Raw genomic sequence first — 126,479 nt, 5'->3', positions numbered from 1 at the left:
TTTGTACTGACATCTGCAAACTCCTAAACTGTATATTGATACACTTTGACCAGGAGTTTTTTCAGTAGTAGTGATAACTGAAAATTTGTAGACAGCTGACATTTTGGGTAATAGAAATAATTTGTAACACAATAGTGTTTTATCACTTATTTGTATCATGTTACATTTAAATTTCTGCTCTCATTATCCTGTTATATATCTAAGAATGTGGTTTTAAATTGTAAATGAACTGAACTAATAGGAAGAGGGAATATTCACCTAAAAGTTCTAGTACTTGGAGGCATTTTTATAAGATACATTTTTTAAAAAAACTTAGTGCTCTCTTAGGTTCTACTGTTGTAGAGGGAGGAATGTGCCTTTCTTACCCCAGGAGGAAGTTGCTTTTATTATGATGGCACATGTTCTGAGCTATGCTTCCTCATATCATTTGCTTGCTTTTGTTAAAATCTTTTTAGTGCAGAAGATCACTGTGAGTTGCATGTAAGATTTTATTGTAAACTTAATATACATATTGTGGGGAACAGTTGTGACACCACTTGTGTAAGCACTCCTGATACACCCGTTTAGGTGGTCCAGTGACCACCCACACATTCAGTGTGTCAATAGAAGTCACCAGACTAAGCATATGTTCATACTCACAGCTAAGATTTATTATAGCGACACAGCAAAGATACACAGCTCCCTCAGTAAGGGGAAAAGACAGATCATGAAGGAAACCATGAAGCTTTCTCTGAAGGGGCCACACAGAGCTCACTCTCCCTCCAACAGTGAAATGCAGTAACACAGGCACAGTGTTTCTGCCCAGGGAAGCCTGTTTGAAATGCAAAGTCCAGGGGTTTTAATAGGGGCTAAACCATGTAGGCACCCTTTGCCCACCAAAACTCCAGGCTCCCAGAAGGTAAGCAGGTGTTCACTGAAATCACATTGTTTATTTAAAAAGTCTTGTCAGGCTAGCATAGCAGATAGAACCTTATATCACATAGGGAAAGTTTTAAAAGCCGTATTCCTTGATGCCAGCTGAAGGCCAACCTGGTAAGCCCTTCTAAAAATCAGGCCTGCACTATTCGTTGAAAAGGTCTCTGTACCCTTGTCGAAAATCAACTGACCCTAGAGGTTTTTTACGGTCTCTGAATTCTGTTCTAATGACCTGTATGCCTTATGCTAACACCACACTACATTGATGACTGTAGCTGCATGGTAACTTTCGAAATCAAGAAGTGTGGATTTTCCAACTTTGTTCTTTTACAATATTGTTCTGACTATTCACATCCCTTGTGATTCAAAATGCATTTTAGGATCAGCTTTTCCATTTCTTCTGCTGAGATTTTCATTGAGGTTTTATTGGATCTCTAGGGCAGTTTTGGTAAAGTTGGCATTTTTGTCCTGGTTATCTATTGCTGAATGACAAACCACTCTCAAATAAGTGATATAAAAGAACAGTTCTTGCTCATAAATTCTGTTGGGTCAGGAATTGGAATGGGGCACAGTAGGGAGGGCTTGTCTATTCCATGTACTTAGGGCCTCAGCTCAGGTGATTCAAATGGCTGGAGGCGGAAATCATTGGGAGGCTTCTGAGATGTTGGCGCCTGGATGAGCACTGTCTACTAGAGCACTTATTAAAAGCCTTTCTAGGACTTCCCTGGTGGCGCAGTGGTTAAGAGTCTGCCTGCCAATGCAGGGGACATGGGTTCGATCCCTGGTCCAGGAAGATCCCGCATGCCACGGAGCAACTAAGCCCCTGTGCCACAACTACTGAGCTTGCGCTCTAGAGCCCATGAGCCACAACTACTGAGCCTGCGTGCCTAGAGCCTGTACTCTGCAACGAGAAGCCACCGCAATGAGAAGCCCGTGCACCGCAATGAAGAGTAGCCCCTGCTTGCTGCAACTAGAGAAAGCCCGTGCAGAGCAACGAAGACCCAACGCAGCCAATAAATAAATAAATAAATAAATTTATATGAATAAATAAAAGCCTTTCTGTGTGGCTTGAACTTCTCACAACATAGCAGCTCAGTGCCAACAGGCAGCATCTGGAGATCAGGTCTACCAAGAGAAGGAGGAGAAAGTCCTATGACCTTTTATGATCTAGCTTTTGAAGTCACATAGTGTCACATCTTGTGTGAAGCAGTAACAAACCCTCTCAAATTCACGGGAAGGGAACATAGACTCCCACTTCTCCATGAGAAGGAATTTGGGGTCACCATCACATCCTACTGAATCTTCCATGAATATATAGATCACTCAGTGTACTTAGGCTGTCTTTAATTTCTGATTGTTTTGTAGTTTGCTGTGCAGAGGTCTTGTACATTTTTCATTGGCGTTATCCTTTGGTACCTTATTTTTTAAACCTTGCTTTCAGACCCAGAATGTGGTAAATTTTGATAAATGGTCCATTTGCGTTTGAATATAATATGAATCTGTTATTAGGTGCAGAGTTTATATATGTGCCAATTTGATCAAGTTTGTTAATTGTGCTCACAATATTTGCTTTTTCTCACAGCCATTATGGGTGATGTGTGCAAGTTTCCCGTTTATGATTGTGAAATTGTCTATTAGTTTATATTTGCTGTAAAGATTTTGAAGTCGTATTATTGGATACACACACGTATGCACAATACACTCATGAAATCGTGATGTTTTACTGGCAGAATGATCCCTTTCTCATTAAGAAATGTCTTTGTTTATCTCTAATAATGCTTTTGGCTTAAAGTCTATTTTAATATTAATATAGCTTTCTTTTTGGCTAGTATTTGCAGTGTATATCTGTCTCTGTTCTTTAACTTTGGACCTTTCTGTGTCTTTTTAAAAATGTCTCCTGCACTCATTATAGTGAGTTTAATAAAACCATTATTTGGTTTTATTTGATTTGGTTTTTATCCAATATGACAATTTTAGTATTTTAATTGGAGTATTTAGTCCTTTGCATTTAATGGAATTACTGATGTTGGTTGGGTTTCTACCTACTACGTTCCTGATTGATTGATTGATTGATTGATTGATTTACTTGGCCACGCTGCGTGGCTTGAGGTATCTTAGTTCCCTGACCAGGGATTGAACCCGGGCCACAACAGTGAAAGTGCCGAGTCCTAACCACTGAGTTGCCAGGGAGTTCCTGTGCTGATTTTTTTTAAACCATGTTTTATTTTTTCCTCCTTTCTTGCCCTCTTTTGGATTAATCAATTTTTATAATAGTCCCATTTTTTTCCCTCTAATAACTTGTTAGGGAACTTCCCTGTGGCGCAGTGGTTAAGAATCCGCCTGCCAGTGCAGGGGACATGGGTTCGAGCCCTGGTCCGGGAAGATCCCGCATGGCAGAGAGCAACTAAGCTCGTGAGCCTAGAGCCCGTGCTCGGAAACAAGGAGAAGCCACGGTAATGAGAAGCCCACGCACCACAACGACGAGTAGCCCCCCACTCACCACAACTGGAGAAAGCCCGTGCACAGCAACAAAGATCCAACACAGCCCAAAATAAATAAATAAATTTATTTTAAAAAATAACTTGTTAGTTCCACATCCTTTTATTTTTTTATGTGTGTGATTACCCTGAATTAAAAGATCCATCTGTCTTATTAAGTTTAATATAATTATTACTTATACCATTTTCCCAGTAATGTAAGAACCTTAAACTATTTGGGCCTTGTTACTTCTTTCCCACTTTTTGCATTATCATTATGAAGTTTGATTCTACATGTATGTTAAATTCCACAAGACATTAATATTCTTATTTTGTATGTTATTGCCAGTATACTGACCTCCATATATACTTTTCCAGTGGTCTTCATTGCTTCTTGAATTTTCATGTTTCTATCTGAGATCATTTGCCTTCTGACTAAAGAACTTCATTTAGTATTTCTTTTAGTGCAGGTCTTCTGGTGACAAATACTTTTTTTTTTTCTTGAAATGTTTTTATTTTGCTATCATCTGTATAAGATATTTTCTCTGGGAATAGAAGTTAGCTTATTTTCTTTCAGCACTTTAAAGGTATCATTCCATTGTCTTTGGATTCCACAATTCTGTTGAGAAATCACCTGTTTTTTTATTGTTGCAGCTTTAAAAAGTGTCTATTTTCTCTACTTTTAAGATTATATACTTTTATTTTTTAACTTTAAGACTTTTACTATGATGTTACAGGTATAATTTTCTTTGTCTTTATCCTGCTTGAGGTTCACAGAGCTTCTTGATCTGTAGGCTGATACATTTTCATGAGTTTTGGAAAATCTCAGCCCTTGTTTCATCGAATATTGCCTCTGCCCCATTCTATTTTTCCCCTTTAGGACTCCAGTATAAAATGTATTAGACCTGTTTCCTAACCTGTTTTCTGTGTTTTTCTTTTTCTCTTTTCCTCTGTGCTTCTGTTTGGAAATTTTGTTTTCATCTTTTTCCAGTTCACTAATTCTGTCTTCTGCATGTTCAATCTACTCTTAAACCCATCCCCTCAATTTCAGATACTGTAGTTAATTTCAGATTGTCTTTCTCAGTTCTAGAACTATCATTTGATTTTTTTTACATATTTTAGTTTTCTATTATGTTCCAAAATTGTTTATTTTGTCTATTTTTTTTCTATTTTTTGAAGTACTTCATCACAGTTTTTTAAAGGCTTTGTTAACTTCAAGGAACTGAATCACCTGTGTGTGTGCTTTTACACTTTTATTGAAAGCCGGACATTGTGTATAAAAACTGTAGAGTCTCTTGGGATTGTGTATAAAAACTGTAGAGTCTCTTGGGACTTCCCTGGTGGCGCAGTGGTTAAGAATCCACCTGCCAATGCAGGGGACACGGGTTCAAGCCCTGGTCCGGGAAGATCCCACATGCCATGGAGCAAATAAGCCCGTGTGCCACAACTACTGAGCCCATGTGCTGCAACTACTGAAGCCCACGCGCCTAGAGCCCGTGCTCTGCAACAAGAGAAGCCACCGCGATGAGAATCCCATGCACCGCCACAAAGAGTAGCTCCCGCTCGCCACAACTAGAGAAAGCCTGCGTGCAGCAACGAAAACCTAATGCAGCCAAAAAAAAAAAAAAAAAGAAAAGAAAAAAAACCCCAAAAAACTGTAGTCTCTAGATGATGTTCTCTTCCACCAGAGAGGGCTCACCCTCTCCTCTGCTAGACAAATAGTGTGCAGAGATGATCACCTTAAGGCAATCAGGGTCTGTGCTTAGTTGAGGCTGGTTGCAGTTTCATCAGATTCAATCTATGTCTGGTTTACCCTTGTTCATAGCGCACAGCCCTCTAGCATTGTCTTTGTTTTCTCAGACCAGAGAGACTGCAGGAAATTCCACTCTGCTTTTAAATAGTATTTTTGATTCACAGTTTTAGCTTCTTTCTTCTTAGAGCTGCAGAATTTGGCAAACATCCTGATGGGGCAATAACCATATGTTTGAAGTCTTTCAAATCCACCATTTTGTCACTTCTGATCTGTGCAACCACCTCAAGTACTACTATTTTTTCTGTCATGAATAGCCGCTCTCTGTCAGAGATCAAGCCTGAATTCTCAGCCTTACACCCCATCCAAATCAAGTGCCCCAGGTAAAAGGGGGACTGTAGATCATTAGTGTCAGTTCTCCACTTCAGTCTTACTGTGTTCTTTGGGGACCCTGTCCTCTGGCAGTCCTTCATCTTAACAATGCTACAAGACTGCAGAAAATTATACCATGTTTTCAAAAGTTTAGTTCTTTAGCTTCTTTACCAATATAGCTTAAGATTCTGGTACATATCTTGAGAAAACAAGTTGCATGTTGAGGTCCTTTAAGTTTCCAGTTTTGTCACTCTAGCACTGTGCAATCACAGAAAACTCTGTTAGTTTCTCTGCCCCAGCAGTGGCCTGCTGCCTGTGCTAAGCCCAAATTCTCAGCTCTAGCCTGTACTCCAGGAGAAGAATGACTGCAAATATTCAGAGTTGATCTTTGATATATTTCATCCAGTTCTGATTTTCAGTAGGACCACCTATCTGGAAACAGATATCCCTAACCTCTTCATTCTTTGAATGCAGTGCTACTACAACCTCCTATCTTTTTCCCTACCCTCAGACTGCCCTCAAATTAATCATCCTCAGAAATGTCAAAGTATTCCATCTAACTGAAATTTTATCTTGTGTGTTATCATTTAAAAATATTTAGAATGGGGCTTCCCTGGTGGCGCAGCGGTTGAGAATCTGCCTACTAATGCAGGGGACAAGGGTTCGAGCCCTGGTCTGGGAAGATCCCACATGCCGCGGAGCAACTAGGCCTGTGAGCCACAACTACTGAGCCTGTGCGTCTGGAACCTTGCTCTGCAACGAGAGGCCGCGATAGTGAGAGGCCCACGCACCGCGATGAAGAATGGCCCCCGGTTGCCACAACTAGAGAAAGGCCTCGCACAGAAATGAAGACCCAACACAGCCATAAATAAATAAATAAATAAGCCAAGCATTTGAAGCCCTTTTTCTAAAAAAAAAAAAAAAAAATTGAGAATGTTTAGGAACTTCCCTGGAGGTCCAGTGGTTAAGACTTCGTGCTTCCACCACAGGGGGCGCGGGTTTGATCCCTGTGGGGGAAATAAGATCCCGCATGGCATGGCCAAAAAATGAGGTTTAATATTTCCCCACAGCCTCAATAGTGGTTTTGCAGAGGAGTCTGGGAAAGAAAATGGAGATGCTGGGAAAGAAAATGAAGTGGAAGTGAATCATAGATTTCTACTTCAAACAGTGATGCTCATTTTTATTGGATTTATATATGCGTCCTATGGTTCACAGGTTCATTTCCTTGGTTTAAATCATCAACCAGAAGAATAAAGTACTAAGTCCTTAAGACTCTCGTGATCAGATATGGCTTGCATCTCCAGACTCATTTTCCACTCTCTGCCTCCCACCAAAATTCCTGCAGCTCCCATTGGCTCCCAACTTCTTCCACTACCAGTATAGAGTGGTGCTTCTCAATCTCAGACTTTGGTCAAACTGTTCATGGTGCCTAAAATGCCCTCTTGAATCCTTTAACTATCTCTCCCAGTGCTGATATCTTCCCTTTTGTTTTCCCAAAGGTGGTACTAAAGCTCAAGTTTGGGGTTTTTCTCCGGCCTGCAGATTCTGGCTGGCTTTCTGTGTGTGCTCACTAGCCATATGCCAAAATTAGCTTTCATTGTTGCCAAAAACTCAGCCTCTGTTCACCGGTGCCGAATAGAAATGCAGAGAGAGTGCTCTGGAGTAGAAAGGAGTAGCTTTATTACTTTGCCAGGCAAAGGGGGACATAGCGGACTCCTGCCTTGAAAAACTATGTGTCCCAACCCAGGAGGATTTGATGAAGAGTTTTATAACAGTACTTCCCAAGAGTGGGTTTGCTGACAAGATGAGGGTGCATACAGGGTCTCAGGTGGTCTCCTAATCTTGATGAGCTTCTCTGGTCCCTTTAATCTGGCCTCAGGTGGTCTCTTGGCTGCTCCTCCCTTGATTAGCAACTGTTCAAATCTGCCCTTTGGAACTCAGGGAAGGTCATAGAGGCTGGAGTCTTGCCTACAAGAAATGAGAGACAAAAAGAGGCCTCAGGGCCCAGGAACCCCACAGGGCCCCACTTGGTTTCATCACTACTGTTGTCAGAAATGCACGCAGGGAGCTGGACACCGAGGGGGGGGTGCGGGGGGGGCATGTGCGTGTGCACGAGTTGTGCCAGGAACTGGGGGTGCTCGTGGAGCAGATGGGGGGACCATGGGTGATGTGTCCCCAGCAGCTATTGTTTCTTGATGGAGTCCACAACATAGTGTGAGCCATGTCCCATTAATGCCCTCCAAGAATTCTATCCCAGCCTCTTCCCACTCCCCAGTCCTGAAGTTCATGATTCAGTATTATGGATGCACTGAGAGAGAAATGAGCTCCTTTCTGTGTTCCCCACAGTTGGGGAGGCCAGGTGGTCACTCACACACTCACTTTCCCTTGTTAGAGATATCACAGGCTCAGAGGATCTCTTTTGGCCCTAAGCTGTGCTGTCTTTGGGAGAGGGTTGATGCAGTAAAGTCAAACTATTTCTTTTACCTTCTCTGATGTATCCAAACTTGTATTTTTTTTTTTTTTTTTTTGCTTCAACATTGTCCACGAAGTTCGCTGCTGGAAACCTGGACTTCCACAATGGCTCTTTCATCCATAAGTGATTGTCTAAGACAGTGTTTTGCAGGAGTTCCTGGGCTGTGGCTATGAAGGGCTGGAGCCGGTTCATGGGCCACTGCAGGGTCCACAGCCAGGACCAGGACCACGTTCTGTATGTCTGTTACCCAACACACAGGTGGGCAAGATTCCTCCCAGATCCCTTGGCAGAGATGCTCACAGCTCTCACAAAGGCACTTCTGTCCATGGATAGATGCCAAATTTTTGTTGGGGGTAGGGCACAAGCAAGGGTCAACTTATTCAGCCATAGTGCTGACATCACTCTACCCCAGTGTGGAGTGTCCTTACCCTTTATAAGTGCCCTTACCATGCTGTATTATCAGTATCACTAACCATGAGATCCTTAGTGTTTATCATTTTTGACTCCCTGGGACCTAGTACAGTATCTGGTCCACAAGAACTCAAATATTTATTGAATAAATAAATGAATGAACTGGGCTTCAGATGATACTTAGGATTTTAAATGGCATATTTAAGTGGAGAAGTAAGAGAAACCAAAGATAATAAAGTAAAAATCATTCAAGTAAGAGAAACCAAAGATAATAAAGTAAAAATAAGTGAAAATGGCCTTGGTCTATGTGCAATTGAGAGAAAAGATTAGGTGGAGAAGGCAGATTAATTAGATGTGAAAACTTGATTTGATGGCCTGTAAGAAATCAGTGTAAGTTTTTTTTTTAATTCTATTTTATTATTTTATACAGCAGGTTCTTACTAGTTATCTATTTTATAAATATTAGTGTATGTATGTCAATCCCAATCTCCCAATTCATCACACCACCAGCCCCCGCCACTTTCCCCCCTTGGTGTCCATACGTTTGTTCTCTACATCTGTGTCTCTATTTCTGCCCTGCAAACTGGTTCATCTGTACCATTTTTCTAGGTTCCAGATCAGTGTAAGTTTTTAATCAACAAAATGATGTAATAAAAGCATGCGTTTGGGGCTATTTATTTAGCAGAATGTAGAATTGGAATTGGAATAATTTGTCATACTAGAATCCTCGGAATCATTCTTGGCTTCCACCTGTGAATGAAATCCTGCTGATTGTACTAGAAATGCCTTTGGCATATGAGCCACGGCAGAATCTTAGTTCAGAATCTCAACCTCTTTCCTGAATCATAGCAATAACCTCCTAATTTACCTCCTTCTTTACAGTCTCCTCACTTCCATCACTCTCAGTGCTCCTACCAAAGAGGTTTTTCTAAAAATGAGTTTAAGCTGCCTAAAAAGTTATTTGTCCATCTTTTGCTAACAAACTCCTTAGCCTATTACACACAGCCCTTCACAACCTAATGCCACCCAACTTCTTTAGACTTGTCTCATACTACTCCTTTTCACATATATTTTGTCTTCTTAAGTACACCATGCCCTCATGCATATCTGTGACTTGCACATACTGTTTCCCTTTTCTGGAAAGCACCTCCACCCTTCCTCACTTGAAAAAAACAGTTCAAATGTCACCTACTCTATGAAACCATTCCCTACTCTCCCAGCAGATTTAAACAGATGGATCATGCCTTAGTCACCTTTGTATTTTTAGAACTTATTGCAGTATCTAGCATAGTACTGGCTTCTACTAGGAATGGAGTCTTTTTTTTAATATATTTAAAATGATAAATATTACCGTTGTATTTTGGAAAAAAATGTAAAACAATACAGGTCTATATAAAGTAAAAATTGAGTACCACCTACTCATTCCTGCAATACTAAGGTATAAGCACCATTAAACCCAATTTTGTGTGTATTATTTTGCACACTTTTTATGCATGCACACACATGCATATGTGTGAGTATAGTTTTAAAAAATTCAAGCCTGAATGACTGAATGAATGAGGAAATAAAGGAACTTCAGATGTTATTTTTAGCAACCCACAAATTTGTTAAATAAGTCAAGAAAGAGTCTTTTTTAACTGTTTTTTAAAAAATATTTATTTATTTGGCTGCGCCGGGTCTTTGTTGCAGCATGTGGGATCTTCATTGCGGCATGTGGGATCTTTCAGTTGTGGCATTTGAACTCTTAAGTTGCGGCATGTGGGATGTAGTTCCCCGACCAGGCATCGAACCCAGGCCCCCTGCATCGGTAGTGTGGAGTCTTTCTTAACCACTGGACCATGAGGGAAGTCCCAAGAAGGAGTCTTTACAAGGATAGAAAAGAAACAATAAAATGTAAGGGAATATTAAAAAAAACAAACTGGGAATTCCCTGGCAGTCCAGTGGTTAGGACCCCACGCTTATGCTGCAGGGCCGCACAGGTTCGATTCCTGGTCAGGGAACTAAGATCCTGCAAGCTGAACAGTGCAGCCAGAAAAAAAAACAAAAACAAAAAAACTATGGCAACTTCATCACTGAATTGCCTATATTACACTTACATAGAGTCAAATATAATTTCAAAGCTGCAAACTGTGGATTCATAGGTGGAAATTTTTAACAAGATGCAACAAGGATCCTTCGTATATATCTCTCTCTGAATACCAGTTTTCATACCTGTACAACACAAATAATTCCACTTTGTAGGATTTATGAAAGGATTAGAAGCAAAATATATTAACATGCTTGCCATGTAGTTGAGTGATAAATTATAATTATTACCATTTGTATTGATCCAGTGTTTTACAATGTGAGGGCAGACAATGTAGGTTATCTTGTTTATTAATAGCATTATTCCCTCAATATAATCATTCTGAATTTCTTCCACTCTTTAATTTGGCTTTCAGGAATATCCAGCAATATGAATTTGGGTTTTATAATTTGCATAAAATTATAGTTATCCATTTTACTTGTCCTTCCTCCTGCTGACTCATAGAATCAGCTTTAAAATAGAAAACCTATATTTATTTTGCATAATAATACTGCTATAGCAATGGTTAAAAATAACTCTGATACCCTCTTTTTTTTTTTTTCATGGTACGCGGGTCTCTCACTGTTGTGGCCTCTCCCGTTGTGGAGCATGGGCTCCGGACGCGCAGGCTCAGCAGCCATGGCTCATGGGCCCAGCCGCTCCGCGGCATGTGTGATCTTCCCGAACCGGGGCACGAACCTGTGTCCCCTGCATCGGCAGGCGGACTCTCAACCACTGCGCCACCAGGGAAGCCCCTCTGATACCCTCTTAATAATTAAGGTTGCATACCTTGTTCTAATTGAGAAGTAATTCATAAACTAATTTAGATATCTGGGAACTATTAACATGCAATAGATCTTTCTTTAGAATTTTTCTCTCCTTTCCATCATTTTGTACACTGTTGGGGGTTTTTTGTTTGTTTTTGTTTTGTTTTTTATGTTTTGGCTGCACTGCACGGCATGTGTACTGTTTTAAAAGGCAAACTGCTCTGAGGTGATAATAGACCCTAAGTGAATGAAAATGATTTGAAGGAAAAAATTATACATGTAGTTTTCTTCACATACTTTATTAAAATCTTGATTTACAGGAAAGCTAGGAGATATTCAGATTATAATTTTTTCTTATATTGCTGCAAAGAATTGTTATACTTTTATAACTTGTGTGTGTTTATACTTTATTTCCCCAAAGTGTAAACTTGTTGAAACAGGAACGATGTCTTATCCTTTTTGTACCATTTCCAATGCCTATCACAGTGCTATTTAATTGCTGATGAGCACACTGTCTTTAGATGTGGTGTTTATAGTATAACCTTATTTCTAGAAATATATTTTACTTATGAGTTCAGAATTACGTCTATTCCTCATGCTAAACCTACTAGGTGATTGTTCCTATTGTAGCTGGATTATTTGTCCATTATAATTACAAAAGCAAGACTGCTTTCTCTTAGGAATATTTTTTTCTTCAAGTGATAACTATGGATCTAACTCTTATTCACCAGGGAATTATCGTGGTCTCTGACTGCTGCTGCTGCTATTTATTGGTGCTACTTTCAGTTTTACTAGTGTGCAATATCAATAAACCATGATCACTGCTTTCATACATATGTTCCCAAATTTTACATTGCTCCCATCTACACACATAACTGTCCCTCCTATTGGCAAATGACACTTCTAACAGGTAGCTGCTGTTTTCTGTGGTGCCAAATTTGTATATAAATTATTTGTGCAAAACTAATCTTTTTACATTTTTTAATCTCCCTCTCTCTCTCTCCCTCCCTCCATCCATTCGTCATGCTCAATGTACTATGCTAGTATTATAGGGGACAGAAAGAAGCATAAGACTTAGTCTTGTCCTCAAGTATAGCTTACCATCTATTGAGGAAAAAATATGTACACATAAAAAAAGATTAACAACCAGAGGGCTACATGATATGTCACAAATAAATAATATGAGTTCACATAGTCTAGAAGATCCAAGGAAGATATTTGGGGCTGGAATGATGTGATATGTTGACTGAGTCTGAGGGATAGTCTGATATAATGGGAAAAGTGCAAGACAATGAATTGGAAGACCAGGTGTTCATTTCCACATCTTATTAACTGTTGTAACATTGTGACATGGGCTTTCTGAACTTAATTTCTCTCATTTGTAAATTGGGAACCATGATCATGATAATACTTGCTCTGTCTACTTCTTCAATTCATGAATCATATAATCAAATACAGTTATATAAAGATGTTCTGAAAACATTAAAGAACAATTCCAACCTAAGTGTGTGTTGTTTTAATTTTTCATCACCTACCATAGTGTTTATGCTAAAACACCACTAATAATTAAGAAATGTTAAAAGTTCAATAGGAAGAGAGGAGCAATGCTGGTATATAATTCATATGTTAGTTAATCGGGAGAGGAAATGACAAAATAAAAGACAGGGCTGTGATGCAAATATGACTTTTTTGTTTGGATACAATCCATACTACATCTATAATTATTTAGAAGCTAATAATAAGTGTTATGAATAATGTAAGGATAATGATAACCACTGTTGGGACTTCCCTGGCAGTTTAGTGGTTAAGACTCTGTGCTCCCAATGCAGGAGGCACAGGTTCCATCCCTGGTCAGGGAACTAGATCCCACACGCCACATGGCATGGCCAAAAAAAAAAGATAGCTATTATTTATTGAGCTTTTACTCTGTGCCAGGAACTTTTTATATACTCTCTAATTTAATCTTCATAACAATCCTAAGAATCAACTATCACTGTTCCCATTTCACAGAGGGGAAAACTCTGGGACAGAGAGATTGTCATTTAGCAAGGTCACACAGGTAATAACAAGCACGGGATTTGAACTTAGATCTAACTACTAAGTCTGTATGCTTACCCAGTAATTTCCATAACTTTGGCATATCACACAAAATGCAATGGTAAACTCAGAGCCAAATTGAAGTGCTTTGATGTATTTATTAACAGATAAGAAATAGATATTTAAATAATAAACTATTTCAAGCAAAGGTGAAGGGAGGAATGAAGCTTTAGAGGGAGGAGAAAGGCCAGTTCATGGAGGACTTGCATGCCATATATGAGAATTTAAACTTGATTCTGTGGGTAATCATGAGCCATTGAAGGTTTCAAGTACAGAAATGTGATCATTGCCTGCCTGGCACAGAGTTGCTGCTCCATTCATACTTCATGAACAAATGAATGAATGGGATTTGCCTTTTAGAAGGACTGACCTGGTGACAGTGTGAAATATGGTTTGGAGGGAAGTAAGACTGAAAGTAGGCAAACTGGGGACTTCCCTGGCAGTCCACTGGTTAAGAGTCTGTGCTTCCACTGCAGGGGCCATGGGTTCAATCCTTGGTCCGGGAACTAAGATCCCACAGGCTGCACAACGCAGCCAAAAAAAGAAAGAAAGAAAGAAAGTAGGAAAACTACTGTAAGATTTTGGGAAAAAATAGCAGAGCCGTTGTGAACAAGTGGCTTACAGGAGCTGACTGGTACTGGCTTAAAAAGCCAATTATATATATCTCTTCCCAACTTCAGGTTCAGTGACATTCAGTTGGTGGTTTGAAATCAGCCATGCGAGTATTTATTTACACCATAGATCTCAGCAAAAACTACAAATTAGGGCTCTCTTTTCGGAGAGCTGATTTACCAACACACTACTGGCCTGATCAAAAGCTATAGCAATGTGATGGAAGAGGAGGAAATACTTACTAGAGGGGCTAATGAAATAGAATCAGCAATACTTATCATTAGTTGGTTGATGGGTGAGGAGTGTGAATGAGGGAGATTATATAATAGTTTATCAAGTTATTGGCTTCCATGATTCCAATGGGATACTGGTGCCTCTTACCAAGAGAAGGAGTTCAAGATAGGGGAAAGATAGTGAATTCTGTTCAGGGAAAACTGAGGTATCTGTGAAACATGATGGTAAAGATGCCAGTGGCTATATATTGGGGTTGCCCAAAAAGTTCGTTCGGGTTTGCTGTAAGATTTTACGGCTACGGAAAAGCTCGAACAAACTGTTTGGCCAACCCAATAGATGTGAGAGTAAAAGGAGAGGTCTGGATTCAATATGAAATAGGGAACCATGAGGATGTAACTGATAGTTGAAGTCAGCTGTGACTGAAACACTGGGAGCAGATGAAATTTTAAAACAAAATAAAGGGATAGAACCCTGGAAAAGTCTTCAAGTTTTATAAAGTAAATATACATGAAGCCATATGCCTTTTTGTTCAAAGACAGTGTAAGTAGGTAGAATTATATTTTCTGTGTAAATGCTGAGTTTGGAATAAAATTATCACTGCAATGTATATGAGTTTTAAAGAATATTGGAATCTGATGAAAATAGAAATGTTATAGATCAGATTTATAAGAACCTTATAGCAAGATTTATGAAAATGACACTTTAAAACAACAAAAAGCTTTTTAAATGTCCAAAAGAAGTTTAACTTTATACCAAACATCTGAAAGAATAAAAACACTCTAGAAAAATATAAAGAAAAATTATTTCAGAAATTAGCTAAAATGTAATTATAAGGAAGTCTAGCCTATACTTACCTCTATCTTGACACTGTACTGCAACTCTTCCTTTCTTTGCCTCTGCCACTAGTTTTCACTGCAGGTGGGGAGAATGCTGTGTCTATATTTGTTTGGGGCCTTGTACATAGTATGTACTCAGAAAAAAACAAACAATAAAACCCAGCCCTGTTTCTTCCATGACAGGGTGAGAGGTTTGAACAGATGACCTGGAAGGTCCCTTTCAATCCTGAGAATCTGTGAAAAGGAAGTGGTGATAGTTGCTTACCACTTAAAAGAAGAAGTGGGCTTAATTTTCTATGGCACCGAAGGATCAATGTTTCAAAGCTACAGATTCTCAGCTCAATATTACACTGGTAAGAATTTTCTAACAAAGCTATCCAACAGAGGAAAGGCTGTTTCAGGAGGTGGCTATCTTTGAAATAAATGGAACGTGAGAGTAGAAGGACCCTTCCATAGCTTTAGTTTAGGTCTTCCCAATCTTCTTCATGCCATTGTCCACATGGAAAATGGTTGTACAGCACATCTATCAATATCTCAAGGCAGGACTTCCCTGGTGGTACAGTGGTTAAGAATCCGCCTGCCAATTCAGGGGACACAGGTTCGAGCCCTGGTCCAGGAAGATCCCACATGCCGTGGAGCAACTAAGCCCGTGAGTCACAACTACTGAGCCTGCTCTCCAGAGGCCATGAGCCACAACCACTGAGCCCGCGTGCCACAACTACTGAAGCCCACGCGCTCTAGGGCCTGTGCTTCGCAACAAGAAGCCACCGCAATGAGAAGCACGCGCACCGCAAGGAAGAGTAACCCCCGCTCACCACTAGAGAAAGCCCACATGCAGCAAAGAAGACCCAACACAGCCAAAAGTAAATAAATAAAATAAATGTATAAAAAAAAGAAAAAAATCTCAAGGCATACGTGTCACACGTTCTCAGGGCTTTGGGTGGGAAAACGCTGACGTAGTCCAGCGTCCTCAGCTGCAGTGGGGGAATTAAATCCTAGAGAGGGGATGCGACATTCCCGGATCAAGACGTTAATGCTGAAGCTAGAACTCTAGTCTCCGGACAACTAACTAGCCAAAGTCTCCTCCCCACAAATTAAGCAGGGGTTGGATGTCAAGCTTGAAGACTGCGACAGCGGTAGTGACAGTGGACAGTGGATGGGGTGATGGTCCGGATCGGTATTGCTTTAATGTGGTCCCATTACCACTGGCATTAGAACTTGTTAAACCTTGAGGAACCTGGGACCCACACAGACATACTGAATCTGGCTCTGCTGCAAGGCCTGGGAATCTGCATTTTAAGGTTTGCAACCATGCCCCACCCCCCTCCTCGGCAGTAATTTTGGACTCTGAGCTCCACCTCCTGCTTGAACTGAGGGACCCTGCTGGGCGCGTAGCACCCAGCAACCTGACCTCAAAGAAGCGTGGGCGGCACAGCTACACTGTGGTAAAATTGTCTGTTACGTACTAGTCCTTTCCGTCGTCACAAGCCAGCCAAGTACAGTGTCCGGGTGAGGCCACCGCCGTGCCTCCATCAGCCTCCTGGGCCAGCGGCTGAGCTGGCTGCGGAGGGCGGGCTGCGGATGGGGGTAGAGGCGGCTCAGCAGCGTCCCCTCGAGGAACTGCTGAGCCGTGCGGCCGTTTCCCTTCTCCGCCCCCGAGTTCCTCCTACTTCTTCGTAGTCCCGCCCACCAAGGAACCCACTACGGCACCCGCGCCTTCTTCCTTGCCCCGCCCCCATCTAAACCGGATGTTAACCGACGTCCCATAGTGCCTTGCGAGTGGCGGGCCTGATAGCAAGATTCGGGGTTAGCTCGCGGGTTTAAGTCGTCCTTGTTGGAGTTGTTTTATTGTGCCCGGGCTCTGTACGAGACTGGGGCCTGGTCAGTGCTTCGTCTGCGGATGCAATGGCGCTTCTCCGGGGCGTGTGGGGCGTGCTGAGTGCTCTGGGAAAGTCAGGAGCGGACCTCTGCGCGGGATGTGGCAGTCGACTGCGCTCTCCTCTCAGGTAGGACTGCTCGCCTGCGCCTCCGGAGGCGGCAGGGCTCAGGACCCCCTGGGGTTGGAATGTAGACGCTTTTCTCCGTTTTCTGCCACTCCTAAAAAGTCAGGGCCGAGTTGGCCCTGTGATTCAGACCTCGACCTTGCCATGGGGATGGTGGCTTTGAGACCAGGCCTTACTGCATCAGTACCCCGTGCCTTGCTTCTGGCTACCTTTCCCCTCCTCCCCGCCCCTTTTTATTGTCTAACCTTGGAGCACCCGGTTCGGCGTCCCCTATGAAGTCGCTCCAAGAGTCTCCTGCCTTCATCTAGGCGTTAAGGAGGCGGGGCCCAGGAGCTGGAGTGTACACGCTTTCCTCCACTGTCTTACCTTCCTAGGAGGTAAGGACTTTGAGATTTAAGTTTTGCAAGCTTTTGCCTCTGGATAGGACAGGATTTTAAATGTCATTATATTTCTTGTCGAAGGTGTCAGATATATAGCATCTTGATGACATCTTGTTTGGCATCTGTGTTCAGATCCTTACGAATATGGGCACTTAAATGCTTAACAATGGTTATTTTCTTTTTATTTGTATGTAGTTTTGCGAATGTACGAAGATGGTTTTCATCTAACTTCATTGGTTATCCAAAGAAACCTATGACTTCATACGTTCGATTTTCTAAGGAACAGCTACCCATATTTAAAGCTCAGAACCCAGGTGAGGAGTTTGGGCTATATACTCTTCTTTGATGTAATAAAGAGGCCACTAAGCAGTTAAATTGGAAACTTGATTTTCTCTACCAAAGCATCCAGTGAATGCAGAAACATAACCATTCTGTTTGATGTTCTGTAAAATAGGAGGTATAACATATTTTTTACCAAATAAAAATGCTTTAAATGTAATTGAGAACTAGTGAAAGTTATTTTTAAAATAGCATGCAGAGTGGAAAGCACCCAGGGAAGAGGATGAAAAAGCTGAATTTTGGGCTTTTTTGCCATTGGCCCAGAGGACCATTGATGAATCATTTTACCTTTTGCTTAGCTCCTGCTTCTGCCACTGGGAATTATTTATAAAGTTGCAATGAAATAACTTATGTGGACATGTTATGTAAACTTTAAAGCTCTACACAAATTACTGTTAATTTCAGGAGATTTTTCACTGAAAGTCAGTTCTTGAGTTCCTGAAAGATTTCCAGTTAGGAGGTTTGTTGACTCCCTAGAAAGGGTGTGGGTCTTTATTTAGGTTACAGTGTAAAGATAATGACTAAATTAGTAATTGCTGACCTTTGCTTATGATTTCTAAAGCCTTTTCACATGCAGTACATCACAGGGCACTTGTGAAAATCAAATGAGCTGTTAATAGTCTTACCTTATAAAGAACTGGTTTAAGAGACATGCCTCAGTACTCACATCTTTTAAAATGTAGGAGTTGAAACTAACAAGTGGTTTGTTAAATCATTTTTACCCTGTCATTCCAGTTAAGATGAGGAAGGCAATGGGGAATAATGAATTGGTTTTAGTATAATTTAGTTTGTTTGCAAATGGTATTTCTGTAATTGATATACAAGGTAGTGTTACATGAATCAAGACTATATTTTGTTGTTTAGTCAGGTTTAATGAACTTGATAATTCCTGAAAGACTTGAAAAAAAAGAAAAATGTTTTGATTGAAATGTGAAGTAAAAAGCTTATAGACACTGATTATGCAATGACTTAAACTAGTAGTCAATTTCTGAAGACCATTTTGGTGGTAAGTGATAATCCCTAATTATTGGATAACAGACTTTAACAATGTTAGAAAATATTAAATTATTTATCGTATTTAAATTAGTTGGTTAGAAAAAAGCTAAATCATTGTATTAAGTTGTGTGGTATAGAGGTATCTGTAAAAATACTTAATTTTAGAGCTAATGGATTATGCTTCCCTGGAAGTCTTTAGAAATTGATCCTGAGACGTAAAATTGTGACATCAATTTTTACTTTATTTCATTTCATAGATGCGAAAAATTCAGAACTAATTAAAAAAATCGCTGAGCTATGGAGGGAACTTCCTGATGCAGAGAAAAAGGTAAGCATATAAGTTTTCAACATTGCTGACCAGTTATTCTGTAGTTAAGAACAATTGTCATGTCCTTTAAGGAACCAGATGACCCAGAGTTTTTTTTTTTTTAACATCAGTTATCTACAAAGGAACTTCATATGTTCTGATCCACATAAATGATGAGAATATGGATGTATGGGAGTGGCGATGAAGGGTTGGCAGCAATTTGAAGTTGAAGGCTAATTACTGGACTTTCACCTCAGTAATCATGTATATGAAAAATACGTGACTTATAAATGTGATCCAAGAGCACATTTTTCACTTGGTGGTTCAGTCTGTCTTTACCTGAAGTCATGCAGTTGTCTTTCTCTGACAGGTGTGCTATGTTTAATTAGTCAGCAACAGTTTATTGACTTCTTATATGAGTTTTCTATTTATAGATGTACGAAGATGCTTACAGGACAGACTGGCAGGCATACAAAGAAGAGATAAACAGAATTAAAGAACAACTAACTCCAAGTCAGCTGGTATCTTTGGAAAAAGAAATCATGCAGAAACGTTTAAAAAAGAAAGCGTTAATAAAAAAGAGAGTGAGTATCATTGAAATATTCTTTTCCTTTGGCAAATAACAAATATATATATATATATCTATGAGTATAGGTGTTTTTGTCTTATTTTGATGACATGGTAGAATGTCATCAAGTGTACTCTAGTTAGGAAAAAATAGGATAGTTCCCTTCTGCCACTAGGACCACTTGCCTTTGAGTCTGTTTTGGAAACCCTTTTTGCTACTTCTGGATGCATCTGAATTTAAGATACATAGTTAAGACTGGCATGAAAGCTGTAGGAACAGAGTTGTGAAACAGCCAAATCAGGAATAGCAAGAATCTTGCTTCTGGGTCTTGTCTAGAATAACCTACTGATTTGAATTGTTCTATAGGTAATGGTGAATTTTATTTTGAATATTGCTGAATAGACTGAATTAACTCAACAATTTTTAAAAAGTGCCTGTTGTATCTAATCAAATAAGAAGTGCCTTTAGGATGAAATCCTGTTTTTCCTCATTAAAAAAAACCCCACATGTTTCAAAATTAGTGGTTTCCAGCTTAAGGTATTAATCCATTATAAATTCCACTGTTTAATAGTTAGACTACATCTTTCTGTAGTATTAGGTGTGAGGTGGAGAACTTGCTGGTCCAGTACATATACAATAGAAAAGGGTCGTCAGAGTTAAAACTATTTCTCTGGAAAAGTAGATTCTAGCCTTTAACGTGAGGTGCTAGGATCTTTCTCCCTAACCCTAATGTCTTAAGCCCTCCTAGCACTCGGGTTGAGGACTCACCCAATTTCATGTCAATGATAGTAATCTGAGACTGCTGATCCAATTAGTAAAAGGAAGCCAGAAAAGATACTAAGAGTGAGAAATAACAGTCTCCGCATAGGGATGGTATTTGGAGGATTGAGAACTAGGGTTTTCTCTCCCTTTTTTGCTCTCCCTTTCTCCTTAATGCACCCAAACTAGTATTTAGAGTGAGGAGGACCAGAAATGAGGATTGAGCAGATATAAGGGGTTTCCTAGTCAAATATTTCTTCTGTTCCTTTCTCTGTTCTCCTCATATTCTCATTACATGTGTGTTATACCTATTGTAGTTGTCCCATGGTTGTTGGATATTCTGTTATGTTTTCTTTTCAGTCTTTGTTCTCTTTGCTTTTGGGTTTTCGAGGATCCTTTTTTTTTTTTGGCTGCGCCATGCAGCTTGCCCCCTGACCAGGGATCAAACCCGTGCCCCCTGAAGTGGAGGCTCAGAATCCTAACCACTGGACTGCCAGGGAATTCCCTCTGTTAGTGTTTTTTATCTCTGGCACTTCTTTTTTTAAAAAAATGATTATGCACTTATTTTATTTATTTAGTTAGTTAGTTTTGGCTGGGTTGGGTCTTCGTTGCTGTGCGCAGGGTTTCTCTAGTTGCGGCGAGTGGGGGCTACTCTTCGTTGTGGTGTGCGGCCTTCTCGCTGCGGTGGCTTCTCTTGTTGCAGAGCACAGGCTCTAGGTACATGGGCTTCAGTAGTTGTGGCACGCGGGCTCTAGAGCGCAGGCTCAGTAGTTGTGGCTCACGGGCTTTGTTGCTCCGCAGCATTTGGGAACTTCCCGGACCAGGGATCGAACCCATGTCTCCTGCATTGGCAGGTGGATTCTTAACCACTGCGCCACCAGGGAAGTCCCTCTAGCACTTCTTTTTGGTTCTTAATGATTTCCATCTCTGCTTACAATGCCCATCTGTTCTTGCAAGCTGTCTAGAATCCTTAGCATATTAATCACAGTTGTTTTAAAATTCTGGTCTGATAATTACAGCATCCCTGCCATGTCTAGTTCTGAGGATTGCTTTGTCTCTTTAAATTAGGTTTTTTGCCTTTTAGTATGCCTTGAAATTTTTTCTTGATAGCTGGACATGATGTGCTGGGTAAAAAGAAATGCTGTATATAGGCCTTAGTAATGTGGTGAGGCATGGGGACAAGGGAAGCATTCTACAGTCCTGTGATTAGGTCTTGGTCTTTTAATGAGCCTTTGCCTTGGCTCTGTGAAGTTCACAAGTGTTTCTCAGTTTTTTCTCCCCTTTGTAGGTGGTGCAGGATGGCTAGAATAAGCTGTAGTCAGGTATTTCCTTTCATTGAAGTCAGTTAGGCTCTGATAGTATACCAGCAGGTTAGGTTCTGATTAACTAGTTTCCCCTGAGGGCAGGCCTTGTTAAGAATAATAAAATGCTCAGGCATTTCAAAATGTTTCCTTTTCCTCTCATCCTGCTGAAAGCAAGAGGGGATTTTTCTTGATATTTACTGTTGGAATCTGGTCAAGTTCCTGGGGATAAACCTCACAATGTGAGGTCCTTCCTATGACTGGGTAACTCTCAGAGTTGTCCGCATGGAGCCTCCAGCAGTTTGTTAACTGCAATTCAGTTTCCTCCCTGGCACTGGTTTCCATTCCTGAGTCTCTGCTTCGGTAAGCCTCGACTCCCTGTGTTCACCCCTCTGTCTGTCTCTTCAATCTTGGGGGCAGCAGTTTGCCATGTGTCCTCTCTTCTGTGCATCCAAGAGGAGTTGTTGATTTTGCAGTCTGTTCAGCTTTATACTTGCTAGGATGGAGTGGTGACATCCAAACTCCTTACATGTGGAACCGGAAACCTGAAGTCTGAGTGTTTTCTTTCTCTCTGTTGGAATTTTCCTTTCCATTAGAGTCCCAGTTCCAACTAGTTAGAGAGTAGGTGAGAAGTGTGGGAATCAGGAAGTTGCAGGTGAAGCACCTAGGAGAGAAATCCCTAGCAGTAGCTCTAGAAACAAAAGGGGAAATGCATAGTTAAGTTGTAAAATGCCTAGTTTTCTGACTGAGAGGTTCAGGGCCAAGAAAGTGATCTCTACATGTAAATCAGAGAAGCCCTACTTTTACTTATGAATGAAAGTTGGGTTTGTTATTGACTGTAACCAAATTGCCATTAAAAGCTCCATCATTTTACAAATTACTATCAAATTCAGCAACTAAATAAGTTAAGATGATGCAATATCTTTCATTAGATAATGCATCCCCCGACCCCTTTTGATACATAGTAAAAAGAATTGAAATTAACATATCTGTTGAGGGTTAAAGGTTGAGAGACATGCAGGGAAGGAAATGAAATGAGAGATTATTAAACAGATACTCTAATGTTCTTGAGTTGTGGTGGAGACATGTAGTGCTTTGGCCAAGGAGATGGTGGTGTACAAAAAGATTTTGTACATATGTGCTCAGTTATTCAGTTCATGGAGACCATGAAAATAATATGTAAAGGAAATGTTTTTGTATGAAACATAACTCACAAAATCTATTAGAATTTTCAAAACATTACTATAAAAATTCTGACCCCAAGAGGGAACAATCACATACTTTATATAAGAATCATAATGTTCACTTTAAAGAACATTCTGTAATGCATAGTAGTGAATAAAGTTTTTCTGTAGATGAAATTAAGTCTCATAGAGGTTAAAACTTTATCTCACTCTTCCATTTTTATTACATAGGAGTTAACGATGCTTGGAAAACCAAAAAGACCTCGCTCAGCTTATAACATTTTTATAGCTGAACGTTTTCAGGAAGCTAAGGATGGTACATCACAGGTAAAACAGAACTGTTTATTTTTAAAATTTTTGTTTATTCTAATTTTTAAAATACCTAGACAGGAAATTTTAGGGGTGCCACATGTCAAATGGTGAAGAAAAGTGGTAAATTACTATAAACAAATACTATATACAAATAAGGCCCTCTTTCTTGTATCTCTTTTAAAGAAGAATCCTTTTTCTTACCACATACAAGTAATTTGAATATGTAGTTGCCTATATATATAGAGAGAGAGAGAGAGTCAACTTTTAAAATTCAAAAAAACATAAAATTTTCAGCTTTATAGGGTTGTTAAAGTTCTGGAGACTTCTTATCCAGCAGTTCTTAACTGTTTTACAGTCACTGGGAAAGTAGGGTTGAGGTGTAATATTTTGTACTGGGATTTGAGTGTAACCTATGGCTTCATGTTACATCCTTTAATAAAATTTTAGTTTTGCCCACAGGAATGTATTACACATGTGAATGTCATAGGAATGTGCAGGAAAAAAAAAAGCTTGTCGTTCCTGCTGTGGCTTGGTGTTGCATTTATTTCCTTCTTAGAGGCTCCAAATTGACAATTGTATTTTTCCTTTTATAATAAGCCATGGTAAGAGAAGTCGGTTCAGATTCCTAATTCTTGTCAATCTGAGATGAAGGTTTTTTGCCACTCTGCCTCTTTGGGTTACTTAGATCATTTTACAAATCCTGTTGAACATATGATTAAATAATGTATATATGTGATGTACTTTTTCCTGGCTATATACTTTTACTGATTTACTCCCCTTGGGATTTTAAATTTAGTTTCCATGGCCCTGCATTACTAAAAAAGCAAGCCTATTTATTTTTTTAGTTGGAATTTGCTCAGTCACTAACTTACCTTGGATTTATTGATAGTCTTCTTATTAGTATAAGAAGGTTATATGCTTGAGAATCTGAATCAGTGGTTTTCAACTCTGACTGCATCTTGGAATCACTTCAGAAGCTTCATGGCTGGGCCTTATCCCTGGAAATTAAAATTAACTCAATTATATCATTTTTATTCATGTAAAAAATACATCCATATAGTTTAAAGAATCAAAATGAGACTTGTTATGAAAGATACTAGTTTTACCGTGCTGTCGTATTCCTTACTCTACTCTATCTATTCCTTACTCCTTACGACTAATACATTCTGTTTTAGCCAATTCTTGTGGTATTTACCTCCATATCTCTAAATAATGTTCTGTATTGTTACTTCCTGATTTTTTAAAAAAATTCTAAGCATTACATATATTTTAGGCATTACCTCTCACTATTTGATGAACATTTAACTCTTTCTTATTCCGCTGTTCACATTTCCATCATCCTACCCCCCAATATAGTTATCATAATTTTGTTTAGATCAATATAGAGTACTTAATATTTTATGATAATGTAAACCATATTCATAGCTGAGGTGTTCCATTTGCTATGATTATTTTTCCTTTCTTGCAAAACTTTCCCTGAAATTGATTTTCTTTTTTTTTTTTTTTGCGGTACGCGGGCCTCTCACTGTTGTGGCCTCTCCCGTTGCGGAGCACAGGCTCCGGACGCGCAGGCTCAGCAGCCATGGCTCACGGGCCCAGCCGCTCCGCAGCATGTGGGATCTTCCCAGACCGGGGCACGAATCCGTGTCCCCTGCATTGGCAGGCGGACTCTCAACCACTGTGCCACCAAGGAAGCCCCATGTCTTGTTTTTGTATTTGCTTAGTTTTTTATGTACTATCCATAATTCCACCCAAATTCTTCAATATTCACTAGCTTTGAGTACATTTAGATGCATTATATATTCTGTCAGTTTCAATCCAGAACCTCTGATATGTTCCAGTTTGGTTGTTGCCTTCTATGCTTAGTGCATAGCTGACATCCTGGATCTTCATCATCACCCTTGTGGTGCTTTTGTTTCTTCTGTTGTCTTTCTTGGTTTACTGATTCTATTACAGCATCTCCCCCAGCCCAGTAAGAGTACATGGGAGATTAATTTTTTGAGTTCTTGCTTGTCTACATTTGTTTGATAGTTTGACTTGACATAGAATTCTAGGAAATCATGTTCTTTGAAAAATTTAAAAATATTGCTCCTTTCTCTGGTAGCTTTTTAAATTGCTTTCGAGAAGTATAAAGCCGTTTTGATTGTTGGTCTTTTGACTGTGATCTGTTTTCTTTTTTCTCCCCTTCTCTTTTTTCTTTGTTCAGACTCTCTAGAACTCTTATTATTTGTTTATGCATCTTCTGAACTGGTCCTTTAGTTTTCTTAGCTTTTCTGTATTGTTTTGGCCTTTTTTGCATTTCTTTCTGGGATATACGTTTTCACTTAATCTCCCTGTTTTCAGCATGTTACTGTTGCCCCAACTGTACTGGGCATCCACAGAGTAACTATTTTACCCTTTTAAGAGGATGAATATCATAGAATCTGCCCATGGTGGGGATTTAACCTCTTTTTTAAACAGACTTTCAGTCGATCTCATGTTTTAGCCTGACCTTCACCTCTATTTTATACCTGTCTGGTGCTGCCAAATTTCTGAGCTACTTGAGAATTCTGCATTGTAAATCAATTTGCCTTTTACTTTTTTGGGTTTAGGTATCATTTCTCCACCTGCTTTTCAGCTTCCAAAATGTTGTGTTGGTACTGCCCTCTCCTGTTGTCTTTGTCCATATGGTTTTTATGCCTTAAGAAATTTTAGTTTAATTTTAAAAAATAAATAAACCACAGAAATTTATTGCTTACAGATCTGGAGGTTAGGAAATCCAAGATCAAGGCACCATCATGGTGAGGGCCCTTTTCTGGTTCATAGCTGGCACCTCTCACTGTGTCCTCACATGGTGGAAGGGCTCATTTAATGGGGTTTTAGGAAGCAACAGAAGTAAATGTCTTTCCATCCCTTTTTTTTCATGATTTATTTTTTTAGGTGAAAGATTATTCATGCAACTTCATAAATTATTGTTTAATGCATTGAGTGTGAAACTTTATGGATTAAATATATTTTTTGAATTTATTTATTTTATTATTTATTTTTGGCTATGTTGGGTCTTCGTTGCTGCACTCGGGCTTTCTCTAGATGTGGCGAGTGGGGGTTACTCTTTGTTGCAGTGTGCTGGCTTCTCATTGCAGTGACTTCTCTTGTGAGCACAGGCTCTAGGCGCACGGGCTTCAGTAGTGGAGCATGGGCTTAGTTGCTCTGCGGCATTTGGGATCTTCCCGGAGCAGGGATCAAACCCGTGTCTCCTGCATTGGCAGGCGGATTCTTAACCACTGTGTCACCAGGGTAGTCCCTATGGATTAAATACAAGGAAAAAGATATGTTATGAAAAAGATATGTTATGAAAGAAAAGATATGTTATGAAAGAGAGCATTAAAGCAATTCTTTCCAAAGCTAAGAGGACAGTTATTTAGTAACCGTCCCTGAATATACTAAATGTGTTTATAAAGGTAAGTTTAAAATATTCAAAACATAGGCTCGGATACTATCTGGTACCTCATTTTTTCTTAATAGGAAAATAAAATTCAGTCAAAGTTCTGGTCAGAATAGTAAAGTTCATTGTTTTAACTCTACTTCTCCTTAAAATCACTAATGATATTCTCCTAGCTTTAAACAGGTACTTTTCAAACCATATCCCTCTTTCCCTCACATTCTCCTTTTCCTATCCCTCTGTCTCTTCTCTGCCCCTTATTCTCCACCCACCCATTTTTCCCTTCAGTCTTTGCTCTCTGGTAGCAACAGCACAAGCTGTGTGACGCATACTCACTGTCCTCTCTGCCTCTCCTCCCGCTATGGGATCCCTGCATCCCTTTAATTTTATAGATGAAGAACCAAGCCTAAGGGAGGTAATATGACTTTTTCCAAGTCACATAGTTAAGTTCAGCTAAGTAGAATAAGAACTGGTGTTGTATTTTTCCTGTGACTACACCTAAACATGTTGGCACAAATTTTAGAAGAAAATTTTAAGCTACAGAGAGGAAATAAAACACTTAGTCTTTGAAGTTAGTCTATGACAGAATGTAGTTTATACTTGATTATTAATGTTTCTGAATCCAAAAAGATAAATATCTGCACAGGAAAAGCAACCATCAACAAAATGAAAAGTCATCCTACCAAATGGGAGAAGATATTTGCAAATGATTTAAAGAATTCATACAACTCAGCAAAAAAAAAAAAAACTGATTAAAAAATGGGCAAAGGGGCTTCCTTGGTAGCGCAGTGGTTGAGAGTCCACCTGCCGATGCAGGGGACACGGGTTCGTGCCCCGGTCTAGGAGGATCCTACATGCTGCGGAGCGGCTGGGCCTGTGAGCCATGGCCGCTGAGCCTGCGTGTCCAGAGCCTGTGCTCCTCAATGGGAGAGGCCACAGCAGTGAGAGGCCCGCGTACCGCAAAAAAAAAAAAAAAAAAAAAAAAAATGGGCAAAGGATCTGAATAGACATTTTTCCAAAGAAAGACATAGAGATGGCTAACAAGTACCTGAAAAGGTGCTCAACATCACTAACAGGGAAATGTAAATTACAACTACAATGAGATATCAGCTCATAGCTGTTAGAATGGCTATTAATCAAAAAAACCCAGGAAATAACAAGTGTTGATAAGGATGCGGTAAAAAGGGAACCCTTGTGCTAAAACGCTAACTCAAAAAGATATATACACCCCCATGTTCACTGAAGTATTATTTACAGTAGCCAAGACATGGAAGCAATCTAAGTGTCCATTGATGGATGAATGGATAAAGAAAATGTGTATATGCAGTAGAATATTATTCAGCCATCATAAATAAGGGAGTCTTGCCATCTGTGACAACATGAATGGTCCTTGAGAGTATTATGCTAAGTGAAAAAAAATCAGAGAAAGACAACGTCTAATCTCATTTATATGTGGAATCTTATAAAAAGAGCTCATAGACACAGATAACAGATTGGTGTTTGCTAGAGTTGTCAGGTGGGGATGGGGGTCAAAATGGGTGAAGGAGATCAAAAGGTACAAACTTCTAGTTATAAATAAATAAGTCCTGGCAATGTAAGGTACAGTATGGTGACTGTAGTAAATACTGTACTGCACATTTGAAAGTTGCTAAGAGAGTAGATCCTAAAAGTTCTCATCACACACAAAAATTTGTAACCATGTAAGGTGATGGATGTTAACTAGACTTACTCTGATCATTCTGCAATATACACAAAAACCTAATCGTTATGTTGTACACCTGAAACTAATGTTATATGTCAATTATATCTCAGATTTTAAAAAGATACCTTTTAAAATACCTTCATACCATTAATATTTGTACATTTTAACAGTTTAATAATTTTTACTTAGAAAAAATGTTAAGAATTGATGAATCTTTGTGATTCTTGATATTTGAGTGTCTGTTATTGGAATGAATAATAAAAAAACATTTTTCTTTAATCATTGAAATCCCTGTATCTGGTATTTAAAGGTATGTTGTTTTACAGGTAAAGATGGTACTTAACGGTATGTTGTTTTACAGGTAAAGCTGAAAACTATAAATGAAAGCTGGAAAAATCTCTCTAGTTCTCAAAAGCAAGTAAGTAGTATGGTTTTAGTCTCAAGTGTCTAGTTAGAATATCTATGAGAATATGTTAGAGCAAGGCTTGATTCATGTGAAAACAATGTTATATTACACAAAGTATTTTTAAATCATTTTCATATTCTTGGAACCAATTTGGCTTTTCTCTTTTGGTAGTTTTTTTTTTAATTGGCTTCATTTTATTTTATTTTTAAAAATATTTATTTGTTATTTTTGGCTGCGTTCTGGCACACAGGATCTTTCGTTACAGCATGGGCTCTTCATTGCAGTGCACAGGCTTCTCTCTACTTGTGGTGTGCTGGCTTCTCTCTACTTGTGGCACGTAGGCTTAGTTGCCCCATGGCAGGCATGTGGGATCTTAGTTCCCTGACCACGGATTGAACCCATGTCCCCTGCATTGGAAGGCAGATTCTTTTATTTATTTATATAGAAATAAATAAATAAATACACACATACATACATACATAAATTGAGGCTGCATTGGGTCTTCGTTGCTGCTCGTGGGCTTTCTCTGGTTGCGGCAAGCAGGGGCTACTCTTCATTGTGGTGCACGGGCTTCTCATTGCGGTGGCTTCTCTTGCTGCGGAGCACGGGCTCTAGGCACGTGGGCTTCAGTAGTTGTGGTGCACAGGCACAGTAGTTGCGGCTCGTGGGCTCTAGAGCACAGGCTCAGTAGTTGTGGCGCATGGGTTTAGTTGCTCCGCGGCATGTGGGATCTTCCCAGCCCAGGGCTCGAACCTGTGTCCCCTGCATTGGCAGGCAGGTTCTTAACCACTGCGCCACCAGGGAAGTCCCTGGTAGGTTGTTTTTTTTTTAATTTATTTATTTTTGGCTGTGTTGGGTCTTCGTTGCTGTGCAGGCTTTCTCTAGTTGTGACGAGTAGGGGCTACTTTCTGTTGCGGTGCGCCGGTGTCTCATTGCGGTGGCCTCTCGTTGCAGAGCAGGGGCTCTAGGGCATGGGCTTCAGTAGTTGTGGTGCATGGGCTCAGTAGTTGTGGCTCGTGGGCTCTAGAGTGCAGGCTCAGTAGTTGTGGCACACGGGCTTAGTTGCTCTGCAGCATGTGGGATCTTCCCGGACCAGGGATCGAACCCTTGTCCCCTGCATTGGCAGGTGGATTCTTAACCACTGCGCCACCAGGGAAGCCCCCTGGTAGTTTTTTACTGCAAATAAAATTGGTATTTAAAACAGTGTCACTCATAACTTAGTGTCACTGTATCCAGTGGTGGTCACATCTGGCCCCTGTTCCTTTTCCATACTCCAAGCCCTGAAATTGTAACAACTTCATTAATATTTAAAATCTTTATCTCTTACCTTTTTTCATCTAATTTTTATCTCACGAAAACATTCGTTTCCAATCCCCCCTTACACATGTAGAATAGTAAGGTAATTTCTAGAGTATATATAGGAAAGCATTGCAGAAATTAATTGCAAAGATTCCTCTAAAGAAATCATTTTAACGATTATACTTTTTCTCAGGTATATATTCAACTTGCTAAAGATGATAAAGTTCGTTATTACAACGAAATGAAATCTTGGGAAGAACAAATGGTTGAAGTTGGACGAGATGATCTTGTACGACGGTCAGTGAAATACACAGCAAAATAGTGACCCTGAGAAGTATTAAAATAGAAGATTGAATTATGTTCATAATGGATAGACACAAGAAACCAATTAGGTCTCAATACCCAAAGCTGTTGTAAAATTAAAATGGATAAAAGTTGGTAAACATTTATATTTAATTTCTTTTCTTTAGCCCGTTGACTTCTGCCAGCCAATTCAATACATTTTGTATTGGTGTCTTGCTTTGGAAAACCCAAACAGATAAGAGTTCATGCAGAATGTATTTTGTGTTTAGGAACCACTGAGCATCAAAATAATCCATGAAATGTAACCGTGAATCATTTTACCTTTGATAAAGGTAAATCAGACTGTGAAGTTTTTTTATACTCTATGACTATGGAAAGAATATTCTTGTTTCCTTATATTATGGAGGCAGGAGTTTCCTTTTCAAAAGTGTCTCAACGTTTGTAGAACCCATAATGTTCTGTGATATAATTGTTCGTTTTTAATAGAGCATCCAGAACTCATGTTGGCAAATTCCAAATCCTAGGTATAATTCATATTGTAGTCAGAGTTGACGGTTGTACATGCAAGAGATTTCTGGTGTCAGTTGCAACATTTATAAAAGGGATAGAGAAATTTATAAACCTTTTCCTCATTATCTTTTTTCCTAAATTAAAAACTAAAAAATTATGTACCATATCTATGCATATTGCTTTATATTGCATAGAGTAAAAATTTAAGTGTTTCCTAATTATATGTTTTAAGGTGAGACATTCATTTTACAGCTTTCTGGGGTTTTTTTTTTTTCTTTGTTTTTTTAAAGTAGGAATTTGTATTCTGAATTATTTTTTCTCTTACATGATTATATTTATCCAGAAAGTAGAGAACTTATTTGGTATAAGTTTTAAAATGAGAGATCTAAAAAACATAAGTCTCCTGTCTCTAGATTTGGAGCCTGTAATTTTTAAACATTTTGCATAACATACAAAAACCTATGTACGGGACCCAGCTCTGGCCTGTTGGTGAAATCCAGCCCACTGCCTGCTTTTCATGGCCTTGTGAGGTAAGAATTGTGTTTACAATTTTAAATGGTTAAAAAAAAAAAGAATATTTCAAGGCACATGAAAATTAATATGAAATTCAGTGTCCATAAATAATGTTTTATTGGAACACAGCCATACTCATTGTTTATGGCTGCTTTTGTGCAACAGTGACAGAGTTGACTAGTTGTTACAGAGATGGATAGCCTGCAAAGACTGACCCGTACAGTGTGGAATGAGATGCTCTTAAATTATTTGCTATGGCTCAGTAAAATAATCCTTAAGAATTTGCCAGTTAGCATATAAACCTTACCATCCTTTAGCATTTGTTTATCCTCTTAGGAGAGTCAAGCAAAGGTTTTCAAAATCCTCACCAGCTTTTTGAGCAAAATATTCTACTGTCATCATCAGTTCACAAGAATAAGATAACTCAAAATTTATATTATACAAAATATTATGCCAAAAAATTGTGTATTCTAGATCTCCAGAAACAAATGAAGATTTTTGTAGTTTGTGGATAGAAAATAAGTTAAAAGTCATGAAAAAATGACTTTTTACATACCGAATTTGGCAAAGGTAGGGACTGTAGAGAAAAACATAGCTTAAGAGAAGCCTAAGAGTTAAATACATGAAGCTGAGTGTATTCAGACAACTTTCCCCTGTGGATAGGAATACAGGACAAAGTCTGCCATTAGGTAGATAGGCACCTTGGGTCTGAGGCTAGAGTATTTTGGGGAGTAAGGGTTAGGGAAGAAAAGGACGTGTGCTAGTGTCTATCACAAGCTTTTCTCAATTAGGTTTCCAGGAGAGAAGTAAGCCCTAATTCCCTATAGCATCTAGAATTGTACTGATTTTGTATCATCCTCAAGAGAATGGAGAAAATAATCACTCAAATAATTTACTGTGTTCTGTGCGTCAGATGAGCCTAGGGAGCAGATAGGAGTCAGTGTTTGTAATGAATATTATAGAATGGGTGAGGTAGAGAAATTAGTTATGTAAACACCTGCAGGACAAGTGTAGTATAAAACACATCTTTGCAATTACTTTCTGAGCTCTTTTAGCATTTACCTGTATCATTTTATAGCAAACACATTCAAATCTTATCTTCCCGAATATACTGGGAAGTTCAGTGTCTGGTAAGTTCTTAAATATTTACATCTTAATATAGGGAAGAAAAGTATGAAACAGTGAAAGGAGCTAGAGCAAAACCATTTTATGATATCATTTTATTTGTTTTTGTTTCTAAAAGAATGTCATCATTAATACTTTAAATATTAGGATAATCTGATTTCACACCTTTCTTAATAAACTTCAGTACCTGTTGAAGACTGGCATGCCATATATCAAATGCCATCCAGTTTAACAATATACACAAATATTCTATTGTTATAAAGAATAAGAGCTTATATCAATAACCAGTGGCATTTGTTTTTGTTTCTAAAAGAATGTCATCATTAATACTTTAAATATTAGGATAATCTGATTTCACACCTTTCTTAATAAACTTCAGTACCTGTTGAAGACTGGCATGCCATATATCAAATGCCATCCAGTTTAACAATATACACAAATATTCTATTGTTATAAAGAATAAGAGCTTATATCAATAACCAGTGGCCAGTCATATAACACCTTACTTTTTAGACTTTTCTTAAATTGACCCAACAAAGTAATTGCTGTAAGAGCTAAAGAATAGTGCCAGGGAAAAGATGCTGAGGAAATGAAAGCAGTGTTTATGCTTTTCTGAGCAGTTGGTCATAAAGAGATGTTTATACTTTTGTTCATTAGAGTACCAGTATTAAATTTTTTGAAATAAATTGATGATGGGTATGTGTGTAATTATTTTACTTTCTGATGTTTAAGGGATATTATGTGCAGATTCAGCCTACTGTAATCATGTAATTTTGCTGTTGCTTTTGGCTAACTCCTTTTTTGGAAATCCCACTTTCTTTTTTTAAATAGTTGGCTATGAATGTATATATTTAAATTTCTGAATTAAAATATTACTACAAGTAGAGTTAAAGTAACTAGAAAACTTTATTGATTTTTCTGACATTTACTGTACCTAAAATTAATCACCACCAGGTTGTGCTAAAGCAGCAAGAAGTTCTTATGTAGTTAAGTAATAAGTGTCCATTATTTCTCTTAATTTTATCAATCTTTTTACTATAAGAATTCTCTCAAGAATACTCTTACTTTCCTCTCCTCACAGCCCCTCTCCCTTCTTCTTTTCAAAGCTCCAAGCTCTTACAGACAAATTTGAAAATGTTATAAGCACAGACTGTATGTTTTGAAATTTTAAGCAGTAATACTTTTTTTTTAAAATACTTTTTAAAAAATTGAACCTTTGGGAAGAATAAGAAATGAACATATTTATTACTTTGAATTTGTAAAACTTTCCAAACAGAAAGTAAAACTATACAAAGCTAGTATCAGTCTCTCACATTGTTCACAAATAAAGTACTTTTGGTAATTGATTAAATCATTGATTATATTTAATGGAAAATACATGAAACATGACTATTTTGTAGCACATTAAAAAATACTTAAAAAAATTTTTTTTTTCCTGGCTAAGAAGCTACATACTTAAAATTGACCCTAAACAAGAATTTTAAATAAGCTAAACATTTAAAAATCACCCTAGGGCTTCCCTGGTGGCACAGTGGTTGAGAGTCCGCCTGCTGATGCAGGGGACGCGGGTTCGTGCCCCGGTCCGGGAAGATCCCACATGCTGTGGAGTGGCTGGGCCCGTGAGCCATGGCTGCTGAGCCTGCGTGTTCAGAGCCTGTGCTCCGCAACGGGAGGGGCCACAACAGTGAGAGGCCTGCGTACCGCCAAAAAAACCCCAAAACACCCTAATGTCATTTAAATCATCGTTACATAATGGTGTCTGATTTACATGTGATGTGCAAGAAAATAATTGAATTTACTTTTTTGCCCGTATTAATTTAAGATTTATCCAATTTCATTTCTCCACGCCCACAAGTCATGTATAAGAGGAGAATAAGGAAGGCAGTATAGTTGACCTTTGAACAGTGCAGGAGTTAGGGATGTGGTCAGAAATCCATGTATAACTTATAGTTAGCCCTCTGTATACATGGTTCCTCTATATACGCAGTTCTGCATCTGTGGATTCAACCAACCGTTGATTATGTAGTACTGTAGTATTTACTGTTGAAAAAAATCTGCATATAAGTTAGACTCACAGAGTTCAAACCCATTATGTTCAGTGTCAATTATACAGTTCTGACACAGTGACTTTTTACTATAGAGACTACCAACCATCAGCCTTCACATTAAAAAGTTGATTGGTTATACCCAACTCTAAGATTCTATTTAAATTATCTGTTTGATCTGGAGACAGGGTGGGATCAAGATGGAGTAGGAAGACCTTGAACTCACCTAGCCCAATGAACACATCAAAAATACAACTATGTATAGAGCAATTCTTCGTGAAGGAGACCTGAAGACTAGCAGAACAGCTCTTGTACAACCAAGGCTGTTGTACACAGAGTCTGGTAGGGAGGAGAAGCATCCTAGCCAGGATCCACATCCGTAGCTGGTGATCCAGAAGATTGGGATGTCACAGGCTTGGGATTGTTCCTAAGGAGCAAGGAATTCACACCCCATATGAAGCATCCCAGTCCTGGGGTCTGTCACTAGGAAGACAGCCCTCTTAGTTGGTTTGAAAACCACTGGGGCTTACTGGAGGGCTGTAAGAAACTGAGACTCCACTCTTGAAGAGCACACACAGATTTGCTCCCAGTCCCAGCACAGACCAGCAGATTGAAAACTGTCTGGTGCTCTGGCCAGCCTGCCAGGACACCCCAGGGTACACTCCAGTCTGCACCAGGATCCCACTCCAGTCCTGCCTGAACTGGCACCATTCCCCATTAAGGTGGAGACTGCCATTGCCAACACACATGTATGCACTGGGAGAAAAGGATAGCCAGCTCAGAAGTGAAACTCCAACACCTTGGCCGCAACCTCACCTCTGACCAAAGCAAAGACTGCCACCACAATTGCACGTGTGCGAATGTACTAGGGAAAGAGCAAGCCAGCCTAGAGGTGGGGTTCCAACCCCTTGGGCCCTGACCCCACCTCTGACCAAGGTGGAGCCTGCCATTGCCATCACACATGTGTGCGTGCACTGGAGAAAAAGTAAAGCCAGCTCAGAAGTGCTGTTCCAACCCCTCAGCCCCAACACCACCCCTAACCAAGGCAGAGACTGCCATCATGCCAGGAAGAAACTTAACTTCCTTAGGGCTCCTGCTCAAGCCCCTTGGACTTGGTCCCACTTCCCAATAGGGTGACAACCACCACTGAGCCTGGGACAAGTCCCAGCTCACATCTGACTCCAGCTCTATTCCCTTGGACACTAGCCATACCTCCCATCAAAGCAGCTGCCATCAGCACACCCCAGGAGAAGACTGCTCCCACCAAAGCCACTGGGCTAACACAGACTGCATAAGGAGGCTCCCACAGAAGGACATGCCTACAAGACCATAATAGGTAACAGTTTCACCTAATTTCATAGAGACAAATAGAGAAAGTCAAAATGAGAAGACAGAGTTATATATTTCAAATGAACGGGGGGGAAAAAACCCGGGGGGGGGGAAATGAAACATAATTTACCTGATAAAGAGTTCAAAGCAATAGTAAAACAAAAAACAATAAAACACACGAAACAGAAAACACACACACAAAAAAAAACTTGGGAAAAGAATAGAGGAACACAGTGAGAAATTCAAAGAACTATGAAACATGAAAAAGAACCAGTCAGAACTGAAGAATAACTGAAACAAAAGTACATTAGAAGGAATTAACAGGAGATTAAGTGATAAAGAGTAATGCATAAGCAATCTGGAAGATAGAATACAGGAAATCAAATCAGAACAGCAAAAAGAAAAACTTTTTTAAATGAGGATATTTCAAGAGACCTCTGGGACAACATCAAGAATACAAACATTCACGTTATAGCGGTTGCAGAAGGAGAAGAGAAAGAGGTTGAAAATATATTTGATGAAATTATGGCTGAAAACTTCCCAAACCTGAAGAAGGAAAAAATGTCCAGGTACAGGAATTACAGAGTCCCAAACAAGATGAATCCAAAGAGACCCACACCAAGACATCATAATTGAAATGATGAAAGTTAAAGAGAGAATCCTAAAGACAGCGAGAGTAAAACAAAGATGCTTTTTCTTTTTGGCTGCATTGGGTCTTTATTGCTGCGTGCAGGCTTTCTCTAGTTGCGGCAAGCGGGGTCTACTCTTCATTGTGGTGCACGGGCTTCTCATTGTGGTGGCTTGTTGCAGAACACAGGCTCTAGGTGCGTGGCCTTCAGTAGTTGTGGCATGTTTGCTCAGTAGTTGCAGCACATGGGCTCAGTAGTTGTGGTGCACAGGCTCTAGGGTGCGCAGGCTTCAGTAGTTGTGGCTCACGGGCTTAGTTGCTCCGCGGCATGTGGATCTTCCCAAACCAGGGCGCATGTCCCTTGCATTGGCAGGCAGATTCTTAACCACTGTGCCACGAGGGAAGTCCATGGACTTGAATATTAGATGCTTTTTATGGTTAAATTTTATAGGTCTGATAATGGTATTGTGATTACGTAGGAGAATGTCCTTACTCTTAGAAGATACATGATGACACACTCAGGGCTGAAGTTTCATCACAAGTAAAGACATCTAGATAAAGCAAATATGGCAAAATCAGCTATTGACTCTAGATATGTCTGCTCACTGAATCTTTCAAATTTTCTATTTGTTTGAAATTTTTGATAAGGAAGAACTGGGAAATATATTGACCAAGAAAATGTTTATATTGTTTACTGAAATATTGCTTGAATATCCCATTTGTGTAAAACGTCAAATAGTTGTGCATGTTATCTAAGGTAGATGAGGCTGTGTGTGATAACCTGTTTTTTTCAGTTTGTGTGTATTTTTACTCATCTGACAATTTTGTGTATTGCAAGTGTCAACTGAAAAAGAATGCACAACCTAAAAGTTGAGACTTATGTTTTATGAGGCTGACATTCTTAGGACTTCAAGCCGGGGAGGCAGCATCTCAAGTAACCCTGAGAAAACTGCTCTGAGGAGGCGAGGGGCAAGCCAGGATATATAGGAGTTTTGCAACAAAGGGCAGGTAGTCGGAACAAAAGATTATCGTTAATAATAATAATAAACTAGGTATATCAAGTTAAGGAATTTAGCGCTTTTCTACGTATGGGAAGATGCAAGAGTCTGGGCTCACTGAAACCATTCCTTTGATACGCACCTCAGCGATCTGGGGCCAGTATCCTGTGTTTTCGAGTTTCCTCAGGTCTCGCTGTGGGGAGTGGCTGCAATCCTATGGCTGCTAGATGGCAGGTATTCTTTGTTTCCTTTCTAAGTTCCCTCAGGGCTCACCGGCTCACCCTCGGAGGTGGCTGCAATCCTTGATGACTATGACCGTTGATGACTATGACATCCTTTGTTTACTGACATGGCAGGCAATATTCCATTTCTCACAAGTAATTTTGAGAAGCTGGCATCATCACACTTTATCATGATTACTACTACCGCCAATGCCACCAGCACTGGGCTGCTGTGCCTTCCTGGGAGAAGCCCTGCCACCACCAGGTTTGTTTTCAAAGCTTGCACTGCGGGTCTCTTCTCTGGTCTTCTCTTCCACCCGCGTCAGCGTCTGGGCTAGCGCAGCAACCGCCTCACACCGGCTCCCTGGCTGCGATCAAAGTGGCTCAGGTCCCACCCCCAGCTCCGGGGCGGGGCTCCAGCCGTGAGGCCGGTCGGGGGTAACACCTTCGGGGTCGACAGGCCCTCTGGCGCATGCGCCGCCCTGCGCGCAGCCTCAGTCGGGGTGCGGTGGGCACTGGAGCGCGGTTGGCGCTTGGCCGGTGCGAAAGGCGGCAGAGCTTGAGGGAGGGGCGGGGTTCAGGCCCCTATCCCGGCCAGCGGCAGCTGCTGTAGTGGCTTGTTCGAGTCTGGTCCTTGTACGCTTACCCGCGCCTGCGGGTCCCCAGAGAGGCCGCCGTAGTGTTGGCGGCCACTGTTCTGAGGCCGCCGCGCACTCGGTGAGGACGGCAGGGACTCCTCGCCCTCCCACTGTATTAGTACCGGAAACTGACTCAGAGTGGCTAGCGAGTGCCTCAAGACGGCAGAGCCGGCGGAGGAGGCACATCCACATCTGCTTCCTCCCTAAAAAACAATTCTGCCTAAACGTTGTGCCCGTCCCTGCACTGAGCCAAAGGACATCGCTGTCAAGTATAACGTGGACTCTTTTCTCATGGGGCACTTGTATTTCCGGGATTCTTGGTGTCTCTTCGGGGGTCTGGGATCATAGTTCATAATGGTTAGTTCTGGGGCTGGTATGAACTGTCCAGCCTGTGTGTTTTCAATGGTACTGATTTGAGTTTACTGAAGGACCCACCCAAGATTTGGGGGCACAGGTGTTCCAAGATTTGGGGCGCTCATATAGGTTCCAACTAAAATGATTTTGTCCCTTGGGTTCAGGTCCTGATTCCTAGGAACAAAGCGGATCTTGTGAGGTAAAAGGAATCCCGCCTGGAAGATGGCTCATATGAGTGGAGACCTTCCACCAGGGCTGCAGAACAGAGGAGGATCAAGGCCAAGAAAGAGCAGACCCTAGATTTGCACAGCCGATTGCACCATGCACCATGTGATCCTTGTGCTCTGCAAGCCACCCGTCAGACTGTGAGAACCTGAGGTGTGAGCCAGGTTTCAGGAGAGGGAGCTGGGCTAAGGCAAGGGGCAAGTCTGCCCAGGAAATTATATAGTCTGGGGGAGAGAAATACCACCTACCACTAAGAAAACTTATCTCAGACCTTCCTAACAGCCTTTGACTTCTTTCACATTCTCTATTCTTTCCAGTGCCTGAGGGGGCCTCACCCTATGCCCTTTATCACCCGTGACATTGAGAGACGTGGATGCTTCCTCCATCCTGACTTCACAGACACAGGAAGTAGTGAAGGAAAGAGCTTCCTGGACTACTTGTTTCTGCCTAGGATGAAAGATGAAAACCACTGAGCCCAAGAGGATGAATGACCAGGTCATCCCATTCGTAGCAACCTAGCCAATAGTCAGATTTTCCGACATAGTTAAGTCAAACCCAGTTTCTATTAAAAGACTGAGAAACTACTGCCAAGGTAGTTCAGGACCAAAAGATGTTCTACAGGAGGACATTTTATCCTGCTAGTGTGTGGAGCTTATAGGTAGGAGAATCCAGGAGATGCAAGGCAGATCAGATCTCTTGTGATCTATTCTTTCTTCCTCCAGCCCAACTTTGTAGTTCACTGTGTGTTTCCTCAATCCACAGAAAATGAACAGATCTCAGGTGGTTTGTTTATTTTTTCCCTCCTTTGTTTACAGTGTCTTACATGAGACTTTTTAGGGTTAGTAGGTTAGAATGGAAATACAGAAATAGATGAAAGTCAACTTCAGGGATAATAGGAACACATCAGTATCAGGATGAAGTACTATGCAGTTATATGCAGGTTATATGCTATTACTAGACTATTCTGTGCTATCATTGACCGAATTTGTCTGATTTTTCTGATAGTCAGAAAAAATGCAGATGTTCTTTGTTACATGATTTGCATTGGCCCTTAAAGAAATCATCATGTGAATTCCTCATGAGGCATTAAGAATTCTAAAGAAAATGTTCCTTTCCTAATCTTACTGTAGGTATCATAGTGAATAATCTTTCAGTGACTATGGGAAATGGGTGTAGCCAGCTGCTTGTAATTGCTCCTCAGGGGAAGCAGGACACTTTGTGTCAAAGGAGAACTCAGTCAATTGAGGTTTCCAGGGGCTTCTCACCGTGGTCTTGTAGACCTCTTCCTCATGGTCCCACTTGATCCGGGCATAGAACCAGGGATATCTGCAAGAAAGAATGGATTATGTCACCTTCAGATAATCTTCTCTAATATTATGTATAGATTGTGCTGCAGATAGATTAAAGTTGTATTTTCTGGCACACGCTTCCCCAGTGCCCTTTTACGTTTCAAACTGCATCACTTGTTGGATCTGTATGGTGAGGAACACCGGTGACCTTATTATGACAAATGTCATTGATCTTATAGTATTTGCCTTAATTGAGCATTCTATCCAGTTGACACTCATGTTCAGTCCCTCCTAGAAAGTGTTGATTGGTTTCTGGTCTCTTCCTCTGTGATGATTTCTTTTCTGTTTTCTCAATGGAGTCTTCTTCCTCTTCTTGCCTCTTATTACTGCTTCTCCCAAGGTGTCCATTATTGGTCCCCTATTGTCCTCACTCTCCTGGTCTTGCTGAGTGATCTGTTTTCCTGTCTGGGGATGCATCATTTGCTGGGATGCTTTTCTGGCTCTCCAGCCCAGACCTCTCCCCTACCTTAGACCCAAATGGCCAACTCTCTGCTGGACATCTCTGTATAGCTCTTCTAAAGGCCCGTCATACTCTACAATCCGAAAGGAAAGTTGTTAATAACAGCTCCCCCCACTTTCTCCTTTATTTCCCATCAAATGTTATCACCAGCCAGTCCATCATCCCAGTGAAAAACCCAGTATCTATTTCTAAGTGCTGTCCTTTACCTGCTACCCGCATATCCAGTCAGTGATCAAATCTTGTTACATTCAAGTTGTTAATATTTCTTTCTTTTTTTGAAATTGAAATAAAGCGCACACAGATCCTCGGGGTACAACTTGATGAATTTTTCATATGTGCTACAGCTGGATAGCTATCACCCAGCTCAAGATAAAGGCCATTTTCTGTACCACAGAAGTCTTCTTTTCTTTCCAAGACTGTACTTGCCCACTCATTCAAAGGTAATTATTATTTTGACTTCTGTTATCATATATTACTTTTGTCTCATTTTAAACTTCATACAAATAGAGTCATGTAATATATAATCTGTTACGTCTGACTTTTACTCATCATTATGTTTGAGGTCATCCATGTGTAGCAGTAGTTTGGTTTTTTTCCCATGGTATGAATATACCAGTTTATCTGTTGTGTTCTGAAAGGATATTTGGGTTGTTTACAATTCTGGCTTTTGTACACATGTGCACTTGAATCTGAGGGATAGAAACCTAGGAGTGGAATTGATGGGTCATAGCATGCATACATATGTTTAACCTTGATAGATTCAGCCAAACGGATTTTACAAAGTAGTTGTACTGCTTGATACTCCCGCCAGCGGTATGTGAGAGGTTCTCTTGTGCCATCGCCTTGTTAGCATTTGGTATTGTTTGTGAGGTTTTCTTTTTTCTTTTTTAGTATTTGGTGGGTGAGTGTAATGGTATCTCATTGTGGTTTTAATTTGCATTTCTCAGATTGCTGATCATGCTGAGGATCTTTTCATGTTTTCTAACCATTTTGATATCTTTTTCTTTAAAGCGTGTATCTGTTTTGTTTGTTAAAAAAATTGATAGTTTTTCTGTGCTGTATTAACTTGGATGTTTATATTTCTAGATATGAGTCCTTTGTCAGATATGTGTACTACAGATATCTTCTTTAAGTTTGAGACTTGTTCTGAATTTTAATTAAGTCCAGTTTATCAATATTTTCTTTAATGGTTAGTGCTCTTTGTGTCCTGTTTAAAAAAATTTTTGCCCATCCCGAAGTCGTAAAGGAATTCTCTTATATTCTCATCTAAAAATTAGAATTGTTTTAGCTTTCACATTTAAGTCTATGATCTATTTTGAATTATTAGATACATATACATAAACATATACATATCTTTTTTTGAGCTATGGCTAGTCAGTTCCCACAGTACCATTTATTGAAAAGACCTTCCTTTCCCCACAGAATTGCAGTGGTGTCTGTTAGAAATCAGGTGACCATATGTGTGTATCTCTTTTTGGATTCTTATTTCTGTTGCAGTTGCCTCTTTGTCTACCCTATGCCAGTAGTGCCCTGCCTTATTATTTTAGCGTTATAAAAAGTATTCATATCTGTGGATATAAGTTGTCCACTTTTGTTCTTCAAGATTTACCGTAACTACTTTAAGTCCTTTGTATTTCTTTTTTTCTTTAATTAATTAATTAATTTGGTTGCACTGGGTCTTAGTTGTGGCAGGTGGGCTCCTTAGTTGCGGCTCGCCATCTCCTTAGTTGCGGCACGCAGGCTCCTTAGTTGCAGCAGGCAGTCTCCTTAGTTGCGGCTCCAGGGCTCCTTAGTTGTGGCTCGCCACCTCCTTAATTGTGTGGCACATGGGCTCCTTAGTTGTGGCATGCGAACTCTTAGTTGCAGCATGCATGTGGGATCTAGTTCCCTGACCAGGGAATGAACCCAAGCCCCTGGCATTGAAAGCACAGAGTCTTATCCACTGTGCCCCCAGGGAAGTCCCAGTTCTTTGTATTTCTGTATAAACTTTAAAATCATCTTGTCAACGCCCTGCCCCCCTTCCCACCCTTCCCTGGGAATCTGCTGGAATTTGGTATTGCATTGGATCTATAGATTGATTTGGGAGTTAGGTTATATTAATATTGACTTGAATTTTCAACTCATGAACATGGCATTTCTCTTCATTTACTTAGGTCTCCTTTAATTTTTCTCAGGAATGTTTGATAATTTCCGTGTGTACATGTCTTACTTCTTTTGTTAGATTTATTCTTAGGTAGTTGAAAAATTTTCTCCCTATTTTGGCGTTGCTAGTATATATAGTCAATTTTTGTATACTGAACTTGTTTTCAGTGACCTTACCATTTATTAACTCTAATATTTTATCTGTAGATTATTTTGGAGTTTCCTTCCACACAATTATGTTATATGGATATTTCTTACTTTTTGTCCCATTTAAAAACTTTAATTTCTTTTTCTTTATTGCTGTGGCTAGGAGCTACCATGGAATAGAATAGTACATACTTGTTTTCATCCCAGTCTCAAGGGAAGCATTTCGATATTTTATCATTTAGGATGATACTTGCTGTAACATTTTTGGTAGATGTTCTTGGGGAAGTTTCATTCTACTCGTGGTTTGCTGAAAGTTTTTATCATCCAATGGTGTTGAATTTAATTATTGAGTTGATTGTATGGTTTTCTCCTTTATTCTTTTAATGGATTGATATTAACATACTGATTGATGTAATTCTATTAATGTTTTGATTTTCAAGTGTTAAACCAGCCTATTTTTCCAGGAAAAATTCCCACTTAGTCTTGATATTCTGTCATCTTTGAATGTATTTCATGATAAGTTGTTTAGGATTTTTGTCTTTCTTCATGAGAGAGACTTTTATTTACCTTTTTTATAATGTTTTTGTCATGTTTTATATCAATTGTATATGGCCTCAAAGAAACATGTTAAGTATTTCCTCATTGTCTATTCCCTGGAAGTGTTTGTTGAAGATTGGTATTATTTATTACTTAGTTGTTTGTAAAAATTCACCAGTGAATTTATATAGGGCCTGGATTTTCTTTATGGAAAGTTTTTAAATTATAGATTTAATTTCTTTATATTAGGGAAATTATTTTTTAGAACATGATGTAAGTTGTAGTTGCTTCTTCCCAGCTTGTCATTTGTTATCCCCAGCTGGGAGCAGGTGCTTTTTGTCCCAGGGCAAAGCACAATCATACCAAGGGTTTCTCACATTTTGCTTTACTCTACACAAACTTCCACCTTAAAATTGCTACACTAACCCCCAGCGTTCCCATCCCCCTTACCTTAATACACTATGTATTGTGTATTAAGGCACTGCTCCAACACACTCTTCCAAAACACTTCTCATCCAACACTACAGTTTCATTATTACTATGCTGTTTATTGTCTGTTTTTCCCTTCCTGAATGAATATAACTCTCCTGAAGACTGGAGGGGGACGTCATTGTTTTTCACTGTTGTAGTCTAAGTGCATAATAAGTATTGAAAAGTCGCTAGGTGAATGAATGAATGAACTTTCATGTGCCGTTTTGTTTTAGGTGTTTCCTTTGTAAGCACCATGTAGCTCAATCGTTTTAATCCAATCTAAGATTTTCTACCTTTTTGTAACAGACTTAATATGTTATTACTTGGGTGCTTCCTTGTCTTTTGTTTTGTGTTTTATACTTATTCATTCAAATATATATTTTTATATAGTGTGAGGTATAATTTTTTTTTTAACAAGTAGGCACTGTACATATATTTGACTCAATTCTGGGACTTTTTCTTGTCACTGATGTATTTTTCTTTTGATTAGAGGAGCTTTGTAATAAAAAGTAATATCCCTTTATAGTTTTTATTTTGAACATACCTTTTTCCCCTTTTGAATTAAAAACATTATATCCGGGGCTTCCCTGGTGGCGCAGTGGTTGAGAATCTGCCTGCTAATGCAGGGGACACGGGTTCGAGCCCTGGTCTGGGAAGATCCCACATGCTGCAGAGCAACTGGGCCCGTGAGCCACAATTACTGAGCCTGCGCGTCTGGAGCCTGTGCTCCGCAACAAGAGAGGCCGCGATAGTGAGAGGCCCGCGCACCGCGATGAAGAGTGGTCCCCGCTTGCCACAACTAGAGAAAGCCCTTGCACAGAAACGAAGACCCAACACAGCAAAAATAAATAAATTAATTAATAAACTCCTACCCCCAACATCTTCTAAAAAACAAACAAAAAAAACCCCAAAAAACATTATATCCGGTATATTTCCTCCCCCTCTTGTAAAAATTTTTAGGCACAACAACCAAAAAATTGTTTGCTAAATTAAATTGTCTTAAAGTTTTATGTTAGTTTTCTTCCCCCCCAACCCCAGTTTTGCCCATTTTATGTATGAGACATACTGAAAAAAAATGCTTTTGGTTTAATTTAGTCTTCCTCATTTATTTTGGCTTTATTTTAATTTTATTCACTTAAGATTTTATCCTTATTTTTTCATACTTTTTTGATTTGTTTTTTATTTTTCATATTTCTTTCAGCTAAACATGAAGTTCATAATTATTTTCAGTCTTTATTTAAAAAATAAGTTAAAGACAATTTTTCTCTGTGACAGCTTTAGTTTTAGGTCTTAAGTTTTCATGTAATAAATTTTCCCCTTTGTTTCTTTCTAGGACAGTAGTAATTTGGATGTTGGTTACTTTTCTTTGATCTAAAGTTTTTAATTTGGAGAATGTCTTATTTTATGAGTTAATGACTTTTTAGTGAATTTTTAAAATTTTGGTTTTATAGGTCATAATCAGACAAAGTAGCTTGTAAAACCTCTGATTTGTAGGGTTTAGCAATATTGTCTCTGAAAGCACAGCATAACATAACGATTATAAGTGGTGCTTTATTTTCAGATGACCTAGTTCAAATTTAGGGTGACTGGGAAGTTGGGTAACCTCTTTCTGCCTCAATTTTCTTATCTGTTAAATGGGAAAAATAGTATCTATGTTATAGGTTTGTCCTGAGTATGAGATAGTATGTATTTAAAATATTGTATGAAAGACATTTTTCTAAGTAACTGAATTTTAACTATCATTAGTAATTACCTGAACACGTGAGTTCAACAAACTCCATTTGATAGTCCTTTCTTGTTGATAGAGATATATTGCCTCTTACCGTGATTGTGGTTTGTTTTCTTTAACCAAATTATCTTGTAACTGTAGCAGTTTTTCTTTTATCTATTTGGACATATACAGATTTGACTTAAACCTTGATTAATTTTTACCATTTATCGTTACATGGTATCTGCCTTTGCCCCATTGAAGTTTAAGGCTGCAAATTCTGCTTAATCTGATATAAATAAGACCATGCTTGCTTCCTTTTATTTGCGTTTTCTTGTAGTATTTTGTCCATTCCTTCTTTTTTAACCATTCTTTATCACTTTGTTTTAGATTTATTTTTTGTAAACAACAAATGGCAACATTTGGGTTTTTTTTAAAGACTAATATGGCATGTTAGTCTTGCATAAGAAATATATCCATTCCCATTTTCTGTGATAATTCGTATATTTGGTTTTATATATCTGTCTTAGTTTACTACATATTATTTTTGAGTATAACATAATGCAATATATATCAATTTATACTATTAATTATACTTCTTTAGAATCTTTACTTTTTCTGGTATATTCAAATTTGTCATTGCTTCATTTTTCTTCTCTGTTAATTTGGTAGTTTTCTGATTTTTAGTTCTCATAGCTACCAACCCACACCTAAATATTATAACTGAGCCATATCTACTAACATATCAGATTACTTTGTTGCTCTTCTGCTGTTCCATGGTGTAGTGATTGTTACTGCTCTTCCTCCAGCCCCTCTTAGATGACCTTCGAAAGTTTCAATCCACCCATTACTCCTCCCCACACCCAGTCTCCATTTTAATAATTTTTTTTTTTTTTTTTTTTTACGGTACGCGGGCCTCTCACTGTTGTGGCCTCTCCCGTTGCGGAGCACATGCTCCGGACGCGCAGACTCAGGGGCCATGGCTCATGGGCCTAGCTGCTCTGCGGCATGTGGGATCCTCCCGGACCGGGGCATGAACCCGTGTCCCCTGCATCGGCAGGCGGACTCTCAACCACTGCGCCACCAGGGAAGCCCCATTTTAATAATTTATCAGTATATTACTGGCTCTGTTCTTACGGAGAGTCTCTTCTGTTTCAGGAGGTCTTCTTTAATATTATGTTATACATTTCAAATCATGTTAATATTATCCATCTAGTTGTAACCATGTTTCAATAACAAGCTCTATTGTTTCTCACTCCTTCCCCTTGCTTGAGACTTGCTTGGCAGCTTGTTAGTACCTCCTTAGCGTTTTCTCTGCAGAGATTACAGGGGTGATTTATTCCTCGAGGTCCTGCTCATTTGAACACATCTGGTTTTGGGCCTGTCATATGAAAGACAATTTATTTATGTATAATATTCCTGGATTGAAATTCTTTTCTCATAATCTCATTGTCTTTTTGCTTTCACCCCTGCAGAGGAGAAGTCTGAAGCTAGGATGCTTTTCTTTACTTTGTGAGTCAGCTGTTCTTTCATCTAGAAGCTCTTAAGAGTTTATCCTTGTCATTCAGAATTATATAAATGTATGCCTCAGTGTGTCTTTTCATTAATTCTGGGTTGGTGGTTTTCTTCCTTCAACACTTTAGATATTTCACTCCATTCTCTCCTTGCTTGCATTGGATTCTGGCTTGGATTCTGAGAAGTCGGTTGTAATTCTTATCATTGTTCCTTTGTAGGTAAGGCTCACATTCCACCAACCCCTGGGGCCCAATACCACCCCCACCCCTTCTTTGCTTTTTTCAAGATCTTTTGGATTTGGTTTTCTGCAGTTTGAGTAAGACAGGTTGAGATGTGGTTTTGGGGGCATTTATCTTGCTTGATATTCTCTGAGTTTCCTGGATTTGTCATTAATTTTGGAATGTTTGGTTATTACTACTTAAGGTATTTCTTCTGCTCTGTTCCTTCTTCTTCTGGTATTATAATTATGCATATATTATGCATTTTAATGTTGTGCCACAGTTCTTGGATGTTCTGTTTTTTCATTCGTTTTCTTTTCACATTTCAGTCTGTGAAGTTTTTGTTGACCTATTTTCAAGTTCACTGGTTGTTTCCTTGGCCTGTTGTGTGATGAGTCCATCAGAGGCATTCCTTGTTTCTATTACTGTGGTTTTGACTTGGAGCATGTACTTTAGATTTTTTTCTAGAATTTCTATTTCTCTGCTTATATGACTCATTTATACTTGAATGTTGTCTAATTTTTTTCATTCAACTCTTTAACATGTTAATTATCGTTATTTTACACTCCCTGTCTGATAATTCCAACATTTGTGTTGTATCTGAGTCTGGTTCTGATTATTACTTTGTCTCTTCTTCGTGTGTTTTTTATTACTTTTTGGTATGTATTGCAACTGTTTTTTGAGAGCTGGACATGTATCTGGTGATAGAACTGAGGTAAATAAATTTTTAGTGTGAGGATTTGTGTTAGTCTGGCTAGGAGTTGGGCTGTGTTTAATGTTTGTTGTAGCTGTAGGCGCCAGAGCCTTCAAATTCCTTTAGTGTCCTTGTTTTTGACTTCCCTAGATCACTGGTTTTTCAGCTTTGGTGTCTCATACCTAGAGGGCTTATTAAAACACTGTTCACTAAGTCCCATGCCCAGAGTATCTGTTTCTGTAGATGCCTTAATCTAATGCTGCATAAGAAAGCACTGCAATATTTCGCAGCTTAAAGGCAACAAGAAACACTTATTGTCTCACGTAGGGGTCTCATGAGGCTGCAGCCATCTGAAGGCTTGACTGGGGCTGGAGGATTGGCTTCTGTGATGGCTCACTCACATGGCTAGCAAATTAGTATTGATGTTTGACAGGAGGCCTCATTTTTTTCCCCATGTAGACTTCTCCATAGGGCTGCTTGAGTGTCCTCATGATATGGCCGCTGGCTTTACCCAGAGAAAGTGATCCATGAAGGAACAAAGTGGAAGCAGCAGTGTTCTTCTGTGACTTGGCCTCATTGGTCATACTCTGTTATTTCTGCAACATTCTATTGGTTACAGAGGTCAGCCCTATTTAATGTGGGAGAGGATTGTACAAGGGCATTGGGGGAGGAGGTGATGACCATCTTGGACACTGGCTATCATAGTAGGTCTGGAATGGGGCTTGAGAATTTTGCATTTCTAACAAGTTCCCAGCTGATGCTGATGTTGTTGACTTATGGACCACACTTTGAGAACACTGCCCCAGGGAGTACCCAAGAAAAGCTATTGGAATGTGGGAAGGAATTATTAGCATATCGATGTTCAGATATTTGTGTTTTAAAAATAAGAATGAGATTTCATGTACATATAAAGATATAAATAGCCATGCTGGATGAGTGCTCAAACTTTAATTAAGGGGTAAATGATCAAATGTTTTGAAACCCTTAGGCCGGAGGACATATCCACAATAACTTGTAATCTTGCTTATAATCTTGCTCTTAATTATGTCTGTGAGGCTTTATCTTAATACATCTCAAACCCTTTTCTCCTACTGTATAGTTCCATTAACTTATCAAGTATTCTTTTTTTTTTGAGCCATGTGTTTTCAAATTTAGCAAGTATTTTTTAATGCTTCCATGCCTTTTTTTGTGTCGTTGGCCCATATTTATAAAGAATATGTGATTCATGTGTCAAGACTTAATACTTTACTCCTCCATAAAACTCAACCTGATAATACAAAATAAAACTTAACATTTCTTCCCCCTTTGCAACTACCCATTTACCTTTCAGAGACTTTTTATCATTGCTTCTATAAAATTTATTGCAGATATTTATGTTTAAATATGTTTTCTGACCTGAATATAAACTCCTTGAGAGCAGGATTAACCTTTTATTTTTCTTTGTATTCCCAGAAATTGGGACAGTTCCTGGAACACTGGCAGGAACTCCTATGCTCTTTGTATGAATTAAGAAATTAATACACTGGCCAGACCTTATACCATGATTCCTCATTTTCCCACAACATATAGTACTGAGAGAAGGGATCCTACATTGCATTTTCTCTTCAACTATTAATTGTGAACATGACCAGGTGTTAGATCCCCAACATATTGCATGCTATTCAGTTCTGGTCACTGTAGATTGAACACAGATGTGCTGTTTCAGGGGCCAGTGTCATTTGAGGATGTGAGTATGGGCTTCACTCAGGAGGAGTGGCAGCACCTGGACCCTGCTCAGAGGACCCTGGACAGGGACATGATGTTGGAGAACTATAGCCACCTCATCTCAGTGGGTAGGGATTGTATAATTTGTAACTCCAAACAATATTTGTTTCCTTTTTAGCTGCTGATATAGGTGGTTTCTTTGTAGAGATTAATAATTTATAGATTTGAAATTCAGGAGTCAAAGGTGATCCCTTTCGGGCACTACAAAGAACACTTGTGTTCTCTTCCCCAGTGAAATGTTCCAGTGGATTTATTTTCGTGCAGGCTAACTTTGTCCTCCTTTAAAGGTCCTGAACCTCAGGCCACCTGGTCCAAGTCCTGTGTCATTTTCCATTCACAAGGTATTGTGTTACCAAACCAGAGGTGATTTTCAAATTGGAGCAAGGAGAAGAGCCATGGATGCTAGAGGAAGAGTCCCAAAGTCAGAGCCACCCAGGTGAGTTAGCATAGACTTTACTGTAACCTGGGAGAAACTGGATCCCAGGGAGTTAGTTCAGATGTTGGCATGTTTGAGATTTTTTAGGAAATTTTTTTTAGAGTTAATAGAACTTTGGAAGTGACCAAGAATAATTGGCCTTCGTGCCTCAGATGCATATATCACCCTGGCGGATAAGAGCTAAATGGTTTCTTTTTGGGTTTTCTTCCAAAAATCCAATCCTTGCCTCTCTCATTTTAAATATTTGTTATTCTTTCTACATCAATTTCATTTGTCATCTTTTAATCATATATTATGTATTAATTCACTAAGTATTAATTTGACATCTACCATATGCCAGGTTTGTCTGTGTGCTGGGGTTGCAACTGCTAACAATATAATGACTGCATTTTAGTCATTAAAAGAGAATGAAATGTGGTACTCTTTATGAAAGTGATCAGGAAAGAGCCTCTTTAAGATCAATATTATAATTAACACAGATCTGAATGGAGGGGGCCAGTGGATTTTGAATATTCCAGCCAGATGGTATACCCTGTGCCATGAACTTGAGGCCGGAGTGTTTAGTGTCTGCAGAACAGGATAGCATTTGCCAGGATGAATAGAGATCAGAGAGTTAGAGATGATATCAGAGAGGTAGTTGGTGCCAGTATTTGGCTTTACTGGCTATCGAAAGCTCCTTAATTCTTTTTTTTTTTAAAGATTTATTTATTATTTATTTATTTAATTTTTTTTTTGCTGCATCAGGTCTTATTTGTGGCACGCAGGATCTTTATTGAGGCGCGTGGGATCTTTCATTGTGGTGTGTGGGCTCTTTGTTGTTGTGCACAGGCCTCTCTCTAGTTGTGGCGGTGGGTTTTCTCTTCTCTAGGTGTGGCTTGCAGGCTCCAGGACGCATGGCCTCTGTAGTTGTGGTGCGCAGGTTCCAGAGTGCATGGGCTCTGTAGTTTGCAGCATGCAGGCTCTAGTTGAGGTGCATGAGCTCAGTAGTTGTGGCACGCGGGCACATTGTGGCATGTTGCCCCACGGCATGTGGGATCTTAGTTCCCTGACCAGGGATTGAACCCGCATCCCCTGCATTGGAAGGTGGATTCTTTACCACTGGACCACCAGGGAAGTCCCGAAAGCTCCTTAATTCTAATTGAGATGGAGTCATTGGAAGGTTTTGAGCAAAGGAGCACATGTTCTGATTTGCTTCATGTATACCCCTGGCTGCTCTACAGTGGAAATGTTGACAGAGGGGGTGGGGAGGAGGGATGAGTAAAGTCAAGGAGAGCAGTTAGCAGTTCTCCATGTGAGGGATTGTGGTGCCTTAATACCGGCTTGGAAATAGAAAGTAAAGTGACATGATTGGATTCTTGATGTATTTTGAAGTTGTAGCCAAAACAGGATTTGTTGTTAGATTGGATTATGGGTATGAGAAAAAGAATAATCAAGAGAAAAACTGAAAGGTTTTTTTTCCTGAGGCACTAGATGTCTGGTAGTACCTTTAACTCAGACAGGGGAACTTGAAGAGAAGCAGTTCTGGGAGGAAACAAGTAAAGATATGGGTACGTTTATACAAATATTATCTGTATAAATTACAGATGATCCCCAAATTACAGTGATTCAACTCATGATTTTTTGACTTCATGGGTTCAAAAGCAATACCCATTCACTGGAAATTGTACTTTGAATTTTGATCTTTTCCCTGGGCCAGCGATATGTGGTGGTAAGATACTCTCTTGTGATGCTGGGTAGCAGCAGTGAGCCGTAGCTTCCAGTCAACCACATGACCACGAGGGTAAACAACCTTACAACCATCCTGTACCCATACAACTGTTAGTACAGTATTCAGTGAACTGCATGAGATATTCAACGCTATTATAAAATAGGCTTTGCATTAGATGATTTTGCCCAACTCTAGGCTAATGTAAATGTTCTGGGCACGTTTAAGGTAGGCTAGTCTAAGCTATGATGTTCAGTAGATTAGGGGTATTATATGCATTTTTGACTTTTGATATTGCCAAGTTACAATAGGTTTATGGGGACATAACCTCATTGTAAGGCAAGGAAGATCTGTAGTAGCAATGTTCTGTTGAGTATAAAAACAACAAAAATAAAATATTGAAAAACAATAGCATGTAAATAATTTATCAGTTGACCAGACTGGTGTTCTAAAATCCTTTTATTTTTTAGAAGTGTTGTTGAGTTAAATATGAATGGTAAAATTTAATGAGTAAATGCTAGCAGAAAGTAATGTGTAACTTCTAAACTTTTGAAGGTAAGAAAATAGAAAAGAAAAAATATACATATATTAGATCAGACCAAAAAAGAACAATGAAAGAGAGGGGAAAAGCAGTAAAAATTAGAAGAAGTGGAAACTGTAAGTGAAATGAAGGAAACCAACCTATATATTTTAGTAATTACAATATATTCAAAAGGACTAAACCCTCTTGTTAAAAGACAGATATTGTCAATTTGGATTTTTTACAAATATAGGTATATGGTGTTTGAAAAGTACATATGAAATATAAAAAGAAATAATGGACTGTATTCCATTATTGGAATGTAGAAAGGAATAATGATATACTTCAAATATTAAACAAAATAGAATATTAACCCTTGGTATACCATCAGGGATCCAGTGTACCCAATTTTTGTTTTTGAATTTCTTTTTGAAACAGTTCTAATTATTTGCAAGGGTTGTTGTTTTATGACCTTCATAATTTCTTATAAATTAAAATAAAATTTTAACTTGAATGAACAAAGAGAAAATTTACTTATATTTTTAAATGGAATAAAACTCAGTTTATCTTGCAATTTCCACATGGGTGACTTGGTCCCATTTATAAATCTAAGAAATATGGGATTGTTGTGATCTTATTTTAAAGTATTTTGAAATGTTTTGCTACTTCATCCCCCTAGCAATTATTCCAACATTACTCATCAGTTATGTTCAATAGTGCTAAAATACACTAAAATATAAGAAAATGAATGATGGAATTTCTTGGAAGGATAATGCAATAGTGAGGTAAATCCTCACCATTATATCATCCTTCAGTTTTCTTATTCAGTTCTCTGAAGTATTGCTTCAGCTGTAATGAAGGGATGAAAGAAATCTGGAGACCTTATTTGTTGTTTCTTTTTAAAATTTTATTTATTTATTTTTTGGCTGCGTTGGGTCTTTGTTGCTACATGCGGGCTTTCTCTAGTCGCAGCTAGCAGCTGCGCGGGCTTCTCTTGTTGCAGAGCATGAGCTCTAGGCATGCAGGCTTCAGTGGTTGTGGCTTGTGGGTTCAGTAGTTGTGGTGCATGGGCTTAGTTGCTCCATGGCACGTGGGATCTTCCTGGACCAGGGATTGAACCCATGTCCCCTGCATTGACAGGTGGATTCTTAACCGCTGCACCACCAGGGAAGTCCCCCTTATTTGTTCTTTCTTTCTTTCTTTAGATTTCATTGAATATAGTTGAGAATTTAGAATTTTTATTTTCTGCCTTTAATTGCAAAGGGCAGAAAATTGACATAAGGATACTTTCCACAATTATTAGACAAATCAGAAGATGAGTGTAAAGAGATAGGGAAAAGTACTCTAGACCCTAATAACGGTGGATAATTGATTGTATAAGTGAAATTCAGACTGTAAGTTTTTTTTAATAAATTTTATTTATTTATTTATTTATTTAATTTATTTTTGGCTGCATTGGGTCTTTGTTGCTGCACACAGGCTTTCTCTAGATGTGGCGAGTGGGGGTTACTCTTGGTTGTGGCACACGGCCTTCTCATTGCGGTGGCTTCTCTTGTTGCGGAGCACAGGCTCTAGGCACGTGGGCTTCAGTAGTTGTGGCACGCAGGCTTCAGTAGTTGTGGCTTGCAGGCTCTAGAGCGTAGGCTCAGTAGTTGTGGCGCACAGGCTTAGTTGCTCCGCAGCATGTGGGATCTTCCTGGACCAGGGCTCAAACCTGTGTCCCCTGCATTGGCAGGCAGATTCTTAGCCACTGCATCACCAGGGAAGTCCCCAGACTGTAAGTTTTAGATGATATGCTAGATGAATAAAGATGTGCCTCTGATCCTATTGTAAGAATAGCCTGAATGTATACTTCATTTAGGCACTACTATTCATTGTGAATCCCCATGAGAATGCAAATATAGCCTAGGCAATAGTTTTCCTTTTAACTCTAATGAAAATGAGTACTTTCTGAAATTTAATTTGGTGGTGTTATGTGGAATAGAAAAGAGGAGGATGAGGTTGTAAGCATGTACATTAGTGAGGCTCTTGCTTTGATAACGACTAGGCCCTGATTTAATTGTTCCGAGTCTAATTGTTCCTTGATATCTCCCCTTACCATCATGTCTATTAATTTTCCTTGTGATTCTACTTAATATTTGTTGAGTTGTTAGGCTGATTCTATTACCTGTAAGTTCCCCACCCCAAGATTAAGCAGTCATTCAAACATTTTAAATTTATTGTTTGTGTTTATTTCAAATTCTCTATTTTTGAATGTCACAGTTAAATTCAGGTATAATTGGCATACAACATTTTAGTGTCAGGTGTACAATGTAATGATTTGATATTTGTATATATTGCAAAATGATCACCACACTAAACCTTTTTGAAGTGTCAAATTATTGCATTTTGTCGCCAGATTCCCCATTTTTCACTACTGCAAGTTATTTATTTATTTTTCAAACCTAGAGGAGCAAGGCAGTATGCCCTTGAGATTACTTTCATAGCAAATGACTGGGCTAGAATAAGACATATGAATATGTCTTCTCTTCATAAGAAATATATTAACATGTATAAACTATGGCAAATTATTTTCATTTCTGTACTTCTGCATAGTTGACCTGATGGAGAAGAGCCAGGAAAAGGAAGACCAGCATTGGTGGAAAGTTGATTTTGTCAACAACAAAACACTGACTAAAGAGAGAAATAGTGTATTAGGAAAAGCATTTTCTCTGGGTACAAACTCTATTTTATCAAGAAAAATACCTGGTAAATATGACTCATGGAATGAATTTGGATTCTCTTTCAGAATTAATCATTAGTAATAGACACTCCTTTGTAAGGCAGCCTTATGAGTTTAATACACATGGGAAATTACTCCTCTGTACAAAGCACAGGTCATTCTAGAGAGAAATCTTTAGAATATGATAGAACTGGAAAAGCCATTAGTCAAAATAAGGACATATTTCAGCATCAAGATACTCAAACTCTGAAGCTTTCTTCTGAATATAGTGAATGTGGGAAAGCCTTCAATGAGGGGGCAACTTTCATTACCCATAAGAGAGCAAGCTCATGGGAGAAGCCCTATGGAGGTAATGAACATGTCAAAGCCTTTTCTGATAGACCAACATTCATCAGGGAACTCATACAAGGGAGAATCACTATGAATTGAATGATTGCGGGAGGTGGTCTGTTGGTGAGAAGTCAACTTTAAATAAGCACTATGGAGTTATCATGGGGAAGAGATACTGTGAGTGTATTGAAAGTGAATAGTTTCAGAAAGAAGTCACTCCTTCAGCGAATTTATAAAGGAGAGAAAACCTTTAACTGTTATGAAGATTGGGAAGTATTCTGCAAGAACCCAAATTTCTTGCAGCATCAAGAAACGCATATAGGGAAAGAAGTCTATAAAATTAATCAGTGTGCTACTGCATTTTACAAGAAGCCAAAGCTTCCTACATATCAGAAAACAGATGTAAGAGAAAAACTCTATGAATGTAGTGAATGTGGGAAAACCTTCAGCCATAAGTCATCTCTCATCCTACATCAGAGGATACACAGAGGGGAGAAATGCTATGAATGCACCAAATGTGGGAAAACCTTTGGGTATAGGTCAGGCCTCGCAGTACATCAGAGAACACACACAGGGGAGAAACCCTGTGAATGTAATGAATGTGGAAAAAATTTCTGTGAGAAGTCAAATCTCCATGTACATCAGCGAACACACAGAGGGGAGAAACCCTATGAGTGTAATGAATGTCAGAAAGCCTTCAGTGATAGGTCAGCTCTCACAGTACCTAAGGGAATACATACCGGGGAGAAACCCTATGAATGTAAGGAATTTCTCCCAGAAGTCAAACTTCATTAATCATCAGAGGACTCACACAGGAGAGAAACCCTATGGATGTCACAAATGTGGAAAATCCTTCTCTGTGAAGTTGAAACTGAGGGAACATCAGAGAACACACACAGGAGAGAAGCCTTATAAATGTAATGAGTGTGGGAAAACTTTCTACCATAAATCATCCCTCACAGTACATCAGAGAACCCACACAGGGGAGAAACCCTATGAATGTAACCAATGTGGGAAAACCTTCTACCAGAGTCATTCCTCACAACACATCAGAGAACACACTAGGGAGAAACAGTACAGGTGTAATGGAACCTTTCACCAGCATCTCGATTTCAGTAAACAGCAGAGAAACAGCACTAAGAAGAAACCCCTGTCAACATCCTGAAACCTTCACCCTCTTGTTGGACTCATTGCATAGCAGAAACAACTTGGGACTGAGGTGGGGGACCCAGTATATATGAGAAATCTTTTGCCTAGAAGTGACATTTCATTGAGTAACAAATAATATTTGATAACTTTATTAATATTTTGAAGATGTTACAGTGTCAAAAAAAGTTTAAAAAGGAGGCCTTTTGCAGAATATGTATAAGTATGCTATGTAGAGAAACTTTTCATGATAGGTTTGCTTATTGGAATGCAGCATTGTAGGAAGTATATGTATATTTGCTTAATAACTCATAAAGTTTTTATTTCATAATTTTAATATGAATATGAAGTGTATAAGTTGTCCCATACTTAATACCTATGTAATTTTTTGTTTTAATTGAAATTTTTATTGAGATAATTGTAAATTGTAAGATGCAGTTGTAAGAAGTAATACAGAGAGACCTCATGTACCCTGTACCCTGTTTCCCCCAATGGTAACATCTTGTAAAAATACAGTACAAATATCAGCCAGGATAATGACATTATTGATATAATCCACCAATTAGTTCAGAATTTCTCAATTTTATTTGTACTCATTTATGTGTAGGTATATTTAGTTCTGTGCGATTTTATCACATGTGTAGGTTTATGTATCCACCATTGGCTGTGGCATCTGTTGACTGTGTTATCTATGACCACAGATATTTCATGATATTCAGGGGTTATTAGTTTCTCCGGTATTATAATTATGTTTTTCAAAAGAGTCTCTATATTTTAGAGATAGAAAAATAACATATGCTGCAGCATTCAGATAATTGAAATACAGGCAACAATACCATGAGCTTGGAGATATATATGTATTTAATTGGATCATCTGTTCTTTCATTTCCAGGATTTGTTTTTATAACTTGTATATTTATTTGTTGACTACATTAGGTTACAAATACTTTCTCCTAGACTGTGGCTTATCTTTTAATTTTATTTATGCTATATTATACTGTATAGAAGTTTTAAGTTTTGATGCAAATATAACAATCTTTCTTAGGTCTAGAAATTCTTTTCTAGACTGAGGTTGCAAAGATATTCTTCCAAAAGACTGAAGTTTTGCTTTTCATGTTTATATTTTTAAATCTGTCTGGATTTTTTTTTTTTGGCGGTACGCGGGCCTCTCACTGTTGTGGCCTCTCCCGTTGCAGGGCACAGGCTCCGGACACGCAGGCTCATCGGCCATGGCTTACGGGCCCAGCCGCTCCGCGGCATGTGGGATCTTCCCGAATTGGGGCACGAACCCATGTCCCCTGCATCAGCAGGTGGACTCTCAACCACTGCGTCACCAGGGAAACCCTGGAATTTTTTTTTTAATGGTATAAATTAGTGATCTACTTTCTTTTTTTTTGCAAATGGAAAAGTCAGTTGTCTCAGGGCCACTTTTGAAAGTCTGTATATTCGTTTTCCAGGGCTGCAGTAACAAAGTACCACGAACTGGGTGGGTTAAAATAATAGGAATTATTCTTCCAGTTCTGGTGATTAGAAGTCTGAAACCAAGATGTCAGCAGGGCCATGCAGTCTCTGAAGGCTCACGGGGAGAATCTCTTCCATGCCTTTCTCTCAGCTTCTGGTGGTGGCTCTCCATCCTTGGTGTTCCTTGGCTTACAGCTGCATAACTCCAATCTTTGTCTCCACTGCCTCATGCATTCTCCCTTCCTGTGTCTAGGTCTCTGTGCCCCTTTTGGAGCCAGCAAGGCCATGGCCCTGTCTGCTTGCCCAGAACCTCAGGCGCAGCCTAGTTGCCTCAAACCTAGCTCCTGCCGATGCGCAGCACACACTGGTGGAACTGAGCAAAACCCTGCACCCACCCCTATCCCCCTGCCAAGGACAAAGGCCCCTCCATATCCCCTGCCTCTTATTTACAAAAAAGTACTAGATCTATGGCTAGCACAATTTCAAGAACTTGGCCTTAAGAGAACGGGATTAACACTGTTGCTCATAATAATCTGTATCTTTGTGGGCATCAAAATAATCATAGCTTGTTCTGCCCGTATATGTAAATGGTCAACTACAATTGTCAGTAAAGACATACTACAGACCCGTGTCGACATCTTCCACTCTAAGTATATGGTGCCCTATGTCAGCATGAAGTTACAGAAGACAGACCTTCGACCATAATCCAATAAAAATGGAATGATGTTCTGACAAGTGGGGATTTGTAAGCAGCTTTTGGCAGGAAAAAGCTCTTTGCCGGAAAGAGCTCTCTGCCAGAGGCCGCTTTTGTCTTGTCACTAACCTTAAACCAGGTGCCCCCATGCTCTACTTATCTCTGGCCCTATTGATCACATAATACCTTGCCTAATCTGTTGGTTCTTTCCATAGATCAAAGAAGTAGAAATGAATAAGTAATTAACACATGACCCGATCTCTTCCCTAGCTTCCCCTTCAGTAATCTTGCGAGAACGAACTGTGTGAACAAGACAGTATTGAAAGAAAGATCATAAGAAGTCAACAAACCTGCATGATAAGCCTGCATTCAGTGGGGGATGGCGATGCCTCTGACCTCCTATCTCAAGGATTAACTGAGATTACTTACCTTTTCCCTTTAAGAACTTCTCATGGCTGAGCAGAATCTTGGGAGGTGGTTTTTGGGGAGTCGACCATCTCCCCAGCATTCTGATTAAAAGCAACTTTCCTTTCTACCAACATTTGTCTCTCTTGAGTATTGATTTCTGAGCAGCAAGCATCCAGACCTGATTTGGTAACACTGGGACGGCAGTACAAGGTGTGCGGAGGGTGGGGGTCTTTTCTTTTTATTGCCTTGTTGCACAGGCTAAACATCTGGGACAACGTTGACTACAAGTGGTGAGTAGACATCTTTGCCTTGTTCCCAGTCTTAGGAGGAAACCGCTCTTTATTTCACCATAAAATATGATGTCAGATATATGTTATTCCATAAATGCCCTTTATTAGATTGAGGATGATTCCTTTAATTCCTAATTAATTGACAGTTTTAAATCATGAATGTGTTGAATTTTTTCAAATGCTTTTTCTACATTATAAAGATATGGTTTTTCTTTTTTAGTATGTTAATATAATGAAATACATTGATTTTGAATGCTAAGGCAACCTTGCATTTCTAGGATAAATCCTATTTGGGCACGATGCATTACCATCTTTTATAGATTAGAAGTTTCAATTTGCTATTTTTTTAAAAGAATTTTTGCATCTATGTTCATGAGAGTTATTGATCTATGATTTTCTTTTCTTGTGATGTCTTTGTCTGGCTTTGGTATGTGGGTAATGTTGACTCGTAAAATAAGTTGGAAAATGTTTATTCCTAGAAGAGTTGGTGTACAGTTGTTACTAGGTCTTCCGTAAATGTTTGGTAGAATTCACTTGTGCCATCTGGCCTGTACTTGTTTTTGTGGGAAAGTTGTCAGCTACAAATCATTTAAATAGGGCTATTCAGGTTTTCTCTTTCTTCTTGAGTGAACTTGGGTAGTTGTACCTTTCAAGGACTTTTTCTATTTCAACTCTTCAGGTATCTTTCTGTTAGCAATTTCTAATTTAATTCTATTCTGGTGCTAGAATATACCTTGTATGATTTCCATTCTTTTAAATCGTTTGAAACTTGTATTATAGCCCGTATTATGTGCACTTGAAAAGAATGTGTATTATGCTGTTGTTGGAGTATTCTATAAATGTTGAGTTAGTTGATAGTCATTTTCTGTCCATTTGTGCTATCAATTACCTGAGAGTGTTGAAATATCTAACTATAATTGATAAACTGCCTACAGCTATTTCATGTTTTTATTTCATGAATTTGAAGCCCTGTTATAAATGTATTGGAGCTAGAAGATAACTGCTTTGCTGTTGGATGGTCTCTAGGGGCCATTCAACAGGGCCATTTCTACAGAGAAGAAATTTCCCATCTCTTGCTGGAGGGTAAGTCCCTGGTTGACAATGCACAGGGGTTGCGGAGGAGGGCAAGTGTGTATGGAATGAGGGGAATGTCCCGTATACGACTGGCCACTAATTTCACTGCTTTCCCTTCATGTCTCACTTCTGTCCTCCACAGTATTAAGCATTTCTGAGTCTGGAGCCAAGCTGGTTCCTTCTTGTCCGTAATGCAAGTAGTATAAATGGTCTCTGCTTCTGCTCTGATACAGTAGCTGTCCTCCTTCCATATTTCAAATTTTTATTGAGACCTCCTATTTACTGGTGGTTTTTCATTTGTTCTCTTCATTGCTGTGGTATTATAAATGTAAAAACTTTCTAGGATTTTAATGCTGTCCAGAGAGATGTTTAACAAAAGCACACTTTCTAGTCCTTTCCCCTTAAGCATTTTGCTTAGCTGACTAAACCCTGAATGATTTTCGTAGCCCCTGCGGATCAGTTGCCACACACTCCCTATGTCTTAGCTTTTCCCAGCTCTACCTCTTGAACCTACTTGTTGGTATCACCTGCTCTCAGGTACGAACTCAATGTCAGTTTTACTCTTGCAACTACTTTGGGCACATTGCTTTGGACTTTTCCTGGTCCTCATTACCTACGGTTCAGCCTTGCCCTCCATGCTGTTATGTGCCTTTCTTTTCAATGAAAGTACAGTGAGAAAGGTCATGGAGCTGCAAAAGTGAACGTCCATATTTTATCCCCTAACTGGCTATCAGGGTGGGGGATGAGACAGGAAGAATTTAAAAGGTTATAATTTAGGAGTGTGACTACAAGGAGTGATCACATATTCACCAGTATTTTGACCTTAAGATCTTAAATGATCCACACAGAAAGTAAATAGCACCTACCGAATATGTAAGAATTGTTTTTTTTCATGTTTTTTTGCGGTACGCGGGCCTCTCACTGTTGTGGCCTCTCCCGTTGCGAAGCACAGGCTCTGGACGCGCAGGCTCAGCGGCCATGGCTCACGGGCCCAGCCGCTCCGCGGCATGTGGGATGCCCCCGGACTGGGGCACGAACCCATGTCCCCTGCATTGGCAGGTGGACTCTCAACCACTGCGCCACCAGCCCGGTAAGAATTTTAAGAATTGTAAAATCTTGTCTCAAGTACTCAACAAGTAATCTGTAACCTAGATTCTTTGCTGAGTTAGTGTTAGAATTATCAATTGAATACAATTATTGAATTTCCAAAGCTCTTTGTTCAAGTCAAGTACTGGTAAAGGATCAATCCTAGGGCAACCCTTGAATTCTGAAAAGGAACTATTTTGCAACATATCCTTTTTTTTTTCATGTTCACATCTCTGAAACTGGGGGGTGTGTGTCTTAAAAATTAACAAAGTGTTTTCTCTTGTCAATCCATTGGCATCTTTAAGATCTGATGAAATGTGACACATCCCCTGTTGTTCTTCCTGCATTTTCATGCAAAAGTCTCTTTTTCTAACTAATTTTTTCCCCCAGACTGCCTTACCACAATCAGTGAAATGCTTCCCAAGGAGTCTGATCACACTTCAGTTGTATTAAGGAAGGTAATGCTTAAAAGAGAACAGTAAAAGCTAACCATAATTAAAAACATTGATAACTTAAGGTACGTACAAAAGGAGACTTGGAAAAACAGGCTAATTTATACGCGTTTGAAACTTGGACTTCAAATCTACCCTCTGGTCTCAGTGCACATGGATTCTTGTGATCTTATTTGACTCCAAGTCCCAGATAGATTATATACATCAGCCAATTAGAAGACATATATGATAAACGAGTCAAATCCAGAACAGATGCTCAATCTTATGAGGGCAGGAGAAACTGGGAGGCATTCATCATTCTAGAGGTCACTGAAGCAGAATCACATCACTTGTGATGCCATCTTACGGTATCCAAACAAGTGAGTGTATTACACAATGCCGAAGGGCAGATGCTGGGTCACCACCCTAACCATTCCATGTGGGCTGCTCTGAGTTGGAGTCAAATATTCTGGGACTATCTCTTGAAGGAAGGCAAGTCTCAATCTGTGGCCCTCCTCCATTCCTTCTTTGAGATTAACTACATTTCCCCTAAGTTAACATGTCACTTCCCTGTTATCTATGTCCAGTTAACTGCTTCAGGTTACCTTTGATCAGGGTAAACCAGTTACAACCCCACCTTCTCAAGGTAATAAATATTGCATCCATATCCCCCCCACCATTTTTCATGTATGGATATTAGTCATTGGTGGATAACTGAAATATAGGTGACTGGGCAGCCTCCTGAGCACTGCTTGGGGAATCATCAGTCATTGTTTAGAAAATCAGGGCTGCAATTAGGAGTTCATTGTATAGTAACTTCCACTCTAGTTATGTATTTCCAATCACGTTTCTCTCAACTGTTGCACAAGCTTCTTGTTTTAGCTTAACCCTTTGCGGTGTCCTAGCTCCACACCCCAAATGAATTATTTGTGCATATTTTAAGCCTGGTCATCCCAAACATACTCTCCAAGCCTTCTCAGAGTTCCAAAGAGTAAATTTAATCAGAGAAGTGAGAAAATGCAGAAAGAAAGGAAAACAGTCAAGCAAGACAAAATAACAATAGTTTAGCCATTAAATAAAGTCAAGGACCTATAGTTCCTCCTGAAGTGCTCTAGATAATATTCTGAGCAATGTCCTTTGAGCTGTTTTGCAGATACTGAATCTGCCACCAGGTGGAAGAAGTTAACTGTATGCTGCCCACAAGCAATTAGACCCCAGAAAGGATGGAAACAGAAGGTTGACAATGTTGACTCTCGATTAACTCACCACCAACCAATCAGAAGAATGTCCACGAGCTGATCATGCACCCCAGTCCCCCCTTCCTCACCCTTTTAAACTCTTTCCCTGAAAGCCATCAGGGAGTTTAGGCCTTTTGAGCACTAGCTGCTTGGACCCCTTGTTTGGTGCCCTGCAATAAATGGTGCACTTCCTTCACAACCCAGTGTAAGTAGATTGGCTTTATTGTGCATGGGCAAGCAGACCCAAGTCTGGTTCAATAACTATGCTGCAAATACAAATGACTTTTTGGGGGTATATGAAATATTAAAACAAGTTGAGTCTGAAGAGAAAAATATCAGAACTCCCTCTCCTGACTCCTTTGTTTGGTTCAGAACATGGATGGTGAAGAAATTTAAGGAAATAAGAGAGGTTCAGTGTTGAGAGACAAATTAAATACATTTAAATATATTTCAACTTCATTTAACATGTTTCAACATGGTGTAGGTACCCTACTTGGCTTTAATTTGGTGGGGGTGTCATCTGAGATGGCAAGACCTGGAAGCACCCCAACAGACTAGCTGCACCCAGGAAAAAGAACTACTTATGTTCTTGAGCAGTTGCCTTGTGGGGAGGAGGGGGAGGGGTCCCACATCCTGTAGTGTGTGGGGTGTACTGCACGAGTAGCTCTTCTCCACGTTCTTGAGGCCACAGGCTGTAGTACGTGTGTGCAATAACAGATTTCCATGCCCACTATACCTCCAACCACCCCCTCAACCTAAAACTAACATATTGTATAACCAGAATTTGGAGAGGGCTACTCAGGGCTGGAAGGAAATAGGAAAACACAAGGCACGTGATTTGAAGAGAAGCCAAAGTTCCAATTTCTCAGAGAATGTGAACAAAGGAAACATGTTCTGCTTGGAGAAATATAAGGTTCTTGCACTTAAAAATGCTGGGTAGGGTATGTAGTTCTAGTAACACTGACTGAACAGCACAGTATAGACATTTTCACTCTACCCATCTGAGGAACAAGGGCAGTCAATTCACTGTGTAGCATAACAAAGTGCTTGGTAGTTAAATACTTTAAATGATTTTCCAGTGAGGGAAGTTATCTGAATAACTCTTACTATATCCTGAGAATATAAAACTAAGAGTGATGTTAAAAATATTTAAGTCTTCAGAGTACAAGCATGCGATTGAAGACCTCATTTAATGGGGATCTTTCCTGTGGACCCGCTGGTGGATGTGGAGGTTGGAGCTCTGGCTGAAGCCCTTCCCACACTTGCTGCACTCGTAGGGCTTCTCTCCAGTGTGGACTCTCTGGTGGATGAGGAGTTTGGAGCTCTGGCTGAATCCCTTCCCGCACTTGCCGCAGTGATAGGGCTTCTCCCCAGTGTGGACTCTGAGGTGGATGCGGAGGTCTGAGCTCTGGCTGAAGCCCTTCCCACACTCATAGCACTGGTAAGGCTTCTCCCCCGTGTGTGAGCATCGGTGGATGTGAAGGTTTGAACTCTGACTGAAGCCCTTCCCACACTCTCCACACTTGTAGGGCCTCTCCCCCGTATGGATGCGCTGGTGGATGTGCAGGTTGGAGCGCTGACTGAAGCTCATACCACACTCCCCGCACTCATAGGGCTTCTCTCCAGTGTGCACTCGCTGGTGGATGTGCAGTTTGGAGCTCTGAGTAAAGCCCTTCCCGCACTTGTCACATTTGTAAGGCTTCTCGCCTGTGTGGACTGAGTGATGAATGAGCAGACTTGAACTCCTCGTGAAGCCCTTCCCACACTTGTCGCACTTATAAGGCTTCTCATCTGCATGGACTTCGCGGTGGATAAGGAGACTTGAGCTTCTCGTGAAGCCCTTCCCGCACTGATCACATCTGTAGGGCTTTTCTTCTGTGTGGTCCCTCTGATGAAGGACTAGCTCTGAGCGCTCACTGAAGTCCCTACCACACTGACTACATCTGTATAGTTTCTCAGCAGTGTGGATTTTCTCACCTGGGTGACCACCTGGGCTGGTGGTACGTATTTTCCCACAGTCATAATGGGTGCAGGGCTTCTCCTCTGCATGAGCTCTCTGATGACTACAACTGATCACCCATGACTTCCAACCACAAATGTCCTTGTGTTTACAGTCAAAGGGATCCAAGGATTCTTTCGACTGGCCAATCTGGCATATTGTCTCACCTCTGAATGAGGGCGAGACCACTTCTTTTACATCAGACACAAGTTTATTTTGAAGGTTCTCTGAACAATGGTCGATGGGGGGACTTTTGCTCTCTGAGATTTTCCTCTCAGTGCGTTCTTCAGTTACAAACAGAATTTTGCTTTCCTGAGGATCTTGGGGCTCATTCTTACAGAACGTCACTGAGTCCTGTGTGGCCATTTGGCTTGGGACTTTCAAAGACAAATATTCTTCACTTTCCATGTTTTTTAAATCATCACTCTGAAGAGTCACCAAACTGCTTTTGTTTTTGGAAATATGAGAAGATGCTTCTCCCCACTTTTGACAAGGGGGAACATCTAGTTCAGGGTTCCTGTACACTGAAGATTCACAATTTAATCCTGACTCCCAGTTATTGTACTGGACATCTCTTCCAATATTTGCCAGGAGGAAAGCTATTCAGGTAAGAGATAACCTAAGTCCTTTCTGTTGATTCTCCACAGAATTTTCATTCAAGTCTCCTAGGGAACAAAGAGAATTCAATGATAACAGACAAAGGGTAGATTTCAAGATTTCAGAACTGCAGTGCCTAAGGTAGCTAGCAAAAAGTTCAGTCTTGTCCGTGTAGTCATGTCCTTTGGGTTAATGTCAGGATGGGAGAGGGCATGGGTACACAAGACAGAAATCTTGTCTCTGCTTTTAAGTAAAGCCAATAAAAGTATTCATATCCCAGCCCTGCAGATGGCTATGGATCCCACATCCTTGCCACATTTCATTTCACTTTACTTCATTTTATTTTAATTAAATTTGCATTTAATTGGTAATCTAATAGGTGCTGGGGATACAAAGAAGAAAATAGAAATCCTTTTGCTTGACACACTAGAGCCTACTGGGAAGAAGGACAAATAGGTCAACAATAATACCATGTAAGTGCTACCATAGATGCGTGCGCAGCCAGTCACGGGAGCACAGAGTAGGGGCATTCAGCTCAAACCTTGGGGAAGATTTCTGGGAGCAAATGTAAGGAAAAAAATAAAGTGAAATGTGGAGAGAAAATATGACATGTTCAGAGGGCTTGGTGTGTACTCAGAGACTCCTCCGAGATGTAAAGCTATTAAAGGATTACAACTGGGAATGAAACTGACTTTGATTATAACACCATCAAAAATGAGCAAGACTTTAAGGCAGAGAGGGAGAGCGCTGCTGTAGTGAATCAGAAGAAAAGTGGTAAGGAGGATAGTTACAGAGAGAAAGGGAGAGATTCATTCTAAATCACATGATGACTGATTAAACTCAAAAGGGAAAGGAGGCACCAAGCATGATCCTCAAGTTCCTTGAGTGACTTAGGTATGGGGGTACTATACCATAACATAGGGAATCAATCTCCAAGGCTGGAGTGGGGAAGGGTGACAGATAACAAACTCAGAATCTGACTTGTTTAATTTGTGGTGTTGGTGGAACATTCTTGCACTGTTCAGTAAGCAGTGAGATACATGGGTCTGGAACTCCTGGGAGAGAACTGTGCTAGGAATACAGATTTTAGACTTACTGTAGATGGTCCCTGACTTATGATGGCTTGACTTACGATTTTTCGACTTTATGGTGGTGTGAAAGCGATGTGCATTTAGTAGAAACAGTACTTTGAATTTTGATCTTTTCCTGGGCTAGCAATATGCTGGACAATACTCTCTCATGATGCTGGGCAATGGCAGCAGCCACAGCTCCAAGCAATATGCCTATAACCATTCTGTTTTTCATTTTCAGTATAGTATGCAATAAACTTCAGGAGATATTCAACACTATTATAAAATAGGCTTTGTGTTAGATGATTCTGCCCAACTGTAGGCTAATTTAAGTGTTCTGAGCATGATTAAGGTAGGTTATGCTAAGCTATGGTGTTTGGTAGATTAGGTGTATTAAATGCATTTTTGACTTAACACTATTTGCAATTTACAATGGGATTATGGGAGTGTAACCCCATTGTAAGTCAAGGAAGATCTGTGGTATGTATGTTAGTCAAAACAATTAGCGTGAAGATCCTCATATTACACTGAAATGACAAAAAAACAAAACCAAAACCACAGTAGTCTTGGAAAAAAAAGAAAGGTTGTTATCACTAGAATGCTGGGGAACTCCTAGTGATAAAGAGCAGATGGATGAGGTCTAATGGAGAAAGTAGGAAAAAAACAAATGCACAGCTCAAATTATGTACAGAAAAAGCCTCCTAAAGAAGTAGGAGAAATTCTCAAGAAGTCCTAGAAATTCCAAGCTCAGAATCAACAATTATGAAGTAAGAGAGGTTTATTCTGGAAAGAGGTTTATCAAATCATGTTAAGCATTTCTAATGGCTCAACTAGTTGCTGCAGCACCACTCTCCCAATGACTCTCTTCTCCACAAAAAATGAAATACTGGGAGGCTAAAGGTAGCGGCCTCGTATAAAGCTTCAAAAACAAAATAAATTGTCCGCCAAACAAGGACTCCTAATAGTATTATTTGGGCTGAAGAGGGAAGCAGAAGCTGAGGTAATGCCAAACCTGTAAAATGACAGGATTGAGGTACAAAAAGAAACGACTCCACATGTACCCAGGATAAAGCCTCAAGAAAAGCTGTGAAGTGGAATTTCCGACAAGGAGGACACCCCAGAGCTGGAGACTGAAGCAGGGCATGTCCCAGATAACTTACTGGCCTGAACAGGTAACCTCAAAAAAAAAAAAGGGTCTACATCACTCACCATCTGGATTCTTATTAGATCCATCCCAAGCCCAGTCAGCAGAGGTGTCCCCTGTAAGTAGAACACACATGCACCAAAAAGGGTTGAGCATCAGCTGAGGATGTACACTCCAGTATCATACTGTGAACATAAGACTTTTTGGGGGGGGGAAGACAATTGAGAAAACATAAGGAGACAAAAAAAAATGTAGAAAACTAACATCAATAGAGACACAAACTCAACAAACAGAGGAAATAGAATTTAAAAGGTTCATAATTAAAATCCCAGAGAAATCTGAGGGGATATCACATCTAAAAAAAAATGGGACAATCGGGCTTCCCTGGTGGCGCAATGGTTGAGAGTCCGCCTGCCGATGCAGGGGACACGGGTTCGTGCCCCGATCTGGGAATGCTGCAGAGCTGCTGGGCCCGTGGGCCACGGCCGCTGAGCCTGCGTGTCTGGAGCCTGTGCTCCACAACGGGAGAGGTCACAACAGTGAGAGGCCCGCATACCGCAAAAAAACAAACAAAAAAAAACGGGACAATCTAATAATAAAATATAAACACATTGCTATGAAGAATAATCAGAATTCTTCTAAATTAATGAAAGGATTGAAAAAGATGATAATCATAATATTTAAGATCTACTATGCTCATTTGAAGCACTCAGATACTGGTCGCATGATCTTATGTGAGAGGAACTATTAGGACACCCATTCTACACCAGAAGAAACCAAGGTTGAAATGATCAAGTAACTTGTGTCATAGCTACCAGGTGTCAGGCAGTCTGATTCTAAGGCCTGCAATCTAGATGGGCTGAAGAGCAAAACGAACATCCGGCTAAGGTGGAAGATTGAGGGGTACTCCTGGAATGAAGAGTAAAGGGTAGACAGATGCAAAGATAAAAGTTAAAAGCCCATCTTGTAGGAGTTCGATGAATATAGTGGAGGTAGAATGAAGGGAAAGAAATGATCAAAGAACTAACAGGAAAAAAATGTTTTCTAGAATTCAAGATTCAGAGGTCACTAAATGTGAAACCTCAGGACGTCAAGGAAAAAAAACCCAAACAAACCGAGAAAATGCTAAAAGCATCCAGACAGAAAAGCCAGGTTATGTGCAAATATAAATGAGAATTATATTGACAATGAACTACTAAACAGCAATACTGTATACCTCAAGTCAACTGAGCAATATCTTCTAATTTTGGAGGTAAAGTGCTTGTGAAATTAGCATTCCATTCTATACCCAGCCAATCAAACATTTCAGTGGGAGGAACAGACACTTTGTCAGATAAGAAAGGATTTAAACAATTACTGAAACAATTATTCAGCAATGTACTGTAGCAAAAAATTTTTAAATTACTTTAAGAATAAGATGATATACAATAAATAGCAGTGAGCAAAGAAGTCAAGAAAACAGACAAGCTGAATCAATCGTTGATATATAAAAGAAAACAATACTTAACCAAATCAACCAAAACTCTGTAAAACAGAATGGAAAGGAAAAAAACCCAAATAAAATATATTTTAAAAAGCAAGTATTAGTTTTAGGAAAGGGAAAAAACAAACAAAAAAAAGGAACTGTAATCATATTATACTATTTGACTCTGCAGGAACAAGAATTATGAAGTCAAAGCAACTAAGCATTGATCACTGATGCGACTGACAAATTGTTGGAAAGATGGGCATGTTGGGAGAAATAATGTAAAAGAGCTAAATCTTCATCTATGACATAAAGAAGTCAATACAAAATATCAAATATTGATAAACTGAAAAAATTGCAGTATACCATAATATAGTAAATTCAAATTAAAACTATAATGAGGTGCCATTTTCTACCCGTTAACACTGGAAAAAACCCAAAGCATGGTGACACAGCTTGTAAGTGTAAATTGGTATCACCCTCCCCCCCAGAAGGACATTTTAACAATTATGTATCAAAGTCACAAATGCATGCACTCAGCAGTCCAGCTTGGGGGTTTTATTCTTCAGATTTCCTGGCACAGCTGTGAAGTGATACTTGCTCAAGATTTAGTCACTGCAGACAGTTTGTGACAGCAAATGACCAGAACCTGGGTAGAGTGGAGTCAGGGACATGAAAGAAAGTTTTCACTGTGCACCTTTTAATTTGTTTTTATTTTTATAGTATAACTTTAATCATTTAAAAACATTTAGTACATTTGCAAATCTTTTCTTTGCTACTCATGTATAATTTGTTTTCTGCCCTTCTCCAGCTTGTCCAAAATCCTCAGTGTACATTTTTTCCCGGCTTTTTTAGGCATAACTGCAAGTAACATTGTGCATATTTTAATGCTTCTTAACCATGTGAGTGCATTTATTCTTTAAAAAAAAGGAAAATAAGTAGCTGCATGAGCATATTTGTAAATATGAAGGCAAACACCATAAAGAACAAGTGAAAGGATTCAAACTGAGTGCTTTGAGAAGCCACTCTGTGGCATGAAGAGCAGCAGAGCAGGGAGACTGGTTTGTATTATAAGCCTTTCAATAGGATTTGTTTTACCTAGGTGAATGTATTACTTTTTGTGCACAGTTTGCAAAGTTTAAAAGTAGTGGCAAAAAGAAAAAGGAAAAAAAATAACACTGAGAAAAGTTGTGCAGTTTGGAGCAGTTAAATCAGGGAGTGGGCTGAAGTTATTAAAGGCCAAAGGACACTGCTTCAATATCCCTGCTGTACAATACTTGGGAACGGCTGCAGAAATGACAGGTCTATGAAAATCAGTGGAGGAGGAACTGTATTAATGGTAGGTTTTATAAGCAGTAGTGAAATCTTGTGATAACTGTTTTTTAAAATATTTAAATATTATCAAGAATGAGTATGTAATAGTAGAAGACAATGCTGATGTAATGAGAAAAGGGGTCCTTTTACAAGGAGTTAATATGATGTAACAAAGATCTCTAAGACATGATGTAAAACACCCAGTTGAAAAATACATACAGTATAACCTCATAAAATTTTAACACGTATTTGTAAAATGCATACATGGAGAACACAGAAAAAGTGGATACACAAGCTATTATTAGTGATTTTACTTCATAATCTTCATCTGTGTTCTTTGAATTTTGTGATTTTTATATCTTACTTCCATAAAAAAATGTTGGAAAACTATGTTCAATTTTATATCAAAGAAAAAGGAAAACCTAAAGCAGAGCTTGAAACTGTAAGCATAGATCCTACTTCACTTTTGCCTCTCTGCAAACCAGTCTATAAAGCAGTCCCAGTGATCCTGGGTAAATCAGTTCATACCATTTCATTGTTCTAATGGCTTCTCACTGAACTCAACACAAATTCACATTTTTTACCCATGCCTTTAATGCCATGAATGAGCCAGGCCACACTCTATTCTTCCCAGATGCTCCCTGTATTCTAGCCACACTCCTTCTTTTAGGTCTTCGGGTCTTCCCTCACACTATTCTCTTGCCTGGAATATTCTTCCCCTACCCAGTCACCTGTTTAATGCCCATTAATCCTTTGGAACTCAGTTTAAGTATCACTTCAGAAGCTTTCCTTGAAACTCTCAACAATACATACTTCACCCTTGTCCCATCCCATGCCTTCATTCTCTCAGAGCATAATTCTCTGTGCTTCATAGGACTTACTGAATTTATTTATAGTAACATACTGTGTTTACCATAATGTCTCTTTTACAAGACTGTAAGACATATTTCTTTGCTGCTAAACTCTACAGCAATTTTTAAATCTTGACTATGTACATATAGCAGCATAAGTATTAGATACGTTGCTTTCCCTCCAGAAACCTGGCTGGAAACAAGAAAATAAATCAGACTTGCAGATCCAATGGTTAAAATAAAAGCATATAAAATAATATGTAATCAGGTCTGAGCCTGTGTGAGATATAAATTGAAAGTTCTGAGAAAAGAAGGAGGTCGAAAGGGAGGGGTAGTCAAAGATTTCACACAGGTAATGGAGTTCAAATAAAATCTTAACAGACAAAAGTAACCAGAAACCAGAGCACGGTAATCAAAGGTCCCAGAACAAGGAAGCACAGAGGACCTCAGGGAAACAGGCTTAGCTGGAAAGGAGGGTGACATTGGGGCAGCAGAGAATAATGCTCTATAGGTAAAAGTAGGGCATGAAGGGCTTTGAAAGCCAGGTGGGGAGTTTAGAGGCTTTACACCAGGAACTAAAGGTAATGGGCATGGAGAATTCTCCATTATATAATGATCTTCAACTTGCTCCAACTGAGAGAGCACATCTGAGAAACACACAGGGATTGGGTGACTGTGGGGAAAAAAAAAAAAAAAAAATTCAGTCCCAAACTCTGGCTTATAAATGATGGACCAGGTATGCTTTCTTGGACAACTCAGTAAGGTTACCATTCTCCAATTCTTACCAAGTAAAGTTCTTTAGCTGCTTAGAATAATCAGAAACATCCTTTTCTGCCAAAAAGAAATTAGGAAACTGATTCCTGAATTACAGCTCCCGGGGCCCAAGCCCAAATGATATTTAAAATTGAAGAAACAGAGACTGCAGTGCACTGGTGTCCAGGTTCATGTTCTTACCCACTGAGACCAAGTGACTGTAGTTTTCCAGCATCACAGCTGTGTGCAGCTTCCTCTGAGCAGGGTCCAGCAACCCCACTCCTCCTCGGTGAAATCCACAGAGACATCCTTGAAGGTTACTGGTTCCTAAAAGATTAAGCACATTCCTCCTCAACTGACAACCATCTGCACAAATGCCCCAGAAGGAAGGTGAGGTTGGGAGCACTGGAAGAGGGGAGAAGGGTACAGAGGAAGTGTGCAGTTCAAGGATCGGGGTGATCCAAGTTTGGATGGAAAACCTTTCCTTTCTCATCTCCTTTGCTACTTCCTTCCCAATACTTCCCCTCCTGCCCACAACTCACCCAAGCCCAAGCTATCCAACTACTGAATCTCTCCTTATCAGTGTCATATCATGGTCACTGCTGAGTTGTCCTTTCCGCCCCATTCCTACTGTTATCCTGACAACCTCAACACTCATGAGAACAAATTACCCAACACGCTAACCTCACATTTCTTAATCTCTCTCTCTTTTTTTTTTGGCTGCGTTGGGTCTTCGTTGCTGCAGGCAGGCTTTCTCTAGTTGCAACGAGCAGGGACTTCTCTTCATTGCAGTGTGCGGGCTTCTCATTGTGGTGGCTTCTCTTGTTGCAGAGCATGGGCTCTAGGCACGCAGGCTTCAATAGTTGTGGCTCACAGGCTCTAGAGCGCAGGCTCAGTGGCCATGGCTCACGGGCCCAGCTGCTCCGTGGCATGTGGGATCTTCCCGGACCAGGGCTCGAACTCATGTGCCCTGCATCGGCAGGCGGATTCTTAACCATGGCACCACCAGGGAAGTCCCTCTTAATCTCTTTAATGCCAATGATCTCTGCCTCAACAACCATAATTAGGGCCATTTCACTATTTGGACCACTGTTCTTTTGAAATATTAATATCTCAAAATTCACACCTTAAAAACATCTTCCTATTTTTTCTCCTCTTCCTCCTCCATGACATCTGCTTTATCAAGATCACCATCCTTTGATCCTTCCTCTTTTTTCCTCTCAGCCAAAGTACACTTCTGATCTCAATTTTTTCCCTAGTCATATAAATCATATGTCCTTTCTTCTTCTAAACTAAGTAGTTGACCATTCCTGGAAGAAATAAAAATAGCACATTTATACACAACCAAAAAATATTCTCCTTAGGTATTCCCATATACCTCTAGCAGTAACCTTTCTCCTCAACTCCAGGCTCCAATTTCCCACCTACATCTACACTTGGATGGCTAAAAGACACTTAAGACTCACCAAGCCCCAAACAGAATTCTTGCTCCCAACAATCTCCATCAGTATCTGGTCTTCCCTTGTTGTCCCCATTTTAGTAAAGAGCCACACGACGCACCCAATTGCTCAAGCCAAAATCCTGGAAGTCATTTTGATTCTCTTCTCACTCCTCATATTTTATCCATCACCAAGTCCTCTCAACTCTGCCTCTGAAACATATCTGAAGCTACCCATTTCTTTTCACCTTGCACTGTTATCATGATAAGTCTCAGCCTTCATTAACTCTCCACCTGCACTAACCTCCTAAATTTGTATCTCTTGCTCCCCCACGTGATGGATTTTCCACACAGCAGCCTGGGTGATCTTTCAAAACACATACCACTCAAGGCATGAAACTCCCCAAAGGCGTTTCCATGGACACCGAGTAAAATCCAGGCTCTTCATCTTGGCCTGCAAGGCCTTGCAGACTGGGGTCCTGTCAATTCTCCAATCTCAGCCTGAGTCCCTCCTCCCTCACAAGTCACCTGGCCCCTGTGACCACATCAAACTCATCCCACTTATGGCCTTTGCACTGGCTATCCCCTCTGCCCAGAATGTTCTTTCTCTACATCATTCAGATCTCAGTCGAACCGCTGCCACCTCAGAGAAGCATTTCCTTGACTGACTAATCCATGGGAGCATCCAGTAACCATCACTTCTCCCTGTTTTATTATCTTTGTACTTATGCCTTATCTCATTTTCTAATCTATACATTTTCTTTCTTGTTTACAGTCTGTCTCTCCCTACTAAGTTCCCCAAGAACAGAGGCTGCCTGTTTTGTTCATGGCTGCATCCCCAAGCCCTCAAGCAGGGCCTGGCATGTAAAAAGAGTCCAAGTACTTATTCAGTTAACCTCACAGTGAGTCTGGTTCCCTCCAAGGTTCTATTGATGGAGCAACACTTCTTGAACTACCTCTGGTGAAGGACCAGTTTCTTTTAAGATTTTTCTAACATGTCACAGACATATTTTTTAAAATACATTTTCTAAAAAGTTACTAGAAAATAAGAATGCAGACATATAAAATACCAATGCCAATTTTTAAAATAAGATTCAACAGATATAAAATTTAAAAAAACTCTCAATTTCTGTCCTTATATCTTTTTTTTTTTTTTGCGGTATGTGGGCCTCTCACTGTTGTGGCCTCTCCCGTTGCAGAGCACAGGCTCCGGACGCGCAAGCTCAGCGGCCATGGCTCACGGGCCCAGCCGCTCTGTGGCATGTGGGATCTTCCCGGACTGGGGCACGAACCCATGTCCCCTGCATCGGCAGGCGGACTCTCAACCACTGCGCCACCAGGGAAGCCCTGTCCTTGTATATTTATAGACTGGTAACAAGCAGTTTGTTGGCTGGCACCAGTCTGCAGGCCACACTCTGAAAAGCAGAGGATGGAATATACACAAAACAACTGAGAGCCAGTGAAGCCGAAAGCAGCGGTTCAACTTGGGGCCAGGGGAGTACCCAGTAACCTTCAGAAGTGCTGACACCATAAGCCTCAGCCTGAAGGGGCACCACCCACACCCTCCTCAGGAAACTGAGGACAACCAGGTCCCCCGGCAGGAGCGACTCTACCCCACTAGTCAACAAAGGAGAAGCAGCTGTTTCCTCCCAGGCTCTCCTCTAAAGGTCACAGTCTCCACTGTGTCTGAGGAAGAGGGATGAGGTTGGACTAGAGAAGGCTGCAAGGCCCTGTGCAAAGGTGGGACAAAGAAGCAGCAGAAGCAGAGACTGTGGCCTTAGAGGCGTAAACACACCTGTTAGGAAAACACGGCTGGGGAGTATCAGATTAGCTACTCCTCTTTTGGACTTTTTCTTTTCAGAGACAACAGGTTTCTTTCTGTCCATGGCTAACCTCTCCTTGCACATTCTAGATGGAATCCTTCCTTCCCTTCTGAGATTCAAGTCCATCAATGATCTTCCTCCTATATTTTAATCCATCTTCCACCTTGTCATCTGAGATGTCTAAGACTCCTTTCCTACCTTGACCATAATCAAACCACTTCTTGTCAATTCTATCTCCTAAATCTCCCTCCAGCATGTTACTTCTTCTTATCTCTGCTCCTACTATTCTAGGAAAGGCCCTCATTTCTTAGCTAGGCCACAATAACTCTTTACCAAATCTTCAAAATACAAGTTTTGTCATGTTTCAATCCAAGGATCGGACAGTCAAGAGTTATTAATTTTTTAAGATCCCACAGATAAAGTGGTAGGGAGAATTCCATGTTGAAAACACAAAGGATATGTTGATGGACTACCAACTTTGTAGTAGGCTGAAAATTCCAAGATGAGAAATGGTATGACAGTGGACCAAATTAGAGGACTCAGTGTGTCAGGGGAAAGGAAAAAGAGGAAACAGTGGTCTTGCTAAAGCAAGACAAAGTTGGAAATGAAAGAATCTGAATAATGAATAATCTCCCCAGGTACCACTGGAGCTATTCAGTCACCCCAAGGTGGAACTTGTGCTTCCTGTGGGAGAATGGACTCAGTATCCTGAGGGCCAACCAAAGTATAAGGCTACAGGATAGTAGTTTCTGTACTAATGTAAATGTCAAACTCCTCGAAACTACATGTATCACATAGCTTAGCACTTCCTTTCCAGAGCCCACCCCTGCTAGATCCAACAATTTACTTAGGGGCAGGAAACAGTGATCCAGAAGGCAGTGATGGGCAGGAGCTGTCATCACCCTGGATTACCTGTAGTCATCCGAATGTCATGCTCTAGTCTAGAAGAGCCCTTTACATGTTGCTCCTGCCCTGACTTATATTTCTCCCATCGTCCCATCCATTTCAGTTTCAGGACAATCAACAACCTCCTTTCTGAAGCATAAGGATATGTTAAATTTCTACTTCTCAAAGATCTCACAGTATCTTGCATATACCTCTACTATAGCTATTAAATTTGTCTCCCAAATTGGCTATAAGATTCTCAGGGATAGAGGCAACACTCAACTAATCTTTAAATCCTCAGCAACTAGCACAACTGACTCAAAATCTAAATGGTAAATATTTATAAATTCACATTCAATTTAAATAATGAAATAAAACTTGAGATCATCAAACTCAGCACTCTCATTTTAAAGATGAGAAAACTAAGGTTCATAACTGTAAAGTGACTTATCCAAGGTCACAGAGGGAGAGGGGGGTTAAATGGGAGTCCTGCCTTTCAGCAGACTCAAAGACAACTCCTGGTACACAGAAAACAGTAAGTACTGGTGGAAATGAAGTCCTTTCTTTAAATTCAAAAAATTATTAACATATGCCAGAATCTCAAAATTTCACTATACTAGCAATCCCCAACTTCATCACCGTGAATAATCTTCATTAGGGAAGAGAAAGAAGAGAAGGAAAATAAAAAGAGCACAGGGTTTTACTTATGTCAATCTTTGCTGACGTTCTCAATTATTTTCAAGGCACAGAGAAGTCATGCTTTCAGTACCTTGAAGCAGCTTACTGTCCTCTAAACAAACCAATTTTTATAAGAGCTCATGCTGTTTTCCTATGGATGTGAGGATTGTTTTTGCCAAGCATGTAGAGAAGTATTTCACAATAAATGCAATAAATCTTTGGATGTACAAAAGGTCAAAGAGATAAAAAAGTGAAATTCTCCTTTTAGTATGTCTAGGGGAATGGTGCCTAGGAACCTTTAATTCTTAAAAGAACACCACAGATAATTCTGATGCACAGCCTGGTTGAGGAGCATTTCTGGGAGTGATATGGTAATTACGGTGTTGTTATGTAACAAATTTTCTCATGTCTTTAACTCATTCAGGTTTAATAAATGATTATTGGTAATGTGCATACCTTTTCTCATATACATCACCTGCTCATGAAGAAAAGCACCGTAGTTTTTTTTTTTTTTTTTTTATCGGTACGCGGGCCTCTCACTGTTGTGGCCTCTCCCGTTGCGGAGCACAGGCTCCGGACGCACAGGCTCCACGGCATGTGGGATCTTCCTGGACCGGGGCACGAACCCGTGTCCCCTGCATTGGCACGCGGACTCTCAACCACTGCGCCATCAGGGAAGCCCAGCACTGTAGTTTATAATTCTATTTGTTTTCCTGAGACCACTTGGCACTGGACTGAGCATGTAACAGCTTTGAATGACTTTCAATGTGCGTGAAATGCCTGGCAGGAAAAGACATGCTTTGAGAGACAGGACCAGACAAAGATGCTGTGTGGAGTCTTTCAATAAAAGAGCATAGCCCAGTGCTCTGGGGAGTGGGCCAAATTCATGGAAGCAGAGTGGTACACTGAAAACTGAGGTGGAATTTAAAGTCAGCAGATTATCTGTGCAGACTCTAGTGACATCATTTGATAGATATATGCTCTTAGTATCTTAATGTTCCTACACCCATATTTATAAAATAATGTATGTCTCATGCTGAAGTCGGACAATAAATAAAAAAACCACACAACCAAGACAGGACCTGACACCAGATACGCACTCAATTAATGCTGATGTCCTTCCCAAGAAAGAAAGGTTATTTACATTCTCAGAAAAGAGAAACCCCAACTCACCTGGAACTTGGTCATTTCCTCCTCTCAAGAAGGATAGATTCCTGTTAAAGTAGAGTTAGAGAAAGCGAAAAAACCATGAAAATCAAGTCCACCTTGCAGGACATAGACTAAACAGTCCAGCAAGACTGTAGGAAAAAAGTTAATCAGCTCCTGCTACCTTCACACACCCTCTCCTGGGGTGCCTTTCCTGTCTTTCCAAGCTGCACCTCCCTCGCATCTCTCCACTAGGCTTGGGACCAAACAGGCCAAGCCTCCCCCGCAAACCCATGAGGGTAAGAAACTCCCACTGGCCCCAGCAGCTCTAAGATGTGCCCGTTTCCCCAGGCTTTGCGATTTTTGCCCTAACGCTCTAGTTAGAGCAGTAGGAGCTCTCCGGTAGGATGTGTGTGTCGCCTCTCGGCAGAGATTTCGGCTGCCCGAGACGCCTGAAGGCCTGACTCGTTTCTGGGGTGCGGGGGCTCTGACGCAATCTCTTTTCAGCGAGGACAGGCCTGTGGGGACGGAAACTTCGGTCTCTCACAGGAGCCCCTCTCGGTCCCCTAACGTCCACCGAAATCCTCCTTCGAATAAGGCCAGTCACCGGCGCGGAAAAGGCCGGTGCGGCCAACTGCGAGGCTCCCAGGCCGGCCAAGGCCGGAGCTCAGGCAGGCGAGAGGAGGGCCTCTCGGAGCCGCGGCCGGCTTAGCGCTAGGGGCCGCCTGGTCTCAGGTGACCGCGGCCAGAACCGGCGAACGCAGCGGCTGCCGCGGCGAGCGGACACACGTGCGGCCCGTGCTCGCACCTCCGCCAAGATGCGCGCCCTCCCCCAGCCGCCCGCCAGGCTTCCGGGCCCCTTTGGCCCAGCGCCTCCCCCGCGGCACTCTCACAACTCGACAGCCAGACGCTTCTCTGCAGGTCGCGCGGATTGCGCGAGCGGCCACACCGCCCTCACCTCCCACGTGGAATCCGACACCTGGAAGCACAGGATTCGCTATACGGCCCCGCTCCGTCGCCTACAGCCCCGAACTACAAGTCCCAGAAAGCAGCGGGTGGGCCGCGCCCACTTCCGGCGTTGACCCTGAGGCTTCGCGAGGCGCTGAGCCCAAGGGTAGGGTTCCGTCCAACGCCGAGTGCTCTTCTCAGTTTGTGAGGCCTGCGACTAGGTCCTTCAGGTTGTTCTCCTGGTTTTTATTGCAAACGCGTAAGAATTATATTAGAAATGCCCATTAAAATGTTTTTCGTTTTGGTAAAGTGCTCCTGGGGGAAAAGAACGTAAATATCACGCGTAATTTCGCATTACCTTAAAAAATATTCTGGAGTGAGTGTCCCCTTCTCACCTCTGAAGTTCATTTGGCAAACATTATTTGAGGTCCTGCTATGTTCCAAGAACTGTTCAAGACACTTAAACAAAAAAAAATCACTGTGGATGTTAAATTCTAGTGGCATTTCCCACTAGAGCAATACGTAATTATGATAAAAGGTATAGTGTGTTATAAGGTTATGTGTTATGGAAAAAGTGGATTTGGGTCAGGGCATTGAGGGTGATGGTGCTGGGGTGTGTAGGTTGGGATATGCTTTGCAATTTTATTTTTATTTCTTTTTGGCTGTGTTGGGTCTTCGTTGCTGACCGCGGGCTTTCTGTAGTTGCAGTGAGCAGGGGCTACTCTTTGTTGTGGTGCGTGGGCTTCTCATTGTGGTGGCTTCTCTTGTTGCAGAAGACGGGCTCTAGGCACGCGAGCTTCAGTAGTTGTGGCACGCAGGCTCAGTAGTTGTGGCTCGCTGGCTCTAGAGCGCGGGCTCAGTAGTTGTGGCGCATGGGCTAGTTGCTCCACAGCATGTGGGATCTTCCTGGACCAGGGCTCGAACCCGTGCCCCCTGCATTGGCAGGTGGATTCTTAACCATTGCGCCACGAGGGAAGTCGTTGCCTTGCAGTTTTAAACAGGGGATATTGAAACAAAGACTGAGGAGATGAGGGAATCAGTCCTGTGACACTCAGCATTCAGAACTGTTTCTTAAACATACACAGACATAACTGTTTATACAAACAGATACACTTTTTAAACACAAACGGGGTCATGCTGTGTATATACAGGCCTGCAGTTTGCTTTTTAAATTTTGATAGTACTGTGTATCACTGATTTACATAGAAACCTTGCTCACCGAGACCCTTTTAGTTGCTAATGCCTTTAAGGGAGTGGCACCAAAATTCTCCCCAGTGGCTTTTCCATTCACCCTTCACTGAGTAATACAGGACCACTAGGTCTTTCCAGAATACTTTCCCTGCAGATTTATCCTGGGGGTGAAAGAGCTGTTACCTAGACCTCTCCTCTGTATCTTTCGCCTTCTTGGTGTATTAGTTTCCAACTGCTACTGTAATAAATTATCACAAACTTAGTGACATACAACAAACACAAATTTATTCCCTTACAGTTCTGGAGATCAGAAGTCTGAAATCAGTTTCATTGGGCTAAAGTCAAGATGTGGGCACCGCTGGTTCCTTTTTGAGGCTCTAGAGGAGGATCTGTTTCCTTGCCTTTTCCAAGGTATGTTCACAACCTGTATTCCTTGGCTTGTGGCCTCTTCCTCCATCTTCAAAGCCCATGACTCCAATCTCTGCTTCCCTCATCACATTACCTTTTCTGGCACTGACTTTTCCTGTGTTCCTCTATTAAGGACTAATGCAATTACATCAGGCCCACCTGGTTAATCCAAGATAATCTCTCAACATCATGACCTTTATTTTAATCACATTTGCAAAGTTCCTTTTTCTCTATAAGGTAATATTCACAGTTTCTGGGGATTGGGACATGGACATTTTTGGGGGGCCTAAGAGATATCTCTGAGGCTCCTCTGCCTTTTGTCTGGGGAACGCAAACTGTCTCGCCAGGACCTACTGCTTCTCTATCCATTGATTCTATCACTCTTGCTCTGACTCTCACCCCTTCATGTTCTCGCTTCCCACCTCACCCAGTTTAGAGGTAGTGGCCTATCATTATGATCAGTCTCTTGACCCTAACTTACTTGGTTTTATTCTCCTGATCACACACCAAATCTAGTTGAATCCAACTCCCTGCCTGTTCCACACCTGTACCTGTGTAGCAGGTGTGGCCTGAGAAAAACACAGGGCTCTGATGATTGGTCTCACTTTCAATTTATGACTGCTAAGGTCAAGTGGGCCCTTAATGCTGCCCAACTATCCTATTACATTTTCTTAGTCCATCCATTCTCCTAAATGACTATCTCACAGTTTCTCCTGTTTCTTCAAGCCTCCAGCAACTCCTTCCATCTCGCTCACAGCTGATGACTTTTGCTTTCTATGAGAAAAGAGAGCTTTCATACCTTTACACAAGCGCATCTGCCCACCTCTCTCCATTGGAGTCTGTATGCTCTACTTTCTATTCTGAATGACCAGCCCCAGTTTCTATTTAAGAAAACTCTCTATTTGTGCCCTGAATCTTATCCCCTTTCTCACACATCAGGGCATTCCTATCTCTCTTCTCTATTATCAATTTTCATTCTATAAAAACCTGGGAGGTCTTCGTTTGGGGCCTACATCTTCTACATGTTAAGGTCTTGGGATCTGGTGGCACACTAGTCAGGGAGCACCTGAGTCTTTAGGTCTTATCTGGGGAGCCCTTGGGAGACACACAGAAAGAAAGGTGGAGGCACTTCCATTTCCTCCTGGATGACCTGCTCTGGGCTCATGGCCCAAAGTTCATCCTTGCCTATGAACAGTACTGTGGAGTAGGGTTCTTACTCACTATTCTTAAAATGCAGTCACAGAGGATGAGAGAGAGAGGCAGTGACTTGCCTGAGATCCTGTTCTGGTAAATGGCAGAGCCAGGATCCAAACTCAGCACCTTGGGTATTGAACTGGGGTCACTTTCACTATAGCACATCTGTCTCATCTTTTCAAGGTAATCACAATTGGAACAGGTCAGTTTAGAGATGAGGAAAGGAGTTTCTGTTGGCCCCCTTGGGCCCTGCCTCCCAGTCCAGCCTACTAGGGATCACTCTGACACAGAAATGCACCTGACCAAGCTGGTTGGTGGCAGATTCAATTCTGGCCATAGTGGACTTCTAGGAAAGCTGGAGAAACCATAGTTGGAACTGGAAAAAGGAGTCCAGGGCTCCTATGTAGATTTGAGCCCTTTCCGCAACCAGGCTGGCTTCTGACTGGAGCAGGGGCACACAGCTCCCTCCTTCCAGATCTCTGTGAGTTCTAAGAATGTCTCCAGCTCTATTACACATACTGTTGCCAAAATGTCCTCAAAAGCCACGGAAATGGAGAGGGTGATAAGCAGGGTCTCATCCAGCTGTCTTCACTTTTCAGACTGAGGATTGAGGCCCAGAGAAAAGAAGAGAATTGTTCAGGTGCACCCAGGCAAGCAGGAGGGGAGGGAGGAGGGAAGTTAATCTTGCCCAGTAATGAAGGGCTCTTAGTGCTGCCCTGCTAGGGGTTCAGGAAAGATGGCCTCAGGGCTGTAGAAACTCATCATTATAGTTCACATGCTGCTAGGAGCAACTCAGCATCATTCCTGCACTTACTCATTCAAAACCACTCAGTGAGTATATTCTTTCTACCTTGTCACATGAAATGATGTTTCTCTGCAGGGCTCCACTAGCACTGGGGATGAGGAGGGTTTCAGTGGTTTTCAGTGTTATGAATCCTCTCTTCTGCCCCATCCTCTTTCTCCCTTATTGTGTGCTGTTGCTGTGCTTCTCACCTTTATTCACACTCCACATGTTGACTTTCTGAAAGATGTTGGGTATAGCCAACTAAGGACTCTAATGAGTAGATAACAACTTAAAGGTTGTCCCCTCAATCCAAGGTTAAATGTATTGTAGGATATCCCTAAAGATCTAGAAGTCTTTAAACCAAAAAACTGTGGCTTTTTAGATGTTGTATTAGGATAATAGAGATGTTTTAAAACAAAGATCTGTATGGAGTGAAGAGGGTTGGGTTGCCAGATTGAGCAAATGAAAATACAGTATGCCCAGCTAAATTTGAATTTCAGATAAACAATGAATAGTTTTTAAGAAAATATGTGTCCCCTGCAATGTTTTTCTGAAATTCAGATGTTACTGGGCATGCTACATTTTATCTGGCAACCCTAGAGGAGGGGTATGCTTCCAAGAACTCCTTGAAAGACTCTTAGTGGGTAATTGATCTCTTGTAGGCTAACCCAAAAGATGTGCTAAGCCCTGCCTTCAACTCAGTCACCTGCCTCAGAGAAAGAGGCTCTGCAGCTAGCTGCCCAAAACCTTTCAACAGGGAGAGTCCTAACCAGCCCCTTCTGGCTCATCCTGTCCTCTGTCCTCTGTCTTTCCACATCTTCAGTGAAAACTTCCACCTTCTCCATTTCAGAAGCCAAAGCAGAGCAGCTAAAGGCAGGGGCTGTGGATGAGACAGTCTGGGTTTAAATACAGGTTCTGCCAACAGAAAACTGCACCCTTGTGAACAAATGTATCAGTCACTAAGCCCTGAATTCCTCCTCCATAAAATGAGGCTTACGATACTTTCCCCTTTGAGGCTTACGATACTCTCCCCTCTCAGGCTGTGGTGAGGACTGCATAAAATAATGTGTGAATGGTGCTTATCACCGTGCTGGGCAGTATAAGTTAGCTGTACCATTCTCATTATTGACGTTCGGGTGGCAGCGGTCATTAGGGGCATGCCCTTGGAGACCGAGGCACCACGGAGGATGTTTTGCACCTGCTCCAGGTGTGTCTGCCCTTGCGCTTGCTGTCTGTGGCGTCCCGCTCCTTGAATCTCTGACTTTTCATTTCCGTTATCCCGGTTAATTCTCACAACAGCCCTGGGAAGTAAGCAAGCAGAGATTATTAACTGTTTTGCATGTGAGCAAACTGAGACTACATTTTTTAGCCTCTCTAAACCTTCCTCATCTGCTAAAACAAACAAACAAAGACAACAACAACAAAAAATGGGGAGTAGGGAAAGATCCTTATGGCAGCAGAGTTTTTTAAAATCTTATTTTATTGAAGTATAGTTAATTTACAAAGTTTTGTTAATTTCTGCTGTACAGCAAAGTGATTCAGTTATACATATGTAAACATATATATATACATTCTTTTTCATATTCTTTTCTATTATGGTTTATCACAGGATACTGAATATAGTTCCCTGTGCTATACAGTAGGACCTTGTTGTTTTTCCATTCTATATATAATAGTTTGCATCTGCTAATCCCAAACTCCCAATCCATCCCTCCCCCACCCTGCATCCCCCTTGGCAAACACGAATCTGTTCTCTATGTCTGTGAGTCTGTTTTTGCTTTGTAGATATGTTCATGTGTGTTATATTTTAGATTCCACATGTAAGTGATACCATATGGTATTTGTCTTTCTGACTTACTTCACCTAGTATGATAATCTCTGGGTTCATCCATGTTGCTGGCAGCAGAGTTTTTGAATCTCGTCAAGTCACTCATAAAAATGGGCTGAGTCACCAGTATAGCAGAGAAACATCCCACTGGACAATATCTTTAACAAAACCAGAGTCAGGGTCTCCCCTCAAATTCCAGAATGGGTCAGGTCAAACCACCACTAGGTTTCAGCAGCTGTGCTGAGATAGTGAGGGTCGTGGAACCCAGAACCTCAAAACTGCCAACAAATAGCCTAGCTTCCCATTCTGAGTGGAATCATCAGCAAGAAGCTGAGAACACTGTTGAAACATGGCTAAGGTTCCACAAGCTCCTCCACAAGCTCCGGTTTGTGGACGAATCCACAAAACTGCGGGAAACTGAAGAAACCAGGGCGCTCTGGAGAAATGGCTGTTTCATGGCAAAGCATAGCTTTATCCTGAGACAACTTGTCTTCCAGAGAGTGAGGAAGTGTGAAAGATGACTACTATCATGTCATAAGGACCCAGGGCCAACCTGAAGTGCTCCCCTATCTGATTCAAACAAACCAGGTAGAAAAATGTGTCAGGCACTTAGGGAGATTTGAATATGGGCTGGATATTAGATATTAAAGAATTTGTGGGGAAAATGACCAACCAAATGAGAATAAACAAAGGCTTTTATTCAGAGCTTGCTAGTGGCAAGGGAGCTAATGGCAAGGGAGTCAGCCACCATGATTTGCATTTTGGCAGAGACTCAAAGGCAGGCAGCTGAGTCGGAAGGCTTTAGAGTGGAAAAGAGGGAAATGGCTTCAGGTACACCCTGTTTGCAGGTTGTTGGCGAAAGGAAACTAGAGGGGGCTGACTTCAAGAGGGCATCTTCTGTGATTGGTTGGGGAGTATATTTGGTTTTCTCTGGTTGGTCCTAAGTTGGAAGTGGGCACAAAAATTAGGGATACTCACAGTTATTAATCAAGACCAGACATTTTGGGGGGTGATTGATAGTTTGGCTTCCTGGACTGATTGTGCTAGAGATGGTGACCTGACTTCTTACAAGTCTGACTTACAGCAGGCTGATTTCGTGGGCTAGTTACTGTAGGTAATGGGTTGGTTTTCTGGGCTGGTTGCTGCAGATTGTTTTTTTTTTTTTTTTTATTCTGGTACGCGGGCCTCTCACTGTTGTGGCCTCTCCCGTTGCGGAGCACAGGCTCCGGATGCACAGGCTCAGCGGCCATGGCTCACAGGCCCAGCCGCTCTGCGGCATGTGGGATCCTCCCGGACCGGGGCACGAACCCGTGTCCCCTGCATCGGCAGGCGGACTCTCAACCACTGCGCCACCAGGGAAGCCCTGCAGATTGTTTTTTACGTGGTCTTGCTGTTGTCCATTTGCATATTCAGTCTCTCAAAGTATTTATTTTTTTACAGTGTGACAATGGTACAATGTAAAAAATAAAATAAAATGCCCTGAGTCAGGTATATACCTCATTATTAAATAAGCCAGAAAACCAGGACTTCACCAGCGGTCCAGTGGTTAAGACTCTGCACTTCCACTGCAGGGGGTGCGGCTTCGATCCCTAGTTGGGGAACTAAGATCCCATGTGCTGCGTGGCATGTACAAAAAAAAAAAAAAAAAATCCAGAATACCAAAAGGGAGGGGAGATTGATAGATAAAAGAAAATGGGCAGGATCTTGATATTTATTGAATCTAGGTTATGGGTACATAGTGGCTCGTATTATTCTATGTTGTGTATAATTTGGAATTTCTCTAACAAAAAGTTTTTGCTATTGAGGATAGTAATAGTACCTACCTCATAGGGTTGCTTTGAGGATTAAAAGAGATACTTCAAATAGAAGGTTTATCACAGGACTTCGCATAGGTTGAGTCATATCTTGCAGGAGATCTTTGCTGAGTACTTTTCTGGCATTTCTCATTATTATGTGAGGTAGTATGTGGGATTAAACTATACAGTCTGTCTTGGAAACTGATTTTTTCACTCAACAATATTTTGTCAGCACATTTATGTAACATATGTCTATATCTATGTTGATATTTTTTTTAGAGGTTTTTTTTTTTTTTTTTGCGGTACGCAGGCCTCTCACTGTTGTGGCCTCTCCCACCGCGGAGCACAGGCTCCAGACACGCAGGCCCAGCGGCCATGGCTCACGGGCCCAGCCGCTCCGCGGCACGTGGGATCCTCCCGAACTGGGGCACGAACCCGCGTCCCCTGCATCGGCAGGCGGACTCTCAACCACTGCGCCACCAGGGAAGCCCTATATTGATATTTTTAATGGTTGCCTAGTATTTTGTCATATGGATTTACTATAATATATTTAACCACTCCTTATTAATAGTAAGAGTGTTGAACTTTATCTGAGCCCTTTGCTTCTAGAAAACAGCACAGGTTAAGAAATCCCCACAACTTTTGTTTAGGAGACTGTATAGTGTGACATAAGATAATGATGGCATTTCAATTTAGTGGAGGAACAAAAAGACTTTTCAGTGAATGGTGCTGAAAAGTTATCTATCCATTTGAGACAAACTTAGATACTATCTCATAAGATGTGAACTGTAAAGAATACATTACACAGTATTAAAGGCAAAACATTAAGGAACAAAACACAAAACTAAATTTTATGAGTTGAATTGTGTTCCCACCCGCCTTCATACGTTGACGTTCTAACCCCCAGTACTCCAAAATGTGACCTTATTTGAAATCGGGTTGTTGCAGATGTAATCAAGTTAAGATGAGGTTGTTAGGTTGGGCTCTAATCCAATATAACTAGCTGTCCTTATAAGAGGAAGTACCACATAAAGACAGAGACACACAGGGAGAATGTAAGCCAAGGATTGATGGCAACCACCAGGACCTAGGAAGAGTCAAGGAAGGATTCTACCCAAAGTCTGAGGAGGAACCAACCCTGCTGACACGTTGGTTTTGTACTTCTGGCCTCCAAAAGTGTGACAAAATTAATTTCTATTGTTTAAGTTTGTGGCACTTTGTTACAGCAGCCCTAGGAAACTAATATAATTACTATCTAATTTTACAACATTTCATTACTCCCAAAAGAAGCTCCATACCCAGCAATAGTATCTCTCCATTCCTCCTTTCCTCTGTCTGCTAGCAACCATTTATCTATTTTTGTCTGTATGGAATTTGACATTTTGGACATTTCAGGTAAGTCGAATCATACAGTATGTTATATTTTGTGACTGTCTTCTTTCACTTAGGATTATATTTTCAAAGTTCATTGATTATGTAGCATGTATCGGTACTTCATTAACTTTATTGCCAAATATTATTCCATTGTTTGGATATACCATATTTTGTTTATCCATTCACCGGTTGTTGTACATTTGTGTTATTTCCAGTTTTAGCTCTAATGAATAACACTGCTTTGTACACTTATATACAAATTTTTGTGTGGATGTATATTTTCATTGTTCTTTGTTAGGTATCTAGGAATGGAATCACGGAGTGATATGGTAACTCCATATTTATCATTTTGAGGAACTGCCAGGCATTTTCCAAAGTGACTGCACTATTTTATGATCCTACTAACAACCAATGAGGATTCTGATTTCTCCACATTCTGATGGCTTCTTATTTCAGTTGAAATAAGAGCCAGTGTCTTTATAGTGGACTGAAAGGACCAACATTGTATTAAGCAGAGTTCTCTAGAGAAACAGAACCAGTAGTGTGTGTCTTTAATTAATTAATTGGCTCCTGTGGTTATGGAGACTTAGAAGTCCAATGATCTGATGTCTGCAAGCTGGAGAACTAGGAAAGCCAGTGGTGTAGTTCAGTCTGTATCTGATGGCCTGAGAATTAGGGGAGCCAATGGCATAACTCCCAGTTGGAGGTCGAAGGCCTGAGAAGGGAGGAATGATATGCTGACGTAAGTCCCAGCATCTGAAGGTCTGAGGGCAGGAGAAGATGGATGTCTTAGCTCAAGTGGAGAGACCAAATTTGAAGGTCTGAGGGCAGGAGAAGATAGATGTCTTAGCTCAAGTGGGGAGACCAATCTCCCTTCCTCTGCTTTTTAAATTCTATTCAGACTCTCAGTAGATTGGATGTTGCCCACCCACATTGAGGAGAGCAGTCTGCTTTACTCAGTTCACCATTCATATATTAATCTCTTCTGGAAACACCCTCACAGGTGGGCCCAGAAATAAAATTTTATAAGCTATCTGGGCATCCCTTAGCTCAGTCAAGGTGACACATGAAATTAGTCATCACAAACATGACCTGGTTTTTTCTTATGTCTTTAGTATTCCAACCTCATTGACCTGTTTCTGTTCCTCAAACCAAGCACGCTCTCTGTAGTGGCTTTGCATCTACTGTTTCCTCTGCCTGGACCAGACTTCCCACAGATACACTCCTTCTTGTTACCTTACTTCCTTCGGACTCTGCTTGTATGATCTCTTATCAAAGAGGGCAGTTCATACAGCTCTGTATTGAATAAGAATCCTCCTCCCATCTCCTTACCTTGCTTTTGTTTAATCTCTCTCTTCCTGCCCCCTATTTGAATGTAAGGTCTTGGAGGGGAGGAACATTATTTTTTCACTGTGTTAAAGAGAAATTATTCTGACACTTGTTGAAACCTGCAAAGAGGGCTTTATTCAAGCCTACTGCAGTAGGGAGAGAGCTTGAACTTACCCCCAGTACAACAGGGACAAGTGGGGATTTATAGCCAACTGGCAGGGTGAGGGAGTAAATGGAAAATTACTAAGAAATTGGTTAGGTATCAAGGGGAGGTAGAAAGGAACTTGATTAGATATCAAGGGTGGGAGAATTCTTGATGAACTGGCTTCACAGGATTCTTTACTAAAATTGGATTCAGCAGGCCAAAGACAAGGTCTAGAGGAGAAGAGGATTCACAGGATCCTGACTAAAGTTTGGTGAAGGAGGGAGTCCTTGACAACTGCTTTATCCTTAGCATCTAGAAAAGTGAGTGGCACATACTGGGGCATTGGTTAATCATTGTTAGGTTGGTGAATAAATGCTCCATTCAGAGGAATTTTCTTTTAAATGAAAAGTCCTAATTGAATGAAAGATATATTTTTCCTTCCTAAGCTGTCAAACTGCTGGATTTTATAAGTAGAATTTTTTTTTTTTTTTTTTTTTTTTTTTTTTTGCGGTACGCGGGCCTCTCACTGTTGTGGCCTCTCCCGTTGCGGAGCACAGGCTCCGGATGCACAGGCTCAGCGGCCATGGCTCACGGGCCCAGCCGCTCTGCGACATATGGGATATTCCCGGACCGGGGCACGGACCCGTGTTCCCTGCATCGGCAGGTGGACGCTCAACCACTGCGCCACCAGGGAAGCCCATAAGTAGAATTTTTTAATAATACATTTGTTAAAACTGATTCAATCTTGTTCCATCTTCTGTGTCAGTTAATGGTGAGAAACTAATTTTTAATGTTCTGGGTGCTATACTTTTCTAACATGCTTTTTCTTTGTTTGAAATTAAAACAGGATTACTTGGAAACAAACAAATGAACAAACCATAAATAGCTCCTCCAAAGTAACCTAAAACATGTTTTTCAGATCCAAATCAGTTTCTAGCAGTGGGTGCCAATCTTGGCTGAATATTAAAATCGTTTGGGAGCTCTGGGTGTAGTCCGATGCCAGGACCACACCCAGAGCATTAACGCAAAATCTGTGGAGTTGGGACCAAGGCGCAATTAATTTTTCAGTCTCTCCAGGTGATGCCAACGTGCGCATATAGGATGAAGAACCTAAGACGCCGGACTGTAGCCAAGACTACATTTCCCAGAGGCCTCCGCGGCCACTTCCGTTTCCGGCTCTGCCCGCCTCCGTTTGAGTAGAGCGCGGCACTGGCGTGCTCGGCTTGCCCCTGTGTCTCTTCTGTGAGGAGAACAGTGAGGGTGGTCACGGCTCCTCAGCGTGCGCAGCTTTCTGGCCCAACCCTGCCAACTAGGTCGTGAACGGCTGCCGCCGGACTGGGGCACAAAGACCTGGTGAGCTCCTCCTTTCCCCGAGGGGCGAGTTGAGGAAAGAGCGGGCTAGGAGGGGCGGGCAGATGTGAGCGGGGCCCCAATCCCAGGAGACGTGCTGTCCCAGAAGGTTTTAAGGCTTGCGCTAAGACCCAGGGATTGAGTCTTCGACGAGACTTTCCACATGTGTTGGCGAAGGTGCCTGACTGACTCACAGTCAGAGCTTGGCCTGGAGCTTGCAGCAAGGCCGGACTCCAGGTAGGCGTTCCGTGCCCTTTCTTCCTGCGCTTAGCCACCTTCACCTCTCGACCTTTGTGGGGAGTAGGGAGGGTGGCGGACTGTTCTCGTTCAGTGTGCAGAGAGCGAGTTCTAGCTAGTACCGAACATGGAGGGACTTCCTCATATTTCCTTTCTTCTTCCCAGGTTGGCGTAGTCAAGATTCTTTGTCCTTGCCTGGGAGAACAGTTCAGGGGACAGACGGCCCCGAGACTACCAAGAACCCAGATCCAGGTAAGTTTGATTTTTCCTTTTCCTGAGAAATCTCTGTTGTTTCAAAATGAAGTTGGGTTTATGCCTCTTGCTTGGAAAATGCTCTGACCAGTGTATGGACCAAGCTGCCTGAGCCAATCCTGGAGTGGTGTAGCTCTACAGAGACGGGGCCCCTCTCCCCACTGTCATCCCTTCATGTCCTTCTCTCTACCCATTACAGAGTCATTCACCAAATAGATTGTTGGTACCCATGCTTTCTAGAGTGCTAGAAAGTGAAACATACTTTGTAATAAGGTACAGCTGTTACCTCAAAGACATTGCTAACTCAGAGATAATGGAAAAACAGACACGTAGCATAAAAAGACATAACAGGCTTTACGTTAATCATGAATGATACACATGACACAGCCATGGTAGTGCTCTCTTGACCTTCAGGGGTCAGAGGAGTCTTTAGGGTGGGGTGGTGGTAGTGGTGGTGATCATTACGGTTCTTACTGAAGAATAAATGAAATTTGCATATTTGGAGAGTTTGGGGTGACTAGGGGAAGGCGCTGCAACATGAGTGAAGCCGTTACATCTGAACCATGAATGAGCTAGCCCCAGAGAAAGTTGGAAACATTCAGTGTCTAGAATGCCAGGTTGGAATTTGCCTTAATCCTGGAGAAAACTGGGTTTTGAAGGACTTTGAGAAGTTGACAGGAGGTAATGAACATTTTGAAGGAAGTAGTAAATAGTTGAGTATTTATTATGCAAACTAAGAGTAACAAAAATTTTTAAAAATTAAGGATTACGCATCTTCCTATCACCCTAGCGAATCAAATTATTTCATTTGAAACACCTTTGCATGTGTATTTTTTAGACTTACCCATTTTTTCCTTTTAATATGCCATAGCTATTTCTTCTAGTTTGCTCCATAGTTTCATTACCACTTTTTATAGCTCCTTTTTAATATTGTGTACTCAACCAGCCTGTGACCTTGAGCAAGTTTTTTCAACTCTCTGAGCCTTAGTATTCTTAGCTGTAAAATAGATATACTTTATGTAAGGCCAACTGGCCCGAGGCAGGGGAACGAAATCAGACTCACAGGTTGCATCAGACTGAAACTTTCCGGACCACCCAGATCCAGGAACTGACCTGGGGATTTTCCGGACCACCCAGTTCCAGGAACTGACCTGGGAACTTTCCACCCGGCCCAGCCTTCCCACCTTTCAAGGGGTGGGACTAACGGTCCACGATACCCGAAGAGACCACCAAATAAGGAATAACCTGCGCCCTCCCAGATTCACAACACCCCTTTCCCTTCTTCCCCTATAAATTCTGCCCAAACCCTCGCCCAGGCGCGACTTCTCTGGCCCCTTTCTCTCGGACCAGTGAACCTCACCCGGGAGCGTTCCCAAATAAAGCTTGCTTAAGCTCTCCTCCGTTTCTTGGTGCCGTTCCTTACACTTTATACATTTCTGGTGGAAATACAGAGAGATGTCGTATGTCTTAGGGCTCAGCACTGTGCCTGGTACATATTAGGTTGTTATTGCTATGAATGGCAATTAACAAATACATATTTATCACTGTAAATTCTAGGATAAAGCCGGTATCATTTTGCATGTCTTTCAGTGTTTCTATTCATTTGTTGAATGACGCATCCTTGAACATGCCCATGTGTCAGGCAGTGTTTTAGGCTGGGGAGACAGCAGTGACTCAAGTGGTCCCTGCCCTCCTGGAGCTCTCATTATAGAGTGTACTGATCGTAAATCTAAACCTCTCCTGCCTGGCAGTGAGAAACCCTGTGGAAAAAAAAAATAAAGTGGGTCATGGGATAGCAAGTAGTAGAAGATGGGAGAAGATTAAAGAACTTTCTGACGAAGTGACATTTAAGCAATTTCACTTCATCCCTACTAAGTGAGGGATGAGCAAATACCAGGCCTGGTGGAACGAGCATGATAGGCATATTGGAAGAACATGAGGAGGGCAGTGTGATTGAAGTATGAGGGGTCACGAATCACTTCACTTTGCAGCCTCTTATCTTTTAATATTTCATTCCTCTGAAGCAAGTCTGCTTTCCGAGGATGTCATATACGTTCCTCGTTGGTCCTTTCGTTAACTGTGTCCCACTTTTCTCATAAACAATCTGAGCTATCAGAAGCTGACTTTGAATGTCTTGCCTTCCTTCTCCAGTGAGGCCTTCCTGGCTCCCTACCTCAGGGGCAAGGGAGTCAACGGTTCCTGGGTGAACGGAATTGGGTTTGATTTTGCAGGGATCACTGACATTTGGGGATGTGGCTGTGGCCTTTACCCAGATTGAAGGGAGACACCCGGATGCTGCTCAGTGGGCCCTGTACAGGGATGTGATACTGGAGAACTATGGGAATCTGGTGTTTGTGGGTAAGGATTTTTTTCTCTTTAACTCAAGATTGGTCTGCTGGGCAACTGTGCATTTTCACAGGGTTAATGATTTGGGGGTATTTAAACTCTTAAAACGGGAGGTTTTTGTTTGTTTGTTTGTTTTTACCGTGGGCTTAGAGGCTGGAGTTCATGCTCCTTTCACTCAGAAAGGTCAGAGCCGTACAGAGTTTAAGATGGGCAGCTTTGTGTGCAGTCTAGCCCAGTTCTCTAAATTTTGCATGTCACCATTCATCTGCCACCAACAATAGGAGTTTCCTGTTCTCAAAGAGGCCTGGTTTTCTAACTGACTTCCACTCCTTCATTTCTATGACTGTGATTTGGATGTCCTTGATACCACCCTCTAGGCCTTCCTGACATATCCATGCTCTGTGTAGACCCCCAAGTTGAGACTGAGATTTGGGATAACTCCTTGTGCTCATAACCACAATCATGTTCCTTTTCTTTCTCTGTGAACAGGGCTTCTCTCTTCCAAACCCAAGCTAATAACCCAGTTGGATGGAAGAGCCATGGATGGAAGTATAAGGGGTTCCATCAGGTACTTATACAGGTGAGTGAGTCCGGAGCTCAGCACACAGAACAGTGAGGAGGGAGTTCTTGGTCAGAAGGCTCATCTTAGAGAGTCCACATCCATGCAGAAGGGCTGTGGCAGTTGACACTAGTTGCCTCTTTTTAACGTCATCCTCATGTCAAATGACTTGCCATTTTTCTCATTCTTTCTACTCCTGTTCCTTTCACAAGGGCCTCCGGCCTCTGACTTCACACCCTGAAATCAGTCTCTTTACGTGTTGTTTCCCTCCCCATTTTCAGGCACTTGTCAGGCTACACTTTGTTTCTGCCTTCTGTCCATTCTCAGTGTCTTCCAAATTCTCCTATGGTTAGCTAGACGAATGGCTATTTAACCCTTTCTAGTTTTAATATCCATATCCCTGATCATACAGTGGGGCAGTGGCAGATTCCAGTTATAAGCATATTTTCCTGACTATCAGGTGATTACTATTTTTGGCAAAGAAACTGATAGGGAAGCACTTTCTTCCTTTTCCCTCTGGTCTTCTTTTATTTCTTTTCTCTGTTATCATTTGCCCTTGGTTCTCATTTTTTTCTGTGTATACTTTGCATAAATTTATGTATGTCACTTTCTCCATGTCATCGTTCAGTTCTGAATCTTTAAACATGGATATTTCTCTCACCTAAAATGTGTATCCTTTTAAAACGTGAATTGTCATTTTTCCTATATCATCTTCAGGGAAACTTTTATAATTGTGTTTCATGGAAAATACCAGTGATGCATAATCTTGCTTAAACTGTTTTTTTTTCCTTTAGACCTCTAAACTATTCTTTTTTAAAATTGAAATATAATAGACATATAACATTATATTAGTTTCAGTTGTACAATGTAATGATTTAATATTTGTATATATTGGGAAATGATCACTATAATATGTCTAGTTAACATCTGTCACCATACATAGTTACAAAAATTATTTTTCTTGTGATGAGAAGTTGTAAGGTTTACTGTCTTAGCAACTTACAGATATGCACTACAGTGTTATTAACTAGAGTTGCCATGCTGTACATTACATTGCCATGACTTATTTTATAACTGGAATTGTGTGTGTGTGTGTGTGTGTGTGTGTGTTTTAATGCTTTTCAGTAATTCCATTTGTTTTTACTATGTTGAACATTTCCCCCCTAAATGCTTGTGTAGATTCTTTATAGAGTAACAGTAGTAACTCAGTCTTCCTTATTCTTTAATCTTTCTGTTTAAATTTTGGTATTGGGTTGGGATAGATATATGTTATTATACAAGGAAGTATTTAATCCACGTCTTTTATTAAGAAATATTCTTTTAAATTCAGCATAGATATTGAATTTTATCAAATGCCTTTTCAACATATATGGAGATGACATCTGTCTTTTCCCTTTTGGTTGTTAATATGGTACATTTTATTCTTAATTATCTTAATGACTTGGCATTCTTAGTAGAACCCCACTTGGTCATGGCATATTACATTATTCTTTTAACATGTCAGTAGATGATACTCTTTGCTAATGTTTTATTTAAGTTTTTGCATTGATACTTACAAGAAATTTGTTTATATTTTTCTTTTTCATTGGGCCATTTTCATTGAGTTTTGATTTAAATTTTGTAATAATTTTTGTTCCTTCCTATTTTCATTCTTTGTTATAATTTAATTCACATGATAACTGGTTCCCTGAAGGTTTGGGTGTTTTTTTTTTGTTTGTTTTGTTTTTCTTGTTTTGTTTTAAACTTGTTTTTTGTGGTAGCAGGGGAGAGGAATTGGGGGGTAATTCTTTAGCAGTATTCTCTCTTATATAGTAACTTGGCCAACTAGATTTTTGCTGTCTCTTGAAACAGTCTTGGTAATTTACATTTTCCTAAAAAATATCCAGTAATTAAAGTTCTCAAATTTATCTGCATAGTATTGAACAAAGTAGACTTTTTTTTTTTTGCGGTACGCGGGCTTCTCACTGTTGTGGCCTCCCCCATTGCGGAGCACAGGCTCCGGACGCGCAGGCTCAGCGGCCATGGCTCACGAGCCCAGCCGCTCCGCGGCATGTGGGATCTTCCCAGAACGGGGCACGAACCCGTGTCCCCTGCATCAGCAGGCAGACTCTCAACCACTGCGCCACCAGGGAAGCCCCAAAGTAGACTTTTATGATTCTACATATATCCTTTACATTTATGGTTACTTTTATGCTATATATTCATGGTTACTTTCTTATGATTTACGTTATTTATTTGTTTTTTTTCCATTTTCCCCCCTTCATTAGCTTGTTTTACTTTTTATAGACTCTTAGATGTATTTACTAGTGTTACTGTTTCCTGTTTTTTAATCTTTAACTCCTTTTTCTTTTTTTTCCCTTAGGTTTATTTACTTTTTCTAACCTTTTATAGTTGATTAATTAATCCATTGAATTTTCTTATTTATGTAATATAAATATTTAAAGCTGTAAACTTGTGTTTGTTCAGTGTTTTGGTTGTATTGTAGTTTTTATTGTCATAATTTTTTAGATATTTTGCAATTTGCATTTTGATTTCTCTGATCAAAATATTAAGAGAGTCATAAGCTAACCTTCCTTTTTCTTTCTTGAAACCTTTTTAAAATTTAACACATATATAGAAGAGTAGATTATATATATATATATGGTCTAAATTGGTATTTTTGAAATGAATATTCATGTAACCTGCACTCAGCTCAAGAAAGAGAACACCGGCAGTACTCTACTAAATCATACCTGATCCCTTCCAGTCATTAGCCACACTCTCCTCCTCCCCCTGAACTAACACTATTTATTTTGGCCTGTTTTTTTAACTTTATATGAATGGAACTGTATATTTTTTTGATGTGGCTTTTTATGCATAACATTTTATGAGATTCATTCATTTTCATGCATTGTCCTTCCTGTGGATCATTAGAATGCATGTTTAAACATAATTGCTAGGCCCCACCTTCAGCACTTTTTATTCATTAGGTCTGAAATGTGGACTGAAAATCTCTACAAGTTCTTAGGTGATGCTGATGCTGTTGTTACTGATCTGGAGACCAGGCTTTTAAAACTACTGCAATAGAGTATTTCATTATCTCATATTTTGGATGGATATTTGGGATGTTTCTAGCTTTTGAGAATTACAAATGGTATGAACGTTTCATATATGTTATTGCTTGGTTCATATGTGGATACATTTCTTTTGGGGTGGGATTTCTAGTTTATAGCATATGCATATATTCAACTTTAGTACATAATGCCAAATAGTTTTTCAAAGTTTTGTACCTATTTATATTTCCATCATCAGTGTGTGAGAGTACTTATTGTTCCATATCCTTGTCAACACTTAATATTGTCAGTCCTTTGAAGTTAATTGTTCTTTGGGTGTATCGTGTATCTCATAGTGTCTTTTTTTTTTAGAATTTTATTTTACTTTTATTTATTTATTTATTTATGGCTGTGTTGGGTCTTTGTTGCTGCGTGCGGGCTTTCTCTAGTTGCAGAGAGCGGGGGCTACTCTTTGTTGCGGTGCGTGGGCTTCTCATTGCGGTGGCTTCTCTTGTTGCAGAGCATGGGCTCTAGGCACGCAGGCTTCAGTAGTTGTGGCTCGCAGGCTCTAGAGTGCAGGCTTAGTAGTTGTGGTGCACGGGCTTAGTTGCTTCACAGCATGTGGGATCTTCCCAGACCCGGGCTTGAACCTGTGTCCCCTGCATTGACAGGCAGATTCTTAACCAATGTGCTACCAGGGAAGTCCCTCATTTTGTCTTAATATCCATATCCCTGATATCTAATGAGGTGGAGGACATTTCAAATGTTTATTGGCCATTATATGTCATCTTTTATGGATGTCTATTAAAAAAAAACTCTTTGTTGATTATATATGTTGTATTGCCCTTCTCTCTGTGGTTTGCTTTTCACTAACAGTGGCCTTTTGATGAATAGGGGTTTTAATTTTAATGAGCTCTATTTTATTAATCTTTTCCTTTCTTGTCATTGTGTTTTGTGTACTGTTTAATAAATCTTTCCTTTCCTCAAGTTTATAAAGATACTCTTCTGTGTTAACTTTTAGAAGCTTTATCGATTGTCTTTTACATTTAGATTTGCCATCCTGTTAGAATTGATTTTTGTGCATGGTATGAGATAGGGTTCATGTTTACTCCTCCCTCCCCCCAATATGCCAGTGTAGTCTCCTTTTCACTGCTGCTCTGCAAAGTTACCTTTGTCACAGGACATGAATCCATAAGAGTGCCTTTCTCTTCATATGACTGATTTGCTTCCACTTACCTTTACAATCAGAATCTTGAAATTTTCTCTAGCTTAATCATTACACATTAAATACATATCCCATCAAAGGCTATTTGAAGGATCTGGGCTGTTTATTACCAGACTTCACTTCCAATTTTGCATTTAAAAAATAAGTCTTAGCTCTATTATCTGATGAATGGAATTTCTCTTCAGGCTAATAGATATAAATGTATATAAAAATAAAAATATATGTGTGTGTGTATATATCTTTATCTCTGAGCCATTAAATGTTGGTTCTCTGCTAAATTCTCACAGAGGAATGTTATTCTCAAATTCTTGGAGATGTACAGTGTTATATTACAATGTTCTCAAATGTACCTCCCTATAGGAGTCTGTCCTAGTAATCCTGGCTTGCTTTGTGATACTTGGTTTTCTCCCCAAAGTTGTGTTTATCCTCAAATTTTTATCTTTTTTTCTTTTTTGGTGTTGCCTGTGTTACCTTCCTAACTTACCAACTTATTAGATGCTCCTTGCATTTTTTTTTTTTTTTTTTTGCGGTACGCAGGCCTCTCACTGTTGTGGCCTCTCCCATTGCGGAGCACAGGCTCCGGACGCGCAGGCTCAGCGGCCATGGCTCACGGGCCCAGCCGCTCCACGGCATGTGGGATCTTGGCGGACCAGGGCACGAACCCGTGTCCCCTTCATCGGCAGGCGGACTCTCAACCACTGCACCACCAGGGAAGCCCGCTCCTTGCATTCTTTAAACACAATATTTATAACTTCTGTTTCCTTAGATCCTATTTACTTCTCCCATCTTTAGTCTTGCCATCTTTTCTTAGCAAGAATCACAAGTGGGATGAATTAATTTTACATAACCTTTAGTTGTATAGAATAGAATGTTATTCTTATCCATGTGCAGCTCTCATTTTCAGTATTTCAACATAGAGAACATTTGAATTAAAAACTTTTTTTTCAGTTCAGGAGTACATATTTGAAACAAAGATGTCAGCCCTACAGCAAAATACTTCTGAGAGATCTGATTTGGGAGAACAAACAAAAAGTGTCATGATGGAAAGAGGCCTGGATTGGGAAGGCAGAAGTTGCATAGAGAAGACACACTATAAATGCAAGGAATGTGGAAAAGTCTTCAAATATAATTCCTCCTTTATTAGCCACCAGAGAAATCGTACTGCTGAGAAACCCCATAAATGTAAAGAATGTGGGATAGCCTTTATGAGCAGCTCATCCCTTTTAAATCATCATAAAATTTACATAGGCAAGAAATGTTTCAGATGTGTTAAATGTGGGAAATTTTCTCAAGAAGCAGTCAACATTTGTTAATCATCAGAAAATTCATTCTAGAGAGAAACTCCATAAATGCAATGAATGTGGAAAATTTTCAGAAATAATTCTATTCTTTTAAGTCACCAGAGACTTCATACTGGTTAGAAACCCTACAAATATAATGATTGTGGGAAAGCCTTTGCTCAGAATTCAGGCCTTGCTCATTATGTGAAAATACATAGTGGAGAGAAGCCATTTAAATGTAATGAATGTGGGAAAACTTTCAGGGATAACTCAGCTGTCTTGTAACATCAGAGAATACATACTGGTGAGAAACAGTATCAGTGTAATGAATGTGGAAAATGCTTTATTTAGGAAAAGCTCAAGTCATGTTAGTCATCAAAGAATGCATACAGGAGAGAAACCTTATCTCTGTAGTAAATGTGGAAAATCAGGTATAGCTCATCCTTTGCTGGACATCAGAAAACTCATAGTGGAAGTAAACTCCATCAATAAACCCCATTACATCAATGTAATGACCGTGGGAAAGCCTTTAGCAAGAGCTCAGCCCTTACTGAACATCAGAGAATTGTTACTGGAGAAAAGCCGTATTGCTGTAAGAAATGTGGGAAATCCTTCAGGCATAGCTCTGGCCTTGCTGAACATCAGAAAATCCATACAGGAGAAAAACCTTATGAATGTAATGAATGTGGGAAGGCTTTTCCTCAGAATTCAAGCCTCAAACAACATAAGAAAATTCATAACAGAGAGCCATCAAATGTAGTTAGTTTGGTAAATCATGCAGAGATAGTTTATTCCTTTTTGACCATCAAGGAGGAGACATTCAATAAATTATACACTTAATGAATATATTCTGTGACCCTCTATCCTGGAAAACTTCTCACTTGTGAGGATGTTCATTGTAGTATGGTTTGTACTAGCGAAATATTTGAAGAACTTAAATGTAGCAAGAACCTAAATGCTACTATGTAGCAAGTGAAAAGAATGAGGTAGAGCTCTATATACAACCATAGATATATCTCCATGATACCTTGATAAGGTAAAAAAGCAAATTGCAAAGAATTAATATTGTAAAAATGGCCCTACTACCCAAAGCAATCTACAGATTTAATGTGATCTCTATCAGATTACCCATGACATTTTTCACAGAGCTAGAACAGATAATCCTAAAGTTTACAGGGAACCGCAAAAGATCCAGAATTGTGAAAGCAATCCTGAGAAAAAAGAACAAAGCTAGAGGCCTAACTCTCCCAGACTTCAGACAATACTACAAAGCTACAGTAATCAAAACAGCATTGTATTGGCACAAAAACAGACACGTAGCTCAATGGAACAGAATAGAGAGCCCAGAAATAAACCCAAACACCTATGGGCAATTAATCTTCTACAAAGGAGGTGAGAATATACAATGGAGAAAAGATAGTCTCTTCAGCAAGTGGTGTTGGGAAAGCTGGACAGCTGCATGTAATAAATCAATGAAGTTAGAACATGCCCTCACACCGTACACAAAAATAAATTCAAAAAGGCTTAAAGACTTAAATGTAAGACACCATATAACTCCTAGAAGAGAGCATAGGCAAAACATTCTCTGACATAAGTCATAGCAGTGTTTTCTTAGGTCAGTCTCCCGAGGAAAAAGAAATAAAAGCAAAAACAAACAAATGGGACCTAATCAAACTTTTCATAGCAAAGGAAACCATAAACGAAACAAAAAGACAACCTGTGGACCAGGAGAAAATATTTGCAAACAATGTGACTGAGAAGGGCTTAATTTCCATAGTATACAAACGGCTCATACATCTCAATTAAAAAGAATAAAAATGAAATCCCAATCAAAAAATGGGCAGAAAACCTAAATAGACATGTCTCCAGAGAAGATGTTCAGATGGCCAATAGGCACATGAAAAGATGCTCAGGATTGCTAATTATTAGAGAAATGCAAATCAAAACTGCAATGAGGTATCTCCTCACACCGGTCAGAGTGGCCATGATCAAGAAGTCTACAATAAATGCTAGAGAGGGTGTGGAGAAAAGGGAACCCTCCTACACTGTTGGTGGGAAGGTAAATTGATACAGTCACTATGGAGAGCAGTATGGAGGCTCCTTAAAAACTAAAAACAGATACCATATGATCCAGCAGTCCCTAATTTAAAAAGATACATGCACCCTAATGTTCATTGCAGCATTATTTACAATAGCCAAGACATGGAAGCCACTTGTGTCCACTGACAGATGAATGGATAAAGAAGAGGTGGTATATAGATACACATATATATGATGGAATATTACCCAGCCATAAAAAAGAATGAAATAATGCCATATACAGCAACATGGATGGACCTAGAGATTATCGTATTTAGTGAAGTAAGAGAAAGACAAATATATATCACTTATTTGTGGAATCTAAAAGAATGATACAAATGAACTTATTTACAAAACAGAAACAGACTCACAGGCATAGGAAACAAACTTATGGTTACTAAAGGGGATAGCTGAGGTGGGGATGGGGGGGAAATAAATTGGGAATTTGGGATTAGGAGGTACACACTATTATATATTAAATAGATAAAACAACAAGGACCTACTGTACAGCACAGTGAACTATACTCAATATCTTGTAATAACTTATAATGGAAAAGAATCTGAAGAAGAACATGTATTTATATGATGACTGAATCACATTGTTGTACACCTGAAACTAACGCAACGTTGTAAATAAACTTTAAAAAAAGCAAGTTGCTTTTATATATTATGGTCTTATTTATATTTTAAAAAATGAAGCTATTTTTTGTTAATATATACATGCGTGCACATGCGTGCGCTCACGCACTCACACACACACACACACACACATATATATAGAAAGAGATCTGGAAAAATAAAGGCCAAAACAGTTGTTATCTTTGAGAAGACTGTGATATTGATTTGATGAAGTGAAATTTTGACTTTGGCTGTGTTTTTTGAAATATTTAATCAAGCATACATTCATGTATCTTCTATCGTTTAACATAGTTGTCTTTCTAAATCAGAAACTTTAGAAGCCATAAAAAACACATAAATATTAAAAAATTTTGTATGACCAGTGGCTTCACAGTGTTAAAATACAAAGAACCAGACTTGGAGACAATATTACCACCATTGTATGTAACAAATAATACTTAGAATATCTAAAGAGTTCTTAAAAATCCATAAGAAAAATATAAAAACCTCAGGGGAGAAGTTGTGTGGAGTATGATTGTACAGTTGTCAAAAACAACCCCCAAATGGTCAAATTTAAAAAGAGATGATTGGCTTTAGAGAAATGTGAATTAAAATGATCACATTTTTTTTTTTGCCTATTGGGCAAAAATTAATAAGATATTTGGTGCTTCTTTAAAAAAATTTTTTTTTGGCTGTGTTGGGTCTTTGTTGTAGCATGTGGGATCTTTCATTGTGGCGTGTGGGCTTCTCTCTAGTTGTGGAGTGCAGGTTTTCTCTCTCTAGTTGTTGTCCATGGGCTCCAGAGTGCATGGGCTCTTATAATTTGCATCACGTGGGCTCTCTAGTTGAGGCATGGCCTCAGTAACCCCATGGCATGTGGACTCAGTTTCCCAGCCAGGTATTGAACCCTCATTGGAAGGTAGATTCTCCACCAGGGAAGTCCCTTTGGTGCTTTTGAAGGTGCAAGAAAATAGGTACACTTAACATGTTGAAAGAATTCTGAATTAACAGTGTGATGGTGAGAAGCATAAATTTTACTATATCCACCAAGTTTTAAAAAGCTTTTACTCTTTGACCTAACATTTCTATTTCTAAAATTGTATAAATAGTAAAATGGTCTTTAGATAATTATAGTAATGAAAAGTTGAAGTCACTGAAGTGTCTTATCACCAGGGCAATGTTTGAAATACAGCCCATACATTCATTGGGCTGTCATGCAGTCATCTAATTAATCAATTAACATTTAATGAGTTAAACTTTATGAACCAACAGGGAAAGACGTCTAAGACATTAAGTGGGGGAAAAAAAGCCAAATCGTTCAATAATGGTACCCCTTTTATATAGTTTACACATTACTTGGATCTTTTACAATAAAAATATATCACTGGTAGTTTAAAATATAAAATAAAGCAATATTATAGAGGAATAGAAAAGAACGGAACTAAACATTCAACTCAAGAACCTAGAAAAGGGCCAAAATAAATCAGAAGAAGCACAGTTGGGCATATGTGCATTATTGTTAGTGTGAAAACTGGTTAATCTTTGGATACCAGTTTCACAATATGAATGAAAGTCTACTAAATATATATTCTCATTGACCCAGAAAAACCACTCTCAAACTATTTAAGGAAATAATTAGATTAGCTTAAAGAGATTGTATTGCTCATCATAGCATTGTTTGTAATAAAATCCTGGAAAGAGATGGAAAAAACAGCCAAGTAGGGAAATGTTTATAGGATTTTCATAGCCTGGTATCCTAGTTACTATTGATGCATAATAACCCCAAACTTAGTTATTTTGTTAGGCCCATAGATTTTGTGGATCAAGAACTCAGAAAGGTTGTTTCCCAGCGGTCCAGTGATTAAGACTCTGCCTTCCAATGTACGATTTTATCCCTGGTTGGGGAATTAAGATCCCACATTCTGCATGGTGTGTGTGTGTATGTGTGCAGGGGAAAGAATTCAGAAAGAGTATAGCAGGAACAACTTTATAACTATGATTGTGTCTCTGCTGGGAATTGACAGTTGGTGGAATAATCTGAAGCAGCCACAGCACAGTAGCCTGAAGTGGCTATTGAGCAGCTGAAAAGAGGCTAGTCTGAATTGAGAAGTGCTGTAACTGTAAAACATATGCCAGATTTCAAAGACTTAGTATGACAAAGAGAAACTAATATCTCAATTTTTAAATGATTGATTACATGTCAAATTTATTCATATAAATATATATATTTATATATATTTTGGATATGTTGGGCTAAATATATTTACATTACTTAAATTGATTTTAATGTGGCTGCTAGAAAATTTAAAGTTACACCTGTGACCCACATTTGGGGTTCACATAATATTTTTAATTGGTTGATAGTGATATCAAGACGTTTTCACAAATTTGGTGGTAGATGCTATTGGCTGGGATCTCACCTAAGGCTGTTTGCAGGAATGCCTACACATGGTCTTTTCATGTGGCTGCTTGAGCTTCCTCACGGCATGGTGGCCAAGATTCCAAGAGAGTATTCCAAGGGAATCAGGCAGAGAACCAATATTATCTGTTGTGAACTAACCTTGAAATAACTGTTACTTCCTCTGTAGTCAAACTGACCCAAATTCAAAGGGGGAGGGAACACAAACCACACTTCGTCATGGGAGGAGTGTTAGAATCACATTGCAAGAAGAGCATGTTAGAAGAGAGACATTGTGCCCATATTGGAAAATACAGTTAACCACTGGAATATGATACAGCCAGTAAAAAAGATGGAGTAGATATGTTGAGTGAAAAAAGTAGATTACAGAATAGTATCTAAAAGCTGTGTGACAGCAATTAGGAACATAAGCTTTGAAGTCAGGGTGCAAAATGTAGCTCACTTCTGTTTACTTTGTAAGGCCATTTCAAGTTATGTAGCCTATCAGAGTATCTACCTTGTGTAGGTAAAACAGAAAACAAAACACCTTTCTTGGCTTAGCTTAAAGGAGAAACTTTTAAAATGCTTAACTGAATGCCAGGTTCATAGTAAGCCTGAGGTAAATGTTAGCTGGTACCATGTTAGGGATAATTATTGTCTTTTTTTTTTTTTTTTTTTTGGTGTGTGTGTGTGTGTGTATATATTTGTATAAATATAAATATATATATACATACATATATTCACACATACATATATGTATGTATAACGTGTGTGCATATGAATATGTAAAATGTATCTACCTGAGTTGGTTAAAAGTCTCAGAAGAGCATGCTCTACCATTACCTACATCATGTACACAGTTCAGTGGAAGCAAGTGGTCAAGCACCATGAACATAGCCTGGGTACTGGCTTATCTTCTTGAGGTAACCTAATTTAGCATATGAAAAATAATAAAATCTTACAAAATGGTAATAGTAATTATTGGATTTTTAAAATCTGGATTTTTCAAAGATTTTTCTATTTTAAAAGTGTGGCATTTATCCAAATTAAGACAAGACAGGACAATAAAATAAAACTGACCAACATTTCTCATGAGCATAGAAGCAAACTATTCTCAAATATTAGCAAATCAAATCCAGAAGAATATAGAAAGAATAATACACTGTGACCAAGTGGGGTTTATCCGAAGAATTTAAGGCTGGTTCCAGATTTGAAAATCAGACAATGTAATCTACATTAAAGAAGATTAAAGAAGAAGAAGAAACACGTGATCACACCAATTGATGCAGAAAAAGCACTTGACAATATAACATCCAGTCATAACAAAAGTTTTCGGAAAACTCGGAAGAGAAGGGAACTGTCTCAAGGTAATAAAGGGCAACTACAAACCCCCTAGAGTTGGCATCATACTTAATGGTGAAAGAATTCTTTCCTTCTAAGATTGAAACAAGGTAAGGATGTCTGCTCTCACCACAGGTAATCAACATAGTACTGGCAGTTTTAACCAGTCCAACAAAGCAAGAAAAGGAAGTTGGAAAGGAAGGAATGTAACTGTCCCTATTTGCAGGTGATATGATTGAATATGTAGAAAATCCTAAGGAATCTACAAAAACAAAAGAAAAAACCAAAATAATTGCTAGAAATTAATAAGTGAGTTTAACAAGGTTATAGGATACAAAGTCAAGACACAAAGATCATCTCAGTTTCTGTATACTAGCAATATGTAGTTGAAAGCTGAACTTAAAATACAATATACAACAGCTTAAAAATGTTCTTAAGTATAGGGAGGGGATATCTGTATGTGTATGGCTGATTCATTTTGTTGTGTAGTTCAGGCTAACCCGACATTGTAAAGCAACCATACTCCAATAAAAATTAATAAAAAATTCTTAAGTATAAATCTAAAAAAGATGTACAGGGTCTATACACTGAGAACTACAAAATGCTGATGAAAGAAATGAAAGAAGACCTAAATAAATGGTCGTGGATGGGAACAGTCAACATAATCAAGATGTCAGTTCTTCAGAAACTGATCTATAGATTTAACAAAATACAAAAAAAAAAAAGTTCTAGCAGGCTTGTTTTGTAGATGTAGATAAGTTGATCCTAAAATTTACATGAAAGGGCAAAGTAACTAAGAATAGTTAAAACAGTTTTCAAAAAAAAAAGAACAACGAGGAAGAAACTTGGGGTACTTACATTATACAACTTAAGAGTTACTCTAAAGATGCAGTAATTAAGACTGTGTGGTGAAGACACAGAAACAGAGATCAGTGGAACAGAGAACCTAGAAATAGATCCACACAAATACAGCCGATTTCTTTCTTTCTTTTTCTTTTTTTCTTTTTTTTTTGCGGTACACGGGCCTCTCACTGTTGTGGCCTCTCCCGTTGCGGAGCACAGGCTCTGGATGCACAGGCTCAGCAGCCATGGCTCACGGGCGCAGCCGCTCCGTGGCATGTGGGATCTTCCTGAACCGGAGCACGAACCCGTGTCCCCTGCATCGGCAGGCGGACTCTCAACCACTGTGCCACCAGGGAAGCCCCGATTAATTTCTTTTTTACAAAGGTGCAAAAGCAATTCATTACAGAAAGCATAGCCCTTTCAATAATAGATATTGGAGCCGTTGGACATTTCATTAAAAAAAAAAATCCTTGACCTAAACCTCACATCTTAAACATAAATTAGAAAGGATTATGGATCTGAATGTAAAGCACAAAACTATAAAACTTCTGGAAGTATAGGAGAAAATCTTCATGATTTTGGGGTAGGTAAAGACTTCTTAGACATGACACCAAAAGCACAATCCATGCAAGAAAAAATTTTATAAATTGCACTTCATCCAAGTTAACAAATTTTGCTCTAGACAAGAAAAATGAAAAGACAACTTATAGATGGGAGAAGATCACATATCTGCTAAAGGTCTTATATGCAGAATATAAAATGAATTTTAAAGCTGAAGAAAACAAGGGAATTCCCTGGGGGTCCAGTGGTTAGGACCCTGTGCTTTCACTGCCAAACAGCACAGGTTCAGTTCCTGGTTGAGGAACCTTAAGATCCTGCAAGCTGCGTGGCATGGCCAAAAAAAAACCCAAACCAAAACCAAAACAGAAACCCCCCCAAACAAACAAACAACCCCAAACTGAACAAAACAAAATGAAACCCAAGCAACCCAATTTAAAAATGGGTAAAAGATATTCATACAAAGGAGCTTTTACCAAAGAGAATATAAAGATGGTAAGCATGTACATGAAAAGTTGTTCAATGTTATTAGCCATTAGGGAAATGGAAATTAAAATAACGAAACCGCTACACAATTAGTAGAACAACCAAAATAAAAAATATGCTAATGATACCAGGTGCTGATGAGAATACAGAGAAACCGCAACTCTCTTATGGTGCTGATAGGAATGCAGGATGATATGGTCACTCTGGAAAATGATTTGTCAATTAGAAAGAGAAAAACAGATATTGTATATTAACACATATATGTGGAATCTGAAAAATTTGGTATAGACAGTCTTATTTACAAAGCAGAAATAGAGACACAGACGTAGAGAACGTAGGTATGGATACCAAGGGGGATAAAATGGGGTGGAATGAATGGGGAGATTGGGATTGACATATATACACTATTGATACTATGTATAAAATAGATAACTAATGAGAACCTACTGTATAGCATAGGGAACTCTAGTCAGTGCTCTGTGGTAACCTAAATGAGAAGGAAATCCAAAAAAGAGGGCATGTATGTATATGTATAGCTGATTGACTTTGCTGTACAGTATAAACTAACACAATATTGTAAGGCAACTATACTCCAATAAAAATGTAACATATAAAAATTTTTCTTATAAAGTTAAGCATGGCAACCCCAGTCCTATGTATCTGCCTTAGAAAAAAGAAATTTATAGTTACATAAAAACCTGTGCAACAGTATTAGCAGCTTTACTTATAGTAGTTAAAAAACTGGAAACAATCCAGATGTCCTTCAACAGGTGAATTATAAACTGGTAAATCCATGCAATATGAAAGTACATTAAAAAGGAAGAAACTAGGGGACTTCCCTGCTGGTGTGGTGCTTGAGACTCCCCACTCCCAATGCAGGGGGCCTGGGTTTGATCCCTGGTCAGGGAACTAGATCCCACATGCATGCTGCAACTAAGAGTTTGCATGCCACAACTAAGACCTGGCACAACCAAATAAATATTAGAAAATAAATAAAAAGGAAGGAACTGTTGATCCACACAGCAGCTTGGGAGAATCTCAAAGGCATTATATTGGATGAAAGAAGCCAGTGTGGAAAGGTTATATACTGCATGATTCCATTTATATGACATTCTCAAAAAAGCAAACTATAGGAATGAAGAACAGATCAGCAGTTTCTAGGGATTATTGGTGGAGAGATAAGGTGACTGTCATGGGAGTTCAGTGGAAATGTCCTGATTAGAAATGTAATCTTGAGATACCTCATTATAGAGTTGATACATATATATATATATATATATATATATATATATATGTATGTATTTTTTTTTGCACATGGCTTGCCATGGTTGCAGATCCTGAATTACAATTCTTTTTTTCTAATAAATAAGTTTTTTCTATATTTTTTTATACAGCAGGTTGTTATTAGTCATCAATTTTATCCACATCAGTGTATACATGTCAATCCCAATCGCCCAATTCATCACACCACCACCCACACCCCCCTGCGGCTTTCCCCCCTTGGTGTCCATACATTTGTTCTCTACATCTGGGTCTCAATTTCTGCCCTGCAGACCGGTTCATCTGTACCATTTTTCTAGGTTCCACATATATGTGTTAATATACGATATTTGTTTTTCTCTTTCTGACTTACTTCACTCTCTATGACAGTCTCTAGATTCATCCACGGCTCAACAAATGACCCAATTTTGTTCCTTTTTATAGCTGAGTAATATTCCATTGTATATATGTACCACATCTTCTTTATCCATTAGTCTGTCTGTCGACGGGCATTTAGGTTGCTTCCATGACCTGGCTATTGTAAATAGTGCTGCAATGAACATTGGGGTACATGTGTCTTTTTGAATTGTAGTTTTCTCTGGGTATATGGCCAGTAATGGGATTGCTGGGTCATATGGTAATTCTATTTTTAGTTTTTTAAGGAACCTCCATACTGTTCTCCATAGTGGCTGTATCAGTTTACATTCATACTAACAGTGCAGAAGGGTTCCCTTTTCTCCACACCCTCTCCAGCATTTGTTGTTTGTAGATTTTCTGATGAAGCCCATTCTAACTGGTGTGAGGTGATACCTCATTGTAGTTTTGACTTGCATTTCTCTAATAATTAGTGATGTTGAGCATCTTTTCATGTGTTTGTTGGCCATCTGTGTGTCTTCTTTGGAGAAATGTCTATTTAAGTCTTCCACCCATTTTTTGATTGTGTTGTTTGTTTTTTTGATATTGAGCTGCATGAGCTGCTTGTATATTTTGGAGATTAATCCTGTGTCCATTGCTTTGTTTGCAAATATTTTCTCCCATTCTGAGGGTTGTCTTTTTGTCTTGTTTATGGTTTCCTTTGCTGTGCAAAAGCTTTTAAGTTTTATTAGGTCCCATTTGTTTATTTTTATTTCCATTACCCTAGGAGGTGGGTCAAAAAAGATGTTGCTGTGATTTCTGTCAGAGCTTTCTTTCTATGTTTTCCTCTAAGAGTTTTATAGTATCTGGTCTTACATTTACGTCTTTAATCCATTTTGAGTTCATTTTTGTGTATGGTGTTAGGGAGTGTTCTAATTTCATTCTTTTACATGTAGTTGTCCAGTTTTCCCAGCACCACTTATTGAAGAGACTGTCTTTTCTCCATTGATCATGGGCGCGTGGGTTTATCTCTGGGCTTTCTATCCTGTACCATTGATCTATATTTCTTTTTTTGTATCAGTACTATACTGTCTTGATTGCTGTAGCTTTGTGGTATAGTCTGAAGTTGGGGAGACTGATTCCTCCAGCTCCATTTTTCTTTCTCAAGATTGCTTTGGCTATTCGGGGTCTTTTGTGTTTCCATACAAATTGTAAAATTTTTTGTTCTAATTTTGTGAAAAATGCCATTGGTAATTTGATAGGGACTGCATTGAATCTGTAGATTGCTTTGGGTAGTATAGTCATTTTCACAGTATTGACTATTCCATTCCAAGAACATGGTATATCTCTAAATCTGTTTGTGTCATCTTTGATTTCTTTCATCAGTGTTTTATAGTTTTCTGTGTACAGGTCTTTTGCCTCCTTAGGCAGATTTATTCATAGGTATTTTATTCTTTTTGTTGCAATGGAAAATGGGATTGTTTCCTTAATTTCTGTTTCTGATCTATCGTTGTTAGTGTGTAGAAACGGAAGAGATTTCTTTTTTTTAATATTTATTTATTTATTTATTTATTTTTGGCTGTGTCGGGCCTTAGTTGCAGTGTGCAGGCTCTTTATTGTGGCACACGGGCTCTTTGTTGCAGTGCACAGCCTTCTTTCTTGTGGTGCACAGGCTCCAGGGCACATGGGTTCAGTAATTTACAGCACACGGGCTCTCTAATTGAGGCACTCTAGCTCAATAGTTGCAGCGTGCAGGCTTAGGCGCCCTGTGGCATGTGGGATCTTAGTTCCCCAACCAGGGATTGAACCCATGTCTCCTGCATTGGATGGTGGTTTCTTAACCGCTGGACTCCCCAGGGAGGTCCCAATGCAAGAGATTTCTGGGTATTAATTTTGTACCCTGCAACTTTACCAAATTCATTGATTAGCTCTAGTAGTTTTTTGGTGTCATCTTTAGTATTTTCTATGTATAGTGTCACGTCATCTGCAAACAGTGACAGTTTTACTTCTTTTCCAATTTGTATTCTTTTTATTTCTTTTTCTTCTCTGATTGCCATGGCTAGGACTTCCAAAACTACGTTGAATAATAGTGGCAAGAGTGGACATCCTTGTCTTGTTCCTGATCTTAGTGGAAATGCTTTAACTTTTTCACTGAGAATTGAGAATGATGTTTGCTGTGGGTTTGTCATATATGGCCTTTATTATGTTGAGGTAGGTTCGCTTTATGCCCCCTTTCTGGAGAGTTTTTATCATAAATGGGTGTTGAAGTTTGTCAAAAGCTTTTTCTGCATCTATTGAGATGATCATATGGTTTTTATTTTATATATATATATTTTTAATGTTTTATTTTTTATTTGGCTGCTTGGGGTTTTAGTTGGGGCATGTGGGATTTAGTTCCCTGACCAGGGATCAAACCTGGGCCCCCTGCATTGGGAATGTGGAGTCTTAACCACTGGACCACCAGGGAAGTTCCGGTTTTTAGTTTTTAATTTGTTAATATGGTATATCACATTGATTGATTAGCATATATTGAAGAATCCTTGCATCCTTGGGATCAATCCCACATGATCATTGTGTATGATCTGTGTGTTGGATTCTGTTTGCTAGTATTTTGTTGAGGATTTTTGAGTCTATGTTCATCAGTGATAATGGTCAGAAATTTTCTTTCTTTGGTGATATCTTTGTCTGGTTTTGGTATCAGGGTGATGGTGGCCTCATAGAACGAGTTTGGGAGTGTTCCACCATCTGAAATTTTTTGGAAGAGTTTGAGAAGGATGGGTGTTAGCTCTTCTCTAGATGTTTGATAGAATTTGCCTCTGGGGCTTCCCTGGTGGTGCAATGGTTAAGAGTCTGCCTGCCAATGCAGGGAAAATGGGTTCGAGCCCTGGTCTGGGAAGATCCCACATTCCGCGGATCAGCTAAGCCCATGAGCCACAACTACTAACCCTGCACTCTAGAACCTGTGAGCTACAACTACTGATCCCGCGTGCCACAACTACTGAAGCCCGCGTGCCTAGAGCCTGTGCTCTGCAACAAGAGAAGCCACCACCAAAAAAAAAAAAAAAAAAAAGAGAAGCCACCACAGTGAGAAGCCCGCACGCCGCAATGAAGAGTAGCCCCTGCTTGCCTCAACTAGAGAAAGCCTGCACACAGCAACGAAGACTCAATGCAGCCCAAAATAATGAATGAATAAAATAAATTAAAAAAAAAAGAATTCACCTCTGAAGCCATCTGGTCCTGGACTTTTGTTTGTTGGAAGAATTTTAATTTCAGTTTCAATTTCATTACTTGTGAGTGGACTGCTTATATTTTCTATTTCTTCCTGGTTCAGTCTTGGATGGTTGTACCTTTGCAAGAATTTGTCCATTTCTTCCAGGTTGTGCATTTTATTGGCATATAGTTGCTTGTAGTAGCCTCTTATGATGCTTTGTATTTCTGCGGTGTCAGTTGTAATTTCTCCTTTTTCATTTCTAATTTTACCGATTTCAGTCCTCTCCCTTTTTTTTCTTGATGAGTCTGGCTAAAGGTTTATCAATTTTGTTTATCTTCTCAAAGAACCAACTTTTAGTTTTATTGATCTTTGCTGTTGTTTTCTTCGTTTGTAGTTCATTTATTTCTGCTCTGATCTTTATGATTTCTTTCCTTCTACTAACTTTGGGGTTTCTTTGTTCTTTCTCTAGTTGCTTTAGGTGTAAGGTTAGATTTTTTATTTGAGATTTTTTTTGTTTCTTGAGGTGAGATTGAATTGGCCTAAACGTCCCTCTTAGAACTGCTTTTGCTGTGTCCCATAGGTTTTGGGTCATCATGTTTTCATTGTCATTTGTTTCTACGTATTTTTTATTTCCTCTGATTTCTTCAGTGATCTCTTGGTTATTTAGCACAGCACTGTTTAGCCTCCATGTGTTTGTGTTTTTACAGGTTTTTTTTTTCCTGTAATTGATTTCAAATCTCATAGCATTGTGGTCGGAAAAGATGGTTGATATGATTTCACTTTTCTTAAATTTTCCAATGCTTGATTTGTGACCCAAAATGTGATCTATCTTGGAGATAGTTCTGTGTGCACTTGAGAAGAAAGTGTATTCTGCCACTTTCAGGTGGAATGTCCTATTAATATCAATTAAGTCTATGTGGCCTATTGTCTCATTTAAAGCTTGTATTTCCTTATTTATTTTCTGTCTTGATGATCTGTCCGTTGGTGTAAGTGGGGTGTTAATCCCTCCCCCCCTATTATTGTGTTACTGTTGATTTCCCCTTTTATGCCTGCTAGCGTTTGCCTTATATATTGAGGTACTCCTATGTTGGGTGCCTGAGTATTTATAATAGTTATATCTTCTTTTTTGGATTGATCCCTTGATCATTATGTAGTGTCCTTGTCTCCTGTAACATTCTTTATTTTAAAGTCTATTTTATCTGATATGAGTATTGCTACTCCAGCTTTCTTTTGATTTCCATTTGTATGGAATATCTTTTTCCATCTCCTCACTTTCAGTCTGTATGTGTCCCTGAGTCTGAAGTGGGTCTCTTGTAGACAGCATATATATGGGTCTTGTTTTTGTATCCATTCAGCCAGTCTGTGTCTTTTGCCTGGAGCATTTAATCTGTTTACATCCAAGGAGATTATCGATATGTATGTTCCTGTTACCATTTTCATAATTGTTTTAGGTTTGTTTTTTTGGGTCTTTTCTTCTCTTGTGTTTCCTGCCTAGAGAAGTTCCTTTAGCATTTGTTGTAAGGCTGAGTTGGTGGTGCTGAATTCTCTTAGCTTTTGCTTGTCTGTATTTCTTCGTTAAATCTGAATGAGATCCTTACTGGATAGAGTAATCTTGGTTGTAGGTTTTTCCCTTTCATCACTTTAAATATATCCTGCACTCCCTTCTGTCCTGCAGAGTTTCTGCTTAAAGATCAGGTGTTAAACTTATGGGGATTCCCTTGTATCTTATTTGTCACTTTTTCCTTGCTGCTTTTAATATTTTTCCTTTGAATTTAAATTTGTTAGTTTGATTAATATGTGTCTTGGTTTGTTTCTCCTAGAGTTTATCCTGTATGGGACTCTGCGATTCCTGGACTTGGATGGCTGTTTCCTTTCCCATGATAGGGAAGTTTTTGACTATAATCTCTTCAAATATTTTTTCAGGTCCTTTCTCTTTCTTTTCTTTTGTGACCCCTATAATCTGAACGTTTGTAAATTTAATGTTGTCCCAGAGGTCTCTGGGACTGTCCACAATTCTTTTCATTCTTTTTTCTTTTCCTGCTCTGATTGGGTGAGTTGCATTGTCCTGTCTTCAAGTTCACTGATCCTTTCTTCTGCTTCATTTAGTCTGCTGTTGAACCCCTCTAGTGTATTTTTTAGTTCAATTACTGTATTCTTTAGCTCTGTAACTTCTATTTGATACTTTCTTATATTTTTTTTTTACCTCTCTGTTGAAATTGTCACTGTGTTTATCTGTTCTTCTTTCAAGTTCAGTGAACATCTTTATATCCTTATGACCATTATTTTGAGCTCTTAATTAGGTAAATCCCTTGTCTCCATTTCATTAAGGACTTTTTCTAAAGTTTTATCTTTTTTTTTCATTTGGAACATATTCCTCTCTTTCTTCATTTTCCTTGAGTGTCTGTGTTACTTTCTATGTATTAGATAAAACAGCTCTATCTCTCCCAGTCTTGAAGGTCTTGTGCAGTAGGTGCATTTTATTGTTCAACCCTGCCTTAGCTATTGGTTTTTTCTCCAACTTTTGTGATTCTCTAAGCAGACTTTACTTTCAGTGGCTCTCAGTAGTAGAGGATGTGACATTACCTGTCAGTATTCCAAAGGAGAGGATCTCAGGTAGCTCCTACATGCAAGCTGATTAGAAGTTAGACTCTCAGACAGCAGCCTTTAAAGTATACAACTATATACAGTCTTTTGGGACTGCCTGCCCATTATAGCCAGGCAATTTAGAGTTGTCCCCTTTGCAACAGTCTCAAAAGTTGGAGTGCTAGATGAATGTACAATTTCCTTTCTGGGAGATACAGCAACCTATAGCAGGGCAGAGGTAGAGCACAAACATGGCATCCTTTGGCCTTCATCCTTGGATGTGTGCCAAACGGAAACCTGCACCTCAGGCTGAAGCTCAAGCATATCAGCCTGTTTCACAGAAAGACTGGGGTGTGTTTTTTAGTCTGCTTTCTGTGCAGTGCTTTGGGGATGGTAGCTGGCCAATAATTGTCTCTCCATTTGTTACAGTCACCTGGGACCCATGAACAAAGCCCTGCTGGCCACCAGAGCAAGGTGATCAAGGAATGTCCCCTGGGTAGCACCCACATAAATTTGGGGTATCAGACACATGTACAAGCTCCTCTCCAGTAGACACTGGCACTGTGGATTATGGCAGAGGGAGAGCATAAAAATAGCGCCTGACTTCTGAGGTCTCTGGAGAGGATTAAAGTTTGCTCTTACATGTGTGTTTAGATAGAAGTTTGCTACTCAGGCCATAGCTATGAAGATAAGTTAATATGCCTCTTTCACAGAAAGACTGGCTACCTTGGTCTGTTGCCTTTTGTGCTCTGGGGGTGGTAGCTGCTTAAGAACTCTTTCTCCTTTGGTTGGAGACCCGTGGGACCCTGAAGTGCAAGCCCCATTTGTCACCAGAACCAGGCAAACTAGATTTGTCCCATGGGCCTCAGCTGGAAGAATTAGTGTTCCAGAGGAGGGTATACGTTCCTTTTCAGGAGTTACCGGTGAGCTGGAGCATGGCAGAGGGAGAGCACGAAGATGGCACCTGCCAGCTTCCATCCCTGAGAGCACCCCAGTGGGCTCCTATATGTGTATTAAGTTAGATGCCTGCTCCTTAGGCTTACACTTTAACATAAGCAAATATGCCTCTTTCACATAAAATCTGGGCACCTCTCAGTTGGCTGCTTCTGTGCTGGACCCTGGTGTGAATCTATCTGAGCATGTGAGCCATTTAAGAGCCATTTCTCATTTTTTTTTTTTTAATTTCTAATTTCTTTATAGCCTCGTGGGTCTCATGAATGCAAGCCCTGTTGGTTTCAAAGCTAGATGTTTTAGGGGGTATGTCTCTCAGGTGCAGGTCTTAAATGTTGGGGTGCCTGATGTGGGGTTCAAGCCCTTCACTCCTCAGGGAGAAGCTCCGGGTTTTGAGTTCACTCCCAATTGCGGGTTGCCTTGCTGTCAGTGGGTTTATGGTGAGATTGTGTCTCAGCCTCTTCTACCTGCTTCAGTGTGGTTTTTTTTGTTTTTGTTTTTTTTCATTTGCCCAGTGTGTAGGAGTTGCTCAGCTAGTTTTTAGGTCGCCCCCCACCCCCCGAGGAAATTGTTCTGTATGTAGATGTAGATTCTGTGTGTCCATGGGAGGAAGTGAGTTCAGAATCTTCCTACTTTGCCATCTGGAACCAGAACTCTCTTGTTATTATATTAATATAAGCAACCAACAATCTTTAAAGAAATTTAATAATATACATATAGAAAATAGGAATTATATTTTTAAAGATACTTTATATTTTCTGATCTATTTGCTCTTTATTTACAGATTCTTTTCTGCAGAACCAGGATTCTAAGATACACACACACACACACACACACAAATTTCTCATAGTCCAGGACTGATGGAGACCCACATCTACTTTATTTTGTAACTTGGATTTGCATCTGGCTTAACTAATCTATACTTTGCCTCCTATTTTGTCAAAGGGAATGTTTATTTTTATACCTTAAGCTTTCTTGTGAACCATAAATCCTGTTTTTATTTATTCAGGGTTTATATCAAGTTGCTCCCCAGATTTTTCATTTTTTTTGAAAATAGCTTATCCTTAAAATGTATATATATTTTAACTGATACTGTTGTATAGCAAGCAGCCTGAAAATTTAGTAGTATAAAGTCATAACCTTTATCTTTTCTCATGATTTTGTGTGTTAGGAATTTGGGAAGGCAGTTCTAACTTGTGGGTTTCTCATAGTTTTCATAGTTTTCATCAGATGTCATCTGGGGCTATAGTTATCTGAAGGTTCTACTGGGCTATGCATCTACAATAGTTCACTCATATGGCTGAGAGTTGATGCTATCTGTTGGGAGCTCAGGTGAACCTGTCAACTGGAGCACTTATATGCTGTTTGTCCAGCAGAGTGGCCTTGAGATAGTTGGATTTTTTACTTGGCAGCTGGTTTTCTCCAGGGCAAGTGTTCTGAGAATCATGCAGAAACTTTTCAGACTTTTAAAGTGTTTTTTAGACCTATTCTTGGAAGTCATGTAGCATCACTTCTACCATGTTTCATTGTTTGAAGCAGACACAAGCTTACCCAGATTCAAGGGGAAGTGACATAGAACACATGATGAGTGTCGGAAGAACTTGTGGGCAATGTTTTAAAACTACCTCATTGTTCTTTAAACTTTGCATATACTATACTTTATATATAAAATGTACTTTACATATAACAAGCATAGATTTTAAGTGTTGAGTTCAATCAGTTTTGACAGTTGTATAGATCCATGCATCTACCACCTGAAGAAAGGAAGAGAACATTTTTTTCTCTCTGTAAAGTTTCCGTGTGCTTCTTTCAAGTCAGTCCCCTCCCCTCTCTTCCATAGAGGCAACCACTGTTTGATGTCATTTACCGCAGATTAGTTTTTCCTGTTCTGTGAGGTTATATAAATGGAATTATGTACTATATTTGTGTGTGTGTGTGTGTGTGTGTGTGTGTGTGTGTGTGTGTTTGGGTTCTTTCACTCAACACAAATCTTTGAAATTCATCCAGGTTATTATTATTATTTTTTTTTGCGGTACGTGGGCCTCTCACTGTTGTGGCCTCTCCCGTTACGGAGCACAGGCTCTGGACGCACAGGCTCAGCAGCCATGGCTCACGGGCCCAGCCGCTCTGCGGCGTGTGGGATCTTCCCAGACCGGGGCACGAACCCGTGTCCTCTGCATTGGCAGGCGAACTCTCAACCACTGCGCCACCAGGGAAGCCCCATCCAGGTTATTGCATGTATCAGTTGTTATTTTTTATTGCTGAGTTGTATTTTATTATATGACTCTACCACAGTTTATTACCTTGCCTGTTATTGGACATTTGGGTTATTTCCAGTTTATGACTATTATAAATGAGGGTGATATGAACATTCTGGTATGCATCTTCAAATATTATCAGGGTAGGGCTTCCCTGGTGGTGCAGTGGTTAAGAATCCACCTGCCAATGCAGGGGACATGGGTTCAATCCCTGGTCCGGGAAGATCCCACATGCTGCGGAGCAACTAAGCCCATGTGCCACAACTACCGAGCCTGCGCTCTAGAGCCCACAAACCACAACTACTGAGCTCACGTGCCTAGAGCCCGTGCTCTGCAACAAGAGAAGCCACCACAATGAGAAGTCCACATATCGCAACGAGTACCCCCGCTTGCTGCAACTAGAGGAAGCCCGCGTGCAGCATTGAAGACCCAACTCAGCCAAAAATAAAGAACTAATAAATAAATTTATAAAAAATTATCAGGGTATCTTTAGGAGTATTATTGTATTATTATTCAAACTCATAGTGTTTCTATGCCTAAAGATCTTCGATAAAATTTACCTCTCTCTCAAGATTTTCTGTTAAGCTTCTTGGATTAAGGAGCCTACAGCCTATAGGATCTACTAGAGGGAGCCTATAGTCTATAGGAACCTACAGCTTATAGGGTAAAGAAAGAATGGAATGGTATCTTATCAAGAAAACCACTCCATCTACATCATTCATCATTTTAATTACATAAAAGCTCAGAATGAAAATTTAGAGATGGCTAAAGTTAAAAAAATTGGAAATTCCCCCTCAAAACCAACTTCTTGTCTCCACTATTCCTCAAATCTCATCCACTAGAAGTAAAAAACTATTACTTTCCAAATTTCTTCTGTGTGTGCATGCATGTATCTGTGTAGGAGGAAGAGGATTGTGTTGTTGGAGGACTGGAACTTCATTATTGACTACAAATTTGAGCTCAGTAATGAGGACACTTATGCCCTTACTAGGTGACTCTAACTCTGAGATATTGCTGCTGTTGCCAAAAGGGAGTGAGAGTCATTGTGTCAACTATTGTAGATAGTTGTCTGCTCTTTGACTATAGGCAAGTTATCTCTATCCCAGTTAGGAGTGGAAGACTGAAGTAAACCACAGTGCAGGCTTGGAAGGGATCCTATTTTTGTAAGGAAAGGCTAGGGCCTCTGCTATGAACGTGGGTGATTTGTTAGAATATGCTGTTGAGACTACCATTCAGATAATATTCAATATGAGGATTATTAGATTTGCCTCATGAATTCTGCCCAGTGGTCTTGAATGCAAAACAAGATTAATTTGAATATGTAGAGAAGAAAATAATCTTGGGATTGGTAAGAGGCTGACTTTTTAAAACAGGCTGATGGTGTCAATTGCAAATTTAAAATCTATATGCTACATAAATCTCCAATTGTGTACTAGATTAATGGTGGTACCTTGGGAAATTAGGTCAAAATAAGTGGACAAATTATGAATCATACATGATAACGATAATAAACAAGACATTTATTTTTGATATTCATTTGGGGGAAGGGAGAAAAGTCAGTTTGCTCTACCCAATGATGGTCTTTCTGAAGGAGTCTCCATTCATTCTGTAAAATTGAATAGGTTGTTTAACCTCAGGGGATTTTATGCTGTTAATTCATAAAGAGAACTTCCTTTGATGAGAGTGGTTATAGGGTGAGCCTTTGTGAGCAGCTTCGCTGGTGCACAGCCAGACTCCCTCTCTGAGTGAAGCTTTTCCCACACTGGCCACACAGATAGGGTGTCTCTCCTGTGTGGATTTTGCCATGCAGGATACAATTCCCTCTGGTGTGGAAACTCTTCCTGCATTGTGTGCAGGCATAGGGTTTCAGGCCTGTGTGGACTCTGATATGAACAATTAAGCTTCCTTTCTGACTGAAGGCTTTTCCACACTGATCACATCTATAGGGCTTCTCACCACTATGAACTCTTCTGTGAACAGCGAGGTTACTTTGATTCCTGAAGCTTCTCTGACAAATAGCACACTCATAGGGTTTCTGTCCAGTGTGGAGTCTTTCGTGAACGGCCAGACTACCTCGTTGACTAAAGCTTTTCCCACACTCCTTGCACTGATAAGGCTTCTCTCCTGTGTGTATTCGTTGATGTGTAACAAGATTGCCTTTGGCCCTAAAGCTTTTTCCACAGTGGGTACACTCAAAGGGCTTCTGACCAGTGTGGATTCTCTCATGTAACGTTAGACTACCCTTTTGCCTGAAGGATTTTCCACATTCCTGGCACTCATAGACCCTCTGTCTCACTCCAGGTGAATCTTCCTGTAGTGTCTTAGAATCTGGGGATTTTTGTTCCAGCTTCTCTCTTCTGAAAGAATTCTGGAAATCCCAGCTTGAGGATCCTGTGGCCTCAGAGTGATCATATTTGTGGTGGGCTTCTGTCATCACATCTGGTAAAATGAGAGGGAAGTCATGTAAGAGGCACCAATATGCTGAGTGAGAAGAACAGGGAAAAAAGAAACAATGCTTTGAGTGCTTATAATGTGCCAGATATTATACTATAAACTTTGCATAGATAATTTAATCCTGAAAACAATCTATTGCTACAGTTAAGAAAGTGAAAGTATAGGGAGGTTGTCAAAGATTGTGCAGCTAGGTAAGCATAGACTTGGGATTCAGGCATGCTCCATAGCAGTGTACTGCCTCTAAATTTAGTTTAATTTAGCCTCCCAAATAGTATTGTGTATAGACATGGTTGTTTCCATTTTAAAGATAAGAAAACAGGCTCAGAAAAATTAAGAAAACTATATACGATCAAATTAGTGCCATACCCAAGTTCTGACACCAAAACAGGTGTGGATCCAGGTTGTGTAGGGCCTAAAGCTTTGAAATTTTGGATGGATTTCACTAAGAAACAGTATAAAAGTAGGGACAAGGCCTTGAAGAGACCAGTGTAAGGGAAAGATCCTGAACCTTGTTTCATTAGTTTCATGAGAAATCCACTTCTGCTCTAGTCTGCTCTCCTAACAGTGGAGTAAGCTCCATGATATCAGAATATATGTAGCAGAATCCTTGGTACTTTACATCTATTAATTCTAATCCCTGCACCCTGCAAGACAGAGCTTATTGTCCCATTTTACAGATGAAGAGGCTGGAGCACAAGAAAGTTAAATAACTTGTCTGATAACACAGATCAAGTCAGGGCTATCACAGAATCTGATCCAAGGAATTTTTCCCTTTAAAATCCATGCTATTTCAATATGCTAAGCTATGGTGGAACTGAAGTCTATTTTGGTTTGGAAGTTATTCTCAACACTTCCTATGCAGATATTGACAGTACTCTCCAGTATTGCCCTGCATATGAGGCTTCTACTGCACTTTAAGTATGGGTCCATTCATCACTAATAATAGTTTTCTTGGAGTCATCCTAGGGAGATTTCAACTTGTTATTCAATGATTATGCTGAGATTTAAAACTGCTCATTCATTCTCTCAGAGACTACCTCCATATCAAGACTGTTGTGCTCTGTTTCTACTATTTCTAACTCCAGTTTGTAGGCTTTCCCTGTAATCCCTAGAAACGGTGAGCTCCACCAAAGGAACATCTTCTCTGCATCCTCAGCCTGTTGACTAGTGCTGAGAACAGGGACACTGATTATTATGAGTTGAGGGCATCCCAGCAATCAACTGACTCACTGAAAAATGCTACATTCTGGGCATATCTTCCATGACAGTCCAGCAGAGTAGCTGTTGGAAATCCAAACATGTCCAGTCCTGCTGTATGACCTTAATCACCACCTCTTCATATGATTCTTCCATGGGCTGTTCTTGAGTACCTGGGGAGGGAAAAACAAACAAACAAAAACAAAACAGAACAACAAAAACAAACAGGAAAGGACAGGAGAATTGATAAGTGAGGAGAATAAAGTCAACAGGAGCTCCAGTTTGGGGTATGAGTGAATGGAGGAAATCTTGATTGCCTGATGTAATGTCAGTCACCTACAATGTAACTGCAAAATGAGCCAAAAGGTACCATGACCACTTATAAATGAGTCCAGGAGGAAGCAGGAGGTGGGAAAGCAGAGAAGACATAAAGCAAACAAGTATCTCTTCTTGCCAGTGCCAAGATAATGGTCCATCCTATTTGTACCTTAGCTTAGCCTTAGCATGTGATTGGAATCGTCCACTTCCTTCCCCTGCCTAACAGCCTGCTATTCTATCCTCCAAGCCTCCAAAGGAATTCAGAATATAAAAAAAATTTCAGCCATCATGATTGATTCTATGATTGAAATGGCTCCAGCTCTCCTCTCCAGTCCCCTCTAGGTTATTAGGACAGAACAAGAGATTTCATATTTCCTTTTGGCACTTCTTAGGAGGCTCCAGATGCTTCACGGTATGAGAATACCAGTTCTGAGGAACTATAAATACTTGCCAATTCTCGGAGAAAAAAAGACCTACTTCAGACTCCAAAACCAAGCCCAAGGCACACCGATTAGGGTAAGTAACTTGCCCCTATTCCCAGAGCCAGTAAGGAGTCAAGGTGAGGCAAAGGCTCAAATCCAAGACTTTTTGGATCCAAAGCCTATGTCCAGACAATTCTCTACTTTCTCGTCACTAAAAAGCTGGTGAGAATTCTTATAAAATGAAATAGAATGGAACAGAGCTTGACCAGACCTTACTATTCTTCCAGATCCTAGGAATCCTCGTGTTCCACATTATCCTTTTGTATTGGGGGGGGAATATTCTTATTTCAGGACCCTAATTACTGAATACTTACACTTTATTTATGCAGTGGTCCAATGTATAATCTTTGTTTCCCTCTACTATGTCCCATGAAAATGCTGGCCTCCTGATTTAATGAAATAGCAGTGTGATACTACAATTCTTTGTTAACCCAAACACCTGGTCTTCTTGACAACTGCCCTTTCTGCTGCATGTTTTGATGACTGGAGAGGCATTTAAACTCTTTATTTGGAGGACTCAGCTCCAATTTGCAGTACAAGACACAAAGCGATGCCCTATCAGAGTGTCAGGACACTACAACACCGTTCACTTGGAAGTGGAAGGTGTTACTGCTCAACCACACATCCATCAAGAGTCAGTGGAAAGTATATAGGTACCTGCTACCTGAGGTTGGACTCTGTCTCTGGTTAGTCCAGCAAATAGTTTGGTCAGAACGTGTGGGCAGCACTTACAGCTGTGCCTCTCCACATGTTGTGAGATATTCAACAGGAAACAGCTCAGCTGTGTCTCAGGAACCTCCTTGATTAATAAAGGGAAGTTGTATTTTTCTCCCTAGATTCCACAAATCTGAGGAATCAATTTCCTGAAGATTTTGGATAAAGTCACTTTATAGTAGAAAATATTGCTTTTCCTATCAGAAAGGCCATTATATCCTGTGGAAAGAGCTCAGAATTAGGCCATGAGAGACTTGGATTACCCTTCTCTCCCCTTAAATGACACTGGGCAAGTAACCAAACAGCCCTGACCCTATTTCCTCACTTACTTAATAGTCTGATAACACTGTATTATCAAGTAGCTCTTGGGAGAATAAAAGAACCAAATGTGAAGGGCCTCTGACATGACCTACAGGTTTAAGGCCTAAAGTTGAGAGTCCACAGCAGAGGACTAGGATTGTTGCTTTCTTGAGGAATAGTTTAAGGATTAGGAGATTCTGGGGAGGGGTGATTATTTTCTCTGCACACCTGAATCCACTTTGTCCTTTCCTATTCTCCACCCAACGAAGTTTGTCCTTTCTCCCTTTCACCCACCTCAGAGAGACTGCACTTTCTCCTGTGCGTCTTCTGAAACCCTCCCCGCGGGCCCCGGGGCACACCTGCCTGTGGTCTCCCCCTCCCGCGTCTAGGGGTGCAGGGCCTTGCTCCACACCCGGCCGTGCTGTGCGGCGGAGGGACCCCTGCTCCTACCGACAGACTCTCCCTTCCCGCCTCACGTCTGCCCCCACCCCCAAACCCCCGGGCCGGCCCTGCGCGCTGGGCCTCAGCACCCCTTTCTCTGGTCCAGCTGGACCTTTTCCTGCGGGCCGCAGACCTCTCCCCACGCAGCTGGCTGCCCTGGGGAGTCCAAGCTGGCCAGGCCTACTCAAGGCCGCAGGGGGCTCAGGGACCGCGGCCTGCAGGCGGGGCCCAGCCTCGCTCGGGCGTACGGACCCGGCCGGCGGCCTCACTCACCGCAGCGGCGCGCGCCCGCAGACAGACAAAGGCCGACACCGAGCCCTCAGCAGCGCCGGCGCGAGCGGCCCGGACTACAACTCCCAGGAGGCTCTGCGCGAGCCTGAGCGGGGGCGGGCCGCACCTCGGCGGCCCCGGCTTCGCCGAGTACTGTGGGAAACGTAGTTCGGCGATGCGACCGGCCGCTCGGGCTCTGCGGGTCTTGGTGCGCGCTGGGCGCTCAGGTCCCTCCTGTTTGGCCCCGAGCCAGAGATGCCGACTTGTTCGCGGATGTAGAGCGGGGGCCGAGAGCACCAAACGGCCACTCAGATTAGCCAGGCGTGGGATGGCAGGTTGGTGAAGCCGGCCCCTGAGCCAGGACAGGGGGAATCCAGGGTTCTGAAGCAAAGTGTTGGGAAGAAATGAGTTGATAAAGCCTCGGGTGTTTAGGGGTTTTGCGTTGAGCCGCTGCATGAGCAGAGACTAAATGTGTAATTAGAGTTCTGAGACAAGGAGCAAATATTTCAAGTGAAGTCTGTGGGGAAAGAGGACTTGGAACACCACAGGAAAATTTCGAGAGCCTGGAGAGGAGAGCTATGCCCTACCGATCCCATCAGTAAGAATTTGCACCCTAAATAATGGGTAAGAGATCAGGTTTGGAATTGTCCTGAATTTGCTTGTTGGCACCATCACAACAGTCTGGAGCCAACAAGCAAATTGACTAGCTACAGGATTCTGGACAGGCTTCTTACCTGGTGGAGAGCCCAGGATAGGCGCAGGTGACAGCTACAGGGGCCAGGTGAAGGCTTCTTGAAAGGGCCAGGGTCCAGGCCAGGCCACCCCGCTATCCTATTGCTTCAGAGCAAAGGCAGGTATGTGAGTGAACCCAGAAAAAAATTGTTCTGTATGTACTCCATGAATTATGGAGAGAAAACAGTATTTTCTAGGGTAATAAATTAGATTTTTTTCTTAACTGACTGTGTGTCTGAAGCATTGAGAAATTGTAAGCCCTGAAAATCGCTCAGTTCAGGGGGCAAGAGCTGTTTTTCATGGGGCTTCTCTGAAGAGCCACAAGTCAAATCCCTGGCCCTGTTGTATGATACTGGGAGGGGACAAAGGTTGATTTTGAACATCCATGAGTTAAAGGCTGTCTAAATGCCTCAAGCCACCTTCAAAAGCATTTTTATAGGATCCTGGCCTCTGAGAGGGAATTGGTCAGGGAAGACTGGCATTAAAGTTCCTGGGGGCTTTAGGCTTTTTGGGCTTCCTTCCTCCCACTTGGAATCACCTTTGTTTTCCTTCATCCTGGAGCTCTCCTCAGTGTACTTCTCTCCAGGCTCCCTGCTCCAGAGCTCCCACTCAGAGACTAGTCTATCCTATTGAATGAGGAGTTTCACAAGGAATGTTTCCGCTTGCTATGTCCTTGTCCTCTACACCAAAGCCACCTGTTAAACAAAACAAAAACAAAACATTTAATTTCACACAGTGTACAAAGTGTAAGTTATAAGTTGATTCCTAA

The 126,479-nt window shown here is 40.2% G+C and overlaps 5 protein-coding genes, 2 long non-coding RNA genes and 1 other non-coding gene across 25 annotated transcripts; 4 read left to right on the top strand and 4 right to left on the bottom strand.

The window, feature by feature from the left end:
• Positions 1-11,121: 11,121 nt before the first annotated feature.
• Positions 11,122-16,691, bottom strand: LOC117197970 (uncharacterized). Its single transcript, XR_007471461.1, has 3 exons — positions 16,476-16,691; positions 15,028-15,243; positions 11,122-13,848 (listed from the first exon to the last, which is right to left on the bottom strand). It is a non-coding gene; the product is annotated as an uncharacterized LOC117197970 (long non-coding RNA).
• On the top strand, positions 16,691-33,316 carry TFAM (transcription factor A, mitochondrial). Of its 2 annotated transcripts, XM_004286901.4 has the most exons (7): positions 16,691-17,015; positions 17,588-17,706; positions 18,985-19,055; positions 19,469-19,618; positions 23,078-23,173; positions 28,643-28,699; positions 30,180-33,316. In XM_004286901.4, the coding sequence occupies exons 1-7, from the start codon at positions 16,915-16,917 to the stop codon at positions 30,306-30,308; spliced, it is 723 nt and encodes a 240-aa protein (XP_004286949.2). In that variant the 5' UTR covers positions 16,691-16,914; the 3' UTR covers positions 30,309-33,316. The 2 variants fall into 2 exon arrangements, with proteins under 2 accessions (XP_004286949.2, XP_049553368.1); XM_049697411.1 differs by lacking the exon at positions 23,078-23,173.
• Positions 33,317-35,865: 2,549 nt separating this feature from the next.
• Positions 35,866-38,021, bottom strand: LOC125961124 (uncharacterized). The gene is made up of 2 exons (XR_007471459.1): positions 37,580-38,021; positions 35,866-36,990 (listed from the first exon to the last, which is right to left on the bottom strand). It is a non-coding gene; the product is annotated as an uncharacterized LOC125961124 (long non-coding RNA).
• A 428-nt stretch (positions 38,022-38,449) lies between these two features.
• Positions 38,450-55,692, top strand: ZNF487 (zinc finger protein 487). Its single transcript, XM_049697410.1, is given in 7 exon segments — positions 38,450-38,565; positions 38,815-39,028; positions 39,193-41,124; positions 50,222-50,316; positions 55,137-55,302; positions 55,304-55,417; positions 55,419-55,692. Coding segments are annotated over 5 exon segments (756 nt in total). The 5' UTR covers positions 38,450-38,565; positions 38,815-39,028; positions 39,193-41,017.
• Positions 55,608-59,433, top strand: LOC117197967 (zinc finger protein OZF-like). Its single transcript, XM_033412125.2, is given in 2 exon segments — positions 55,608-56,354; positions 56,356-59,433. Coding segments are annotated over 2 exon segments (1,014 nt in total). The 5' UTR covers positions 55,608-55,743; the 3' UTR covers positions 56,759-59,433.
• A 4,192-nt stretch (positions 59,434-63,625) lies between these two features.
• ZNF239 (zinc finger protein 239) lies at positions 63,626-79,576 on the bottom strand. Of its 11 annotated transcripts, none has more exons than XM_049697407.1 (4): positions 79,543-79,576; positions 78,612-78,652; positions 72,816-72,941; positions 63,626-66,085 (listed from the first exon to the last, which is right to left on the bottom strand). In XM_049697407.1, exon 4 carries the CDS (start codon positions 65,826-65,828, stop codon positions 64,611-64,613), a length of 1,218 nt encoding a protein of 405 aa, XP_049553364.1. In that variant the 5' UTR covers positions 65,829-66,085; positions 72,816-72,941; positions 78,612-78,652; positions 79,543-79,576; the 3' UTR covers positions 63,626-64,610. The 11 variants fall into 11 exon arrangements, with proteins under 11 accessions (XP_049553364.1, XP_049553366.1, XP_049553358.1 ...); XM_049697409.1 differs by lacking the exon at positions 72,816-72,941 and adding an exon at positions 68,297-68,430; XM_049697401.1 differs by lacking the exon at positions 79,543-79,576 and adding an exon at positions 68,297-68,430 and having other exon boundaries at positions 72,816-73,924; positions 78,612-79,183.
• A 1,460-nt stretch (positions 79,577-81,036) lies between these two features.
• LOC101288024 (uncharacterized) lies at positions 81,037-102,594 on the top strand. Of its 2 annotated transcripts, none has more exons than XR_004478885.2 (6): positions 81,037-81,134; positions 90,650-90,934; positions 91,334-91,420; positions 93,652-93,778; positions 94,256-94,346; positions 99,531-102,594. It is a non-coding gene; the product is annotated as an uncharacterized LOC101288024 (transcript). The 2 variants fall into 2 exon arrangements; XR_004478886.2 differs by having other exon boundaries at positions 81,120-81,134; positions 90,659-90,934.
• A 17,707-nt stretch (positions 102,595-120,301) lies between these two features.
• On the bottom strand, positions 120,302-125,115 carry ZNF32 (zinc finger protein 32). 6 transcript variants are annotated; one of them, XM_033412129.2, is made up of 3 exons: positions 124,982-125,115; positions 122,487-122,626; positions 120,302-121,283 (listed from the first exon to the last, which is right to left on the bottom strand). In XM_033412129.2, the coding sequence occupies exons 2-3, from the start codon at positions 122,554-122,556 to the stop codon at positions 120,490-120,492; spliced, it is 864 nt and encodes a 287-aa protein (XP_033268020.1). In that variant the 5' UTR covers positions 122,557-122,626; positions 124,982-125,115; the 3' UTR covers positions 120,302-120,489. The 6 variants fall into 6 exon arrangements, with proteins under 6 accessions (XP_033268020.1, XP_004283418.1, XP_033268017.1 ...); XM_004283370.3 differs by having other exon boundaries at positions 120,302-121,241; XM_033412126.2 differs by lacking the exon at positions 124,982-125,115 and adding an exon at positions 123,568-124,975.
• Positions 125,116-126,479: the final 1,364 nt, after the last annotated feature.

The sequence above is a fragment of the Orcinus orca genome, chromosome 14 (genome assembly GCF_937001465.1).
Source record: "Orcinus orca chromosome 14, mOrcOrc1.1, whole genome shotgun sequence".
NCBI classification, from domain to species: Eukaryota; Metazoa; Chordata; class Mammalia; order Artiodactyla; family Delphinidae; genus Orcinus; species Orcinus orca.
The sequence above is the reverse complement of the archived record's forward strand: the minus strand, read 5'-3'. Positions and strand labels throughout refer to the sequence as shown.

Excerpts from the sequence above, each read along its gene's own strand:
- TFAM (XM_004286901.4), top strand. The coding sequence starts at position 16,915 with ATGGCGCTTCTCCGGGGCGTGTGGGGCGTGCTGAGTGCTCTGGGAAAG. Across the intron at positions 19,056-19,468 it reads TTCCTGATGCAGAGAAAAAG|ATGTACGAAGATGCTTACAG; the intron begins GTAAGCATATAA and ends TTCTATTTATAG. Across the intron at positions 19,619-23,077 it reads AAGCGTTAATAAAAAAGAGA|GAGTTAACGATGCTTGGAAA; the intron begins GTGAGTATCATT and ends TTTATTACATAG.
- ZNF239 (XM_049697407.1), bottom strand. The coding sequence starts at position 65,828 with ATGGAAAGTGAAGAATATTTGTCTTTGAAAGTCCCAAGCCAAATGGCC.
- ZNF32 (XM_033412129.2), bottom strand. The coding sequence starts at position 122,556 with ATGTTTGGATTTCCAACAGCTACTCTGCTGGACTGTCATGGAAGATAT. Across the intron at positions 121,284-122,486 it reads CCAGAATGTAGCATTTTTCA|CATATTGGTGCCTCTTACAT; the intron begins GTGAGTCAGTTG and ends CTTCTCACTCAG.